This window comes from Phyllostomus discolor, chromosome 5 (genome assembly GCF_004126475.2).
Source record: "Phyllostomus discolor isolate MPI-MPIP mPhyDis1 chromosome 5, mPhyDis1.pri.v3, whole genome shotgun sequence".
NCBI classification, from domain to species: domain Eukaryota; kingdom Metazoa; phylum Chordata; class Mammalia; order Chiroptera; family Phyllostomidae; genus Phyllostomus; species Phyllostomus discolor.
In genome coordinates, this window is record NC_040907.2 from 13103252 (window position 1) to 13244631 (window position 141380).

A 141380-nucleotide genomic window follows, 5' to 3' on the forward strand; every position below is an offset into this window, starting at 1 on the left:
TCTTACCTGTACAATGGGAGACAGCCCGCACCCAGGTTGCAGCGAGGGTTGAAGAAGAATGGCTCTCCCCGGAACCCCGCAGCAGGAGGGCCTTGTGGGACCCAGACATCCTGGCTGCACGGTGCCCATAAGCAGAACTCCAGCCGCTGGCCCATGTGGCTGTTCGTTTGTTCGTTCGTTCATTCATTCACTTGTTTATTCACAAATGTTGAGCATGTGCTCGGCCCTGGACTGGGTCTGAAGAATTCGGTGGTGAGCAGCACTGACGGGCTACCTGCCCTCACAGAGCGGCAGCCTCGCTTGAGGACTGTCGTCTCTCCATTCCTGATTGGCAGGCCCAGGTGTTGACTGGGGCCGGGATGGCACCGAACATTGCCGGCCCACAGAGTTCCCTGAGTTCGATCCTCTTGACATTGGGATAAAAGCCCCTATAGTGATAAATAACAACAATGAGTGTCGATCATTTACCATCTGCCAAGTTTTGTGCTTGATGTTTCCCGTGGGTGCAGCTCATTTAATCCTTCCTAGGACGTAAGCAGCCATCATCTGCGTTTACAGATGAGACACCAAGCGTGCCACAGGTGATATGATTGCCCAAGGTCCTCCGAGTTGTGGAGCTGGGATTTGAACCCAGGTCCATTTGATTCTAAAGCTCTTACACTTAATGGCATCTTTTGTTTATAATGTGTTTCCAACCTCCTACCGGCCAGGTTTGGAGACAGCTGATAGGAGTGACTTGTACCCCAGGTAAATGTGAACTCAGAAAGGTGAGAAATCACATGTCAGAAGTGTGGGGTCCTTCAGGGATAAAAATGCAATGGAGCAGATTTCCCTCTGAGCTTCCTAGCAGTCCTAGCAAAAAGGATAATACACCCAAGCTGATGCTGGGATAAAAAACTGCATGCCTCCCTTCTTGCCAGGATGGAGATGTCATCTTGGTGTTTTCAGGTGTCACTCTCATACCATCTTCACAGTTGCCATCACGGCCACCTGGGGCTCAGTCCTGCCGTGGACCACCAGGAGTCAGGGTGGGGATGCACCTTGGAGGTCTCCCACCATGGGGCCGGGGGGCTAGGGTATTTATTCTCCAACTGTCCTCCCTCATTGGCTAAGGGCTGTTCCCCCCAAAATTACCATGCTAGCCCTTCCAACCTGCCCCTAGAAAGGCTGAGAAGAAGCCCCTGAGAATGTGCTGGAACATTAAATGCTCCAAGGATAAAAATGGCACCAACAGCACCTTAAACTTTGGGATACACGGATGGGTTGAAAACTATGGGCTGTGAGTCAGAGAGATGAGGCTTCACGTCTCTGCTCCATCGTTTTCTCATTTCTGTGAACTTGGGCAAGTTCTCCAACCTCACGGATGTTCCATTCCTACACCTGGGAAGTGTAGGACTTCGGGTCCCACCTGGGACAAGGGGCTCCTCCCCCCAAGCCCAGGCCGTGGGCTGCTGGGCTTCTCAAGAGCCCGTGGGGTGCAGGCACCCACTGCTCCGAAGTCCTCCCCAGCCTCCCTCACCAAGTCTGGGCGCCTGCACCCTTAGGTCACTCATCACCCTTTATGGTGACGGTAGGTGGGCTCTGAGTCCTAGTCTAAGCCAGGGCTCGAGGCAGAGGTCTGGGGTGCAGCCATCAGCAGCCGGGGAACTAGAAACAAAGGGTCACAGCACCCCCAGCACGAGGGTTCCCACGGCCCTCAGGAAGAGACCTTCTCAGGAAGGGAGTGTGAGGGTGCGCGGACAAATTCTTTTCTACTCACCCAGGTATCCCTGTCTGCTGTGAAAGGCAAATCCAGACCTTAACCCACTGAGAGCTTATGATGTCTTCCACACCTGGTGGTGACTCTGGGCAGGTGACTGGGACCCAGGCTCTTTCCACCTTGTGGCTCTTCCCCCCTCTAAGTTCCAGATGTTCTATTGAACCAGAACCTCGGTCTACTAAGTTCTGCGTGACCAACACATTGATGCAGGGGATGCAGTGGAGGAGACGTCCTTTTAACCATTTCTTCCTGGAGGGAACACACGTCACTTTCACTCACCGTTCAGTAGTGAGCACTAGTCATGTGATCCCACAAAGATGCAAAGGAGGCTGGGAAATGTAGTCTTTGGTTGAGCAGCGGGTGGTCACCGACCGCTCTGTAGCTGGTTCTCAACCTGGGCACTATTGACACTTGGGGCCGGATACGTCTCTGTGGTGAAGATAGTCCTGAGCACAGTAGGGTGTTTAGCAGCAACCCAGGCCTCTACCCACTAGATTTCTAGGGAGCAAAACCATACCCTCCCAACCAGTTAGGAACCTCTGTTCCAGAGTAAGGAAGGGGCATGGGGGACTTGGGTGGTCAGCAGGCCATCTGGCCTCAGCTTGGCTCCCTCGCACATGGGGTGCCCTCCCCCTCTTGTGCTCCCCAGATGTCACAGAGCATCTGCACAGTGTTTTAAAACATTGGGAACTTTCACATACACTTGAGTTTCTGACTTTTTAAAAAAATTGGATGGTGTGGCTGGCATTGACCCACATTTCTGCAGGGCAGTAGTCAGCCAGAGCTGAGAAGTAGCTGCCCACTGGGCATATAGCTCTCCTGTTTGCCACATTGCAGGGAGAGATGGGCAGGAGGGCCTTGAATGCCACCCCAAGAAGCTGGGAGTTGACCATGAAGACCCTAGGGAGCCACAGAGGGTTCTGGAGCTGGGACATGAGCATCATTTGTGAAAGATCATCTTGGTATCCAGTTTCGAGGGCAGCTTCAAGAAGAGGAACTAGAGGCTGGGAGACCAGCAAGGAGGCTGTTCAAATAGACCAGGCAGGAGAAGCTGGGGCCTTGGAGATAGGGAGGGGGAACAAGCCCCAAATATGTGCCTGTGGGTCCCAGCTCCTGTTTGTCAAGAAGGAAGCTAGAATAGCATGTGAATGGGTGGGTCATTGGCAAACTGGTCGCTGAGATCGAGGGCAGCATGGGGGCGACACCTACTGTGCACCGAGCACCGGAGAGTGGCTGTGACACTGCCACCACGAGGGTACATCCCCACACATACCCCCACACCGTCCCATGAGGTGAGCAATACCCCCATTTCACAGATGAGGAAGTTGAGGCTAGGCCGAGCATACTGATTGCTGCAAGGCAGGTCTGCCTGACTCCCAACCCATGTTCCCACCACCCCTCCCTCCACCCCACCCCACTCAGCCTCTGGGGTACTAACCTCTCCAAGAAAAACAACCCCAGCCCACCGGCCACAGACATCCTTCCAGGGGGTAGTGAGAACCCCAAGCCGAGTTTATAGTTAGTCCTGGTGGCTTACCAGGACCTCCCACCAAGACCTACCACCAGCCCCTGGGGGTTTGGGCTCCCAGGCCCCTGTGCGGCTCCTGGTGATGCCGCCTCCACCACAGCGCCTTTTCTGGTCCCTCAGCCCTCTTTGTCCAAACCTCAGAACCTCGGGCTGGGTGCACACACGTGCCACCCACCCCCCACCAGCCAAACAGGGGGTAGGCCGGGCTGGGGTCCGTCACCGGCCAGTGTCACTTCGCCCTCCTGCCCCCTGGAATGGAGGCTTGGAATCACCGAGGCAGCGGGCACACCGGCCACGAGCAGTTCCATGGGGTTCCCGAGGGCCAGGCATGTTCCTGCACCCCTCGGCGCACTCAGCTCACTTGTCCCCTGACCCTCCGCAGTGACGGGGACTGTGACAAACGGGAGAGCTGCACCCCCTTGCGCAGCCATCTCTCAGGGCGCCCCGCTGACCACTGCCCTGCAGAAATGCGGGGCCATGCCAGCCACGTCTCCCAATTAAAAAGAAAAAGTCAGAAATCCAAATCATGTGTGAGGGTTCCCGATGTTTTAACACACTGTGGGGCTGTGGGGGTGCTCCGTGACACCTGGGGAGCACGGGAGCGGGAGGGTGCCCTGCGTATGGGCGAAGCTGAGGCCGGACGGCCTGCTGCCCACCCAAGCCCCCCACACCCCTTCCTGACTGTAGGGCAGGGGCTGTCCCTGTCCCCATTTGACAGATGCAGAAGCAGGAGCAGGAGCAGAGAGAAATGCGGTAACTTATGTGAGGTCACGTCACTAACCGGAGAGGGAGGCAGGACTCCAAGCCCAGCCGGTACGGCCCCAGGGAGCGGGATTTGATCCTGCCTTTGTGTCCTTTGGCGTCGCGGGGTGAGGAGCGGCAGGAGGACTCAGGAATGTCTCTGGGCGTCCGTGGCGGAGAGCCTGTTATCTTGGGCCTGTGCCCTCACCCTGGTGGGAACGCCCCGTGGCTTCCACCTGCCCATGCCAGAGCAGGCTGGCTCCAGGGTCTCTGGGGTCAGCCCAGGTTTGCATGCTGGCTGAGGGCCCTGCAACCAGCCTCCTGCCCACCCAGGACACCAGGCTGGGGAACGATGGCAATGGGCAGGAGGTGCGCCCTGAGGCCATGTGGCTGGGTCGGGGTGAAGGGAGTGCCCTGGGCAGGTCTGGAGGGGTCTGAGAGGTAACCCTTCACCCCTCCCCTGCCAGGGCCCCGGGGCCGGGCCGAGATCTGGGCAGCAGCCACAGTCTGTCCTCGGTGCAAGAGCGGCTGCAGTCCAGACCGCACCCTGGTGGCCTGACTCGGTGCTGCCCCTTGCCTGTCCTGAGCCCTCCTGGGCCACAGGCCCCCTTCCACTGGCCCCTAGACAAAGCTCAGGCTAAGGTGGGCTACTGTAGGCCAGAGGAGCAAGGCAGCCCAGAGAGAGTCAGACACCAAATTGAAGTCACACAGTGAAATGGGCAGAGGGACCCAGCTTCCACCTGCGGCAAAGGATGCCCGCAGCCTCCTGGGTCCAGCCGACTCAGGTCAGCCACACCCTGGGACCGGGGGTGCCAGTGAGAGGCAGGACTCACAGGGACCTGGGGTCCACCTCACGCCAGTGCTCCAGCCCCCAACCCAACTGTCTTTCCACCCTCTTAACAACACGGGAGGGAGGCACTGGCGCTGGCCCCATTTTACAGGCACGAACACCGAGAGAGTGACTGGGGTGAGGGTGTGCTGGAGCTGGTGGTCGGACAAGACCTGTCGAGGAGGTGACATCCGGACCGAGACCAGCTGATGAAATGGTGGCCTTGCAGGGAGCTGGCGGGAAGACTGTTCCCAGCAGCAGTAAAGCACGCGTGTCCGGTGGGAATGAGCTTCCTCTGTGTGAGGGACAGAAATGAGGCGATGTGTGTGGAGCCTAGAAACGGGGGGACAGTGGGTGGCATGAGGTGGGAGGGATGGGCAGGGACTGTCACCTGGGGCACAACGGGAGCCTGCACCTCCTGTTGCCAGGGAAGCTACCAGAGGCTTAGCCACAGGGGGAGACGGGATCAGGTTCATGCTTTGGAAAGATCACTCTGGCTGCCGGGCAGAGGAGGCCCCGTGCGCCAGGAGCAGATGCTGGGAGCCGGCTGGAGGCCTTTCAGTTGCCTGGGGTGGAGGTGGCGGCGGCTTGGACCAGCTGCGTGCACCGGTGGCGGGAAGGGCTGCATTTCACACATGCTCGGAGGCTGAAGTCAGCAGGGCTCGCTGACGGGCTGCACGTGGGGCGTGCAGGAAAGAGCAGAGTCAGGGATGCCCCTGAGTTTTTGCCCTGAGCGCCTGGGTATATGAAAGCACCATTAATGGGGGGACAGGTCTGGGGAGAAAGCAGTTGGTCTGGACCCCGTCAGCTGCGAGGCGGACGTGCCTGCAGGCAGTCAGGGGGAGAGAGTGGCTGGAGTTCAGGGGAGCAGGCCAGGCTGGAGACAGAAAGACGAGGGTCCTGCTGGCATTGAAAGGTGTGGGGCAAAGAGAGGATATGGCGTGTCCAAGTTCGCAGCCAGCCAGTGGTCAGGGTTTGGGCTGGAGCCTGTCAGACTCCCAAAGCCACGGGAGCTCTTTCCGCGGCAGCAGGTGTCCGTCCGTCTCCGGGAGGCGGGGACACAGAGGGCTTCGTCCAAAGTTGGGGTTGGGGGGCTACAAGGCTGGAGGGCAAGGAGAAGACCCCTTAGAATGAATTTGGGAACAACTAAGATCCTTCCAGCGTGGGCTGCCCACCCCTCGGCTGTGGTGGGCCGGCTGCAGAAGCCCTGGCCGAGCATGGAGTCCTGTCCATAGAGAGGCTGAGAGGCCCGAGGAGGGCAGGGCTGGGACCCAGGTCTTCTTCCTGACCTCTCCACCCGTCTCCAAGATGGGCTCCTGTCTGAACCAGCTCAGCGGCAGAGTGGGAGCGACCCGCCGGCGACAGTCCTATGGGGGTGGGGGTCTCTCCTCGGACCCCCAGATGGAGCTGGGGCCTGTAGTCTCCCTGCCCCGCTACCCCACCCAACCAGGCAGCGTTTGCCCCGTGCCTGCCACCGCCCCTGTGCAGCCTGGCCCCTGCCTTCAGGAACCCTCTAGGTCCCTGGCAGGCAGCCCCGATTGTGGCTCCAGTCGTGGCTCCTGCCCTGTGGCCAGGATCGAGCCCCCCACCCCCCAGCCCCTGCCCAGACCACCCAGCGCCGGGGCCTGGCGGAGCCCGGCAGGGCTGGCGGGCAGTGCTCCCAGGCTGGCCAGCCGCGGTCTGGCTCCGCCCGAGGGGCTGTGGCCTGGGAACCACTAGCTGTCTCCTCGGGGAAGCGGCTGGGACCTCCAGAACAAACAGAACAAACCACAGCCTCCCCCTTGAGCCCCCAGCCCACCTCCCGCCCCGCCCGAGGAGGGGAGCTGCCTCTGGCCTCCTCCACTGCCCCCCCCCCCCCCCCCGCCTGCTGTCCTGTCGCCATCAGTGGGGCAGGAGCAGAATTGGGGGCAGGATGGGAGCAGCGTGGGGGGCACGTGGACAAAGGGGGCTGTGACTGGGGGCTTGGGTGACCCTAGGTGCCCCCTCAGAGCCCCTCAGGAGGGAGCTTTGACTGAGCCGGAGGGGCACTTCTCCTCAGCCTCAGGCAGAGGACAGGCCCTGGAATCGAAAAGATCTGGGTTCAAATCCAGGCTCTGCCACCTCTGAGCTGAGTGGCCTTGTGCAAGTGACTTCACTTCCCTGTGCCTCGGTTTCCCCTTCTGAAAAATGTCCCCAGCAACCCCTGCCTCCCAGAGCTGGGGTGGGATGACCCGGCGTCCCCTGGATGGCAAGTGTCCTGCTTAGGGCAGGGCTCACAGTAGGTCCTCAGGGGACATCAGCCCCCCAACTGTCTGTCACTGGCTCGATGGGAGCCAGAACCACCCCAGGGGACCCCGGGGCCTGGCAGGGCCAGGCCAGGACAGCCACGCTGATTCAGACCAGCTGGGGGATGGGGAGCATCTGACTCCACTAAAAGCCACAATTAGAGCCCAATTTCGAGAAACGCTGTGTTGGTTCTTCCCAGGGCAGAAGTGATTATAGGCTCAGAGCTGCACTGTTACTAACAGGATGACACAGAGGGGCCCCTTCCAGGGCTGGGCGGCACGTCCCGCCCAGCTCCCTCCCTGTAAAACTGGGGAAACTGAGGCCCTGAGCCGGAGGGGACGTGCTCCCGCTCACACTGCAGGTTGGACGGCAGCCCGGCCACTCTGAACTCTGTCCCCACCGCTTGCTTTTCTCTACGGGGTTTATCATTGGTTCTAGAAGCTAGAGGCACCTTGAAGGAGCTGCCGTTCCTTGCAAAGGAAGGGTGGGGGCTGAGCTGGCCGAAGCGCGAGAGCAAGGCCGGCTAGCATGGCCTTAGTGCGGCCCTGGCCATGGAGCCGGGGCCTCGCGGCCGGCTGGGTGCTCCCTGCCTAACCCACGGGGGCCTTGCGAGGACACTGACAGTGATATTAACAATAATTCCGATGGCTCCCGCCCCGGGGGCGTGCCCCGCGGGAGGGTGCCAGCTCGCCTTCTCAGGGAACCCTGCCTGTGTCCGCCCCTGGGGAAAAGGGGAAACTGAGGTTCTCAGCGGTCAGTGCCCAGGGACAAGCCAGGAGTCAGGGGCAGTGTGGCGCTGGGACAGGTGTGCTCCTGCAGGGACCAGACGAGATGCTGAGGTCCTCCGCGCAGGCCCAGTGGGGGTCACCTCCAGGAGGGTGGCCGAGAGGGAGGGAGGCGACCAGTGAGTGAATGAGCGAACGAAGGAACAGTCTGTTTAAGGGACTCTGCCCTTGGCCTCTCCCTCGTCACCCCCTCCAGGAAGACCCCTCAGAATGACCACCCTCGGGAAAAGGCCCAGCTTACCTCCCCACAAAACAAGTGTCTCCAACTTTCTGGGCCCTGGGAATCCCCCTGGCTGCCGGAATGCCTCCCCAAGGAGCCCTGAGAACAGAACTTGGCCTGCGCCCCACCCCCACCCCCAGTCCTCACCAGTCTCCCAGTGTGGGAAGCCAGAGGGCCCCAGCCCTAGTCCCCACCCACACCTGCACCCTTGTCCAGGCAGAACTCCTGGTTGGAACTGCAGTCCAGGGGAGGGGTGGGATAGGGAAGAAGCTGGCCTCCTCTCTCCATCCCCTCTGCCTCCCCTCCCCCTCTGCAGGTCACTTTGGGGAGTCCCTGGAGTGGAGGGGGGGCACACTCCCTAGGTTCTGAGGAGCTTGGGAGGTGGGGTGCTGGAGCCCTCTGCTGGCCACGTGCCCCCCCCACCCCCGCCACTGCTGTAGGGAGGGGTAGGAAGGTTCTTCATTCATTCAAGAAATATTTACGGAGTCCCTACTGTGTGCCAGACCCTGGGCAAGGCACTGGGTCTCAGCAGAGGACACACGGGGACCCTCCCTCCTGGTGTCTGTGGTTCCACTGAGGAGGCGACAGGGGCCAGGTGTCCGTGCCCCTTCCTGCTGCTCCCAGGGACTGTCCCCATCCCCAGACCACTGAAAGCTCCCTGTGCCTTCCCCCTTCAGACCCATGTCCCCAGGGTGTGGCGGTGACAGCGCCACCAGGCTGAGGCTCCGGCGTCGAGAAAACCTGCCGTTTCCTGACCAACCCCTCCACTGACCCCACAGCCTCCCTGGGCCAGGCTGCCAGATAAAATATAGGATGCCCGGTGGAGCTGGAATTTCAGATAAACAAGGAATAATTTTTAGTTTAAGTATGTCCCAAATATTACATGAGGTATACTTAAAACTAAAAATTATTCCTTGTTTATCTGAAATCCAAGCCTCACTGGGCTCCATGTGTTTCTACTTGCTAAATCTGGCAACCCTGCCTGGGAGCTCGTTCCTTCTTCTGTCACCTGGCCTGACCAGATGGCCCAGGTCGTGCCTGGACGTGGCCCGTGCCTGCTCAGCTGCAGCTCCTGTCGGCCCCCAGAACTGCTGCCCTGCCACCCCTGCTCTGCCTGCAACCCTAGCTCCCAGGGGGCCCCCACCCTACCTGGCTCGCACAGCCCAGCCTGTGGACCGTCAGGAATGCTTTGGGCCTCCTGCACGATGCACCCAGACAGCGGGGGACAGAGCCACAGCTACAGAGAGGGACGGGGTGCGTCAGGGACCGAGAGAGGCAGAGACGCAGAGGTAAAGGGCCATAGGGAGTGAGCAGATGGACACAGTGGGAGACAGAGAGCCTAAGGAGCCCACCAGGGTTTGCTCCGAGCGGATTGGGGCAGAGGCCGGGCCTCCCCAGGGCTCTGGGGCTTGGGAGGCAGCCTGGGGTCTCCTGCCCTGGCGGTCAGGGGTAGGTGTCCTCCCCTCGCCCTGCCTCCCAGTGACAAACACAAGGACATTCACGGCTTCCCAGAAGGGCCCATGGGAAGCCAGAGTGGCTTTTAAAATTAGCTTTGCTAACCAGATCTGGTTATTTCAGGAGGCTCCGTCCCTGACTGTCCCCTCGGCAGGGCGGGTGCAGGGAGGGACCTCCACATTCCAGGGTCCCTGGTTAAGCGCCCCTGTGGCCTGAGCAGCAGAGAATGTCCAGGTCCCATTCCTCTGGCACTGGGCGGGCCTGCGCCTGTGGCTGTCTCTTTGGCAATGTGGCCCCAGGGTTAGCCATGGGTGTCCAGGGACAACCTAGCTGCTGGGGGACAGGGGAGGACCCCCCCCACTGGGCATGGGTTCCATGCGGGGTGCTTTAGAGGCTATGACAGTAACAGGTAGGGCTCCGCCCCCATTTCACAGCTGAGGAAACTGAGGCCTGGGGGCACAGGTTCCGGCTCGAAGGCAAGGGGCTGGGGATGCCAGGTCAGCCAAGCACCCAAGTCCCTCCACGGGAGGCCTCTTGTCTCCTGCATCCGGAGAAACCTCTGGCTGCCGTTTCCACCACCAGAGTTATTTCTAAGCGGAGTCCAGCACTTCCCGGAACCCGGTGCCCCCCGCCCAGGCCCTAATTCCAGCCTCAGAGCGGTGTCCTGACTCGCCCTCCCCACCTCAGAACCAGGGTGAGCACGGAGCTGGCCTGGGCACAAGAGAAACAGCCCTGGACACTTTGATCCCGGAGGCCAGGCTCGTCCTCGGCACCCCCAGCCCCACCTCGGAGCCCAGAGAAGGGTGGGGGCCTGCACGGAACCCGGCCCAGAGGCCTGCAGACAGGGACAGGCTTGACCTTGGCCAAAGGCAGATCCTGCTCGCCAAGCTGCCCCTCATCCGCCACCACAGACCCCAGAGCTTTGGTTCAGCTGTAGGTCAGAGCCATGGGGTGTGGCTCGGAGTCAAGCAAAGGGATCCAAGAGGGGGTGCATGACCTCTTTTATAACAGGATCATTCACACACGACCCCCCATAAAATTGGGGAGCTGAGGCTCAGGGAAGTAGCTGACAGTCGTCTATCCCAAAAGCCTCAAATCAGTGGTCTGTGCCTGGTGGCACCGGGCACCCCATCCCCGACGCTGAGCGCTGACCCTACATCCTGTGATGTGGGTTATGGACGAGGTTCTCACTCGAGCTCATCACCACCGCCGACCCCACACACACCACCTCCGGAGCCCACTGAGGGCCGGGGCTGCAGCAGGAACTTCAGGGAGTGCCCCCTTACCGAGTCCTCACAGCTGGCGCCAAGGTCAGGGCTGCCAGCATGCCCACTGCACAGGTGAGGAAACTGAGGCCCAGAACCAAAGTAACAGAGCCAGGAAGGGAAGGCAGAGAGTTCTGAGGAGCCAGGACCCAGGAAGGGGCGTGCGGGTTAGAGAACAGGGGTGAGGGCGAGCAGGGGAGGGCACCGGGGTTAGGAGGGGACTCGCTGGGCTCAGCGCTGCCTAGTGCCAAGCGTGGCTGGGTGGGGCTGGGGTTTAGGTGTGAGTCATCGTCCCTGGGTGGTCCCAGACATCTGAGGGTCAGAGAAGGTTCCTGTCAGGAAATTCAGGGCAGCCCTCGGGTTGCCCTGAGCATTGTCCCAGCGATGGTGTGGGGGCTGGTGGCTGCGAAGCTGTCAGCAAGGCCAGGGCACGGTTGGTCCCACTGGAACCCAATTCTGTGCCTATCGCCAAGCCCAAGCCAAGCCCAATGTCCTCCAGCTCCCCTCAACCTGCTCCTCCTCCCAGGCTCCTACCTCGGAGAACTGCCCCCACTCGCCCCGGGACCCAGGCTGGACCCTTGAGAGCCTCCCGGACCCCTCCCTCAGCCCCACGTCCCATCAGGCCCTTCACCCAGAGGCTCAGGCCCCTAACACCTTCCAGGGGGCCTCCTGGCCACCCTCTGTCCCCAACAACAGCCTCGGTGGTCCTCCCCTCCCTGTCCCCACACTGCCCCGCCAGTCCCCACAGCACTCTGTTTTAAACCCTCCCTGTTGCTCTCAGCATAAAGCCCGAACCCCTTGGTCTGGCATTCAAGGCTGTGTGGCCTCGGCCTTGTCTCTCTGTTTCCCTGTCCCCGAAGTCATCACCGTCCCATCACTCACAACTGTTTGCCAACTTCCCAATTCCCTCTTGTATCTTCCCATCTGCGGTCCCCTCCCCCAGGGACAGTTGCTGAAATGCTTGGGCATCACTGTTCCAGTCTTCCCCATGCCTCCCTCACCTCACCGGGGCTGGGCCCCCTCCTCCTGCACACCACCTGTCGCTCTTTATTGTAATGGCCCTGCATCGTGAGCTCCTCCCACGAGGGTGGGACTCAGAGCCAACCGTTCCAGTAAGCGATCCTTTACTGCCCCCTGGTGGCCACCGAGGGGAAATCTTGGGCTTCACTGAGCATGAGAAGCAGGAGCCCTCACAGAGTGCCAGACACATAACAAACTCCTGGGAGACGTACTGTTGCTCCCATTTTACAAAAGTGGAAACTGCAGCTCAGAGAAGCTAGTAAGTTTCCCACTGCCACACAGCAGATGGTGCTGGGACTCAAACCTGGGTCAGCCAGATTCCAAGCCACGTTCTTCCCCTGTGGGGAAGGGGAGGGGGTGGAGGGAGGGGAAGTACCTTGGGAGGAAGCCACGGCTGGTGCTTAGAGCCTGTGGTTGGGCCTTGGAGGTGCCCAGACCCAGCAGCTCTGACCGGGGGGGGTGGGGGAGACAGGACCCCCTCTGTGTTGGTACCAACAAGACCTGTCTGGGGTGGATCTGGGCAGGGTGCGTGCAGAGCCAGGTCCAACTCGGGGTACAATAGCGATAAATAGAATTTATTCTGTACAACTGTTACCAACATACACACGGCCACGGGGGCTTCCCGAATGGGTACTGGGGTGGGAAGGCTGGCCTCTGGCGTGGCGCCTAAAAAGTGTGGACAGACACACACGAGGATGTGGACTCACAGCAGCTGTGCCTGGCTGCCCCCTCCATGGGGGCGGGGGGCGCAAGGGCCAGGCCTGTAACTCCAGGCCAGCGGAGACCCATCAGCCTGGAGTGCCCAGAACATGGGATGGCAGGGGCGAAGCTGAGGAGCCAGGTAGGTCCTCCTCCCTCCCTCCCTCAAGGGGGTCACTCGTCTGTCACATGGAGGCAGTGGACAGGGCATCGGCAGATCTGTGGTAGAGCTGGAGGGCCCAGGAGGGGCAGTAGGCATAGCCAGTCCCCTGCCCCTCGGCCGACCTGGGGCCCCAGGGACCCTAAGAAGCAGGGTAGGGGGATGGGAAGCCCCTGGAAGGACAGCCCCCCATTCTGGGACAGGTGCATGGAATCACAGTCTTCAGTGACCTCGGAAATAATCTTGTCCATCTGTAGCCGAGGCACCCAGAGAGGGGGAGTGATTTGCCCAGAGTCACGCAGCAGACGCCAGACTGGAAGCCAGGACTCGGGACTCCCAGGTCAGTGACCATTCACATCTCCGTCCTGCCGCCTGTCGGCTCGGTGTGCACTGAGATAACTCAGTCCCCCTTCCCATCTTGCCTGCCCCCCTGAGTCTAGAGCGGCAATAAGGTGTGATGGAGGGCCCAGCTGGGAGCAAGCCAGGCCTGCAGCCTTGCTACGACTGACCACCCCCTGCGCCAGCCCGGCCCCCCAGCCTGGGGGGGTGAGGGTGATGCCAGCAGCTTCCCCGCCCCCAGGTCTGGATGGCTCTGCCCTGCAGAGACAGCCCAGAGGGTGGGCTGAGCGGAGGGGTGGGGAGACAGGGGGCAGCCCACAGGCTGGTGGTGGCCTTGGGGGCGGAGGTCCCATCTGCCTGGATTCGACACGGCGTCTTCACTTTGTGCTTCTTCAGCCTCATCTGCAGGATGGAGGGACATGGCGACACCATGAAGTGGGAGACGGGGCCCGCCCTTGGAGTTCCAGGCTCTGGGTCTTTCCCTCCCACTGGGAGTCCCCCAGACCCCTCCATCCCGGCGACTCCCAAGTCTCTTTCAGGCTCCCAGCAACCCGCGGGTAGAGGCGAGGCAGCATTTACTAGCCCCATGGCACAGATAAGGAAACTGAGGCCCAGAGAGGGGCCAATGACCCGCCCAAGTCACCCAGTATCTGAGTAGCGGAGGATTTGAACCCAGATACAAAGCTCTCAGCCCAGAGAAGAGACAGAGGAACAGGGAGGAGTGGCCCACGCCCCTGGCCATGCCCACCCTCTCCCCACCAAACAAGCGCCGAGGGCGGGGTCTGACCTGTCAGTCACCGTCCGAGGGGAGCCTGGCTAACAGCCCTGCACAGAGAGAGGCGACGAGGCAGCGGACAGGACAGATGACGATGTGGAGCAGAAGACACAGGCAAGCAGAAGTCACTGGCTGGGCCCGGGACAGATGCGCCCAGCCCTTCCCAGCCTAGGGGACCTCCCGCTCCAATCCCCACCCCTGGGCCCCTGCGGCTGCGCATACCAGCTGAGGTGTGTGATGCTCAGCCCCTTCCAGCTGGATCTTGATCTCCGGGCACGCAGGGTCTCCCAGCTTGCCCGCGTCGGGATGGGGTGACCGTGCGGGGCCTGGGGAGGGGGGCAGGAGGGAGCCACCTCACTGGCCGCGGGGAGGCACCAGGGAGGCGGGCACGGATGGGCGGTTGGCACTGGGTGGTGCTCCCCGACCCTCCCCCAGGGAACCCCACCCTGACTCCCTCTTTGCTCCCCTGTCCTTCTCCAAGACCCTTCCAGAAGCCACCCAATCATCGTAGGCTGAAGGATGACCCACCCACTGTCCCCGGTCACATGCCTGCCACCTGGGGCACGAGAAGTGGCCTCACCCCTCCGTGCCCAACCCTGGCCCCATCCTGCCATAAGAGAGCCCTGCGTGGGGGGCAGCTGCTCCAGGCCTGGTACCTGGGGAGCTGCCCCCACTCGTGGTGCTGACGCTGTCCTCCAGCCACGTGCTATAGATGAAGGAGTCCCGCTTGTGGGGGGTCCCTGAGGACGAGATGCTCTCCTGGGGTGGGGGGCGGAGAGGAAGACGGAGGTCAGCCTCCTTCTTGGCACTGGCTGGCTTGGCTCCCCTCCCCCTCCAGCCACCTCTGCCCTGCTTCCACCCCCGACCCCCACCCTTGCCTCCCTGCAGAGGGGATGGGGGCCAGCAATGTCTGCTCCAGGGAGACAGGGGGATGGGGAGGGGGACACAGTGGGAACAGGCACACACCACACACCCCCATTCATTCTCCTGGGCCAGGACTCAGAGAGACATCGGGTGCGGGCCCTGTCCTCAGAGACCCCGAAGGCCGGGAGGTGAGGCAGGCTGTGAAGAGGCTACTGTGGTTGCAGATTCCAGGCCCCATCAGGCAGGGCCTGGTCTGCACTGTCCCCGGGGCACTGCAGCGCCTGGGAGAGGACCCGGCGAGGACCAGGGGCCCACTGCAGGCGTGTTGAAGGGAGAATGGCAAAAGGGTGCACAGGGCAGAGCCCAGGGCTCTGTGAGCACAGGGAGGGACCCCCTGTGCCCCGGGACGAGAAACTCAGGAAAGGCTTATTACAGCAGGAGGTGGTGTGAGGCTGAGCCAAGAAGCAGGAGCAGGACTCGGTCAGACAGAGGAAACGGCAGGCACAAAGGGCCAGGCTGGAGTGAGCCTGGGACGTTCGGGGGACTGGCTGCAAAGGCGTGCGGAACCGCCCAAGTGGCAAGGGGTGAGGCTGAGGAGGGAGCAGACGAGGGAGGGAGCAGACCTGCCTCGGTCTCACAGCTTGGGCCCCCTGTGAGGGACACCAGGGTGGGTGTGGGAGGCTACAGCGTAAGGGAGGGTCAGTCCGCATTATTGCTCTGGGCTGGGTCCCCTGATCACATGTGAGCCACGCCCAGGCTCAGGCTTCCACCCAAAGCAGCTGGCTCCAGGGACCAGAGAGCCCCCATCCCGGCCTGCTGCGGAGCACCCCCACCCTGGGGCCTCTCACCAGGCCTGTGTCGTCCCCGTCCACACCCTCCGTCTCCTCCACCACGCTGGCGAAGCTGCTGGCACTGGACGAGGAGCGGGAGAAGTCCTTCAGCGCTTCTGCTCTCTGTGCTGCCGCCTCGGCTCTGCCACAGACGGCACCCCGTCAGCCCGCGCCCGCCGGGGGCCCCTCCTGGGCCCAGGCCCCTGTCCTCTGCCCTCCCAGCCCAGGGAGGCCTGCCCCTGCCACTGTCCTTCCTAATATGTGGGTCTGGTCCCGTGCCCGTCCTGCTCAAAACCATCTCGGGGCTCCCCAGATGAAGTCCAATTTCTCTGGCTTTGTCTCAATAACTATTAATAATATTAATTGTCTTGTGCACGTTTGCCCTGTGCCAGGCACTGTTCTGAGTGCTTTTACCTGAATCGTCTCATTACCACCATCATCAGACCCACCCTGAGGAGAAGGGGACACCAAGGCCCAGAGGGGCAGGCCCACGGCCCCCAGCCAGCCAGCCAGCCGCAGGTGGGAGAACAGACAGGGCCCCGGCCTCCCAACGCCGCCGCCTGCTCTCTCAGCCCCCTCACTGTTTTTGGGTTCCACCCTCGGGCCGTTGGGTCTCCCGTCGGGGTCTTAGTCTTTCCCTCCAATCCCAACAAGCAAATTCGTCTTTTGAAAATCAGCCAGGGACCCCTACTCAGGGAGGCCTTCCCTGATTCCTCCTTCCGTGGTAGGGGGACTGCCCCGCTCTGGGTCCTACACGCCTTGTCTCCTGCCGTCCCTGTCACCCTCTCCTGCTTCTCTGTTCGCCTGCCTCTTCATGCCGGGCTGAACCCTCTCCGTGTGCCCAGAGCCAGCTCAGGGGCCATCAGCCAGCAGGCACTGAGTGGGGGTGGGCGAGGACAGCCTGCTGACCCGCCTCCCTGCTTCCATTCCCGCCCCTGCCCCTTCACGCAGGCCTGGCCCCTCACTTGGCTCGGCTCCAACGTACTACCCTTCTCCCACCCTTCAAGCATGCCTCAGGGCCTTTGCACTGGCCGTGTTCTTACCTGGAACCCTCTTCCCTCTGAAGGGCTGACTCCTCACTCAGCAATCCATTCAAACCTCACCCCTTGGCTGATGTCTTCACTGAGCACCCACCTAATCCCCCCACTCACCCACCCAGCTGTTCTTCATCGCACCCCTGCTTTGTTTTCCTCTGACAGTAACTACCTGGAAATAGCTAACATATCGTGGTTATGTTACCCTGGGTCGTCACCCCATGTATGCCCCGGTCACCACTGCGTTCCAGAGCCTGGTGGCAGGTGTGTGTCACAGGAGGACCTGAGAGAGTACCCGGGCCTCCCTGGCAGCCCCAGGCCCAGGCGGGGGTGGAAGAGAATGAGGCCCCCACTCCCAAGTCCCCAGCCTGGCGAGCCCCGGGCCCCAACCTGTTCTTGGTCGTTGGCATCTCTGGGGAGCTCTGGGTGGAGGAGTTCTCGGACTTGGGCTCCTGTGAGACATGCCCGCTGTCTGGGGTCTTCTGGCCAGCCGGGGGGCTCTCCCTGCAGGGCACAGGGGGGCAGCGGGGGGAGGGGGGGTTACCACCAGGCCTGGCGTTAGGGTAGAATGAGGCCCAGGTGGTGAACGGAGGTCAAGGGCACCTCCTGGCTCACACCCACACCCTGGATCCCCAGAGGCCAGCCCCAGAGCAGTCGCTGCGGCTAACCGGCCAGGCCCGAGCAGGTACCACGGAGCACCTGCACCCACGTCCTCCTCTCCGTGGAAGCGGGTAAATTGTCCCCTGTTATGGATCAGGAAACTGGAGTCCAGAGATGGGAGGGAACCTGCCCAGGAATACATGGCTAGGACATGCCAAGGCCAAGCCTTGAACCCAGGATTTGAGGACGATGCCAGCAGCATTCCTGAGCCTAAGTGCACCTGCCACCCTGCTTCACATGCGTTGCACGGCACCCCCGCACCAGCCCCACGATGCTGGTTGTGTTCTTATCCTCATTTTTCAGAGTAGGATAGTGAGGTTCAGAGAGGTACAGTGACTTTCCCAAGGTCACACAGCCCCATGGTGGTAGAGAAGGGATTCACACCCGGAACTATCCTCGGCTTCCCAGGAGCTGCCCTGCTGCCGATACGGCATGCTGCCCACCCCTGCCACACAGATGGCCCCACAGACCCCCACAGGCCCGCTGAAAATCCCAGCTCTGCCCCCCACCGGCTGTGTGACCTGGGCAAATCCTGAGCCCGCTGACGTGCAGCTTCCTGATGTGCAAGGTGGGACCCCCAGGGAGCCAGCAGCACCGCCGAGGGGATGAAAGCGCGTCACACTGGGCGGCGAGCTGGCCTGTGCCTGGTGCCCAGCAGGAACTGGACCGTACAGCTGTCACCACCAGCGGGGAACCGAGGGGCAGAGGGTAGGCACTCCCTCCTGCCTGCTTTGCTCTGCCACTGAATGGGGGTCGGGGGAGGGGTCCGAGGAGACGCAGACCCATCGCAGCCGCCCGGCTCCACCCACCTCTTCTCCTGCACCTCCTGTATGTTCTCGATGCCGATGGCGCTGCTGCGGCGTGAGCCGAACGGGCCTGACTTCTTCCTGGTGGGGCTCTTCCCGGGGACAATCAGTGACTGTGGGGAGAAGCCCCAACTCAGTGCCCACCTGCCCCGGAAGCCCTGGTGCCCCCCACATGCCACCCTGCACCCTGCTGCTCCAGGCCCTGAAGCAGAGGCAAAGAGCAAGAAAGAACAAGAGAAAATGTCCATCTCCAGAGAAAGCCCTCCCAGTTTACAGATCGCGAAACAGGCCCAGTAAGGGCAAGGGCCCCCCGAGGCCACCCAGCAGGGTTTGGCCCGTGGGGGCTGGCGGCCACTCTGGCTGGGATGGGAGAGGCCAAGTCCTCACAATGGCTGTCCCCTCTCCATCCCCCAGGGCTTCACAGGACCTGCAGCCCCGGGGGGCGGAGAGAGTGGGTAGTGACCCAAGCCCCTCCCCCAGGGCAGCCCCACCCCACCCCAGAGTCTCCAAATTGGCTGGGGGAGGTTCTGGGCCAGGGACTGGTGGTAATCCCCACCCCACCCCAAACAGGAGGTGGACCCCAGAAAGACACGGAAGGCAGGAACCCCCAGGCCAGTTCATGGGGGTGGGCAGGAGCCAGGGCAGAGGAGAGGGATGGAGCTCCATGCAGAACGGGCGATACTGGGGGACGTGTGGCTGGGCATAGGATCTTTGGGTACCAGACGGTGGCCGGGGTCCCAGGAGCAGGGCAGGGCCAGAAGCCCCTGGCAGGGGGCACTGGCTCTGGCATAGGTACCAGGCCCCAAAGCAGGTCCTGAGTGCCTTCAGAGCTGCCAGCACTCCGACCTGCGCGCCCTCGGGCCTGTCCCGGGGGGAGGGGGGCAACGTCCCCAATATGGCCTCCGTCCTGAGAGCGAGCAGAGAGCAGCGCGTGCAGGCAGCCTCCAGAGCCGGCGGCCCCGCGGGCGACAACCTCTTCCACGGTTCCTATGCCTATGGCACTGCCCCGGCGTCCGAATCTACTCGCACTTTTCCCAGGAATAAGCAATGACTGGCAAGCAGCAGAGGGCGGGGCAGAGAGAGACAGGCGGACACAGAGGGAGTCAGGGAGAGAGATGGCGGGAGGGGAGACACAGAGAGGTGAGAACACAGAAGAGAGCAGGGCAAGGGGTTGGGAGAGAGGAAGAGGAGGCCGGGGGAGGGGAGGGGAGAAGAGGTGGGAGGAGAGGGAGGAGAGAGGAAGGAGAGATGGACCAACAGATGGTGGTACAGAGATAGGGACACATGGGAGGAGCCCACAAGAGGGGCACAGATTGAAATGCAGACAGACAGGCAGACAGACAGACAGAGGGTCCCAGGGAGGAAACAGACAGACAGGGAAGGAGGGGAGAGGCAAAAAGGAAGCGGCAAGGGAGAGAATGTGGGAGGGAGGAGGAGCGGGAGCGAAAAGACAGGTGCCAGAGGCCAGAAGAAACACAGACACGTGAGGAGGAGGAGGAGGAGGAGGAGAGGCAAGGGGAAGGAAAAACAAGGAAAGAGGGGAGAGTGGAAGGAAAGGGAAGCACAAGGAAGACAGGGGAGAGTTGCGCAAAAACAAAAACAGAAATGGGTCTGGTTACTGCCACAGCGGGCGCTGCTGGCCGGGCCCTGACTCTGGGGCCCCTCTGCAGCCACCCACAGGAGGCTGGGCCACTCCGGCGAGGAAGGGAGTGGCTTATAAGTCTGCGTTGGGGGGAGGGTGGGCTTGCTTCTCCAATGACACTGGGCTTGGTGACTGCTGGACTGCGGAGGACCCACCTGGCTCCCTGGCCAGGCCAGGCCAGGTCATGGGGCGGGGGTTGGGGTGGGAGGTCCTTCTCACCACAAGTGACACAGCCTCACAGCACTGAGCGCAGAGCTTGGCATGCAGCAGTCAGCAAATGATTGATGGAGGGAGGGAGGGATGCACGGATGGGTGGATGAGTTAGAAGGATGGAAGGAGGTGGGGGGCAGAGCAGTGGGTGCAGTGCCAGGGGTGGCCACTGGGTAGCGGAAAGCAGCTAGGCCCACAGCTGGAGGCCTTACCCATCCCGTGTGCCCACCACACCCCCTGAGTAGGACTGAGGATTATTAGTAGCAGAATCCCAGAGCCTGGCAGACAGTAAGTAGTCACGCAGTAGGTGCTCACTCAGGAGATGCTCACACAGAAGCCCAATTCCTGACACACAGTAGGTAGCCATGGCCACACAGGCCCTGGCACACAAGAGGTGGCACACAGCAGCCACAGGCCAGGCACACGGAAGGAGGCGCTCGCAGAGTGAATGCTCGCACGACAGCTCGCCTCCTGGCACAGTGCGTATTCACTGCTATCCAGGCTCAGCACACGTTATGTGCTCATTCAGCAGTCCGTTTTCTGACACACAGAAGGTTCTCACACAACAGCCCAGGACCGGGCACACAGGACCCGACACACAGTAGGTGCTCACAGACACTTGGGGCCTGGCCCACAGTAGGTGCTCACAGAGCACAGGCCCACACGACCACCCAGGTCCCCATCAGCATCTCAGAGCCAGGCACACAGCAGGTGCTCACGAAGAAATCCAGGTCCTGACACACAGTGCATGCTCACAGCCTGACACACACAGTAGGTGCTCCCAGAAACTCAAGTAGGTGCTCACACAGTAGGTGCCCACACAGCAGCCCAATTCCCAGCACATGAAAGACAGTAGGTGCTCAATAAAAAATGTGACATAGAGGCTGCCGCAGAGCTGACCCAAGTCACACCTGAGTAAGGGGCCGGGAGGGAGGGCGGGCTGAGGAGCTGGGGAGGAGACTCCCAACACCACAGTCATGGCCGGGGCACTTGACCCCCGTGGAGAGCAGTGGCTGGACTGACTCTAGAGCCCAGGATGGCAGGACAAGGGGGGCAGGGGACAGCGGAAGGCCCCGGGGCAGGGCACTCACTATTCCAGCGGCCTTGGCCAGGTCCGGGTTGTTGGGCGCAAAGCTCCCGCTGTGGCTGGTGGACACGGTGTTGGGCTTCTTGTTGCTTAGCCCCATAGCGTCCATGGACTGGCTGCGGCTCCGGATGACCCGCTGTGAAGGGGGCAGTGGGGGTGGGGGAGGCACGGGTTTCATGAGCACCTGCCCCTCAGGGAAACCCGGGCATCCAGGCATCCAGTTCCTCCCTGCCAGTGCCACTCTGAGTGACCCCAGGAAGTCCCTTCGCATGAGGCCACACAAGAGTCAGGTCCACATGGTGCCAAGGGCAGTTTGGGCCTTGGCTCTGCCACCAACTCGCTGGGTGACCTTGGGCAAGCCACTCACTCCCCTGGGGCTGAGAGCCTCTCACGTGGCTGTGGTGAGGACTGCACAAAACACTGGGTCCCGGCCAAAGGCAGGCACAGAGAGACCTCCAGAAATCTTGGTTTCTTTGTTTCAGGAAGCCTTCCTAAAGCTTTTGTTGCCCTCTCCCTTGCGTTTTCCATCAGTCCATACCGAATGCTTTACTCTAGGCCCAGGCGACGCGCATGCGCCCTCTCACTCGACCCACCCCCGGGAGGAAGGCACGACGGCCACGCCCACATTACAGAGGCGGAGCTGGAGCAGACGCAAGTCTGGGATCCAGGTGTCAGACCCAAACCCTGACCTGTGAGCTCTGCTGCCTCTGGGAAACTCTCTGACCTAATCCAGGTGCACTGTCCGGCACCCACACGATGTGGGACCCCTGGGGCCCTCCCTCAGAGAAGACACCCCTTACCCGGGCCCACCCCACCCATCCCCGTCTCCGGGGGGCAGAGGCAGACTGCCTTCAGGCCTCTTTCTCAAAAAAAAAAAAAAAACAACGGTCCGCTTGCTTTAGCCCAGGGCAGACCGGGGCAGCTGAGCTAAGCCCCCCAGGTGATACCACGTCCCCAGCTGCAGGGCCTGCGTGGATGAGGGTGGGGCCTGGCTGGGCACCTGGGGGATGGGCAGTCCCCCTCCTGTAAGTGGAGGAGGTGGCAGCAAAGCGGCACCCCCTGGGGACCTGCAGTCCAGGGGAGCCCAGGCGCCATCTGAGGAGAGGAGCACTCCTTCCTCTGCCTCTCGCCGCGGACAACGGTTGCTGAGGTAGACCGACAGTCAGGGATTCGCATTTTGCTCTTTCAATTTCCGTTGCACTATTACAAGTGATTCTCAACAATTTCAGGAGGTACGCTGCCGCTGCCCTACCTGACTGTAAGGGAGCTAAGGCTCCGAGAAGGAGCAAGCTGGTGAGTGACAGCTGGAATGTGAACCCAGGGCGTCTGTGCTCTGTAACGCTAAGCTAAACCAGAGACGGCCAGAGTGGGTCATACGAGCGGAAGGTCTCATGAGCCAGGTCCCTCTCCTAGGGCCACTTGGTCCACACACCCCTCCGGGGCCTGTTTCTTTCCTTCAGTCAGGACAGAGGCCTCCTCCTCTCTTCTCACGTGCTGACCTAGGAGCCACCACCCTTGGCACCAGAGACACCTTGTTGCCACCCAGAGAGCTCCAACTCTCAGGGGAACTCCCAGGCAGCCTCCGCCCCCACTCCTAGGCCCCTCCTCCAACCTTTAGCTCCTCCCCAGAGCTCCACCTTAAACTCCCAACGGCAAGTTCTGCCCTCACAGAACCCACCAAGGCTAAGCCCACCCTACTAAAGCCTAAATCCACCGCGAGCCACACCCCTACCCAACTCCACCCCCAACAAGAGCCCTCCTCTAGCCACACCCCCATGCTTGTCCATAACCACACCCTAACCACGCCCCCACCGAACTCCACCCCCAACATGAGCCCGCCTCTAGCCACACCCCTACTTGCCCCTAGCCCCACCCTAACCACGCCCCCACCAACTCCACCCCCAACATGAGCCCGCCTCTAGCCACACCCCCATGCTTGTCCATAACCCCACCCAAACCACGCCCCCACCAACTCCACCCCCAACGTGAGTCTGCCTCTAGCCACACACCCATGCTTGTCCATAACCTCACTCTAGAATCCACCGCAGCCAGGACCCCGGCCCTCCGAGCCCAGGTACACCTAGCCCTTCACCTTGAAAGACTCGAAGAAGCCGCCGCCACTGCCGCCGTTCTCCATCTTGTCCTCGTCGCCGCCCAGGCCCATCATGGACTGGCTGTGGATGTGCAGTTCCTCATAGAGCGTCTCCAGGAGGGCAGCCCGTGTCCGTTCCTGCGGGCCAGGGCCAGGCCGGTCAGGAGAGGCCCCAGTGGTCAGCCCTTCATCCCACAGTTCGGATCCTGGTCACTTTCTCTGAGTGACTGGGGAGTGGGCCTGGGCCCCCCCACCGGCCCCCTAAAGCCTACCTCCGGCTTCCCTCAGGCCCCTCTAGATCTGACCCCCTCTCCCCACCTCCACTTTTCCCCTCCTCACGGAGTCCTCCGTGCCGGCCTGCCCACCAGCCCCTCCCGGGCGTTGCTCACACATCCCTAGAAATACCTTGCATCCTCTCCCTTGACCCTAGCCTCCTCATCCGTAAATCCGCATTCCCCTAGCAGCCCTCCCTAAGACCCAAGTCTGAACTTGGCTTTTCCTCCCTAAAGGGCAGGGCTAAAGTTCTAAATCGGGGAGCGGGGGAGGGGCTCAGCCCCAACAGCCCAGCCTCACCTCCAGTTTGGCAAACTTCTCGGCCTTGTAGCAGGCATATTCAGCATTGATCAGTTTTGTCAGCAAAAATTCCTGGAACTCGGGACCCTGGAAGCCCCGGGTATGGAGAAGAGAAGAAAGGGGGCGTCAGGCAAACACAGAGACAAGGGGCTGAGCCCCCGTGGGGTCATGGGGCTGGAGTCCCTGAGCCACACTCTGCTGAAGCCCAGATGTCACCCTCTTCACTCCCAGGGCCACCTCCTTGGGCCCCGAGCCCCAGCCCAGGCACCTGAGAGGGCCTGTGCCCTCTGTGACTGCCCGCCTGCCCGGCCCTCAGGGGAGCAAACCCACAGAGGTCGGGGGCTGGGTGGGGGCTCCTACTGCTTCTGCCTGTGGACTGAAGCCCAGGCTCTAAGTGTGCCTTCCTGAGAGGGGAGAGAGACATGTGCCCACCACCCCCATCCAAACATTTTAGAAGAAAGAGGATTCATTGTCAAAAAGATAACAGAAATGGGGAAAGGCCACAGAGGCTGCTAGGAAAAATGTAAACCAATGATATAGTTTGTTCTGTGACTTTGTAAACAAAGGCCAGTTTTTAGCAAGATGAACAGAAAAGCAGGTCTCAGGTGCACAGTCAGGGGAGCCCAGCTGCCCTGACACACAGTGGGGCTTCAGGACCTAGGATGATAGAGTGTGTGTCCCTCTCCCAGCCCCTACCCATGTGGTCCCACCCACGCCAGGGGCTGGGGGCCGCCTCTCACCTTCCTGAACACAGCAGGGTCCGGGAGTGGGGGCCCGAAGAAGGGCACATCATCTCTGGCCGTGACAGAGACCTGGAAGAGAGGGCACAGTGCCTGTGGAGTCCCCACACCAGCCAGACACCCCTCATTCACATCCCCACCCTGCCCCATGCTGGGCACAGGGCCTGGTCCTTGGCGGGGGAGGGTCAGTGACAGCTGAGAGACTAGACCCCATGATTTCAGCTCCTCCATCCTTGGCCCTGAACTTGAGTAGTGGGAAGGAGTGCAGAATCTCAGGAGTCATCTGGGATGGTCAAGGGGAGGAAGCTAACCTTCGGCTTTGAGGAGGAAAGTCTGGGGAACAGAGAGGGCAGGATGGGAATCTTCCACCATAGGAGCCAGAGCAGGGCTCAGAGCCCTCAGGACCGCCCCCTATCGGCAGCTGAGAGAACTGAGGATCGTGAAGGCTTCGCAGTGAATGAGGCGGTGCTGTGTCTGGGGTAGTGACCGATGCCCTGGGAGGCTCTGAGATCACCCACCTTGTAGAGGGGGCCATCGGGCCCCCCACCCTCGGCCTGCACCACCACGTAGGCATGCAGGAAGTTGGACGCAATCATGTCAGGTACAAAGGGCGTGTTCTCATCCTGGAAGACCACGGCGACGATGTCGTTTCCGATGTGCCGCTTTCGCTGCAACTGAGCACAGGGGCACACACAGGCCTCCACAACTGGCCAGAGAGGGGCCACGGGGCATGCGGGAAGGTACTTCGGGGGGCTGCGGGGGGGCGGGGGCTCGGGGGTAGGCAGAGGGCATGTTTAATGATTCACTGCCCCCCCCCCCCAGATGTGGTGAGAAACCTGTCTTAAAATTATTTTCATTTTTGCCCTGGCTGGTGTGGTTCAGTGGATTGAGTGCCAGCCTGGAAACCAAAAGGTCGCTGGTTCGATTCCCAGTCAGGGCACGTGCTTGGATTGTGGGCCAGGTCCCTAGTTGGGGGCGTAAGAGAAGCAACTGATTTCTCACACATCCATGTTTCTCTCCCCCCTTTTCCCTTCCCCTTCTCTAAAAATAAAGAAATAAAATCTTTAAAAACACTTTTTTCATTTTCTTGGAATTCTGTGACAGATGAGGAGACGAGGGCCAAGAGAGCAGTGGCTTGCAAGGCCCCACAGTGAGTTAGGGGACTCGAAGCCGTGGCTCCCGGTCCCTGGGCCCCACCTCTCAGCCCTTCTCCTAATTAAATACCCAAACTCGGTCCCTCTGGAACACACAAGTTCCACCCAGTTTAAATTCATGTTGCTAAAATGAACAGAAAATCTCATTTAAAAAATAAAATGACAGTCAAGAAATGAATGTTTCCATTTTTCTCACCTTACCGGTGTACCCCCCTGCGGCAGTGGTGGGGGTGGGGGTGGGGTGAGGAAGACAGTCCCGCAGGAAGCTTAGGGCGAGGTGGCGCATTTCCAGGCTCGGGCCCCCAGAACGAGCCCTAAACTTCCTCACCTCCCGGCCTTTGTAGCAGCCATTCTTTCCACCTGGAACCCTCCCCCCGCTTCTCCTGGCTCCTCTGCAGCCTAAAAGGCACTTTATCTTGAAAGCTTTTCCTGACTCCCACCTCTGCCAAGTCTAAGCCACCCCCCACGTGACCCCATAAAGCCCTTCACTCCCTTTAGAAAGACGAACTTGTATCTGCCAAGTTATCGCGATACCGTCTTTCAGCCACGGTATGTGCATCCCTCGTTCACACTCACCTGTGAGGGAGGTGCCGTCACTGGCCCCCTTTTACAGATGGGGAAACTGAGGCTTTCACAGCTTTGTGATATCTTGTCCTCCCTGCCCCAACTAGAGTCCACAAGCAGTGGGGACTGGATCACTTCCATCTGCTATATCCCAGGGCCCACTCAGCCTGACCTTGTGGACACGGAACAGACCAGCTGTGGGGGAACAGGAGGGCAGGTGGGAAACGGGGGGGTGGGTGCCCCGGCTACCTGCTGTGCGTCCCCTTCTGTGTAGGGCAGCTTGGTGGACACGTGAAACATGATCTCCTTGTTGCGGAAGTTGCAGTACACAGACTCGGTCCCCGTCTGCCCGTGGGTCACGTCCAGGCCTCCTCGGAACCTGCCCCAGTTCCCCGGGCCGCAGCTCAGTCTCCAGCCCCGGCCAGGCCTCCATGGGGCCGGGACGGGGGCTCCCTCCCTGCCCAAGGGCATGGGTCAGACTGTACTCTGCTTATCTCAACCATACGCTCACCCCTTAAAGTCCTGCAGTTTGACCTTCTGGCCAAGAAATTCAAGGAACTCCACAAAGGCAGGGCTTTCCTCGTTGGTGCTGAAGAGTTCCTCCTCCGAGGTCTGGGGACACACAGAGGGCAGAGGTCAGGGAGCTGGAGCTGCCCCTTCCCCGCACCCCAGAGAAGGCTGGAAGGGCGACCCCCCTGCAGCCCTGGGAAGCGGACACCCTGGGGAGGCGCTCTCCCTGGCAAAGGTCTGAGGTTCTGGGTACACGGCCGGGCGGGGGAGGGAGCAGGGAGGAGGAGGCGCGCACACCTGCCCGAGCTTCTGATAAATGACTCCAAACTTGAAGTTATTGCTGATGACGTGCTCATCAAAGGTGACGATGAGCCGGGAGGCCTGCGGGGAGGGGACCACGGGTGAAGCAGGCGGCTTTTTCAAGTCGTCGTTTATTGCTCTTGCTACGAGCCAAGCCCTGTGCCTGGCCTGCCACACGGGTCACCTCCTTCAACCCTCAGAGCAAGCCCAAAGGGGACACTTTCCTGCTGTTCCCATTTTACAGATGAAGGAACCAAGGTTCAGAGCTTAAGTACCTTGTCTAAGGTCCACAGCTTGCAAAGCGGAGTTGGGACTTGAACTCGGGTCTGTTGTTGGATTCCAAAGCTCAAGCTCATTGCTCCTGAGTTTTGCCTATGAGCCCCCATCCCTATTCCATTCTGTAACACCCAGCTCCCTCATATAACCCCCCTTGCCTTTCTAGAACAGGCCGAGACCCACCTACATGCTGTGGGACCTCCAGCTAGTCCCCGTATTTCCCCCAGGCCTCAGTTTCCTCTTCCGTAACTGAGAAATGGGATCTAATTTCTGAGACCCCCTTCTTCAGGGACCTTTCCTGGACCACGCCTCCCCTCCCTCAGGGGCCGCATCTTGTTCTAGAATTCAGCCGTAGCTACAAGGGTTTACGTGCCTTTCAAGGCCCACCTCTTTCGGGAAGCCCCCCTGGCTTGTTGAGGACGGAAGTCCCTACCCTTTCCCCACAGTGTCGGCGCCTGGAAGTGCGGCTGCTCTCCGCAGGCGGGATTTATGAAGGCGCTTGTGTTACTCTCGCTCTCACCGGGTCTCCCCTGGGTCACAGGGCAAGGCCTGTGAAGCTCCTGGCTCAGGGGCGCAGGCTGCCCTTGGCAGGGTCCCCAGATGACAGTGAGAGTTTCCAGAGGTAAGGCATGCACCCGAGACTGGCAACCCGGGGCTCGCACGCAGACCTTTATCGTCTGCTGTGCGTGTGCGTCCCTGGGTGAGACACAGAAGCCTCCGGGCCTCTGGTTCCTCCTCTGCAAACGGCGCACTCGGCAGGGTTAGCGTGAGGATTCAGGGAGAAACTAAGGACAAACACCCTGCACGTGGCCGGTGCCCATGAACACTCAGTCCCCTGGCCAGCCACCCGCCTGCAGCGAGTGGGCCCAGACTCAGCCTTACCTTGGGGTAGAGCACAGGGTAGAATCGGTCCACATTCACGTCTTCACACACCAGCTGCAGGACGAGAGAAGGGGACACCTAAAGGCCAGGCCGGCCAGCAGGAGGGGGTGGGGCCTCTGGGCCTCCCAGGCCAAGGTCGGGGGGACCCAGCGCAGACAGGAGAGGGAACAACCACGGCTGAGGCAGCGCCGTGGGCTCACGGGTGCTCAGAATGGCGTGCAGAGAACTGAGGTCCCGTTTCCGAAAGTGCTCTAAAACAGTGTCCAAGCACGCAGGCTGGGGACAGGGGCCCAGCACGTGGACATCATGGGAGCACGTGAGAGGCAGGACCTCAGTCATGGGGCTGCATGAGTGTGTGCCAAGGCCAAGCGGCAGCCCCCACGCTGTGGGCCCACCTGGGGTGACCAAAGGCAGCCCAGCATGCAGAACCAGGGGCCTCACCTTCGCCATCTGGACCACGTTGGGGAACTCGGTGAGGCAGGAGATGGGGATGACGTCATGGTACGTCCGGCATTTGGTCCTGGGAAGAGAAAGCCCACGATGAGGGGCTAGGCATTGGGAAAGGAGCCTGGAGCCCCTCCATGCAAAGGAAGACCCCAGGGAGGATGGGGGCCAGGCCCGCTCGGGCTCTAACATGCTGTGCAACAAAGGACATGCAGGCAAATCCTTGGCCCTCTCTGGACCTCAGGCAGAGGAGCAGGTAAAATGAGATGGGTTCTCCGATTCTAGGACCTCGGGGCCCCTCACCCCACCACCCTCACCTGAGCAGCAGCCGCAGGTGCTCCTGGTCTCCAATGACATCATACTTGAGTGAGAAGACAAGGTGGCCCAGGGCGGTGTCCAGTGAGTAGTAATTGAAATGCTCCTGTGGTGGGAGGTGGGGGCCGGGGCAGTGGGTGAGGCTGGGCCTGGGGTTTCCGGAAGCCAGACCAGCAGCCAAGGCACTCCTAGACGGGGTCCTTCGCCAAGCAGCAGGTGTCGTGGCGAAGAGCCGATTCTGCACCAGCTAGACCCGCGTTCCAATCCCTCTGCTACTTGCCGTCTGGGCAGCCTGAGAAGGTCACCTCCCCTCTCTGTGCCTCAGTTTCCCAGTCTAGTTTCCTGATAGGACGGAGGCCACCTACCTGTGGGATGGTGGCAGGGACCGACAGAGATGGATTGCCTGGCACAGAGCAGGTGTTCAATGAATGTTTATAGAAGCCCTGGCTGTCTGGGTTCTCACCAAAGTCAGGACCGCACTTGGATCCCCCTATCGGTGTCCCAGCCCTGCCCTTCTCGGGGCTGAGCACACAGTAGGGACTCACTAAACATATGTTGACTGACAGATTGCTCAACCTTCAGTCCCTGAAGCCAGGGCCCGTGAGAAACAGGAAGTGAAACACCTCATGAACACATCGGGCGGCTGACCGGGCAGGTTCCCACCCTCCTGCCTCACCGGAAGAAGCTGCAGGATGGGAAAAGTGGGAAAAAATACCCAGAGGGCACAAGGGGACGCTGCTACGGAGCCAGTACCCTCAGAGAGGAGTCCAAGGCTGGCGCCTCCGGGTGGGGAAGTCCCAAAGCCAAGGGCCAGGAGTGCTGGGAGACGACACCCCAGCCCGGCCCTGGGCTCCCCCGCCAGCCCCAGCCCCAGCCCCAGCCCCAGCCCTGGGAGTAGGGCTGGCTGCCCGGCCACACCCACCCCAGGAGTCATCCTGGAAGTCAGTCCTGTTTAAACAGGAACACCTGCGCTCCCAGGGCTGGAGGAGAAAGGGGCAGGGGCCAGGGTCCTGCCCCCCAAGTCCACAGCTCAGGGACAGTGTGAATGCACTTGAGGCAGAGGGTCCCCCTCAGCCCTGCCTGGGCACAGAGTGACTGATGGGAAACCCCAAACGCTTGGCACAGTCCGTGGAGAGGGAGTGGCAGGCGCTTGGCAAAGAGCGCTGTGCCGAGTCCTCAGGGTGGGGAGTTTCCCTAGACCCCGCGCCCAGGCCCAGGGAGCCCAAGAGACGCAGTGGGAGAATGCGCTCAGGGTCCCAAGGAGTCGATGCCCAGAGTCACCCTAACCTCCTTCCTCCGCCAGGACAGGCCCCAGTGTCCCCCCGCCCCAGCAGCCCCGCCTGGAGTCGGGAGATGGCCCTGGCTCTCTACTGGCCCCTGAGGTCCCCTTCTCTCTGTGTTGCTAACCTCACTCTGACCATCATGCCTCTTCCAACCCCTCAACCTACACCTCCTCAGACCCTTCCGTGCCCCAGGCACTTGTTCTGTGACTTGTCACTGCGTAGCAAACTGTCCTGAGTGTCAGCTCTATGCTAGGCCCACCCGGTCTCCCAGAGCACCACACCTGCCGGACCCAGCTGAGAGCCGCTGGACAGTGGGCGTCAGGGCGCGGGGCTCTCTCCGCCCGCAGGGCTCAGCCTGGAGGCGCAATGGCCTTCCCCGTACTGGGCTTGTCCCCAGGCCACGGTTTGTGGGTGCAGTCTCAGCCACAATGGACTCCACTTCTTCCCCCTCAACCTGAGCTCCAGTACCCCCCAGGGTCAGCCAGCGCCTCGGGCTCAGACTGAGGTCAGACAGCTCCTGACTCCCCAAGGAACCACCCCTCCTCCCAACACACACATGCACACATGTGCATGTGCACACCTAGCCACATGCCCCCTCCCACAGCATGTCTTTTAAAAATATATTTGACATATTATAACTGCATAAACTGAGGGTGTACAACATGTTGACACATTCATATATCGTAATAGGATTGCCGTTGTGAAGATTTTTATCACATCACATTATACATATCACAATGCTATTTATCATATTACATAATTACAGTACAATGCTGTTATCTGTCCCTACGGCGTGTCTCTGTGGAAGGTCAGCCAGAGCTAGGTCCAATTCTTAGCTCAGCAACTGTGTGACCTTGACTGAGTCATTTTACCTCTCTGAGCCTCAGTTTCCTCTTCTGAAAAACTAGGACACTTTCTAACCTCACAGATCAATCAAGATATAATAATAACAGCTAACACTTATTAAGTACTTACTATGTGCCAGGAATGGTTTCCTATGCTTTCATGTGCTTTTATTTTTAATTTTTATTTTAGAGAGAAAGAGGAAGGGAGAGAGAGAGAGAAACACCAATTTGTTGTTCCACTTATATATGCATTCATTGGTTGACTCTCATATGTGCCCTGACCAAGGACTGAACCCGCAACCTTGGTGCACCAGGATGTTGCTCTAAGCAACTGAGCTACCTGTCACGGTGCTTTACTGCACTTAATAATTATTATTTCATTTTTATAGAAGAGGAAACAGGCTCAGGGAGGTTAAATAACTGGCCTGAGATCACACCATTAATAAAGGGAAGAGCGAGATGCCCACCCAGGCCTGGAGACCCTGGAGCCCACGCTACGATTGGTCACGTCGGAGTAAACTGGACGCAGAGACAGCACCTGGCGTGGAACCTGGCACATACAGAGTCCTGGAGTGGGGACCTCCCCTCCAGCTCTACAGCCTTGCCCTGAATACCACTGGGTGACAAATCTCTGACAAGCTGAGACCTGGTAGGTTCCCGCTTTGGGGCTAGTGACGGGGCTGGTGATGGGGCGGGGGCTGCTTCAATCCAGGCCGCACCGTGGCATCGGGTGCCTTCCCACCCCACCTCGAGCGGCTGGAGGGCAGGGCCTGACTCTTCCGTGTTCGCTGCTGCACACAGTGGTGCTCATTATTCACTACCCTGACAGACTTATTCTGCACCGGACGCCATTCGAAACACTTTATAAACATCCTGTCGTTAAAGCTTTGGAGCGACCTTCCGAGGTGGGCATCATCCTCATCACCATTTTTACAGTGGAGGAAAAGGCACAGGGAGGCGAAGTTGCCTGCCCCACGTCCCCTGCCCCACGTCCCCTGCAGCAAGCGCAGAGCCAGGACTCAGACCCCGGGGGCGTCTCTGCTCTTGGCCACCGGGCCATGCGACTGCCTTCCGCAGTAACTGTTCGCTGCACGGACCAGTGAGTCCATCCTGCATGCTCCCCGAGACCCGGGGCTCTGCGACTGCCACCCAGCTCCAGCCCAAGGGCTCTCTCCCGCCCAGGCCCAGCCCCCCACACCAGTGGGTCACCCACCTTGCCGAGAAAGTGCTTCCGGTAGATGCGGGCTGTAGGGTTGCACTCCAGCTTCACCTTGGGGGTGGGTGACTGCAGCGGCTCTGCCTCCGGGATGCTGGTGATTTCGTGGTTGGTGCCTTCGATCCAGTAGCCCCCAAACTGGGGCAGCAGGATGAGGGGGAAGGGCCCTTCTCGGCCCAGGACCTGAAGGGGGACTCGGCTGAGAGCCACCCACACTACGCCCCACTGGGGGCCCCAGGACAATTCCCCAACTCGGACCGAAGGGGTGCCAGGGAAAACCCGGAGCCTACGTGGGTCCCGGACCACATGGAGCCCCAAGTCCCATTCTCAAAGGATGGGGCTGGGCCAGGCAGAGCTGACAGCATGACCCTGGCAGATGGGCCGAACCGTTTGGCTCAGAGGCCTTGGGTTCAAATGGGCTCTGAAGTCCTTGGCCGGTAAACTGAGTCTCCAGCCCCTCCCTGCGGTGGTTAGACTCCTGGCAGGAAGGAAGACTGGGGCACCCCGACCCCCTCTGCAATGCCGTCCGGGCTCAGGGTGAGGATGGGCTCCGGGAGCCCGGCGGTTACCTCGTGGACGCTTGGGTAGGGAATGTAGTCCTCCTCCGTCTGCAAAACACAAGCGGGGCAGGCCCAGCTGGGGTGGGGTCCGCACCCTTCACTCCCAGCCCCCCCCACCCCCCAGTGCTCCTTTGTTCGGCCAGCCACCAGGCTGGCAGTGTGCACGGGCCCTGTCCTCATCTCCCCGCCTCACGGCAGGGGCAGGGTTTGCTTTGGGGTGACCCCACGAGGCTGGGGTGAAGCAGGCTTCACTCACTGAGTGCAGGCAGCCTCTTCTGGGCCTCGTCCTACCGGGGGAGGGGGAAGCTCAGTGCCCCCCAAGAAGGAAGGAACCCTCAGACCAGCGGTTCTCAGGGCATCGGCGCAGCCTGGGAACGCTCACTGAACACAGATGTCCACTTCTGATGCCCTAGGCCGGGGTGGGCCCAAGGACTGACATCTCACCAGCCCCCAGGTGGTCGGTGCTGGCTGATGGAGCTGCTCTGAGGACCACACTTTGAAAACCTGTGCCCTGGACAAAGTGTCAGGCTTGCACCCCTGCACCCCCTTTAACCCTCACCCCTGCAGCCTGAGCCCACTCCCCAAGGTCCGGCTGCCAGTCTTCTTGGATGGTTGGGGTCCCCAGTCACCAGCCAGAGGATCAGATGCCTACCTGGTGGGGCGACCCAGTCACTGCCTCCCCACCACCCGCCTCACCCCTCTCCTCCCTCAAAATTTTGAGTCTAAAGGAGAGCTTCCTGGAATGTGTTTCAGTCCCCAGCGTCCTGTCAGTCTCCTGGGGGGGAGGGTGTGAGACACAACCAGGTCGCCCCTCCCCCTGCCCCCTCAGCCTTCCAGGCAGAGGCTACAGGGAGCAGAGAGCAAGCCTCCTGGGTCCTGGGTTTGAGTCTGCCTACAGCTGCTCATGGAAACTGGCTTCTGTGAAAGCAGTTTGCGCAGGCTGTCTTGCGAGGGATGGGGTTTCGACCCCGAGAGGGGGAAGCCTGGGGAGGCAGCGTGAGTTTGTGTGGTGGAGACAGGTGGGGAGGAGCTGGAATGAAGGCCCCGGGCCTATAGCGAGGAGGGGTCCTCCACATCTCGGGAACTAGAGGGCAGAGCGAGCTGCCCCAGCACCTGGCCCACAGTAGGACTACTTCATGAGAGTGGCTGGGTTCTCCTGGGCTGGCAGCTTGGGTGGGCAGCTGTGGCAGGACTCCCCAGGCCCCACCCCCACCTGAGGGAGGGAGCCTGCTCCCTCTTCCAACCCCGTCTAGGTCCCCCGAGCTCTTTGGAGAGGCTGTGGTTCAGACCTACTTTGAGGGGTGGTGGGAAGGAGCATCGCTGTTCATCCATCCTGCTTCCCTGCGAAGAGAGGGCAGCACTTCCGGTTACACCCCGCCCTCCCATTATACCCCTCCCACGCTTGCTGCAGAGCCCCCTCCCCTGGGCTCACAGCCCATCCCGTGTAGTAAAGGAAAGCCCACCGATGTGGGTGACTCCCAGGGCAGGGTGCTCAGTTACTCAGGCCTTTCTGCAGGGCTGGCTGTCCTGCTGGCAACCTGGGCTGTGGGAGACCTGCGGGGGGTGGGGGGACTGGGGGCTCTGTGCCGGAATGCCTGCCGCAGGGAGTGGGGGCAGGGGTGGCATGCACGTGCCTGTGTGTGAGTGGGGAGGAGGGGGGAGGCTATTGCATCTACACAGATACGTGTTGTTGAGAGAGAGAGAGGGAGGGAGATAGGGAGAGAGAGACCCGGAGAGGGAGAGAGGGGAGAGAGAGGGAGAGAGAGAGGAGGAGGGGAGAGATGGAGACAGAAGACTCAGTGAGAGAGGCTGAGAAACGGCGAGGGGCAGGAGAGAGGGTTCAGAGGGTGGACTGGACTGACACCAGGGAAAGCTCCTGTGGTTTTTTCAAGTCACCCCAGCCCCCTGCTGACCTCCCAATACACACCCATGCGGAAAAACAGACCAGGGCCTGGAAGCAGGGGCCAGGCAGAGGGGGCAGGGGCTGCCTGGCTCATCGACACCTCCCCCTACCTGCAGCACAGCCTCCGGCTGCCCTGTGCCCTGCATCTGTCCCCCCTCCCATTTTACATGGGGGTCCTGCAGAGTCTGGGATGCCTCTTGGGGAATGGAGAGTGATGTGTGTATGTGGGGGGAGACCTACATAGGGATGGGAGGTGGGGAGACACAGTGGGGCCTGGACCCCAGGGTCCCAGTCAGATAGGGAGTTGGGCAGTACCGGTCCCCACCCTACTCTGGACAGAGGGCTCTGGACAACACACTGCCACCATCTCCTCCCTGCATGGTCTGCTGAGGGCTCCTGGACTGTCTTCAGAGACAAAGGTGTACGGCTGGAGATACAGCAAGGGCCCCCCGCCCCCCGCCAGCCCAGCCCCTTCTGTGGGCTCCCAGGAGTGGGCAACGGATCCAGCCTCACCTGCATCTTTTCAATCATCTCAAACAGATCTGTGTTCTGCAACAGAGATCAGGAGAGCGTAAGTCAGTCTGTAGGTGGTCCAGCTGATCCTGCTGAGCCCCCAAGGAGTCTGCACCCACCCATCTGTCCTGGTCCCCCTGGCTCTGACCAACCGTCTTGGGCCCATCAGCCCAGAGCCTGGGCCCCTGCAGGATAGCCCACCCAACTCAGTCCCTTTCCCCAAAGGAGGAGGCTGGTGCCTCAGACAGAGATGTGACCCTTAGGGAGAGACATATGCCCCTCATGTCACTATAGGGTTGGCAGTGCCAGGTTCAGCTCATGCACCCCTCAAAAGAGCCCCAGATCCAGCTGGGACCCTCAGAAGGGTCTCTGTTTCCACCCCCCCCCACCCCCACCCCCCAAGCAGTATGGGCTGTTGGAGAAGAGGAGGCTGGGATATCCCACTGGCCTACACACACAAGGAAGTCCACACACCCACCCCCACCCCTCACAGACAGCCTCTCTGAGGCCAGCCAGGGCACATGCAGGGTTAATCAGGCATCTGCCAGCTGCCTTGGCAGCTTCAGCCTCTCCAGCGCCAACTCCCTGTGAGCCTTCCTGGAAGACGGCATCCTTGATGGCTGGCTGGGGGGGGGGGGGGGGGGGGCTGGGCGGGGGGTTGGGGGGGCTGGGCCTGGGAAGCCCCCAGAGTCTCCAGGATGATGCCCCTCCCCCAGCCCCTCCCGGATCCTGCAGCCCAGCAGGGGCATCACCTGAGCTCACACAGATGTGCTATGGGGTTGTGCACCAGGAAGCACATACGCTTTTCTCTCTCTTGCTCAAACACACACGCACGGGCCTACACACCGATATTTAAACAGTCTCGCTGTACCAAAGAAAGCAAACACACACAAACCCACAGGGTCTGTGCACACCAGTTCTTAGACTTAAAGCTATACACTACCCCACAAACACCCATGTTGGTGTCCCAAGTTACACAACAGCACACCCACTCACACATACACAGGTCCGTGTACAAGACCCACACACACAAATGCCAACCCTCCCCTGGGCAGATCTGCACACCAGTAATGGCACACGGAGCTACACAAACACCAAGAAGCCACTCTCACGCCTGCGTGTGGGGGACATGGTGACAGGCACTTGCAGCTACAGGCAGGCATGTTCGTGGAAACTTAACTACAGAGTCCCACTCCCACGTGCCCTCCCCACTGGAGCCACACACCCTGTGTCGTATCAGACACGACAGACTTGCTCCCACAGCACTACGTGAGTTCTGAGGAAAAGGAAAAGCACGCAGCAGCTGCGGAGCAGTTAATCACCAAGGGTGAGGGACACAGGTCTGAACCGCACACCCACGTGAGCACATACCACCTATCTCTCTCTCTCTCCCACACACACAACCACACACACACCACACACAGACACACAGAGCTCTGTTAAAAATCACGAGACACAAACACCCCATGTGTACACTCTGAGGCTTGACCGCAGGGGTAAAACCCACCCCATGAAATGCACCAGAGGAAGCCATGGGAGACGCTGACCCGTGGTCACCTATGGCCACACCCAGCATTTCTGAGCTTGGACAATACAATTCCACAGGCAGCTACAGCAGAAACCAGACACACACCTGCAGACCAGGTAGACAAACATGCCTGTCAACCCGATGCCCTGCACAACAGCAGCATCAGCACCTACACTCACACCACCTCAGCCCAGCGGGGTGCCAGCATGACAGTGATGGGGCGCACTGATGTTCCCCAGAGGACCCTGCTCAGGATGACCGATCGTGGCCAGAAACAATGCACTAGGAGTCACAATAAACACAGCCACATAAATACTGACACATGGTACTGTCACCCAGAGTGTACACACAGCGACAAGTGACACCCACAGTTACAGTCTTATGGGCAGCAGACACGCTGACACATGAGAGGCTGTGAACCAAGTGGCCCAGAGCATCACCCAAAGTTACACTGTGACATTCAGACCACCCTAAAGGGAACAGGGGATGGACGAAATGGCCCCGAGGCTAGTTCTCATACACACAGTCACTGTAGCCCAGAGCCACAGTACCACCAGGGCACCCTGTTTTGCGGACAGCGGCAGAAAGAGCCCAAGACCCGGGACCCTAAGGCAGGGGTGTGCCCTGTGGCCGCTGTGGCAGGGTGTCAGCCCAGAAGCTAACACACCCTCCATGACGGAGCCTCGCACACGCGCCCTGGCTAGGGCAGAGCCTGCCGGGCTCCGAGGAAGTCGGGCTGACCCAGAGGCTCACACGGAGCCCCTCCACCAGGCCACCTTGCCCCGGTCCTCACCTGCCAGGCGGCCCCAGTGGGCAGCGAACCCCTCCGCGCACGGCCGGGGGGCGCCAGAGACCTCATCTGCGCCATCCTGAGCCCGGCCCGGCCCCAGCACCCGTCCCGGCGGCGCCTCAGCTGGTCCGGCTGGCTCTGGCCCGCGCGCGCCCCGGCCCGGGCCCCGCGGCGCAGAGCTCCGCGTTCGGGCTCCGGCTGCCGGCAGCGCGCTGCCTGCGCTGGGCTCGCCGGGTGGCCGGGCCCGGAGGGGGCGGGGCGCCAGGTACGGGCCGCGCGGGGCCGGGGCGGGGCTACGGAGATCCGGGGCGGGGTCACATGAGGCCCCGCCCCCGCAGCGGCCGGACCCGCGGTCTCTGGACACTGCGCCTGCGCGCACTTGGTGGAGCGCTTAAAGACTTCAGTGCACCAAACTCTCTGGCACACCCCCAAGCGCGACCCCACCCCACCTCTATCTTCCCAGACTTCGGGTACCTCAAGTCAGGGCCTCTGGGGTGGGGTTCTTGGGACCCGCTGTGAAGCCAGGCAAGATAAGGAGAGGGTTACATTGGAGACAGGAGGCTTTTCTTGAGTACCTGCATAATGTTGGACCCTTAGCAAATCTCATCTTCTCCCCACAACCCAGGAGGTACTAGTGTCATCCCCACTTTACAGAAGAGAAAACTGATTCCAAGGTGTGAAGTGTCACACTCAAGATCACACAGCCAGGAAAGGCAGACCTAGGAATCCAGGGAAAGTCCGGGGGCTTCTCGCCCCTCCCTGCCTTCCTGTTCCCTAATGCCTGACAGTGGCTGGCCTGTCCTCTCCCTTCCTCAGGGCCCATGCTATACCTGGTTCTAACTACCCCCACCTCTGTCTTAATTGCCCCTGACCCCAGAGGAGAAAACCACAGTGCCTGGAGAGGGGCTGCCAAGGCCTGCATGGAGCAGACTTCTGGACACATGGGTTCTAGCTCTGGTCTTCCTACAACCTGCTGAGTGAACTTGAGTGAGTTCCTGCCATCTCTGTAGCCCTCAGTTTCCCCATCTGTAACATATAAGGCCTCTGCAGGTCCTTCCAGCTGACCCTGCATCGTGTCCACCATTGTACAGTGTGGACAGGGCTGGGGCCTCAGCACCCCTTTCCCACACAAATTCTGGGAAAATGGCAATTGCTTCCTGAGCTGTGGCCGAGCCAACACCAGCTACTTTGGAGCCTGCAGGAGCAGGGCTGCCCACCAGCCCAGTGCCCAGCCTCTCTTCATCCTGAAGGAGCTGCTGGCAGCTGCCCACCACCGTCCGTCTCCAGGGCCCAGGACTCCTGGAAGGAAGGCACTGCGCCTTCCTCTCCCCGAGATCTGGACCTGGGTCAGGTTGGAGCCCAGGGAGCCGGCGGGAACTCCAGAGATGTGTGTTCCAGACACGGTGTAGCTTTGTTTTTAATAATTAACAGCAGCAAATATTGATTTATGCAGGCACTTCCAGGCCTGAGCGCTTCCTGGCACCCATCAAAAAGCAGCCAGAGAAACGTCCATTCCCACACTGGGAGGAGGTGAGACCTGCCTGTATCGCCGGAGAGGCCTATGTGCCAGGCAGAGTGCAGGGGTGCGCCCGTGTGCACGCAGCTGTGTGTGTGTGTGACTGAGACTGGGTGTGCTGTGTGTACCTGGACATCCTGGGTATGTGTGCTTGTGCCTATGTATCTGTACATGCTTACATGTGTACATGTGCAAGCTTCTGAATACATGTGCAGACATGTGATTGTGTCCATGTACATGAATGTGGGCAGACTGTGTACGTACCTCTGCAGATTCCCGAATCCCCAAGTGAAGACACCCCCGTGATGGGGCAGGGTAGGAGGGTCCTGGCTATCTCGAGTGTGGCTCCCCGGTGAGGAGAGTCCCTCCTGGGTGCTCTGTCCTACCCTGAGAACATAGTTTGCTGATAATAGTTCAGCTTCCTGATTTCTACTTTCCAAAGTTACTTTCAAGGTCGTCACTCAATGGCAGGCTGCAAGGTGGGTAGAGAAGGAACTGTCCCCTCTATTTTATGGATGAGGAAATGGAGGCCCAGGGCAGGGGTGTGCCCACTGCCACAGAGACCATAGACGCTGTGACCGTGTGCAGGGTCCGGGGTGCGAGGGGAGGGCGTGGCAAACGAGTCACAGGCCTGGTTCCCTCAGCTCCACCACTGGTTCGCTGGGACCCAGACGAATCCTCAATCTCTCTGGACCCCGGTCAAAGGAGGAGGATCCACAGACTGTGTCCTGATTCTGGGGTGGGGGTAGGCGGTCAGGAGCCTACAGTCTGGGCCGTGCTGGCACAGTCGGAGGCTTCTAGACAGACTGGACGGAGGCCAGGACGCCCAAGGGGAGGCATCTCAGAGCTAATCCAAGGAGGCCAGCCCCAGGCTGTGCGAGCCTGCAGGACTCGGGGCGAGGGGCTGTTCCGACCCTCCTTCTCCTGATGGGCAGACTGAGGCCCAGGGAGGAGAAGCTATGGTCCAGGGGCGCTCAGCCCTGGGTGAGAACCCAGGCCCCTGCCAGATGCTTGCTCACGACCCCAGCTGCCATCGAGTCCCTCCCTTCCTGCCAAGCCCCAGGATCTATATGGCCCGTCTTGGGCTATTGCCCAGGCACAGAGAGCAAGAAAGGGTCCCCTGATACTGTCCATGGGATCCGCACTTGGGACCCCTTGGAGGTGCTGGTCCCTCACAAGGACACCATTCCTTGGCCATCTGTCCTCCCCGCCTAGGAGAGACACATGGCCCTTGTTCTACGCCAGAACACTAGGAGAGGAGTTTGGCAGATCCTGCCTCTGCTATTTCCTGGCTGTATGACCCTGGGAAAACTACCTCACCTCTCTGAGCATCTCATCTGGACCCCGTCTGGAGAATACCTACCACCTGGGGTTTCATGAAAGGACCGAGAGGCATGATGTCTGTGGACATGCTTTAGAAGCTGTGAAGCGTACTGCAGAAGTGAGGATTCACGACCCTCTGTGTTAGAGAGGCCACGAGACCAGCGCTCCGGTCAGACAGCCTTGGGTCCAGCCTTGACCCCATAATATCCTGCCTGTGTGTCTTTGAACAAGTAACTGAGCCTCTCCAAACCTCGATTTTCTAATCTGTAAAATGAGACTAATCATAGTGGCTAGCACTTACAATTCGAGGATGAAATGAGATACTGTATTTAAAGCATTAAGCCCCCACGTGGCCCACAGATCATTTCAACCAATGCTAGCAGGTATTACCAGTATGTGACTCTCTGCATATGTTTTTAATCATTTCTCTCTAAACTGGACAGTGACCCCTTGAAGGCAGGGTCTGGGTCTAGTTGGTTTCTGGCCGCTCGGTACCCAGCACAGTCTGACACAAATCAGGCACTGGGTGAACATTTGATTTTGATGATAACGACAACAATGGCCTCATTTATAGGGCTTTTCCCCTGTGCCAGATAGTGAGCGTGGAATGCTTTATGGGCCCTTTTCCACCGAATCCTCACAAGGGCCGCATGACAGGGGCAATGCCACCACACCTGGTGTGCAGATGAGGAAATGGACGGCAGTGTCAATGACAAAGGTCATGGAGAACAGCCGGGGCCAGTTTATTCCCAGCTGCCCCGCCCCCAGCCCAAGCAGCACTCCAGACCCCAGTCCAAGTTCTGAGACTAGACCAAGCCCACCCAGGGCTGAGCAGCGGTGGCCTGAATGTTCTACCTCCTGCCCAGGAGTCATTCTCAGGTGTGTCTTGGCCCTGGGGGTCTCCACACCCGGGGCGGGGGGGGGGGGGGGCGGACACTTACCTTCGGGTGGAGGGAAGCAGCGGGCGGGGAGGCCGAGTCCACTCGCGGCAGGTCTAGCGCCTGAGGGAAGCGAGGGTTCTGCCCATCACTCCTCCTGGAAGCGAAGAAGAGCCTGAGGTCAGGGAGAGCCCCGAGCTGGGAGACTTGTGAACTTTGGGAGAGTCAGCCTCAGAGCTGGGGGACTTGAGGGGAGGCAGATTTCACGCAGGAGTGGGTGCTGGGGTCCCCAGGAGGAGGCGCTTCCTGAGCAGGGCAGCTAAACAGGCTCTCCTTCCCCAGAGGTCGGAGACGTGAGCAGGTCTCTCCCAAGCTCCCCATCAGGCCTCCCTCGCACGTACTTCGGCCAAGAGGATGCCCACCGCCCATTCTGAAGATGGGTAGACTGAGGCAGGGGCAGCGAGGGCTGCTCTTGATGGCTGAGCCCTGAGCTCTGGATTCAGCGGAGTGCCCCAGGCAGTGTGGACCCCTCCCCAAGCCTTCAGGGAGATGGCAGCCTTTGGGCTGAGCGGCCGCTGGGCTACTGCTTCCGTTGATGGTAACAATACCTGACACTCATTGAGCCTACTGTGTGCCAGGCCTGAGGGCACAGACCCCTCACCACACTGGTCACCCCACTTGACAGAGAAGGACCCAGAGGCGCACAGAGGCCAGAGAGCTGGCTGGCGGCAGCGCCAGCGTCGGAGCCAGGCCTAACCGACTCTGGGCCCGGATTCTCTGCCCGCACCCACACCCCTCCCGGAGGAGAGGGAACAGGTCTAGCCAGGGTGAAGTCAGCTCCTGCCACCCTAGAAAGCCTGCTGAGGAGGCCACCTCCAGGGTCAGGGAGAGGAGGTGCCCCATGGTTCCTGGGACCCAGGGAGCCCAGGGCTGGGGAGCAGGCCTGGCTTCCGCTGGCTGCCGAGGGCCACCCTGACGTGGCTGTACCCCCGCCCAGGTCCCAGCCACTGAGAGGATGAGTCACGCAGGCTGCCAGAGGATCCTCAGCAGCCCACAGCTGCTTGAGTCGGGTGAGGCTGGGGCTGCCTCGCCTCCAGGGGGCACGAGCCGCAGGAACCGGGCCCGGGGAGGAGGCCCTGAGGAAGCCCTGAGCCCCGCTGCGGACTCACCTCTCAGCCCAGCCACCCCAGTGGGAGAAGCGGCCCGGAGAAGCCGCCCTCAGCCCGGCTGCACACACCTCTGCACCTCCTGGGCGTGCACCTTAAAAGGAAGGTCCTGGCCCAAAAGGATGGCTATGGTGACAGTGGCACCTCCAGGCTGTGGCATCAGTGTGGGGGAGGTATCCCCAGGTACTTACCTCCTGGGGGACCTTAAGGGACACACTCCTCTCAGCCTCAGTTTCCCAAAAAATCCATCATAGAGCCTGGGCAGCTACTAGTTATTCACTCAATACATTCTTTGATGGTCATTCATTCACGGTAAGCTCCAGCTCCCCCAGGTTGGGATCTCGTTAGGTATTTGTTGAATAGGTAGGTGAATGACTCAATGGAGGTTGGCAGTAGGGAGGCATTGAAGGTTTGTGACCAAGGGAACAGCCTAAACACGGTTTCCCGCAGACAGCAAGGAGCAGTGACGCGGGGAGAGGCCGGAGACAAGAGGCTAGAGAGAGGCCTGTAGCAACAGTCCAGGCAAATTCCACTGGGTCCCCCACGGGGACTCCTCGATGAGACCTACTGTGTGCGGTAACTGTGCCAAGTACATTATACCCTCGCTACGGTGCCAGAAGGCTGGCATTATTTACTCCCGTTTGTACAGGTGGGAGAAGATGAGGCTCAGCAAGGTGAAGCCACTTCCCCTAGCGAGTGGGTAGCAAAGCCAGAATGTAAAGCTCTGGCCATTGACTGGACAGGCCCAGGGCCAGTGGGATGGAGAGCAGAGGCTGCCCGGGGGCCAGGAAGTCCTGGGCTTGGAGCCCAGGGGAGGCTGGGCCACTGTCTGGGTGTGGCCCTGGCTGTGGAGTGGAGGCTGTTGCCCATGATGGAGATGGAGCTATTGGAGTAGTGTTCTTCTGTCTGTCCCCGTCAGGCCCCCAGGCTGAAAGAGTAGCCACCACAGGTCAGCCTGGCAGCAGCTCCCTAACAGGCTCCCCCCGCTTCCAGAACGCTCTCAGGGTCAGCCTCCCCGTGCCCAGGCGCCCGTCTCTCTCAGGACTTTGCACACGGGCCCAGCACCACGCAGGCGTCTGAAGACCCAGGACCCGACCTCTCCAGGCCCTCGGCTCTCCAGTTCTCGGCTGGCCAGCCCTGCTCCTTACAGGAAATGCCATCCCCCACCCCACCCAGGCAAGTCCACCTAAAAGGTCATGCTTTGAGGTTCTAAAGGCCCAGGGAAGGGAAGGAATCCAGGATGAGGACAGAGCAGGAAATCATAGGCTCTGGGCCCTGGGCACGTCGTCATCCTGGCCCTGGGGGATGGCAGGCTGTAGTCACGAGAACCACCAGCACCACCGACCTGTGCCTCACATGACCTAGTTTAACCCTCAGAGCTCCCCCCTGAGACAGGTGCTCGGAAGGAGCAGACTTTGCACACGAGGAGACTGAGGTGCATAGAGGTACATCAGCTTGCCCAAGGTCATCCAGTTCAGGAGGGAGAGCGGGGCTTTGAACCCAGATGTGTCACTCTGGGGCCCAAGGACTGCACAGCATGGGCGGCCAGCCCTGTGGACGCAGCCGTCACCCTGGACAGGCAGCCAGCACAGAGGTAGAACGCGCCACAAGCGGGCTCGGCTCCAGCGGCTTCCCTGGTATTGACTCAGCTAATCCTCATCTTTCAGAGGCGGGAACGAGGACACAGAGAGGTTAAGTGATCTGTCCACGGTCATACTGACAGTACGTGTAAGCGACATAAGGAGGATTTGCAACCCCGACCCTCCAGGTCCAGAGGCTGTACCTGGACGCTATACTGTCTCTTAGTCAATAGCAATTTCTCAGTAAGTACTTCTGAAGGAATGAACAAACACAGCCCCTCACCTCCCTCCGACCCTTCTAGCCTCCTCGGATGCCTTCTCCTCCTCCTCCTCCTCCTCCTACCTTCCTCACCTCTCACCGTCTCTTCTCCGCCCTCCTAGCCCATCCCTCCCTCCCCTGCTACCTCTGGCCTCTGCAGACCTCCCCCAACTTGGTCATTCTCCTTCCTCTTCATGACCCTCTCCGTCTCTCCCTCTCTCTCCTATCCCGTCCTTGACTCCTCCTGGTCTCCACCATTCCATTCACATGAGGTTTCCAAGCCTCTACCCCTCCCCACTTCTCCGACAGCCTCCCGGATGCTCTGGCACGGCCCAGCTTAAAATGCTTTGCATTCTTCCAGCACTCGCAGCCGCAGCCGCGGCCCTGGAAGGTGCCTGGAGCACGCCTCCCCCACCAGGACCACAGCCTCGCGGCCGCACGGCCCTCAGCAGCCGCCACAGCCGCTTCGTGAGGTTGGACTGTTATCAGCCTTTTCCCCAACAGGACAACTGAGGTTCCGGGAGGTTAACTGACAAGCCCGAGGGCATACCAGAGAAAGGGCAGTGCCAAGGTCTGACTCCAGCCCAAGGTTCTTCTGCTACACACGTCACGGCTGCCCTCAACCCAGGCCCTCGGTCCTGCTGCGTAGCCTTGGCCCCCAGTGGCCTCCCCATCGCAGCTCCTGGCTCCCGCAGACCCTGCCAAGCATCTTCCCTAGGTCCAGATTAATCCTGCCCTGTTTGGCCTGGACATGTGCCTACAGGTACAGAGGACACCTGGACACAGAAAAAGGTGGTGGCCAGAGAGGAGGTGACTTGCTCAAGGTCAAAGAGAAAGCTGGAGCCAGCGTGGAGTTGGGGCCAAACATATTCCAGGGTCACCTTCAGGCCCTCGGATGCGTGGCCAGCAGCCAGCTGGCCCCAGCTCCGCACCCCACCCCCACCCCAGCACCCACCTCTCCCAGGGCAAGGGTACAGCAGGGGTGTGGGGGCAGGGCCAGCGGCTCAGCTCCTGAGTGGGATGGGCCAGGCAGGAAGCTGCCGCCGACAGCTCCCAGGTTTCTTGGCAACTGTCACTGCGCCTCCTCCCCCTCTCTTATCTCCCCATCAAGGTAACAATAATAATCGCACCATCGTGAGTACAGCTCTTTGTACTTTTCAAAAGCCCTATTTATCTTATCATAAGCCCTATGGAGCCGGAGATAAGGCAGTCGCTAGAATCCCCCATTCCCATAGGGGTAAACTGAGGCTCAGAGAGGCTAAACCACCACTCTCAAGGACACCCAGCAAGGTCAGGGCAGACCGGGGATTAGAACCTGGGCCTTCCATCAGTCCAGAGCTCTAGATGCCACCCTGGGGTGGGGGCATCTCAGGGAGTTCCCACACTCAGCAAGTCACAGATCAGACCCAGACACGGTGGGGGAGAGAGGGGAGGCAGGTGAGACCGAGGGCAGGTGGCCAGAGGCCTCCCTGGGTTGCTTCCCACCTGCTGATCAGCCAGAGAGTTGGGAGAAGATCCTGTCTCTTTCTCTCATCTGCCAAATGCGAGAGGACACAGCCACCCCCTGAGGTGGCTGCGAGCCACGGAGCAGAGGGAGCGCTCCAGAAGCGACTGCGGTTGTGACGGCCACATCAAGCCGCTCTCCTGGAGCACCTTGCCCTCTCTGGACACCAGAGACCCTGTGCCAAGAAATCTAGAAATCACAGCACTGGACGGAGATGTCCAGGGGTGCTGGCTGCCGCTGACTCTCCCGGGCTCACCCCCACACACGCGCAGCCCCTTCCCATCCTGCCCCAGCCGCCTCGCCCTGGCCCGGGCTGCAGGCGGTTTTCCCAGCAAGGCGCACGGTTCCACACTGCCGAGCCTCTGCCCCGGGGGGTCCCTCTGCCGGGCTCCCTTGCTTTCTTTTCTGCCTCATGAACTATTCATGTCTGAAAATTCCATTCAAACAGGTGGAACGTGGTGGCCAGCACGGGTGACATCGGGCCACCAAGGCAGGAAGCCTGTGATGGCGAGCAGGAGAGCTGGATGGGGTGCTGGACAGCACTCACACAAGCTGGGGGCCAGGCTCGGGGGGTCGGGAGGGCAGAGGATGGGCTCACCAGCCGGGGAAGGTAAAGCGGAGAAGGACATGGGGGGCACTAGCCCAGGACAGCAGGCTGAGGGGTCCAGACCAGACCAGCGCTGGGCACCGGAGGGCCATGAGACCAACTGGTTCTACCAACCCGATGATTCACGGAGCGGGGAGGAGAGGAGCAGGGGCCTTAAAGTGAGCAGAGGGTGCAGAGGGCTGCTCCTAGAGACCCTACACCCCTGAGAGAGGCCCCTCTGGGTGGCGCTGGGGAGCTCCCCGTGTCTCCCAGGCACGGCGTCAGCTCTGAGCGGATGCCGATCTCCTGAAACCAGAGCCTGGAGCCTCCCTGGACCTGCCCCTTCCCAGGGGCCACAGAGGCCCATTGTCTCCAGAGCGTAAGCCTCTGGCACTGCCTCCCTGCTTGCCCCTGGCCCTGCCAAGGTGCCAGGGCAGGTGGCCAGGGGCAGCCCCGTAAGTGAATTTTTGAAGCTAGGCCCAGGAAGTCTGGGCCCTCCTCTCAGGCCCACGGAGAGGGAGAGGGGTGGGACACAGGCATGGCCACCCTTGGCTCTCTTTTCCAGGCACCTTTGACCTCTCCCGGGACTGAGGAGGGACTGAGGGGGCAGGGGGGCCAAGCACTGTCATGTCATGTAAGCTGTTACAACAACTCTGACGGAGGGCTGATCTTCTCTCCACCCCATTTCAGAGACAAGGAAGCGGGGGCGCAGTGAGCTTGCAGGATGGGCCCGGTCTCACAGCCACTGAGGGGCAGGGCTGGCAGGGTCCCCCTGGGGTGGAGGAGAGGGCCTCCGGCTCCAGGCTGGGCAGAGGGGTGAGCTGGAAGGTGGCACGTGCCGCGCGCCCCTCCCCGCCCCGACACTGAGCTGGCTGTGCGCCGAGACACCCGGATCCCGGAGCTGGGCCAGGCAGCGGCCTCCTGAGCAAACAACAGGTTGGCAGCCCCGAAAGGAGGTCATGGGACTGGCCCCCACCCAGAGGCACAGCACCTGGGGACCGGGCCTCCCGTCCACCTGCTCCCTGCCCAGGTGGCCTGAGCCAGGCTGTGGCCTAAGTCTGACCCTCTCTGCCTCCCAGGGGACAGACTCCTCCCCGCCCTGGGGACAGGGGGTGGGGGAGCAGGGACACAGAGATGACCTAGCCATTAGATGACCTGGCTATTACCCCTGCTCGGGTAATAACATCTGTTTACCCAGCCGGGTGCTTGACAGTTTACAAACTGTGCTCCCTCTAGACCCTCTCAGCAGCCTTCCAAGGAACCTAAGTCAGATAACGCTATCTCCATTCTACTCAGAAGAAAACTGAAGCCGGTGATTTGCCCAAGGTACCACACCTGAAGTTCAAACCCAGCTGCTCTACCCCGGCCACATCAGCACAGGGCAACCCCCAGTGATGGGCCTGGAACACGCTGCCCACCTTACAGCTCGTGTGCAAGGATCTTCCTAGGACACACACACACACACACACACACACAGGTCTTACCCCCACCTATGCCCCACCCCCCTCACTAACCTATTGTCCTTCCCCCACCTTGCAGCCAGGGGTCTCCCCCTCTGAACTCCACGCATTCCTTCACTCGCTCCATCGTCCACCCACTCCCCCGTGCGCCCTTCATTCCTGCGCTCAGTCGTGCATGCAGGACACATGGCCTGATGCCTGCTCTGGGCTGGGCAGTGGGGCTGGGTGTTGGCATCAGTGCCAGGGGAGTCGGGCCTCCCCCACCTCAAGGCAAAAGCCCCAGTGGCAGGGGCCCAGACTGTTTTCCCGATGCTCCTGGCACGCCGTGGGCCACACTGCTCAGACCCTGACCCCTCTGAGGACGAGGCCTTGTTTGCTCCACCCCCTCCCTCCCTCCCTCCCTAGCCCGTGGTTTTGCCGCCTCACGGGCCCCAGGCCAGGCTGGCGAGCCGAAGTTCTGCCAGACCAAGGTGGACCTCCCTTGCAGAGGAACAGGGTCACCATCTCCTAACCAAAGGCGATGAGGAAAAGCCCTGGGACTCTGACTGGCTGGCGCCAAGGTCTGGTTCGGACACTCTGCAGGAGGGCGAACGGGAGGAGGAGAAGCTGGGAGCCGCATCAGCCAAGGACTGGTGGGAACAGGAACCCCAGAGGGCCCACTGTGCCTGGTGGGGGCCGTGGGGGGAGCCTCAGCTTCCTCATCTGCAAATGGGACAGTAACGCCTACTTTCCGTAGGGCTGTTGTGCAGAATAAATTAGGCCGCACGCGCCCCCTGGCTAGCCAGAGCCGGGCGCAGTCACGCGCTGCACAATGCCGTCTCGGTCAGTGACGCACCGCATATAGGAACGATGGTGGCCCCATACCATTATGATGGAGCTGAGAAATTCCTGTCACCTAGTGACGTCGTCGCAGCTCGGATGTGGCAGCATGACATTGCTCACATATTTGTGGTGATGCCGGTGCAAACAGGCCTGCCGTCCTGCCAGCGGCATGAGAGTCCAGCTCATAGTCGTGCCGGATGACACAGCACACCAGGTGGTGACGATAAGTGGCTGTCCCCGGTTTATGCCCTTGCTACACTATGCTTTGAGACATTCCCGTCGAGTCCTCTTCCTACCGACCTACTGACCCAAGTCAGTCGGCTGTGAATGGTGTGCCATGTCCTGCACCTCGTGCTGACCACATCTCTCGACTGCGTCATTTTCTCTTTGTTTGATTTAATCTCACATCATCCTAAACATTTTGTGTCACCCATGTGTGCAGGGTTTATAAAGTCTCCGGGACTGTCCTGTGACGTCCTGGGGCTTCCCATGCACGCACCCCTCACCCGCCGACTCCCCAAAGCAGCGTCCAGGCCTGCAGGCCCCACCACGGCCAGAGCCCTACACAGGTGCTCCTTTGTTTATCTTTTGTGCTGCATTTTCCCTTGACCTTTTCTGTGTTTAGGTATCTCTAGATAACGCAAATGCTCGCCGCTGGGTCACAGTTGCCTACAGTACTCAGTGCAGTAACACACTGTATGGGTCTGCGGCCCGGGAGCAGTAGGCTGGGCCGTGGAGCCCGGCTGTATACGAGGCTCTACTGTTTACACTTGTGAAAGTGGCCTCTGTGATGTTTGCACAATGACGAAAGCACCTAATGATGCATTTCTCAGAAAATATCCCTGTTGGTAAGTGGCACGTGGCTGTACGCAGGAGGTGTTCAGTAAATTATAGGCTCCTGCCTGGAAAGGTGCAACATCAGAGGTGTGAGCTCTGGAGCCAGGCTGCCGAAGTTTGTATGCTGGCTCTGCCCCCTCACAGCTGTGTGACCTTGGGCAAGTTAGTTAACCTCTCGGAGCCCAGGTTTCCTCATCGATACAATGGGATAGCAATGCCTGCCTCCAAGGGTTGTCCTGAGGACTAAATGAGCTGATACAGTATGTATGCACATTAACCCAGAGCTCTTCCTGGCCTTCCCTGCTCTCTTCCTTTCTCTCTTCCCTTCTCTGCAGGTGGCTAGGGACTGAGGCAGGACTCCGGTGAAAACTGTGAGAAGGTGGAAGGGAGGACAACACGAGAATCAACGTGACAGAGCTGCCCGAGAGTAAAGCCACCTGCCCTGTAAGGCTCTCGGCTCCCTGGCATGCAGAGGTGGCAGCACACTCAGAGACGGAGCCGGAGAGACACTAAGGTGTACAGACAGGAGGGGTCCAGGGAGCATAGGCTTGACCGGATGCCCTCCCAGGAGCCTTCCGCCCCTGGAACCTATGCCTCTTGTCGACTCTAGGGTCCCCGTGGTGGAGGACAGAGGCTTGGACGGTTCCCACTGTTGTGCGGAAAGGGGCTTCCCAGGATTGGCCGGGGGCACGCAGACTGCTGCGGCTGCAGGGTCGTTTGGCCGCCCCTGTGGGAGAGGAAGGCGCGCCCTGGCCCAGCAGCTCCAGCCCCAGACAGTGAACCTCCAGGGGTCCTCACAGAGACGCGCGAAAATGTGCGAACGAGGAACATGCGTGCACCAGGGGACGCAACGGTTAAACCTGTGAGCCACCCCCAACGCTCATTCAAAGGAGGCTGGTTCCACACATCACGGCGCACGCAAACCACGAAACACCACGCAGCGATGACAAAGGAGGTCTCAGTCCTGACGGAAACAGGGGTTTGAGGCATCGTGGTGAGGTGAAAAAAGCAAGTCGTGCAACGAAACTCTCACTTGTAAAAATTTAAAATTGCATGTAGAAGTCCACATGGCTTACCCCTGGGAAGCAGGGCCCTGAGGAACTTCTGCCTTCTACAGGATGGACTTTTCTGCATTGTTTGAATTTTTACAATGAGCACTTGTTGTTTTTGTGCTCAGGAAAGAAAAATTAAAGATTTTTTAAAAGGGAACATTTACTATGACTCAGCTCTCAGAGTACGTGACTCCTTTACCTCTCTGAGTTGTCGTGAGAAGGAGTTATTGTTCTTCACTCCTTATTTCAAGGAGGACATGCTGACACTGGGGAGGCTGAACGACACGGCTACAGCCCCCCAGCCAGGAGTGACAGAGCGGGGCTGTAGCCCCCGTCTGGCTGACCCTGAAGCCCACGCTTCTTCCCTGCTACATTAGGCAACCTGTGCTAAGGGTCAAAAAAGAGAGAAGGTGGGAGACAAGCAGCCCGGGAGGCTGGGCGCAGGGCACAGCCGTCACATCCTGAGAGCTGGGCCAGCTGAGGTGATGCCCCTGCAAGGGCAGGGCTGTCTGCCTCATTTGCAAATGCAAATGCAGGCTCTGCTCTGGGCCTCCGCTCCACGCCCTGAGCTGCCCCAGGCTAGCAGCCTGGCAGGTGACCAGCCCCACCCTTGGCACTGCCCCCCAAGGCCACGGGGTCAGTAGGCAGGTGGGCACGCACTGGGGCTCCAAACAACTTTCCATGTTGATCAACCTGTTTCCGGAAGGATCTGGCACTGAAAGTCACTGGCCACCTTCTCGGGGAGAGCCTGGAAAGAGGAGGGGCACAGCGGAACGGGCTGAGTCCGGATGGGCCAGTGACCAGATCTAGAAGTCAGATGGACCTGAGTTCAAAGCCCACCTCTAGAGCTGTGTGGCCTGAGACAAGTCGATTCACCTCTCTGAGCCTCCGCGTCCTCAGCTGTGAAGCGGTGTTGCTAAGTCTTCCCTGCAGCTTGCCAGGAGAGTTCGATGAGAACATGCGAGCGGAAGCACTCCCTGAGCCGGAAGCCTCCTTCCACTCCCAGGGGAGAGTTAAACAATATGCGAGTGTCTGTGCAAATGCGAACAGAGGTCGCTCCTGGCTGGAGCGGAGCAGGGGCCCTGCCCCACAGAAACAGCAAACGCCCGACCCTTTGCTGACAGCCGGCCCCAGGTTTTCTGCACTCTGCCCGGCGGCGACAGAGGGTGTGTGCCTCTGTGGGTGAAGATGCGGATGGGGGGCCCGGCAGGAACGTGAAATGTGGGTGGGAGAGAAAGCTCGTGTCTGAGGCATGTGTGGGTGGGTGAGCATGTGTTACCTACCACATCATCCACCTGCCTGAGAGCCCCCCCGTGGCTTCCCGTGGCAAGAAGGATGGAGCCTCACGTGGCTCGTGAGGCCCCGGGTTGTCTGTCCCACCTCCGGGCCTCTGTGCACACCTCGCCCTCTGCCTGTTACACTCTCCCTTGGCCCCCTGCCCCCCATTACACCTAAGGCGCTGCCCCGCCCCAGACTGGGCCAGGCCGCCCCCGTTCTGACCGGCTTTCCCAAAAGCCTGTGTTGGGCCAACCTCGATTCGTCAGTTTGTTCTGCACACGTGCGGGTGTGATCATCAGATCACCGAAAGGATCTCGCACCAGAAATGGAGTGTCTTGTGGTGAGGACCAGACCTGGCCTGTCAGGGGCCTGGCCCACAGCCGATGCCCGGCCATGGTCTGCTGCCTGAGCGACCATGTGGGTATGTAACCCCACACTCATGACAAAGCTGTCCACTCGGGAGTCCAGCCTACGAGTGTGAGTGGGGAAGTGTGTGTGTACGTGTGTGTGAAAGAGAGACAGGGAGAGCAGGTACCGGCATCTTCTCCAGAACCTCTGGCCCCGTGGGAGGGCTGGGTCTGGGAACGGCTGACACGCTCTGTGGCCGCTGCCCGGCTGGCTAGGGGGAGAGGGAGGGCAGGCAGGCGTTGTCCCTCCCCCCAGGCCCCTCAGAAAATAGTCAGGTCCAGGGTCTCTGTGCCAGACTCCAACACGCCTCTGGACAAGGGGGCCGGCCAGGTGGGTGCAGGCTGGCCCCCTTCCTCTGCTCTGCCGTGGGGTCCCCTCCCCTCACCAGCTCAGAGGCCCAGCGCGGCAGCCAGTCTCGCCCGAGGCCCCACCCAAGCTGGTCCTGGGCCGGACCACGATGCCCGCCCCGCCCCCGCCCCCAGGCCTGCCCTGGGGGCGGCCGTCCCTGATCTGTGAGAGGGTAGGCCTCCAACCTCCCTGCCTGCACAGCCACCTCCCACCAGCTGCCCAGCAGTGACCTGGAATGTTCCAGAACTGGGGTGGGAGAAAGGAATCTTGTTCCCACCTCCAGGCCTTTATACTTACTCTGCCCTCTGCCTGGACCACCCTTCCCACAGCCTCGGAGAGGCCCTCCTGACACCCTTCGCCAAGGCAGGGCCCCTCCCACCCACCTTCTCGCTCGCTGCCCATGACCCGTCTGGACCTGCCCTTTGCAGTTTTGCATCTGTCCCTGCACTGGAAGGGACCGTGCGTGACAAGACCAGGGACCACATCCATGAGACTCACTGCTGTGTCCCCAGTTCTTAGACACCACCTGGCACATGGTAGGGACTCGATAAACACTTATTGGATGAACACATGGCCGATGGAGCCTTGAAAGAACCCCACGAGGTGAATGCTGTCCTGTTTACGGGCATGGAGACTGAGGCTCACAGAGGCAAAGCCTCTGGTCCAAAGTCACGCGGCAAACAGTATGACCTGGTCAAGATCAGAAACCATCTGACTCAACTAGAATCCTAACACCTCAGAGTGTTTTGCAGCCAGTCTTCCCATTTCGCAGCAGGAAAATGGGCCTCAGAGAGCGACGTTTCCCCGGGTCCCCTGGTCTGAAATGCTCCTCCCCTCCGGCAGCACACGGTCTGCGGCGGCCAGGCTGCCGCGGGGTCAGACCAGCCCGTCAGCAGCACCTCCTCACTCCCCTCGCTCGCCCTGCGGTGGGAACGGCTCATACTCCCTGCTGCACAAAGGGGGAGACTGCTGCCACCTCCCAGCCAGGGGAGGTGCACCCCAAGGTCACCCAGCCAAAACTCGGCACGAGCCTGGTCTGCTGCAAAGTCGGTGTTCTCAGGGCCAGTGTCAAGGTCAGTGCCCAAGGCCAGAAAGCATGGTCACATGTAAGCAGTTCTTACCCCCAGGTAGGGCTGAGTCTGCACACCGAATAATTCTGTCCCCACTACGGGGCCTGACACCTAAGATGGGCCGGATCGCTGTGACCGCTGGCGTCGCTCTGCGCCAGGCCCTGGGTTTCCAGGGGGGTCCAACCTTGTGGCGCCTCCGGGCCGCACTGGGAGAAGAGGAGTTGTCTTGGGCTGCACATTAAATACACTGTGACACAGAATCACAAAAAAAGCCTGATCGTGTTCTAAGTAAATTTACAGTTTTGTGTTGGGCCACGTTCACCGCCATCCTGGGCTGCATGTGGCCCGAGGCTGCAGGTTGGACACCCCTGTGACCTTGGCATGAAATGAGGCCCAGATAGCCTCGTCTATGAGCCACAGCGATCTACCGGCTGGTGCTTCTATCGCCCTCATCTACAGGTGAAGAGACCAAGACCCAGAGGAGTGAACCCACACTGCACACGGCACTGGCCTGGCAGAGAGTGAGGAAAACTGAAGCTGGCATTTGAACTCAGGTCTGCCAGGAAGCGGAACCCACACACTTCCATGTGCCACCCACACAAAGGGGCCTGAGCCGGAGCACCTCCAGGATGCAGGGGCAAGCAGGGCCTACCGGGCTGGGAACCTCAGGGCTGCGAGAGACCTGGAGGGCCATCGGCGCCTCTTCGCTGTGCCAAGCCGGGGGGTGGGAGGGGGCAGTAGGGGAAACTGCCCAGAGTGGGAGACTCACTGCCCAAGATCGCACAAGGAAATAGTGGTGGTCCCAGGACCAAAGCCCACCTGGAGGGGATCCTGTGTTTTCTGCTTAAGCTAGAGGGGTGTTTTCCTGGAAGAGGGGGCCCTCTCTGGTCTTGGGTCTCTCCCTGGAGTCCTCCCCCACCAACCCCGCACCAAGGATGTGGCAGCTCTGGCCCACAGGAAGACAGAAACAAATAAGGAGCTTCAAGGCCTACAAGGGCTGAGGGGAAAGAGAATGAAAAGGAGCGAAGGCGGGGATGAGTGGCTGTTCAGACTGGAAATAGCAGACTTGGGGAGATGCTATGTAATCCCCATCCTTATCCCACTGAAGGGCCACTGTGGGGGGGCAGGAGACCCAGGGGGTGCACCTCGGCTCAGGCAGCTGGTTCCAAGTAAGGAAGAACTTTTTATACCCATCTGAGCTGCCCAGCGATGGAAGGGGCTACCTTTAAGCAAGGAAGGGCCAGTGGAGGAGCGGCTGAGAGGTCGTGATGGTCTCAGCCCCGAAGAGTGGGTTTCAAGGGGTCTAGGAAGTGGCTGAAAGTAAAGGTGCCTATTTCTCAGGAGACCCCAAAGGCTTCTCTTCCAACAAGGTGTCATGAACCAAAGGGGGATTCCTTGCTGAGCGGGGGGCCATAGGAAGGTACTTCAAAGGTCTCTTCCATTTCCAAAGATTCTAGGAGGCCCGAATTCTCTGATTGTAAGGTTTTACAAAGCCAGGAGTCTAAGATTCAGTGGTTCTGCATGTCAATCACTGACATCATATCCAATCTTCTACTCTGCCTACAAAGCTCTGACCAATCTGGCTCCTCCCCTCTCTGCAAACCCCCTCTGCCCCCCCACGTCCCTGCTACAGCACAAACTAAGCTTGTTCCCGCCTCAGGGCCTTTGCACCTGCTGCTCCCTCTGTCGGGCTGCCCCTCTGCCCCTGCTGACTCTTCCTACAGCCAGCTCGTCTCCTTCCTCTGGTTTTGGTTCCAATGCTCCTTAAAAAGGCCCTTACAACACCCTCTGTCACCCTCCATCCCTCGGCTTAGGGTCATGTGCAGACAGGAGCCTGGTTGCTTAGGTTCAAATCTCAGCCTTGTCAAGAGACCTTGAAGGGGTTACTTAGCCCCTCTCTGACTCAGTTTCCCCAGCCCCAAACCAGGGACAGTAACAGTCCCTGCCTCATGAGGTGGTTATGAGGATTAAATTCATCAGTATAGGAAAGGGCTTTGGAATACAGCCCGGCACGCAGTAAGCTCCAGGTAGGGGTCAGCTCTTCTTGGTGTGTACCCTCACTCTAAAATTCAGCACAACTGCCCTGGCTGGTGTGGCTCAGTGGATTGAGTGCCGGCCTGCGAACCCAAAGGTCGCCAGTTCGATCCCCAGTCAGGGCACATGGCTGGGTTGTGGGCCAGGTCCCCAGTTGGGGATGTGCAAGAGGCAAATGATTGATGTATCATTCACACATTAATGTTTCTCTCCCTCTCTTCCCCCCAAAATAAAATAAGCAAAATCTTTTAAAATTCCGCACAACCATCATAGCTTGTTTTCTTCAACTATTTACAGACCGTCCTCCCCACGCCCTCTTTTGCAGGGGAAGGAACTAAGGCTCAGAGAGGGGAAGGACCAGCCAAGCCAAGCTCTCTGAGGACAGGGGCTGGGCCTGTCTACGGTCCCTAGAACTGTGCCTGGCGTACAGTAGGTGCTCAGCAACGACATGTGGCTGAATGCATGGATGATGAATTAACGACCGTGACTCAGTCACCCTGAGGCCCTGTGCAGGCAGGAGCCTCTGCACTTAAGATTCTATTTCAGCCCACCTCTGCCACCCTAGTCCCAAATGACTCCTAGCTCAGTCAAGGTCCCAGACTCTCTTAGAAGTGGCTGCTGGAACAGGCAGGCTAGTGAAGTGGGGACGGGAATCCACGCCTCTGTCCCCCCGGGAGCCCCTTACTCCAGCTGGGCCAGGGCAATGTGGCAGGAGCTGCCTTGGCATTCGCCTTGGGGGATCCCTGCCCAGGGGTGTGGCGGCAGGTGTGGGCTCAGGAAGCAGCTGCTGGCTCCCTCGTCCTGTGCTCTGCCAGTCACCCGCCAGGGGCCTGCCCAGCAGATGCATAATAGATGAGGAGGCCCAGCGGGCCGTGCCCGCCTGGCATTTCAGAGCCACTAATGAGGCCAGCCTCGAGCTTTTGACCCCCGGCACACAGACCCCCAAGGCCTCCGGCTCAGTGATTACAGGGAAAAGCCACCTGAGGACAGGGGCTGCCCACCCAAGCCCCCCACTCATCACAGGCAGCATCCAACTCAATGAATGATCAAGTTCAACAAAAACTTCTGAGCATCAGGTGGGGCTCAGAGAAGGGACGTGACCTGCCCGAGGTCACGCCACCAGGATGTGGCAGAGGCAGATTCAAACCCGTGTCTGCAGGCTCCGAAGGCCATGCTGTCCCCACCACCCCAGGCAAGAGCACGAATGTGTGGTCTGCAGGTGTGACAGGCAGCGGGGGGCGGTGCGCTAGGGAGACAAAGATGGGGTTGGGGGCGGTCAGGGAAGCAAACACTGGACAGACAGTGATGAGGGTGGGCTGGAGGCGTGGCGAAGACTTGTGGGAATGAATGGGAGGGCTTACGGCGGGGGGTTGTGAGCAAAAGCACGGAGGTGGTGCTCACTGGGGCCCTATCCCCGCTGATCAGAAATGCAGGGCTAGGGGAGAATGAGTCCCAGCCTGGAACGGGGGGCGGGGGCAGGCCTTGAATGCCAGGAAATCATAATTAATAGTCACTAGTTTTACACTAATAGCCACATGTTACACTAATGAAATGCCAGGCACGGGCTGGGGGCTAAGTAATCAGCTTCCAGAAGCGGGGGGGTGGGGGCGGCCTAGGGGTGGGCACCTCGGACAGCAGCTCCGGCCAGGAGGGCGTGGGGCAAGGCTTCCTGAGTGATGGGCAGCCCTGGAGATGCCAGAACCTTACTCTGTAGGTGTCATCTGGGGCCCGGGGCAGAAAAGGAACTGGCCCAACATCATGGGGCAGGTCACCTACTCTCGGGCCTGGGCCCTCCTCTATGACTCTTCGTTTGGGGCTCCCCGGAGTGGGATTTGTGGGCCACCCTTCCATCCTCAAGTTTCCCTCAAGTGCATCCTTCACCGAGACCCCCCCCACACACACACAGTGGCCCGGAAGCCCTGGGACAGGGTGGGTGAGACCCTGGACTCCGCAGACGCCAGGAGGTCAAGATTTAAATCCCAGCTCTGCCGCCGACGAGCTGTGTGAACTTGGGGAAGTCACTTCCCCACTGTTTTCCTCTGTAATGAGACATAACAGTCCCCAACTCGGGGACGTGGGAAAGATTATGGCGATGAAGCAGTTCGGGCACCTAGTAGCACCTGGTGCGCAGCAGGTGGCTGACAGATGGGTTGTTGGGATATTGTCTCTGAGCCCCTTGGAGGAAGAGATGGCATCTTCCTCACCTCCATCCCTCTCTCTCCTCACCCTGCCTCTGCCCTGGGCCGAGCTCGAGGTCTCACACAGAGTAGAGGCTCAAACGGACTGGGCATCGCAGCAGGACAAACGCCCAGAGAGGGGGACTAAGCGGCCCCAGGTGACACGGAGAGCATCAGAGGAAAATAGAAGAGCAGACCCTGGAGCTCAGCCCGGGTGCCTCCCACCCCAGATGGGGCTTCCTGGGGGCAATGGTGCCAGATGGGAGCCATCCAGCAGGTGGGAGGCACCGCAGGGCCTGGGGACAGGTCCTCAGCAGGGGCAGGAACCAGGCGCCAGCGCCCTCGGGGGCTCTCCTGCTGGAGCTGAAGTGGCAGCAGGAGCAGCCAGCTGGGCCCATGTGATGCTGGTTCCAGGGAAGCCGGGAGGCGCCCACCTGCTGCGGCCCCGGGGGGCGCTGAGAACCCCGAAGTGAGACTGCACCTCCACCCACTGCTCTCCGTGTTGGGGAAGCTGCAGACACAGCCGCCGCCTTCCCTCCTCCTCCGAACACAGGGCAGCCTCTCGCGGAGGAAATGGGCTGGAGGAGAGGCTTCTGAAGGGGCGAGTGCAGAGGAACTAGAGGGTTTGGGGGCCAGCGAAGGGGCTAAGAGCACCCTGAGCCCAGCCAGGAGCCACCGTGAGAGGGGGAAGAAAAGAGAAGGGAAGGAAACACTTTCAGTGAGGGCCCACCATATGCCAGGCCTGTTCTGCTCTGTGTTTACAACTTACACTCTGCCAAACAGGCAGTTTAATCTCCAGGTCACGGGTGCGCATGCCGAGTCTCAGAGAGGTTAGTGAGTTACTGAAGGTCACACAGGCAGTGGCAGAGCTGACATTTAACCTGATTTGCCTGGCTCCAGGGAGAGGCTCTGGAGGGAACTGTGGGGGGAGAACCCCTGGGGGCAGAGCTGGTGAGAGGCCTGCCCACCCCATCACCTCCAGAGGATGGCTGGAGGGCTGGTGGGGTCTGGTCTGGCATTAGAGGGGCAGGTATCGGTTCCAGAGTGTCCCCAGGGTCCAGCCGCACAGCCCAGCCCAGCCCAGTACTTACCACACACTCCGGTGAGGGGTGAAGGACTTATCCACCCTGAAACACAGCAAGGGGGGGCGACAGGTGAGGGGGCGGCCCCTCCTTACCCAGCCTTGCCCAGCACATCGCCAACCGGCCCCTCACAGAGGAGTCTGGAGGAGGTGCTTGAGGCACTGTCACTGTCCCCACAGGCTGCAGGAGCCCTCACGTCAGATGAGGGACATGGGAAGGTGCGGGGTAAAGGAGTGAGGAAAAGAGGCAGGGCTGGGGACAGGGGGGGGGGGGGGGTAGGAAGCAGTGGCCCAGGACAGGCTATAGGGTGGCAGAGGAGTGGGGGACAGTGTGCAAGGTCCTGCAACAGGTGGAGTGGGACAGTGACCGCAGCAGCTGGGGTCAGAGCAAGGATGTGGGGTGTGGTGAGGCCAGCCTACAGTGTGTCCAAACAGGACTAAAGGGTGTGGGTGTTTAGGAAGAACGCCCCCCACACACACATGCCTGCCTTGATCTGGAAGCTGGCGCTCACTCGTAGCCACCTGCAAACCTGGGAGGAGGTGGTCCACCTGAGCTTCCTCCCCCGCCCCACCCCCAACCCACACACACCCAGCCCCCCAAAGCAGAACCAGAGGAAGTCCTCAAGCCCCCGGAGTTCAGGGGCCACCCAGGCTTTATCTGCCCAAATCCCTCCAGGTCCCCTTCAGAGAGCGTGTGTGGGCGGTGCCCCCTCCGAGGTGCTCCCCCATCCACCTCTGAGGGCACCTTGGAGCCGGGAGGCTCGGAGAGGGCTCCACCCTCCCGCCCGGCTGGGGCGAGGGGCCCAGCCGCCGTTTGGACAACAAACAACCGGTGCCTCCTGCCCCACGCCCAGAGGAGAACGGCGAAGGGGCTCTAAACCAGACTCTGCCAGCCAGGGGGCCCCGTCTGGGGGGCCGGGGCCAGGGGCTCCCAGGGATCAGCCGCTGTGGACTCTGCAGACGGGCTCGAGGAGGCCGGAGAAGCCGGGACTTGCCCAAGGTCGCCCAGCAGAGCCCAGCCCGACCCTCTGGACTGCGTCCCGGTACCAGCTGACCAGCGGTCTCCGGGCTCAGCCAGGCTCCTCTCTTCACCTCATGGCTCAGCAGGGCACCAGAGAGGGCAGGCAGCCCACCCAGCCCCTCTGCCAGGGCCCCCTGAAGGCTGGGTATCCACAGAGGGGAGGCACCTCGGACACCCCCCCACAGCTCCAAGAGCACCCAGCCTGCACCAGCTGTGTTACCTGTGTGAGCCCCAACTGCTCCACACCCCAAGGTGGGTTTCCCTCTAACTGCAGGGAGGCAGGGCCTGGCGAAGGTCATGCAACTACTTGTCCAGCCAGGGAAGGGGCTGTGGCCCCAGTCTGTACACCCAGGCTTCCTCCCCATTTACCAAGTCTCTGCCCAAGGCAAGCACCCCCCGACACACCTCCATGCCCCTCTGAGGGGGCACGTGGGGTCAGGAAGGATAGTAACCTCGACATGGACCAGCCACCACTCTGACTACCACCCCCCAACCCGCCTGCCCTGGGTCTCCAAGCCCAGGCAGCCATAGCCCTGGCAGGAGGGGGTCCCTAAGATATGGGGGCAGCCCAGAGGCGGGGTGCCACTACTGGCTTCTAGATTCCCTTCGTCCAAAGCCCCAGTTCAGGGGCTCAGCGCATCCAGAGACCAAGCGAGGTCCCCTGCCTGGCCCACCCCACTCTACACGCACCCAGGAGCGCACTCACACAGGCCCGGCTTCCTGTCCGCACACCCGTCACATGCAGAAGCACGGTCCCGCACGTGGGACACAAACACAGAAACGTTCATGACCCCACACGTGCACATGGGACACCCAACCACAACACACAGGCACACACACACACACAACCCTGCATGCTACACACCGACCTCAAACGGCTCGCCTCGCACACAAGCACAAACTCACAAACTAGGACAGAACCACCCGAACCCAAGCCGGAGCCCGGGCAGCCCTGTGCGCACAAGTGCACACGCGCTCATCCCTACTGTGCTCCCCGCGATCGCACGCGGGCGCCCCCGTCCGACGCACCTACCCTCCATAGGCCCCAAAGGTGAAGCTGCGCTTCCGGCAGCTCATGGTGCCGCCGCCGCCGCCAGGCTGCCCATCTGGCCGCGCGGAGCTGGAGCTGCCTTCCCCGCGCCCGCCCGGGTCACCTTGGCAACTCGGGCCGCCCCTCCCCCAGCCACAAGCCCTGGGATTGTCCGCCCCCCGCGGGCGGCGGTCCAGCTGCCGGGGGCAGCCGCGTGCAGAAAGGACCGCTTGTTCGCGCCGCCCTCGGACCGGGGCGGGGGATTCGCTGGACTTTCCCAGCTGGGACCTCGGGGGCAGCGGCGGGCGTGGCCTCGGCAACGGCAGCTAAAAGGAGTTAGGAGCGTAGGACGAGGCGAACCTTCCACCCCAGACCAGAGACGCACCAGGCTGTGCGGACCCTCTTCTGCGGGCAGCACCCTCTTTCATCCCCCGCCCCCAGCTGTTGGCGGATCTGTCCCCGTCATCACGAGGGGAGAGCTCACAACGAGCAGGTCAGGCCAAGAACTTGGAATCCAGGATCAAATGATCTGCAACGTGGTCAGGTCTGTGCCCTCCCTGTGAGTACCCCGAATTTCTCATCTGTAAAATAGAACTAACCCCCACCCCGCCCTTGTGGTAAGGGAATGAGTTACTTCATGCAGAGTGCTCAGCCCAGGCTTGACACACAGTAAATGCTCAATAAACACCAGCTACCCGAGTCCCGGACTAGGTTAGAGGCTCTGCTCAGACAAGTAAGGAAAAGGAAGAACTGAGTGTCCCCCAGCCCTTCTATGGCTCGTCCTCATCCCCTTTTCCCTGGGTGAGGAGGAGGCGCAAAGAGGTGGGAATGGAGATGCTCTACCCTCTTCTTGGAAATTCATCTGCTCTGGGTTCCCTCACTCAGCAACACCCAGCTGAGTCCCATAGTCCATCACACATTCACTCAACAAACACTCGGAGCCCCTCCTCTGCACCCAGCTCACCCAGCACTCACAGTCCAGTCCACCACACAGGGAGCTGCCCCTCCTGCCCCAAGTAGAAATGTGTCAGGAGACATGGGACACTGGCCTGCCCCCGAGAATCTCCCACCCCTTCTAGAATGCCCTCTCTGCCCCTCTAAGAGGGAGTGATTATTCTTTACCCCTGGCCCCCGAACCCAGGGAAGTCCCCAGAGCCTTGAGGTTTCCTATGGGGTTTTCTGTTTAAAAGGACTGAAGGTAACAGATGCAGGGGGCGGGGGGGCAAGGAAGGAATGACAACCAAGGACACGATGATAGGGTGACAGGACCCTTTCAGGAACGATTCCTCCTGAGCCCTGGGCCAGGTAGTGCCCCCTTCCCCGGGAAATGACCAGTCTGGGCACCGGACCCTGCGGTTTGACCCACCCAGACAGGGGAGGCGGGGCAGCAGTCTCTCCACGTCAGACAAAGACCCGGATCACACAGCAATCGCCTCTCTCTCGGGAGGTCCACCCCCCACCCCCGCGCTGCTCCCACCCTGGACTCCTTCTCCTCTCTCCACTCTGGTGGATGGAGGAGCCCTCAAGGGCCCCTTGCAGAGTTCAGACCCCAGCAGGGCAGGTGTGATTTCCTCCCCCTTAGAACTGCCCGCGGGGCTGGTTCTCAGAGAAGGGTCTGGCTCCCTCGTGGCAGGGTGCTCTGGAGCCAGGGCACATTTCTGGATGGAGGGACCACGCCTGGGCAGTGCAGGAAGTTCGTTGGGCTCCGAGGGGCACTGAGGAGGGAAGGAGTCTTCTCTTCCTAATTGGGGGTGGGGGGCAGAGCACTGGCGGGAGGGGAGGACCAGGAGCTAGGCCTGGGCCACTGGGGGCTGTGTGCAGGGCCAGGGCTGGGGCCCAGGACTCCCGCCATATCCAGGCTGCTGCTGCACCCCCCGGGACATGGCCCCCAGTTGGGCCAGTCTGCCTGTTCAGTAGGAATGACTCCTAAGTGGGCTCTGCATGTCCACTTGGCAGGGTGGCCAAGGGCCTCCAATGTGCCAAGTCTCCCAGCCAGGCCTGGCCCTCGGGGAAGTCCCGCTGGTATTGGGACAGTGGGCCCTTGAGAAGGGCTGTGGGGGCCACAAGGTTCCCACCAGAAACAAAGAACCCAGTGTGGGCTCCCGCCTCTTGATTTCTGACCAGCTGCAGCTGCCTCACTGGCAAGAGCTGGGGGCGGGGTGGGGGTCACGTTCCCTTAGCCAGGCATGCACAGGACGCTCCCTGGCCGGCTCACGGTCCCTCGGGCAACAGCATAATGGAAACGCACCTTCTTAACCTGCAAGGCCACTTCCAAGAATTTAGCCTTCGCATCGTGGCATGCGAGCCTGAAGATGCCAAGGACAAGGGACAGGGAGGTACGAGCTCCCTTCTCCCTTTCCCTCCAGCCTCTCACCTAGAAACCAGAGCCAGGTTGCCCCCGGGAGCCAGACCCTCCTTCTAGAAGGAAGTCTCCTCTTTTGGGCCCCTAGATTTGCAACAGGTGCCAGACTGTGTGAAGGAGGGGGGAAGGGCACAGGGGTGGAGGGCTGGAGAGCTCTCTTTGCAAACTCACCCCGGGGTTGAGCTCTGGGAGTTCTACCCACCTGCCTCCAGCTTCCACTTCCCAGCCCACAGCAGGGAAATGGACGCAAGGGGCAGGCTCCTGCAATCTCAGGCTCCTCCATCTCAGGCCTGGGCTCCAAGTGGGGCTGGTGGGGTCAACTCTCGCCAGGGTGCCCAGCAACCTCGGCTGCCCACCCCCCGGGCGGGAGACAGGGCGGTCCTGGGCTTCCTGCCTGGCCAGCAGGCCCCTGTGTGTGTGGCTCTGTGTTCATCAGTTTTCCTCCCTGGGCCTCAGTTTGCTCACTTGTTAAACACCCTCTCTCACCTTGCTGGGTTAGAGACAAAACAACGGAAACATGCATTTGCCTTCGGAGAACTCCATTATCCACTGTCCATCACCGAAGCATCATTATCCTTAGCCCGTGGCCTATCACAGCCAAGCCACACGTACCCGACCCCAAGATGCCGCAAACCCTGAGCTCGGCTCCCCAAGCAGCGGTCCAGTGAGGTTACTGACCCAGCCATCTCCTGCCCTGCCTCTAAGACTCCTACCCCATTCAGTGGGCTCCTGAGACCCCTGCCTACTCGAAGTGTCCCCATCAGGGATCAGGACAATCTGGCCTGGGCAAAAGAGCCAGAATGAATGCCTCCACTCAGGCCAGTACCTCATAGGGACCACATGCCTCTAAGATCCCTGATAGCGAAACCCTTCTAGAAACACAGACATACATAAGGGCGTGGCTTCCTTCCTTGGATCACTCAGCAAACACACACTGAGCCTCTGCTGCATGCCTGCTGCATGCCTGCTGCGTGCCTGCCACCGTCCAGGCACTGGTGATGGACAGTGAACAAGACAGGTGAAGTCCGGGGCAGGCCGTCACATACACCCGCACCGGAGCTGCGGGCCGCACGGGCACCCGCCCTCACACAGTGCGCAGAGACGTCCAGCTCACGCCCACGGAGATTGCTCGGATCAAATGCACGCGGATATGCTCACATGGGCATTAGCTCCTGCCCTGCAAACCCACATGCAAAAGTTGGGTCAAGTGTACACACACAGGTGCCCAAATCACCATGTAATCACCTAATGACTGTGGCTGGGTTTGCACATACACGTGAACACACACCAATGACAACAGTTCATGCACAAAAGTTACAGACCTTAGATCACATGCAATACACGCCGACACGTGTGCACAGACATACATCACACACACACACACACACACACACACACACAGAGTGCCCAGCTCACTTATGGGAAGAAATAAAGGTAGGAGAGAGGGTGGCTCTTTGAGGGTAGGGGGTGTATGACTGTTGCAGCCCCACTGAGAGGGGAAGTCGAGGCCCTTCCCTGACGTTGTAGGCTGGAATCCAGCTGGCCTCCTTCCCCTGGCCCTCTGCTAAGGGCCTGGCCCTTCCCACCCATTTTCAAGGGCAAGGAGGCTGAGCTGGAAGGGAGATTGCTTGATGACCAGAGCTCCACCCAGGGCGGCGAGGCTCACCGAGCCCTGCACTAGGGGGCAGGAGACCCTGCTTGTGGCCCCAGCTCAGCTGGCCACTCATTCTGTTTTCTAGCACAATCCCTTCCCATGTTGGGCCTCTGTTGGCCCATCTGTAAGATGGGGGGTGGGAGGCCCTGACGACTCCTTAAGGTGCCACCCTCCCATTCAGCCAGTCTGAGATTCTGTGAGCCCCCCTTCACCCAGCCCAGCCCCCCACTCTGGCTGTGGTTCTCAGCGAGGGGGTGGCGCTGTCCCCAGAGCGCATTAGGAAAATATATGAGGGTGGTTTTTGTCCGCAGTGATTGCTGGGGATCATCACTGTCATTCAGTGGCTGGGGCTGGAAAAGCTAAGCCGGGCAGAGTCCCACCCGAGGAAGACCTGCCATGCACCAGACATCTCCACAGATACTCATGTGGGCGAAAATCCCATGTATCCCATCCCAGAACCTAACTCTGGTTTATGTGTGTATATACACATGCATACAGGTTAAGTACTTGGTAACTTTATTAGGTCCTGGGCTGCGATCATGCTAGAGTATTTATCTATGAAAATAGAGAGCTTTTACTTCTCTTAGGGCAGTTTGTCGTTTGTTTTTTTGAAATTAGGTGTGTAGGTAGGCCATTACAGGGAAATGAATGCACCTTTAAAAAAAAAAGTGTTCTGAAACAGGCCCAGGGAGTCCGCCGCGGTCCCGGGCGCCCTCTGATGGCCATCACAGGAACTGCACGACAAGGAGAGGGCGGCCTCCAGGACCAGGGACAGCGCCCCAGGCGTCTCTCCTGGGGAGGGTGGAGAATTCTAGGACGCCAAGATGTAGCACCTTGCGCTCCCAGCCCTGCACTCGCTGTCCCCGCACTCCTCGCTTGTCCCCTTGTGCGGAGGCTGCTTGCAAAGGTTGCCCTCTCTTTCTCTCTGGCGCGAACTGCCGCGCCTCTCCCGGGCCACGGTGGCACACCTGCGCACCACAATGATGGCACCTGTGCTGACGCCCACGGTGTCCCTGCCGCTCCCTCTCTTCCGGGGACCCGTTCGCTCCGGGTGCAGATCACGGAGCCGCGCCTACGCGCCCTGAGCCCTCCGTGATCCCCACAACAGCCCCGTGAGGCAGATCAGGCAACAGTTCCATGTCAGCCATGACTGATGGGGAAACTGAGGCTTGCAAACAGAGCAGATCCAGCTCTTCTGGTGCCTCCTCAAGACCTCAGCCCCCCCGCACACACGCACCCGGGCTCAGCAAGAGAAGCTACTGGCTTCAGAGGCCCTGTGCCCAGCACCCTTGCTGGGCCGGTTCTCACGATCGCCCTGCAAACTAGGTGCTGTTACCATGCCCGGTTCAGACCAGGGAGCTGAGGCCCGGCCAGGCTTGCCCACGGTCGTTGTTGAGTGAAAGGAGCAGTGGCTGTGAAGGTCCTCTGAGGCCTTAGCTCTGCTCTAAGTCACTCTTGGGGACACTCCTGCCAAGAAGAAAGTCCTTCAAACAGCACACACTGCCCTTCCCTGACCCCACCGGAGGCCTGAGCGCCCCCTCCACCTCGAATGGACTGCGCCACCCATGCGGCGGCTGCGTGGGGCCCCACACCCTTCACAGAGGACCCCCGTCTCCTCACCTTCACAAGCTCTAGCTTCACAAAGCACTTCCCCAAGGCACACAGTCGGTGCTTACTCAACGCTTGCTGCTTGGCTGAAGCCCTGCCTCCCAGGAACCAGGGTTCTGAACCCATGACCACACAGCTGGGCACAGACCGTGGCTGAGCGAGCCCCCTGGCAAGGAAACAGGCACGAGAGCAGGACAGGGCAGGGCACCAGCCCAGGCTTGGCTGTGTGGCTCTAAGCCTCTGTTTCCGTATCCAGACAATGGAGGCAGACTAGCTCTTAGCTCACAGAGTGATACAGAGTATCAATGAGGTGATGCCCATGGGAAGAGGCCTTAGCACAGTGCCTTGTGCCCATGAAGAGCTTGGTGGCACTGGGTACCAGTGCTGTTGCCAGTAGGGTCTTCTCTGGGATGTTCAAAATCCAGAGACCCCCTTTTCCCCCAAGGGTAAGTCGGGCTACAATGCACACTGTGGGCAAACATGAGGGGCAGAGAAGGGGGTTGCAAATGCACAGTCTGGGGCTGGGTTTGCGGGGGAAGAAGGGAGGGGCAGCCATCCTTGCCCAGGGGTGTCTGGACACCCTCTACCTCCTGCCTAATCTCTGACCCTTGACCCCTGGCCCCTGACTCCAGACCAGCACCCTGGGCTCCCCCACATAGTAGGCACTCTGTAAACATTCAATGAATGAATAATGCCCTAGGTCGGCTATGAACAAAAAGATAGAGTCAATTTTTTCCTATCATGATACATAAGGGGTCAACATCAGCAGGGTCCAGAGTCAGAGGGACGTGTGTTGGGATCCTTGCCTCTGTCACTTCCTGGTTTGTGACTCTGGGCATTTTCGTAGCCTCTCAAAGCCTTGGGTTTCTTCATCTGTAAAAGGGATATAATGATGAAAGTGGGCCTTGCCTCATAGGGTTGTTGTTAGGATTCAGCGTGGTGTGCTCGGCCCTGGCACGGAGCAGGCCCCCAGCAAGTGGGTGTGTCTTTGCTCCTCTTACTGGACACGTGCTGGCAGAGCCACTCGAGGGGTCAGGGGACCCCGGTCCTGGGCCCAGCTCTGCCACGGGCTTATTGTGACTGTGGGCAGGTCCCCACCCCTCTGGACCCAGTGTCCTTCCCCATATAATGAGGGCTCTCCGGGGTGCCTTCACAGGCTGATTTTCTGGGGCAGCCTGGTCCCCATGGGCGTAGTGGGTGCAGAGGCCTCTAGAGAAGGGGCCTGCCCCCTAGTCTACATCACTCTGGTCATGGAGAAGGGGACTGTGTCCCCACAACAGGGAGAAAGGCGGGCAGCACTGGGAGTCCCAGAGCTTCGCCTGATACCTGCCCAGCTCCTGTGCTGACCGCTCAGAACCGCCCCCTGCCGCACCCCTAGAGCAGATGCAGTCCTGAGCCTCACTTCGTGGGCCCTGGGCCTCGAAGGCCCAGGATGGAGCGATGAGCTGAGCGGGGCCGGAGAGCTGGGTTTGGAGCCCCGCACCAAGGCCAGGTGCCTGCCCGAGCACGCCTCTCTGCCTCCCTGAGCCTCGGGATCCTCAGCCACAAAGCAGGGAGGGGACCCACAACGGCCAGCCGCACGAGCTCTGCCAGCCCCGAGGGCTCTGGCACGCGCAGAGGCAACCCAGATGTGAAAGCCCTTTGTGAATTGCCACCATCGGGCGTAATCATAATAATTATTATCTGTAAAACGAGGGGGTGGGACCAGCTGATCTCCACGGGCTCCTCTCCAGCTCTAGTGCCGAGGATTTCTCGGTCTCCGAGCTGGGAGCTCAGGCAGACAGAGGGGGCCGGGAGGAGCCAGCGTCTGTGGGATTGCACGTCCCTGGGATCGTCCGCAAACAAATCTCCCCATTCATCCTCTTTCCCCAACCCGCCCGGGGCTGCTGAGCCCCAAGGACCGGCCACGGGGGAGGGAAAAGGGAGGAGGGAGGAGCTGGAGCTTCAGGGGCAGGCAGGTTCTGAAAGTGTGGGGACAGCCGAAGAGCTGGGGCCGCACTGGCCCCTGCCCCCTGCCCCCTGCCCAGAACCATCCCCACTCGCTAGGGCACAGCCCATTCCTCTCTGTTGCGCACTCCCCTCCCCACCTCCTTCTGCATGCAGTGCACGGAGTGATTGAAAGTGGAGTCAGACAGCCCTTAATTCAATCTCAGCTCCAGCCACATACCAGCTGGGTGACCTTGGGCAGGCTAATAAAGGTTGCAGCGAGGATTAAATGAGATAGATCCGCTAAAAGTGCTTGGCAGAGGGCCTGGCTGCGTTCTGCCGCCCAGCCTCCTGTTTCTCCCCTGCCCGAGCCCCCGGAACCCCTTAGTCACCAGCCGGTTCCCATTCTGGGACATGGGGCAGACCCCGACCTCGTGGCGTGGGAGCAATGGCGGGGGCAGGGCCCAGCTTTCTCTGCCCCGCAGGGGACCACTGAGGGCCAGACCTCTCTGGCCAGCAAGGCCCGGGGGCTTGTCCGATAACTGGGACAGGTGAGCGCTCATCCCCAGGGGCTCCTTCTTGTCCTGTTTCTGGGAGCCTGACGCCCTGGGAGAGGGAATGTAAGGATGCCCTTTTGTACTCAGAAAGCTCCCGCATCTCTGGCGGAGGCAGGTGGTGGATGGGGTGAGGCAAGATCCCACCCACCCCGAGCCTCCAGCCCAGCGGCATCCAGAGCCTGAGCCGGCACGAGGGCCTGCCGCCGTCTGCCAGGGGTGGACGGCCTCTCCCGGGACCACTGAGGCTGGGCAACAGCTTGCCCACCATCAGCCTGGGCCCTGGCCTGGCAGCCCCTGACCAATCAATGACACGCCCCGGCTTTGAGAATGGGAGAGGCAGGGCTGCCCCAGCAGAGCCGGCACTGAGCTGGCATGCAGAGAGGAGTTCCCAAGGTCACCATCCATCAGCCACTCCACCCCGCCCCACAAGGCCCCGACTCCGAGGCCGGTGGCCTTCGGAGAAGGCCATCCACTGTACTGGGGACCCGCATGTCTTTCTCTCATGCACTTGGCCCCGAGAACCCAGGAGCAGAGCGGAGGGCTGCACACACACGCCTCACCCTCCATTTCCTCCAACAGTCTGGCTGTGGCAGGTGGGTGGCTCCTGTGGCCTTGAGAAGGTCACGGCCTTTCTGTCATCTCCTGAGTCTGTCCTTACCCACAGTCCCCCAGATCCCAGCAGCCCCACCTTCTCAGGGGAACCTGGGGAATAGGTAATTGCAAGAAACAACATGATTCCCCCAGAGACAGGACACACCTGAGGCGCAGACAACACTGTCACCAGCTCAGTCTCACTGGAGTCGAACTACAAAAGCAGACACTGCATCCACCCATTGCACGGATGAAAGGGAGGCTCACGGAGGCAGGTGGCTGGGTCAAGTCACCCAGCTGGTGGGGTGGGGTCAGTGCAGGGAGCACGGGTCTCCTGATTTCCAGCACAGATGACAGCGCCCTCCTTCCCTGACAGGTTGGTGCCAGGTGGTCTCACTTGCCCCTGAGATGGAAAATGCTGGAGGCTCTCCTTTGTATGCACAGGAAACTGAGACCCAGGGAAAGAGCCACAGAAGGCAGGAGCCGGGCAGAGAACGGCTCAGCCAGTCCCTCCGATGGTCCCCTCCACTGGCTCAGAGAAATGTAAGCTCCTAACCTGGCATTCAAGGCCCCCATAAACCGAACCCCGTTCAACCCCACACACACCTCCGCTGAGGCGAACCCAGGGCTCTGATCACAGTGAGGCCGGGCTCGATCCCAGACACACTCAGCTCCTTTCACCGTGGAACTCGTCATGCCGCCCACAGCCACCATGACCACTCACCGCCCACCTGCTAGGCACCGACCTGGACTGCTCGGGAGACACTGCCCGTCTCGCATGAGGACAGCAATGCCGACTGCCCCGGGGACGTGGAGTTATGAAAAAACTACCCACGACCCCAAAACACTGAAGAAAAGGCTTATTTTTTTCTTGCTGTACATAAAATACTTGCAGTTTTTAAAACTACATTTTTCTCCACGCTTCTCTATCATTTGCTTTTCCTCCTGGGCATTCACACCTCTGAGTGAGGCTGCACATTTTCCACGGCGGCTCCCAGCTGCCACATCCGATCGGCACAAATGACACTCCCGAGGGGGCAGGCAAACCAGGGCCCGCCTTCCCTGTCCCATGGAGAAGGAGGTGAGGCCCAGAGAGAGCAAGCGACTTGTCCAGAGTCACACAGCAGAGACAGACTTGGATTCCTGATGGCTCCCGGCCCGTCGCCTCTGGGAGCCCAACGAGTGCCCACGAAGACCTGGGCGTGGCCCTGGGCGCTCGCCTGCGTTGGTCTCCTTAGTCCTTGAGACAACCCCATCAGGTGCATGAAGTGGGTGCCCCCCCACTTTACAGATAAAGAAACTGAGGCTCAGAGAGTTATAGCAACTCGCCCCACGCTGTGCTGCTAGTCAGTGGCAAAGTCTGAATTTGAATTCAGGTCCTCTTCCAAAAGGGGACCCAGGGGAGGGCACCTCACCTCCCTGAGCCTTTCCTCCTCATCTGAGTGTGGCCACAGTGAGGCCACTCTGGGCTGTGTTGGGGACTGAAGGCAGCCACACCCAGCTCAGCTCGGTGTCCCTGGGACATGCTGCGCGCTCAGTATCGCTTAGTGAGGGTGCCGATGAGGGTCCCACCGTTGCGCCAGCACACAACACCGGTATCACAGGTTTGGGAAGGCTGGTATCCCCGTGGGACACCCCTGTTTTGGGGATGCCTCCCCACCAGCACCCCTCTGCTTCTCCCTTTGTCCTCTCTGAGTCACTGCCTGCAAGTACTAGTCTTCAGCCCTAAAAATAGAGGACATTTTGGGGCAAGAAAATACCTGCAGGTATAAATTACAGCTGCGGCCCCCTGTTCTCAGGCCCCCTTCCATTGACCCCAGGTGCCACGCCAGGAAGTCCCAGACTGGCAACCCTGCTTGACCTGGTGTTGACCCAGAGTCTTCAGTCTGCCGGAAGTCCCTGGCCAGAGCACCGCCCCGCTGCCCAGCTGCCAGACTTCCCCTCCTCACTAGCACAGGGCTGCCACCGGCCCCTCGCACTCCCTAACCAGGCTGAGCTGCCTCCCAGAGCTGGAGGCGGTTCCCAGGGAGGGGAAGTGACTTGCCCGGGCCACACAGCCAGCAAGAGGCCGAGCCAGGCCTGGAGCCAGGGCTCTGGCAAGCCTCGGGTGAGCGCCCAAGTGAGAACGGCAAAGCCCAGAGCGCTTCGCTGCTCCCCCCGCCCTCAGCACCAGTCTGCCCTGGAGACTCATCTGAGCCCGCAGAAGCAGCTCTCAGCTGCTGCTCTCCGGCGATGCCAGAGGCCCAGCCACCACGGGGTCAGGGCCCAGCCTGCAGAGGTTCTGCCAGGCGGGGAGGTAAGCAGAGGGGAACTCAGAGGATTCCCCTCCCTTTGCACCAGCTGGCCCCTAGCCTTGCTGAGAGGGCAACGCAGAAACCAGGACTTGGCAAGGCCTCCTGGCAAAAGTGGCAAAGGAAATGAAACCCCAGGGCTGCTTGAGCCTGGGCTGAGAGCATTCTGTCTTGGGAGGGGCCTGTGGAGCAGTACTTCAGGGGCAGCCAAGAGGGTGCGGGGAGGGGAGCGGGGGGGAGTGGGGGGAGAGGCTCCTCTGGCAACCTGGCAGGTATGGGTGTGCACGGGGGGTGGGCAGAAGGAGAGGCGGGTCCACTAATGGGCATAACACCAGGCAGTCTCCCAGTATTCTTAGCCAAGCTGGGTTCACATAAGGCAGAAAAGAGGGAAGAAGGTGAGGTTTCGCTGGGGGCGCTCCGAGGGGCCTCTGCCACCCTCTCCCGGGGTGACGAGGAGTTCACGTCCCACACGCAGGAAGCTGATGTAATGTGGGGTATGTGCACCTGTGGTGGCCTGGGCGGGGTGGGTGCAAGCGCCTACTCGCCACACTCATCTTTAGGAGCATGGGACCTCCTGGGCTCCTCCTGCATGTGTGGGCACCACGTGCGCCCCGGAGGAGACAATGGGAGCGGATACCAGCTGGACAAGGGCTTTGGAGGAAGCTTTTCACGCAGACACGCACCTCCAATCTGTGCGCACACGTCTGGATGGTGTGTCTCAGTGTTTGCAGTGTCGCTCAGTCAGAGGCTGGGGTCTTGACCTGGGCGTGCCCTGGGTTCCTGTGTCTGGGTCTCGGGACACTTGTGAGCCGAACCCTGTTTGCGTCTGTGTCTGGCTGTGCACGGGTCTCGGTGTTTGCATAGCGTGTGTGGCTGCTCTGCAGCCTCTGCCAGCCAGGACAAAGGCCTCCGCAGACAGGCAGGTGACGAAGAAGACAGACCTGCCCCAGGAACCCTCGAAGGACCTCTAGGCTCAGGAACGTGACAGCCAGGCAGGGGGCGGGGCCTGGTGACGGGGAGGTGTGGAGCAGGGTCTCAGGGCTCCCTAGCCCCGGGCCTGTGCAGACCCCGCTGGGGGGCTCAGGCCCAAGCAGCAGAGACTCTCAAGCCAACAGAAGACCCTCCGGAGCCAAAGGAAGGATCTTCCTGTCCCCTGGGGGCGGCTAGGTTTTTAGAACCAGGACAGAGACCTCCCGAGACCCCTGCCAGGGAGACACCCCGGGGCAGAGAGAAGAGGGCTCTGCCCAAGGAAGGCTGTGAGCTGGAAAGACTCAGGGTGAGAACACTGTCATAGCTTTGCAAAGGGGTGACAGAGCAAGCACGGGGTTCCCAGACGGGGAGAAGGTCTGAGTTCTGGACCCCGAAGAAGATGGCGGGGTTCTCCTCAACCTGAGCCAGCTTCTCCACTACCACCCAGATGCACCCTGACAGCACGAGGGGGGGGCAGGTCCACTTGGGCCACTCCATCCCGTCCCCGACCCTCCCTCTAGCCCACCACTGTGGAGATCCGCACCGATCAGGAGTCAGAACACGGATCCTGGCCCGGGCAGAAGGCGGCTCTGCGACCTTGGGCAGCTCATTTAGCCTCTTGGAGCCGCAGTTTCCTTATCTGTGCGATGGAGACCTCGGTCCCTGCCTTGAAATGCTGCTGTGGACTGGGAAGGCGCTCACACCACTTGAGGATTAATCATTACCCTGGAATTCTTTCCAAGGCCATTAAGGTGCCCCATCCCCTTCCCTAGACCCTTCAACCGCCAGGGGTCTCAGAGCAAGGCTGAGGTCCTGGGTAGAGAAGGGGGATCCCTGGGACCAGCTGGGCACGACCCCCTCCCCCAACTCAGCTGCTGCGCCAGGCCCAGCCGCCCTTCAGGGGCACCTCTGACTGAGTTCCTCCCCGTTCGTTAGAAAACTCAGGGTCGTCCCCCATCCTCCAGTTTCTTCCCTCAAACAGCCTGGGAAAGGAGGAGCAGGGTGGGCTGGGAGCCCCCACCCAGCTCTCTTCTAGGAGGAAATGATACCTTCTTACTTCATTTCCCCTCTGCCTTTCTCTCCTGCTATGCCCTGACCCAGCTTCTCTCGGTGCCCCCTCCTGCCGGCCTCTGACTTTGGTGAGGGAGGAGAATGATGCCAATGTGCCATGTGTGAGGGCTGGGGTGTCTGTCCTCCTTCGGTCCACTCCAGACAAGAATCTGGGGGTCAAGCACAGGTCAGGGTCTGATGACCATGGAGGAGGGCGCTTGCCTACTGAGCTAGTGTGTGCGTGTGTGCGTGCGCGAAGACGCACAGGGTATCTTTCCCAAGCCCAGGTGCCCCACGACTGGCACCAGAGCATCTGTGGGGCGCGGGGACCGCCCTGTGGATTCCCATCGAGTCTTCAGATCCTGCGGAACCAGGGGAAGCGACGAGGGGGCGCCCGACTGCGTGACGCGTGTGCCCTGCTCCGCGGCGGGTCACGGACAGGGGGAGGGGGAAACGCGCTCCGTCCCCGAGGAAGCAAGGACATCACCACCCTCCCAACTCAGGGTCCTTGGACCTGGGGACCCCCCACTTCCCTCCTCTGAGAACCCGTGCGCCCCCTTCTGGGGACGTTAAGGCCGCTCCTGAGAGATCGAGGGAACGCGCCCACTTCCTTCTCCTCTCCCTTCTCCGCGTTCTGTACTCTGAACCCCAGGCGCCCCCTCCTCGGGTGGAGCAGAGGCTGTACCCCCCGACCCCACCCCAGGGGGGTGGGACCCGAGGCCCCTCAGCTGGGCCTGGCCCCACCCCCGTAGGCGGGGGGGAGGGGGTTTGGCCGGCTCAGCCCCGGCCTGGCTCCTTGCTCCCCGCCTCCAGCTGCGGCCAAGCGGACCCTGCACCCCCTTCTGCCCACCCCCAGGACCCGGTCCCGCCCGTTCCCCCCCGCCCGCCGGTGCGAGGTCCCGGCTGCGGGCCGTGGGGAATCCAGAGCACCTCCATGCCTTCCTCTTCCCAGGGCCGCGCCCCGGCGGGACGGACTCACCCGCGGGCCTGGGCCAGGGGCGTCCTGGGCTCGGCGCTCCGGTGCCCGCGGCAGCCGCTGCAGCTCTGCTCAGACGCGGCTCCGCGTCCGCCGCCGCCGCAGATCGGGGAGGGGGCGTCACGTGACCGCCGAGCGCTCCCGCCCCGCGCCGCTCCCCCCTCACTGCGGAGCCCGAGCCGCGGGCGCGGGAGCCGAGGCCCCCACCCTGCCGCCCGCCGCGCGGCCGCCGCGGCTCACAACAGGTCCCGGGGGCGGGCGCTCTGGGCCCCCATCTTACAGGTGGGGAAACTGAGAACCAGAGAGGGCAAGGACTAGCTCAAGGTGACACGGCTAGACTGGGGCAGGGCCCCCGGCGAGACCGCGGCAGCCCAGCCCGTGCTCCAAGGGGAGGGGGACAACTGGGGCGAGCAGGGGCGACGGGAAAGGCAGGCTAGACGCCCTAGGCCCCAGTGGGCTCCGAGGGTCCGCAGGGACCGGGAGGAAGCACAAGGCGCGCGGGGTTAGCTGGGTGTGTGGAGGCCGTGCCCCTGCGCTTGGTGACACTCCCCTGCGGTGATCGGCTGGCAGACCTGATCCCTGGACAGGGCAACGAGCTCCCCACTCCCGACCTAACCGGAAACGAAGTGGAGGGGGAAGGTGGGGTCAGGACAGGAGTTGAAAATCAGGCAGGAGGGGGTCACAGAGATCCCCTCAGCCTGACGCCTGAGGCCACAGAGGGGAAGAGATTTGACCGAGGTCATATGCAAGCGAGCAGCAGTAGCAGCGCAGCTGACACTTGTGGCTCCTGGGCCCCCGCTCCCCACCTCTCCCGCGTCTCCGCGGGGCTCCTCTCCAAGGGGCAACCCAAGATGAACCAAGGAAACAGGCAGCCTGTCCACAAGGTCAGAGCGGTGGGGGGGACAAGGGGTGAGGGTACGCGTGCTCCGTGGCCCCAAGAACAGGCCCAAGTCATACAGAACATTGTCAGAGGGGATCTTGGAGACTTCTGCACCTCACTCCCTTGCTCATAACTGGGGAAACTGAGGCCAGAAAGCGGTAGAGACAAACTTCCATTTCATTCACCTTATACGCTGAGTAGGTCGAGCAGACAGGACCCTCTGAGGTCAGCCCGTCCAAGAGCCCCCCCCCCCACAGGTAGGATTCAGGCAGGACTCAGTGTTGTGTTCATTTATTCAGCGTATTTATTGAACACCTGCTGTGTGCTTAACAAGCCACTGCCAGTTCCGCCTCCCCCTCTATTTTCCCAGCCGCCCTGGGGCTGCATTTCATTAAGGAGAGGATGTGGGGCCTCTAGCAGCCCTGACATCAGCCTCCTGAAGATCTGAGACACGCAGGCCCTGCCCGGGTGTTCCGTCCCAAGGAGCTGTCCCCGGCACCCGGAATCTCACCCCAGCCGGGAGATCAGAATTGAGGGACTAGCAGGACAGGCCTCACTCTCATCCCACCCCCAGCAAACGTGAAAAGGCAGGAGGGGCGTGGGGTTGGGCACTGACTTTCCAGCGCTTCTCTGTCAAGTTCTCCCCCCGGGGGCAAGCTCCCGCCAGCTGTGGGTGAGAAAGAGGCCCCGCCCAGGGCTCCTCAGGCTTCCAGGAGTGGCCTGATCCCAACGAAAGTCCTGATTCAGTGGGCCTGGGGCCCGAGTCCCCACATTTCTAGGAAAGCTTTGCAGGGTTGCTGGTGCTGTGGGGCCACAGACATTCTGAGTGGTGCTGGTAGAACGAGGTTAAGTTCAGGGCAGGACGGAGGTGACTGCTCAGCAGCTCCAAGGACAGACTCCTGGCGCATCATCGCCTGCTAACTCTGGGCCCACCCCACTGCCACCCCCGGGAGCCCTTTTGCTTCCCGCCTAGCAGGCAGCCCCGGCCTGGATCCCTGGCCCTTCGCAGGGTGCCCCCCGGCTACCGAGTTGGCCTGAAGTGGTAACGAGAGGGAAGAAGTCGAACGCGCGTGGCCGAGGCACCTCTGGAGACAGCGCAGAAGGGATTTCGTGGCGCAGGAGTCGCCGCAGCCATGTAGGTTCCGCTGGGCGCTGGGGACCTCCCGGGGCTAGGCTGGCTTGCCCACAGCAGGGCTGGGTGCACACACGTCTCCGGAACGGCATGCACATTCCAGGGTCCTCGGAAGCATATCTCTGTCCATCTTGTGGCTTTTTGTCGTCTGCTTGGCCGGATGGATCCTTAATTCTGAGCAAGGGCCTCTCCCTGCTTCTCCCCGTCCATGCCGAGACAAAGAGACGGTGAACCCCGACCCTGGCCAGGACGGCCACGCTGATGGTACCATCCCAGGCTGCGAGTGCAGACAAAGGTGACCCCCCTGAGCGGGAGCTCGGGTGCAGACCGCGGCGACGCGCAAACGCACTCGGGGAGACGTTACGGCCGTGACCTTTCCGGGTCTGGACCCGGCAGACTCCAGGACTCCCAAGAGTCTAGGGTCCTGTGGACACCGGGGGACCGGGGACGAAACGTGCCCGCCCCGGGCTGAGTAGGCCGAAGAACGAGAGGTCTTCTGTGCCAGGCCTCTTGATTTCTTCTTTATAATCAAGGAGCTTTTCAATTACAGCATTTTCCTCTTTACAGAAAACCTCAGTGCAAGAGCCTTATAATCTCTAGCCTGTCCTGGGGCGAGGGGGGGGGCGGGGGGCGGGCACCTTCTGAGACTGTCAGGGGCCCTGGGGAGAAGGCAATGCGTGCTGTGCTGCGGGGGGCTGGGCACAGAGCCTGGCGTGGGGCCCGGGCACCGAAGGGAGGGCTGGACGCAGGCCCCGCAGCCCTGCTTTCCCTGCCCTATTTCAATCCAAACTACTCAGGACTGACCACTCACGCATGGCTGCCTCCGAGCACACGCCGTGTCTTTCTCGCTTAATATGCTGCGACCTCGCCACTGCCCCTGCGATCCCCCGCCCCCGCCCTGCCACTGAGAAATGAAAGCTGGCTTCAAAACACCTGCCATCTACAAAGGCTGGAGAATGGAGGTGTGCGTGGCACCAGGACCTGGGAACAACGCACAGTGGGGGTTTACAACGGCAGTGATGCTTCTTGGAAATAACTCTCCTCTGGGCGCCCACCCCTCCCTGGCAGGATCCCAGGGGAGAAAGACGAGGCTAGAGACTGCCCAGCAGGAGAAGCAAGAGGAGGAAACTCAAAAGCAGGGGGAACCCCAAGTTGTGTTGTGTGTGCAGTAGTAAGGTCTAGGAAGGACTGGTGTGAGTGTTGTGTGTGTGTGTGGGGGGGGGGGTTCTGCAGGAGTGACTGGGGGAAGACAGTGTCAATCCAGTGAGCATCAGACAGGGAGGAGGAGGAGTGGGGGTGGGGACTGGGGCATGGCCCTCAGGGAAGGACCCGGGCCCTCAGTGTCTGGGTGGGAGGCTGCCCTGCTGATGCTGGAGGCACAACAGGGGATGCGGCCCCGGGGGACCCACTCTTGGGACCACAGAGGTCTGGATCATGAATGTGAAATCCCTAAAGGCGGGGCCAGCTCTGGCTCTACCAAAGTACCAGAAGCTGTCTCCCAGAGAGGTCCTGCTGTCACAGAAAAAGGAGCGTCCTATGGACCCTGAAGTGTGCATTCATTTTCCTTGCGGAGGACATACCTACCACGTGGCTCTCGGTGGGATGCAGGAGACATGAGATGGCGGAGCCCCTGCCCTCGGGAGCTAGAACAGGCTGATACCAATCAGGTCGATTTGCTTCTGGGATCAGAGTGGTTTTAGGTGCAGACCTGAGATGCAGCCCAGCCCTAACTCTGGCTCCGAGAAAGACAAAATGTAAACAATTCACGCGAGTCCCAGAATTCTAGACAGTCTAGCACAGCTTGGAGTCTCTCGCCCAGAGAGTCAGTGCGCGCTCCAGATGGGAGAAGAGGCAGCAAAAACGCCAGACGTAACCCAACCTCAAACGCGACTCGCAGGCTGATGACAAAACGAGAGAAGCCCTTCGAGGCAGGCCAGTTGGGCGGTGCTCCAAACGCACCCCCGGGAGCTCCCAGGGAGTGGGTGGGTGTGGGGGTGCAGCAGAGACGAGGCCCCGCCGTCCCCTCCCACCCAGTGCGTGTTTGACAACTTCCACACGTCCGGCTTCCTTTCAGAGAACGCTGACGGGGCCCCAGAGGGAAACACACTTGTCCAGGATCCTAAAGCGCGGGTAGCAGCCCGGCGTTCCCTAGGTTACGAACACAAACACAGCAGAGCACACTGCAGGGGAAGCGGGGACCGAGATACGAGTGTGCAAAAGCCAGTCGGTGTGCCAGCTGGCCCTGACTCAACCCTGGACAGAAAGCCTAGGCCTTCTGTCTCCCCTGGGGTGTGTCCCCCACTTCCTGTGGCCCAGGGCTGGCCTGCCTGGCAGCACTAACAGATCTGGAATTCAAGCTGCCATTCCAGCTGCTGTTAGGAGGCTGGCTGCCTTCCTGACCGAGAGCAATTTCACTTCAAAGGGCCTGGCCCTCTCCAGCCTTAGCCAAGTCCTTGAAAGCAGGGCGCTTTTTTTCCTTGTTGCTTTAAGCACGGTGGTGGGGGAACCAGACGGTGCCCTCTATTTCAGACCGACACGATAATTGTGTCGGACAAGCTCATACGGCAGTCTTCGTGGGGGATTCGGGTGGCCTCGTGAACGGGAAAGTGTGACACCTGTATGAGAAGGCCGACATGTCACTGGTGCTTGTGGGATCGTGGCCACTTGGCAACAGGACCCACTTCTTCAGGGATCTCGGTCTTGCTGGGGGGGACATACACCTGCTTGGCAAGTCACAGGACAAGCTCTGCAACCTCCTTCTCCCCAACACTTTGATGGGGCTCAGAAAAGATACTTCAATCTCACCATTCAAAGAAACACAACCAACTTGTCTGAAACACGCATGTAAAAAAAGCGGTGAACGTGGTATGGTTAGCATTATGCTGTTATCAATTTGACAAAAATGTTAAATGTCCCATTGTTTACTTGTTGGGGAAGAGAAAGTACAAGAAATACTTGCTCTGTGAAATGTATTTTTCTTAGGTTGATCTGAGAGAGAGATTGACTTCTTTTTTTTTTTTTAAGGATTTTATTTATTTATTTTTAGAGAAGGAAGGGAGAGAGAGAGAGAGAGAGAAACATCAGTGTGTGGTTGCTGGGGGTCATGGCCTGCAACCCAGGCATGTACCCTGACTGGGAATCGAACCTGCAACACTTTGGTTCACAGCCCGCACTCAATCCACTGAGCTACGCCAGCCAGGGCAGAGATTGACTTCTTGTTCCACTTTCTTATGCATTCGTCACTTCACTCGTGCATGTTCCCCCACCAGGGCTCAAACCTGCAACCTTGGGGGGCGTATTGGTAGCTCTAACCAACTGAGCTACCTGGCCGGGGCTGTGTGCTTTCTCCTGAACAGCATTACCCACTATGTCTCAAGAGGTAAATAAGGAATGAAAAGCATGATTCTCAGATCAGAAAGGAGACAGTCAGCGCTGGCTAGGCTCCTGCATTCCTCGGCGCTGCCCGGGGCCTGCCCAGCCCCGTCTCCAAGGCTCACGGCACCTGCTCCTGATGCTCTTGGCAATAAGGGTCGACGCCCGGGAAGCTGCCCCTCTGGGGCAGGACCTGCCCATCACAGAGAGGCAAATCTTCCACACACTCTAAACGTGTTCTAAATACCCTTCAACATGACCCTGCCAACAGACTGAGTCACAGAGGCTTAGGATTGGCCGCTTCATTTTCCTCACGGGCCGAAGGAGGGTTTACGCCCGAGAGGATCACACGCCCTTCCAGTCGTCACGAGAGCTCCAAGGGCTCCCGGCACAAGGTGGTTCGGAACCCGGGGAAAGGGCTCCAGGCAGCTTCGCTTTGGTCATTGTGTTTGGAGACTTGCAAAGAGGACTCCGCAGCCCTTCCCCACCAAGGCTAGGATTTAATGACAAAGAGTAACACAAAGTATTTTACCCCCGAATACCACTGCTTGACCTCGGCGTGCGAGGGAAACAAGGCGGCAAACGCTGCCTTGTTCTGTGAGATAAGGGAACCGAGTCACAGCAGGGCAACTTCCCTCGGTTACCAGGTAAGTGGTGCAAGCGTCTGGAGCACAGGTGACCCAACGTCTCACACTCGTCCTTTCAACACTTGCCTCCACATGCGCGTGCTCTCTCAACAGCGAGCAGCCTCCTTAGCCTGCTTTACTGAGAAGCCAGCCTTGAAGCCCCCCGCAAAGGCTGGGGATGTGGAAGGGGGGGGGGGCGTCGTTTCCTGTCTCCCCACTAGACTTTTCCCCAGCACACAGGACTGAGCACAAAGCTGTTTGCTCAGTGAAATATCTGTTCAAGTGGCGGTGTTTTAAAGGTGTTTCTAATTTATATTTTAATAAAAAAAGGATTCCAATGTTGATAAATCCCCCAGCTAATACTGGTATCCATACACTATCTAGGGTTTGCAGGTTGGAAGTGCAGCTGCTGACAAAACCCTGCGCCTTGTGGGGAGGGGCCGGGGGGTAGAGGATGCACAGGGTAAGCCTCTTTTTACGATGGAAGTGCTGGCTGTTCCGCCATCTGAACTCTGCTCGCGGTCCCCTGTAACACTGAACAAGCCGAGCACGAAACCGCCAGCGGGAAAGGGTGGGACTCCTGCGTGACTCTGCAGCAGGAAAGACAGGCTTTAGTGCTCATTTCACTTCGGCGGTTCAATCAGCAATAAATCATCCCTGGGGTATTTAAAACAGGTCACTCAATCCCGGCATCAGCTTCAAATATTAACCAGGGTCTGACTGCACAGGCTAACCAACTGGACATGTAAAGTGACCAAAAATCCGCTCTGGGTTATGACTCCGCAGAAATAATAGGAAACATTTCTTTTTAATTTGGCAGGAAGCGAACAGTAATTCTAAACAACAGAGTTCATCAGCACACAGAAAGGTGCTCATTCCCCCAAGCAACGAAGATGTCCAAATGGCGACCTATCTTCCAGGCAACGGCACACTCTGTGCCAGCAGGTGCTGTCCGCCTTAGTCTGGGATTAAGGAGTGGTCACAAGGGCGGGGAGGCCCTCAGACTTTGTAACGCCTTCTACAGAAGACCCTCTGATGTGAAGAAAAGCGCACAAGCACATCAAAAACCCCAGTGGAAAGAGTCTCTGCTCTGCAATGTGGTCACAGCCAATTGGTCTCCATCTTTTGCAAACACAGACCCAGCCAGAATCGGGTTTTAGGTTACAGCTTATACCTGTTCTCCCTGCACAACGTGGTGAGGTCCCGGCCCAAGGCTTCTGCACCACGGAACACAGGACAGCGGCCTGTGGGTGCAGACTCCAGGTCAGTGGGTCTTGGGATCCTGCACTTGTAACAAAGAGCCGGGGTGCTGCTGGTGCTAAGGGGCCACAGCCCCGCTCTGAGCAGCACTGGTAGAGCTGGGATAAGCTGCCAGGGCAGGAGGAAGACAACTGCTGGGGCCCTGGGAACAGACTTGTGGGACATCGCCTGCTCACTCTGGGCCCACCCGCTCCCCCCCCCCCCGCCCCCCCGGCAGTGTTCATGAAGGAGCCAGGACCAAGACTGCGTTTTCCGCCCGGCACACATACATAAGGCTGCTATTTTGTGCCACTGCATGAGGAAAAGACTCAAGTAACAAATTGAAAAACTGCTATTAACTGCAGATTGGGAGAAACAGAGCAGGTTTCTGGGGGCTCCTGACAGGTTGATGCTAACCCCCAGAACCTCCTCTGGCCAAACAGCTGCTTAGCACGGAAAAGGCAGCTGGTGCCGCTGGCTCCTGACCACCTCACACCCGTCTCTACCTTGGGAGAGTAAGTTGCTTTTTTGATTACTTTTATGCTCCAGCTTCATTTCTTTGTAGCAAAATAAAAGACTGAGCTCTACGATGAGGATCAGCTAGCGGTGATCTTGACTGAGTCCTTTCCCTGTGCCCACCTCAAGGTGGCAGCCCCCCCCGCCCTGCACCCCAGTTCCTAGGGTGGTTTTCGAGGGTCCCAAGTGCAGCCCCGCCCCACAGGCTCATGAACCCCAGGTCCTCAGGGCACAAGAGGGAAGACACTGCAAACACAGAGGAGAAATACAAGAAGTTATAATTTCACCAAAGAGCTGCAATTCTTCTGATAAAAAGCGCCACCCACAGAGATGCTGCCAAAGTTATGGGCCCTGCAACTGACGCCCCCCCCCACTATTTGGCCTTAAATCCTCAGAAAAGGGGGAGCGGGAAACCTAGCGAAGACCCACGGCTGAAAAGTGTTAGCACGAGAGAGACGCCCGCATCAGCAGCTCTGCCCCGAGCTCCACGTGCAGAGTCAACAGGGAACACAGTGAAGCCAACTTCAGTCTAAGTTCCATTGACAAAGTCCTTCAATATTCTTAGGAATATTGCTTTGGTTGTATGTTGCTCATAACAATGATCCTGGATTGGATAATATGGAGCTCCCCACCCACACACTTTTTTTCTTTTTCAAACAAAGTGATATGAAAGATCCTTTCCGGCCATCTCGGAAGAAGGCCTTCGAAAAGAGAAGGGAGGTGCGAGACGGGCGGGCCTGGAAGACGGGACAATGTCTCACCAAAGCCTCCCGCCGACCCCGTGAGCTCTGGCCCACTCGGCTCCTCTAGGGCAGTGGGGCTTTTCAAAGGGGCCAGGAGTGTTGGGCCCCCACTTCTGATTAACAGCAGACCAGAGGGAGATGCTATCACACGCAGTACACACTCGCCATCCCTCCCTGAAGTGCTGGCGTGCAAACACGGGTGCCCCCTCCCGCACCCGACACGGGGAGGTGGCCGCCGGGCAGTGCGCGAGGCGGGCCCGCTGCGGCAGACACGGACAGGAGTCTACGCTGAAGACACTTTTCCACAATGATGGCAAGTTCTTCACTTTCATGCTTTATTGAAAGGAAAATATGAATCAAAGACAGGTATTGGTAAGCAGGTTATGTCTCTAAAGAGTTACTTTTAGTTCAGAGCAGAATGTCGTCCCATCTACCGTGATACAAAGCCCTCATGGACCAATGCGTCTGACAGGAAACTCGAGCAAGGAAATAGAACAGAACTTGATTCCCTCCGGGGACTATAAATCTCGTATGTAAACATGATTTACTGTTACTGCTACTAAACTTGTTCGATCTTTATTTGCCCTTTCCCCCACCACCCCGCCCCTTAAATAGAAAATCTGAAACATTTCCTTCAAGTCTGGTGTCCTTCAGTGCAATCTGCTTTATTTGACATAAGGCATTTGGGACAGTCACTTCTGAATGGTTTTGGAAGAGCACGTAATGATTTCATTCTTAAATCCAGCTTTTCTTTAATGCCCTAACATGTCAAACTCCTCTTCCCTTCTGGTCACTGCTTAGCGGTCAGCAAGTGTTCTGAAGATTAATGTCCAAGGAGACCGGTACCTGGGGAAAGAAACACACGTGGAGGAACAGCTGTGAACCAAAAGTTACAGATTCACGTACCCCATTCGTCAAGAGCGCACCACCAGCAGGGATGTCCGACTTAACACAAGAGCATGGTGGCCCCCCGACACCGAAGCGTGAGAAAACAGCATCGGCTCCCTTGGGGCTCTCAGCTGAGCCCCATTCCGGCCGGACGCCAGGTACTTCCTATCCGTGGCCGTCACACAGTGAATCAGATTTTACCAACACTTTCATTTGATGGCCATTTTTCATAGAAAAATTTTTTTGCTTTGCTTTGTTTTGTTTTAACAACATCAGGAGTTTCTTTGTAGTCTATAGGCCAGTAGCTTTGCTCACTCATTTCCTTTAGCAAAGAACCCCTGACATTTGATTCAAACTCACTCCTGGGCAAAATCACACCCTGCCACAGACCTCGGGAGTGGGCCGCAAACAACCACAGCGGCTAAGCCTGCACATGCCCAAGGTCCGCGTTTGGTGGACTCCTGGGTATCACGCTGTGCACAACCACAGCGGCACGACGCGGTGCAGGGCACCGCCGCGCCTCGTCTGGAGTGATAATCTGAGAAATGCCTTAATTCTCCATGGATAAATGAGACCTTTTCACCCAACCTGGTATAAGTCAGCAGGTTCCTCTCCTCCAATTCTTATCAGTCACACACAAACGATTTTGCTGTAAGATGGGACTGACAGGGTGAACTGGAAAAAGGTTAAATGGAAACCTTGAAATGCCACTGGCTGATCCCCAGCGCCCCCTGAAACGAGGAGGAGGGAGCGGGGTGGACGTCCGGCAGGAGATGCTTCACACACACAGGCCCCCTCCGGGGCCTGAGTGCGGAGAAAGATAATGAAGAAGCCTGAATCAAAAAATGCATCTAACTAAAATTAATTTCAATCATGAGACTCAGACTGAATTAAATTTTAAAATCAAATTATAGCCTTCATTTTAATAGAAAGTGACAGCATGGCTCTGACATTCGTGAGCAAAACATGACAAATGTAACTTACCTTTAAACCCTTCTTCCGGCATACACACTGGGGAAAAATTCAAAATTGAAAAGATTGTCATGACAGAGAGTAATAAGATCGCTTCCATGCCTAAAGATGAAAAACTTAAAATAACTTTTAATTAACTTACTCAGCCATAATGATTACTTTTAAAGTTATGGATGATGACAATCAGATGACATTCTTTGTTTTTTATTTTTACCCAAGTTATATCCATGCGTCACTTAAGACATCAAACGCCCGCACACAAGGGCTGTGACACCTGGGGCCAACACTCCGCCTGGCCCCGGGGAGGTCTGGGGAGAACCACGCGGCCCGCCCTCTGGCACGGGTCCGTCCCCATCCCCCTCCACCCCCCACCCGAGAAGGAGCCACTGTTGACTCCTGCAGCCATTTGTTATGGCATTTAACCTCTTTATTTAAAAACAGCATGCTTCTGTTGCTGTTTCATAGTTCTACATAATGTCTAACAACCTCCTCCAGGAGGCACCAGCCGCCCACCCTGCAGCATGGCGACCCTCTGCTGTCGAGCACCTCGCTGGCATTCACGTTATTCTAACTCCGTAACCCTGCTCCCCGCTGAACCCCTTGGTGAGCTGGGGCTGTGCTGCTTGTTTGGTATGATGACTTCTTCCTTTTTCTGAGTTGGTAATGATGAGTTATTTACATGCTTCATTTTCCCTGTACCACTTCCAACTCCAGTAAACCCCTCAAGACCTGTACACCCCAAGACGCCATCTACCATGTCCACTCTTGCCTGCGGACACCCTTCCCCAGAGCCCGCAGAGCGCCGCGGCCATCGGGACCAGGGCGGCGCTCCCCGCCTGCTCGCTTCCTGCCGCGGGGCTGCTGTTCTGAGTCTCCTTCCCCTTCTCCTAGGGCGCCGTTTCCTAGGTCAATCACTGTTTTCTGGTTCCACTGCTGATGTCTTTCTCAAGTCACCCTCTTGTTCAAGAGTACATCCTCCCACAGTGTCTTGGCAAACGGTACCAGGGGAGAAGTTTTTAATGTGCCCCAAGAGCCATCAGGTGTGAGGGCAGCACGAAGCCCGTCTGGTCCCAGATTCCTAGACCAGAACCCACTTTCCCAGAAGCCTGTGGGTAGCTCCATCGGCTTGTCTCTCCTGACTCCTCCGCCCATGACTGTGACGGGCTTGCCCTCCCCCCACGGCCACTGGCCATCTCTAGGCACTTTCAGAGCCCTCTCACCCCCAGTTTCACTTATTGCACTGAGCCCGAGGTGCAACCGTTTTTAATTTCGTGAACTTTTTTCTGTTCTGTGAATGCTTTTACACAGGCCCTGGCTATTGCATGCTCTTTCTGTATTATTCACAGTTAACGTATAAGCTTTCTTTTGCACCCTGCACCATCCACTGCCTCTGGGTCTCTTGTTGTCAGGCTGTTGACTGGCATCTTTCAGTTCCCTGCTCGCACTCCTCAACTGTCTGGTGAGCGCTGGCTGCCCACCTGTGCCTGGTTAAGCGTGACTCACTAAAAAGATGCCTGAGAACTCTATCCAGGGGGCACTGGTGGGCTTCACTAAGGTTCCCTGGGAGATGAACCACTTTCTTTTTCTTTAATTGCTTTTTAAGAGAGAGAGAGAGGAGAAACATCAATTTGTCTTTCCACTAATTGATGCACTCACTGGGTGCTTCTTGTATGCACTCAGACCAGGGGCAGAATCTCAACCTTGGGGTATCGGGACAACTCTCTCACTAACCGAGCCACCCGGCCAGGGCCAAACCACTTCGTTTTTTTACATTTGTCGGCTATTTTCTTGACCAGTTTCCCCAGAGTAAAGTCTTCTCCCTCCCGTGTGGAGTTAGGAGAGGTGGGCCGCCCGCATTTCAACCGAGAGCGAGGGGTGGTCTCCGCATCTGGTATGTAACAGGCCTCGGCCTCACCGCTCAGGTTCTTCGCTGAGCTGAGCCACAGACCCCAGCTGCCCACCCGAGGCAGTGACACGGATGTGAAGGAAGGGGCCGTGAGGGCCCGGGGGGCCGCGAGCTCTCTGACTGCTTCTCGTACCACTTCCCGACCAAGCTTCCTGGTTGAGGCCCACGCCTTGCTCCCACGTTCAAGGGTACCTGGACCCCCCCATCCCTGTGTGTCTGTCCGAAGCTCTGCGATTTGGCTTTGCTTCTTCCCGGCCTCTTCCATCTGTAGGTTTACACTTATTTGTTGGTTTTTTTCCCAAGTCAGCTAAATAATTACTACTCTTCTCTATGCTTTCCATTTTCCAAATTGATCTTATTTGATAAATTTGAGATTCTACCTTATAACAACATGTAGAAGCTTTTTTAAAGGTTAGAAGTATTGCAGGTGAAAGCTTCAATATCTATAATTCCACTTCCTTCTCACGAGTTAGTCAACAAATTCCTAAAAGAAATTCATCTTTACCTTGCATGACATCGTCCATTGCAGCATAATCTGCAATCGGTTCATCAGCCTGGAAGACAAAGGAAGACGACTGAAAACCACACGGCGGGAGAGGGCCCGGGAGGAGAGGGGGCCGGGAGGAGGGGGGGCCGGGAGGAGAGGGGCCGGGAGGAGGGGGGGTGGCTGGGAGGAGAGGGGCCGGGAGGAGAGGGCCCGGGAGGAGAGGGGGCCGGGAGGAGGGGGGGCCGGGAGGAGAGGGGGCCGGGAGGAGAGGGGGTCGGGAGGAGAGGGGGCCGGGAGGAGGCGGGGGGCCGGGAGGAGAGGGGGCCGGGAGGAGGGGGGCCGGGAGCAGCGGCAGGCGAGGCCTCCGTCACACTGAGGTCCGGCCCGAGTCGACTGCGGTGCTGCACAAACCCGAACGCGTCACCCAGAACGCGGCACACTCAGTGCGGCCCTGTCTCCTGTTCCCAAAACACCTTCAGACGCAGACATGTGCGTGTGCCCTGAGACTGCTAGACTCTGGTTTAATTAACGTGAGTTAGGGTGCTGGCGGTGGATATGAGTCAGGTAGAAATAAAAAGTCAGGCTGGTCCTCTAAAAATACCAATTTGGTTAAAAATACATTTTTGTTCCTCTTACCACCAAGAACAAAGTACCCACATCCTCTTTAGGGCAGAAGCCCACACCGAGTCCGAGCCGGAAGCGCGGAGGCCAGTGACCGGGAGAGTCTGGCTGTCCGTGGAGAGTATGAACCCTCCAGTAACACAGGCCATTTCTAAGACTTTTGACAGGCCTCTTAAGAGTCAATCATTCTCAAAATAATCCCACAGAACCTAAGTTCCAAGGCAAGTAAAAGGTAAACAGAGGGAGAGGTGGGTGGCAGGTGAGGGGGTGCACGTGGGGTGGATGTGGGTCTGCTTCCTCAGCTCCAGGGCCTGGGCTTATCCCGCCGGACCAGAGGCCCCCGGGCATGAAAAGCGCGCATCTCACGATTCTGCCGTCTGACAGGCATGGGACTGCTGACGCAGGGGCGGCTGGAGCAGCGGGGTGTTTCTGCCTCGGGAGCCATCGGGCTAACGAGGCTGGTCCACGGATTCCCTTTCTTGGACAACTTCTCAGAAGCCGTCCTCTCTGAAACACCCCCTACCTGTCCTAAACCCACCCTACCCAGGGCCAACTTCTGTGCGCTGGACCACGAATACAACCCGAAGGTGTTCGGCTACCGTGGCCAAGCCTCGCTCGCGCCTGTCTGTTTTCCAGCTTGACTGGATGGCGCCTGCGAGCCCAGGGGCAAGGATGGGCGCCCTAGTACAAGAAGCACGGTTAAGTTTGCAGACCTAGAAGTCAGAGAGGAGGCTCGATCCAGATTTATTATGCTTAACAACCCCCCACAAGCCCCAACGTGACCTCATCTGAGTCTCTGCGGCTCGGCCAGAGCTGCAGGGGCCAGAGGCCAGCAGGAGGGCGCGGCAGTCACTCGTCACCACACCCTGAGGGGCAACTGGACCCACCACTGCCTACGTGCAGTTCACTCAGGGGTGTGCAGCACTCGAACCTCCCACAAGTCCTCAGGTAAGGAACTGTCACGTACCTTTAACAAAATGACAGACTCAGGAATGACGCCGAGGGTGCCGAGGGTGGCACAGTCATCACTTAAAATCTTCCCATCGATCGACAGATTCTGGTCAAAAGGAGCAACCGAAAACGCATGCATGATCTGTGCCAATAAAAAAAAAAGTTTGTACAAAGCAAAATTCTGAGACTTCACACCCCATTTGAATAAATAATGCATAGGATCTTAAAGAAAATAAGAGAACTTCGGGATACAAAAGACACCGCTGTTTGCAGTCAGCCCACTTGCTCCAGCCCTACTGAGGCTATGATCCCCGTGCAGCTGGGAACACCCCCGGGAGGTCGGGGGGAGAAACAGCGATACCCGGGGGTCCTTCAGTTCTGCACCTTATCGCCTCTCCAGGAAGGCATGTGGGGAAACCCACGGAGCAGAGGCGGGGCTGGCTGCCAGCGCCACAGTCACTCCCATCACGCCCACGTCCCACGGCCTCTCAACAATCAAGTCAGGTCCACATTTTCTCGTGAGACCACCTGCAAATTACCCACCAGGGGACTGGGACTCTTTGACCCCCCGGTGGCAAGCAGCCTGGACTGTATCATAATCCAGTCCACGGGACTTGTGTATGCTCAGACCGAGTCCTGCCTCTGGGAACCAAGGCACGGATTTCTTAAAGGTAAGGACCATGTACCCCACCCCAGTTCTAGCCAAATGTTAAAAATTAAATACACTCAAGAAAAGACTACCAGGCATAATACTTAAACATTTTTCCAACTTCAGAAAAAATTTTAATTGTTATTACTTCCTGGTGGTGATTACCGGTGTGGGGCAAGGAGGAACTGGGCTCCGGGGGCCCACGTGGATGCCTGCAGTGTACGCCGTAACCCTACACCTGCAGGGTGAGTTCAAGGGTGTTTGCTCCATTAGGCTTCATCACTTCGTTACACACTCACTGACCGCACTCTTTATCGCTCCCGCCCCCGGGACGCACTCTACCCCTCCACTCTCTGAGTCTGGAAGACAGTGAGCCCAGCAAAGCAGCCCCGGACCGACTGTGCGTGCAGCAGGGCCCAGGAGGGAAGGCTGCGACCGGGATGGTGGTTTGAACAACGGTGCACGGATAAGCAGGACTCTCGATTGGACTTCTCAAGGGGACATCAGCCCCTGAGAAGCAGGCAGGGACTGGCTGAGCAAACAGGGCTCTGTGGCCGCGGTGTGCCGGGTCACCGAGGACCAGCTTTGCAGCAGCAGGACCATTTGTGCAATAAAGGAGCAGTGAGTCAGAAGCACTGATAGGCCAGGTCTACCAAAGCTGCCCAGCACACAGGCCCCAGGTGGAGGCAACCGGCCCCAGGGTATTAAATGGGACTCGTGAAGAAGCACAGTGACAGCCCAACAGAGACCGAATGCGGGCAACATCACAGCTGCTTGGCTGGAGGAGCGCACGTTCCCATTCCTGAATGCTCCCTGCCTCTGCACACACTGGGGGACTGGGCCGCCGGCAAACAGCTCCCGCCGCAAGTGCTGCCACGAGGGGCTGATGCTCGGGCTTTCGCTTGAGCACGCGGAGAAGGACGTTCACACTCAACAACCGACGAAACACTGATTAAGAAGCTACTACGTGTCCAATGCTGTGCTAGGTGCAAGAAATGTCAGAATGGCTGGTCCTGCCCTGGAGTGCACAGGAGAGAGGGCAAAACGGCGTGACGATGGTGGCGGGGGGCACACGGAGGCTCGAGGGAAACAGGGAGAGCAGTCAGCTCTACAACTGGGGACCAAGACGGGTTTTGTGGAAGAGGCGCTATGAAAAATTAACCAGTGTTCACTAAAGAGAAAAAAACAGTATTTCAGAAAGAGGGACAGACCCACTGAAGGCATGGAGGCCTTTGGTACAATAACTCATAAGCCCTAAGTGCTAGGAGGATGCCCAAGTATAACTGATATTATAGGGGCCTGTTTAACAGGTAGGGGCAGCTTTCCTGATCTATGGGGCAAATGAGGAACGTTGTTTTCCTAAAGCAGAGTGGTGCCTTGCTGCTTGCTAGTGTGTGCGTGTACATATGTGTGTGCACATGTGTGTGTGCGCGAGCCCATGTGTCTGAAATAAGGAAACGCAGTAGCGGTGGCTCCCGCTGCCAGCCATTTAACCTGTGCCAAAACTTCCTCCTTGCTAAGGCAGGCAATACCACCCACTCAAAACCTATCTTTGGGAAAATGAAATAACACAATTAAACCCTGAGCATCCTTTGAGAAAGGCAATGAATAAATTATACTTCATTTACTTGACGGCATCATAGGTGGATGAATTAATAATTTGGCAAAGCAAGTTCCTTCAGGTTTTAAACAACTGTAAATGGGTATGCCTAGAATCAAATGTTGACAGTTTTACAAAGCTTGCCATCCTATCAACTTGGAATTTGTGGTATCCCCTAGAGGAAAGGCTCCATCAAACATTTAAAAAAAAGTATCACATCCTTTTCAAAACACTACCCACCACCACTAACGGAGGATCACATGCATGCCCACCACAAACTGCGGTGCTGTCCAGGTGGCTAGACAAAAGGTCACAGCTAGTTGGAAGCTTTCAAAGCTGCCGCCACCGAGCAGTGAGAAGAAACTACATTTCCTCGCCCTTTCCTTTGGACTCAGCTTGGATCACAGCGGCGCCCGAGGGGGGAGTGGGGGATGAGAGGAGGACACCTCGAGGGAGCCCTCGGAGCAGACCCCAGAGGGGGGGGCCGCTCGCTCGGATGGCTGCTGCCTTCTCACAGCCCATTTGTGCAGGTAACGTGCTCCTAGAGAGAGGTTATTTCTGCTGACTTTTTGATTTATTCTTCAAAAGTGGAAGTCCATAATAGAAGCAGCACAGGCTTTTCAAATGTCTTTATCCACAGGGGCTCTTTTTGTAATTTAAAGGTTTTGTATGTTGGAGGTTTACCACTGACAGGCATAAAGCCGGTGACAGAAGCGAGCTTTCTCAGATGTAAAAGGTACAATAACAGAGGAAAGATAATATGCCAACGCGTTTATTTTCAGAGCCGTGGGTTCAACCGAGGGAAAAGAAACACTGTTCCCAGGACAATCTGGAACACACACCACCCTCAAAGGAAGCCTGTACTTTTGCCTCAATTACAATGATAAATATCAGCAACAAGAAAAAAATGCATAACCATTAAACTATGCCACATGAAAGCTGCAGAGAGGGAAATTTGGTCAACTTTTTGGATACGTATCAGTGACTGAAACAGATCAGGAGCCAGATTTTCTCCATGGACATCTTGAATTTATCAGCCCCCTCTGCCCGGGTTTAGAGACACACCACTGGCACGCGCATCTGCAGCGCTTCAGCGCTGATAGCAAGAAACAACACTATCGGGAAGCATTCTCGCGATGCCCGCACTGCGTCCATCGAATGGACCTGCAAAGCAGTGCGTGCTTTTCGGGAGATGGGGGCAAATGATCTAAAACAGACCTCTAGAAAACAATTTGGAAAACACCAGTCTACAAAGAGAGGTGAAGATAACTTTAAAATTCTACCAACTAGCCTTTTCTGACACCAAAAAAATTGTCATAGAAATGTTTCTGACTCATCCAAGTGAATCAAAAGTTAAGTAGCTTTTATCTATCTCCCTGTCAACTTCACAGAAGATCCTGGTAATCCGGGCTCAAACTCCTATTAAGTGGTCACAGAAGAGGATACAAGGGGGACCCCAAAAACCCTGGAATTATCTTCTGGAGGGTGGGCCCCTTGTAGTGCAGGCTACCCCTGCTAGGTGAGTGTTCTAGGAACCCACCTGTATCAGTGCACCAGTTGCTGTTGGGGGAGGCTGTGTTTGGCTTCAGTGAAATTTTTTTTTGAAGACTCTTTCAGCGTGTTCGCCGATTTCACGATGGGTGACTTATGAGTGCACCTGCCCACACTGCACGGAGTCCTCAATAGTTTTTGACCAAAAATGGCCTGATACCAGTACCCCACCCTCCCTATTCACCGATCACGCCCAAGCTAATTTTTTTGTTTATTTCCCTGGATGAACAAAGTCCTCAAAGGGAAATGTTTTTGCTGATGTGGAAGAGGTGAAACAAGAAACGGCAGAAACACTAAAAGGCATCAAAACTGATGACTTCAGAAACCGTTCTGAGCCATGGAGACAATATGCATTGCATCAAATGGAGAGCACTATGAAGGTGATGGAAGTTTAAACATGGAAGAATAAACACAATTTTTTAGAAATAAATGTCAGGGGTTTTTGGGGGTCTCCCCTCGTACAGCACAATAAAGTATGAGAACAATTATCCCGGAACAACCCCGACATGTTAAAAAACGGACACTCATTGGAAAGTTACTCAGAACTTGCTCAAATTTCAGAACACAAAAACCGCTTTCACCTTCATAGAAAAATTCTTGGCTATTCTGAAAACTTTAAGTTTTTTAAAAGAAAGAGTGACTTTAATTTGGGGGCCCTGAAGGCATCATTCTGAAATCAACAAGCCCTCTCCCATAGGCTTAATCCTATGAGTAGACAGAGGCCAACCTAGAAGAAACAGGAAAGGCACCCCTACAAACAGAGGTGGAAAGCAGGACTTTGCGACGATCTTCTAAGCCCAATGCATAAGCAAATGTTACGTTGTCCTCACCTGAATTTTCAGTTCTTTTAACGTTTGATTAGCAGAAACAAGAAGTGCTTTTTCCCCGCGGACTTTTCTGTGTCGCATACTCCGTCGAATAACTTGCTTCTGATAGGCAATATAATTTTGGTGGGATACCTTTTGCCTCTTTGTTCCTCCGTTGCTCTGTAAGAGAGATCCGAAACGAAGAAAGCACTGACGTCAGCCACAGTGCGCCTCGTGCTCAGAGAGGTCCCCAGGAAAACAAAAGCAACCTGTTTATTGGTCCCTCAACCATTTGAAATTCAATGTCAAAAATGAGGAGAAACTCGTTCTTAGCATGCTTGCATAAAATTGGGGGCAAAAATAGAGAATGAGATATACCTCTAACTGCATGTAAACTCCAAGGTTAAAAAATGATTATTAAAAGGACATTTAAAAGCAAAGTCTGACAAATCAGAACACATACGTGGTATGCTGAAAAACTTTAAGATTATTAATTTAACTCACCACTCTTTGTTTTGTATTAAACATTTCTTGTTTTTGAGAATGACATGGAAGTATAAACTGCTAAGAACTTTGAAATGAAAGACAACACCTTAATCGAACTCAGTTTCACTAAAAATAGAACACACTGTTGACATGATCACAATATACTTGTACATAACTTTGCCTATGAAATATTCTTTTTTAAAAACAGGCAGAAGGTTAGATTAAAAAAAAGATTTTATTTATTTATTTTTGGAGAGGGGGAAAAGAGGGAGAAAGAGAGGAAGAGAATCATCAATGTGTGGTTGCATCTCACATGCCCCCAACTGGGGACCTGGCCTACAACCCAGGCATATGCTTTGACTGGGAATCGAACCAGCGACCCTTTGGTTCACAGGCCGGCACTCAATCCACTGAACCACACCAGCCAGTGTGAAATATTCTTGTAAAAAGTATCAAACTTGAATCTATCCAAACATTTAGACCCAACTTCCATATTACAGAAAATACAGGGGATAAATAAATCAGTTAAAATTGGTAACACAAGGAGGCCATCAGCTGAGCCCAGGATGTGGGACAATCTACAAGAAATTAATTGAACTGGTCTCTAAGTCAATGCCAAAGAGGAAAAAAGAAGGTGACGTGGGAGGGTAGGATAACTGTTCTAGATGTTAATAGTCTAAAGAGATACAAAACAATGCATATCTTGATTGCACACTAGCTTGAGGGGGAGAATGTTTAAGACATGTTTGGGATAGCTGGAAATATCTATGAGTAACAGGATAGTCTTCACTTACATGCCAGTTTAAGTATTTAGAAGTAAAGCGTCATTCATGATGAACACGATTTACTGAAAGGCAGTTTAGCAAGAAAGTACAGGACTACATGTGGGTACATGATACATATTACACTAACCTAAAGATAAAAACAGCTATGGACTAAATGTCTTTCTACAATACTATAAATGCCTCAGCAACAGGTTAGGCGAGTCAAGATTCTTCTGCTAACCAGGCCAGGGAAAGAAAGGAAACAAGAACTGTTTCAAGAGCCCTTTCCCCTGGCTCTGGATTCCGAAGTTGTCACTGGGCACGAGCTGCGCATAAGCAGAGTGGACGCCATTATGGACACAGATGCCACATGTTCATGACCGCCGGGGCCCGAGGTTACGGAGCAGAACTGGACCAGGACACAAACACAGGAGAGCGTGTGTTTGGGGTGACGCCCACTGGCTCCTTGGGTGGGCCCCGGTGCGGCGTCTAAAGACACATGGGTGATTCCAAGTCGTAAGAAAAAGTTAAGGTAACGGGAGTTCAAAAAATGTCAAAGTCGATGAAACATGTTTCTCAATCTCTGTTGAAAAGAAAGGTAAAACTGAACCTAGATCCCGCAATTAGGAATATAAGGAAAAATATCTACCACAACATAAAATTTTACTTCAGAATACAAAACATAACCAAATAACAAAGCCCTGAGCATTAAGCAATATTTTTTTAATGTTTGATTTTAAATGGGTCTAAAAGCTTTTCCCAGAATTATTAAAAAAAAAAATCCATAGAATTTAAATCCAACTTATCTGACAAAAACCAGCCCGCTGGTTTTAGATGGCTTTCAATTACCTAAATGATATCCAGTACTGGGTGCATTATTAACCTAAATTGTAGATAATGTCCAAGTCGAAGGAACTGGGCTGATCTAGCTTAGGGAAAAGAGGAAAGGAGATTTGTCCATCTCCATTAAGGACAAGTAGAGATGCACTTTCTATTACAGGGATTTGAAACAGCAATTATAAAAGCTATCTGTGTACTGAGATACTGTAACACACAGCTGACCTTTGAACAACGCAGGTTTGAACTGTGCAGGTCCACTTAAATGTGGATTTCCTTCAATAAATACAGTAAGTGTATTTCCTCTTCCTTATGATTTTCTTTTTCTTTTTTAAAAAGACCTATTTATTTATTTTTAGACAGAGGGGAAGGGAGGGAAAAAGAGAGGGACAGAAATGTCACTGTGTGGTTGCCTGTAGAATGCCTGCACTGGGGACCTGGCCCGCAACCCAGGCCTGTGCCCTGACTGGGAATCGAACCAGCAACCCTTTGGTTTGCAGGCCGGCACTCAGTCCACTGAACCACACCAGCCAGGGCTCCTTATGATTTTCTAAATAACATTTTCTTTTTTCTAGCTTACTTTATTGTAAGAATACAGCATATATAATACACATAACACACAAACTATGTGTTAACCAACTGCTTATGTTACTGGTTAGGCTTCCAGTCAACATGAGGTTATTAGGCAAGTTTTGGGGGAGTCAAAAGTTTTATGTGAATTTTCGACTGTGTAAGGGGTCAGTCAGCAGCCTAACCCAACTGTTGTTCAAGGGTAATCCTAAATCAAAGAAAAGGTTTTAGGAGGCCGACGTTCTGGGGCTCTACTCTTTTCTAAAGGACGGTTACACTTGAGATTTTTTTTTTTTGTGGGACAAGAACTATTTAAAACATTCTAGAGCATTACAACATCCAAACAAGGAGAAGGAAGACAGAAGAAAATTACAAAGTATAAAATGTAATTACAGCATAAAAAGCAATGTTTCCCAACATTCTCTATCATGTTTGTATATGTGAAATCTGTTGTCATCCACAACTGAGAATAATTCCACATTCACTTTTTTAAATTGCTGTGGTTATGACCATAATGAATAAAAGTACATATTCAAAAAAGTCAGCTTCCCCAAAATTTAAATCACTAGAAAATGTAAAGAGTTTTCTAAATGCTGCTTAGGCTAAAAAGCAAAACCTGAAGTAAGAAAAACTAAGGACGATAAGAACATACACATTAAGCTTTACAAACTAATTCACAAGTTTTCCAAAAGAACAGAAAATGAATTGGTGACGACAGGTAATAAAAAAATGAAAAAAGATGAGATTCTTAACTGATTATTAAACCATACCTCCCAAGAGATAATAATTAAAACAGTATGGTACCAGCAGACAGCCAATCAAGAGAATGAAGTCCTCAGGATGGGCATGTGCATGCACACGCGCACACACACACACACACACACACACACACACATTTTTAACATATTAACTAGAAAAGCAACAGCAGACATGTCTGTGGATCTGTGAGACGGAAGACAGACCATGGAAGGAGATGGGACATGAGAAAGCTGACAACGAACAGGGCACAAGGCAGAAAGATACGTTTGCAAACTTCTACCGACAGACATGTTACTCGACTCTGCAATCTCAAAAACCGCCCCTAGGAACAGAAAGCATACGTGTGCGCAGAGTTCACCAGGGGCATTATTTGCCACAGGAAAACAGCCCCTGGAAGCTGAAAACCCCCGTTTCTATAAAATGCACAGATCTGATCTGGCACTGAAACAAGGGCCCCCCGCGCCGGCTGGCTGAAATCCCAATCTGGCGGGACACCTTGAACAAGAGCGGCCGACCGCTGCCAGCAGGGTGGCGCACAATCTCGATCTTGCGTAGGCGTTTCCAAGTTAATGCTGGATGGGATCCGACAGCCATGGCAAACGAATGCTGACGTATCTCTATGCCGGCTGGGAAACTACAAGCAACGTTTAGCTCAGGGAGACCAACATTCAAGTTCAAGGGGGCTTTTCAGACTTTCTCAGTGAGTGTCAGAAACGAAGCAACAGGGCCTGCATGCACAGACAGGCCAGCAAGCCCAGGCAGCGCTGCTCTGTGGCGGGTCCCGAGGTGGCCACTGTAACACTTACTCCTTCAGGGACAGGGCTAGCCGTAATTTGACTGTACTGTGCTTTGGCAATAAGGGAGAAAATACGTATCTCATCTGTTACAACTAAAGTAGTTAAGAGTAGAAATTCCACGAATTTAAGGTACTTGTAGACCATCCTGGAACACAGCGGTCTGACTTTTTGAGAAGCTGAAACTTATCTACGTTATACATCAACCCAAACATACTCCCACATTATTTCCTGTTCTTAGGACAATTTTCTCCAATACAATGAGCATTCAGAATATAATCGAGTAACCAAATAAAGGTACGGGGGGGAAATCATAGCAATATGGAGAAAACAGGTAATTTTAACAGAAATAAAAGACTAATGTTGATCTGGTCACTTGTCTAATTAGAAACCAAAATATCTCATCTATAAACTCCCTTATTAAATCTATTATTTACTTTATTTATAATGAGGTGATGTGAGTTAATTTTTTCATACTTAAAGATCCCATGATTAAGCAACAATCCAAGATATGGGTCCTGTTTTAATCTTCTCTGCCAGCCAACAATTTGTTACATTATATTAATTCTGGAATAATGGCGTATACAGCTTTTCACGAGAAATCAGAGTGGCTACCATGTGCCACCAAAGCCGAAGAAAGAGAACAAGTGGGGGAGTGGAGACCCAGCACCCCCCACAGGGTACGGAGAGACGCCCGGGGTCAGCAAGGGCTGCTCTTCCAGAACAGCAGCGGGTGGGACAAGGAAAAGCCGCTTCAACACGTACTTGATTAAAATCAGGATCTTTCTCTCCATCTGGTTTAGCTTCTTCCTTATCCTCTTCAGTTTCGGAACTACTCACATTCAGCTCTGGAGCCGAATCCTTCATCACCTGAACGTTCAGAAAAGCAGAAAGAGAAGCAGTAAGACCCTAGGAGGCCACGCCACAGAAGGGTCTTTGGCTGTCCACCTGCACCAAGAGGAGGGACCCCTGTATCAAGGGCAGGACAACACCCCAAACACAGGGTCAAGACCCAGGGCTCTGTCTGCTGTCCTCCTTCAACATGTGAGTTTTTTTATCTTATGTGTTCTTGTATTAATGCAGTCACCATAAATGTAAGCGATTTCTACTGAACAGCTAGTTATTGTCATGGGGCTTTTACAATGATGTTATTTTGCAGAAGTTCAAAGGTGCTTTACATTTTCCCCAGTACACCGACTGTCAGGCCTTTTCAAGGTCTCAGACAGTTCAGACAGCAGGAATTACAACATTCCCTAACACTGAGAAAACGATCCGACGTCACCCGAATAAATTCAGTGAAAAAAACGAGGACTGAGAAGGCGAAATGTGAAAATGAAGGGCTCTTCTGCACTATGAAATACTGTTACTATACTCAAATAATAAAACCTCAGCTCAACTGGGTACTATTTTATACTAGATACCTATATATATACTAATAAGTATAAAAGAATCAATAAAATTTCAAGGGGAAAAATTGAGACATTTATGCTCCTTAACTTTGTTCTTTCATTAGTTGGCTAAATCTGCATATAACAACATAATGATTTATTTTTAAATTATCTCATTTTAATTCTTAGGAAGTAAAGTACTTAGTTCAACTTATAAAGCAGAGCCCTAGACTTTTGCAGCATAACTTGTAAGTTGCCCTCGATAACAGTGTGCTTGATAACTCATATAAAATGCATTCTATTTTCAAAAACCTTGGAATCAAACTAAAAAGATGTCCAGAGATCTGGGCCATGATCTACCTAAGAGTCACCCCCAACAATAAATTTTTTGAAATGCTCCAAGTCTAACCCCACCACCAAGTTTTAGCACCTCTGCTCTAAAACGATACCTGAACCAGCCCACCTCACCTACCCCTGTAGATAAATGCCAGAGGCTCTAAACGGGCCTTCCTTCTCTCCGTTAGGGCCTCACGAACCCCAAACATAACGGCCAGGATGACCTTTTTAAATCACAAGTCAGATCACACCATACAAGGTCTGTCTGGAAAAAGTCCAGCCATCATTAATCTAACAAGGACGGTTTGCCAAGAAGAGCAAACTGGAGTGCGGCTGTGTGAACAATGACAACCTCACTGTACTAGTCAGTGGGGCAGCAGACGCTGTTGAGTGAGCCTGTGTACCGTTTGGACATTACATTCAAAATGAGAGAGCAGAGCAACAAATATACATCAAATTTCGCATTAAGCCTGAACGTTCCTCTGCAGAAACTATTCAGATGATTCAGAAGCCCGCAGCTACGGGCAACCAGTGATTGGCAGCTTCACTGTGAAAACGCGTCGGTTCCTGCTTCGTGCCTCTGCATGCAGAGTTTTTTGGTGAAACATCAAATCAACCAGGTGACTCAGCCCCTCGACAGCCCAGATTTGGCAGCCTGAGACTTCTAACTTTTCCCAAAATTAAAATCAGCTTTGAAAGGGACAAGATTTCAGACTGTCAATGTGATTTAGGGAAATACAACAGGGCAGCTGATGGTGACTGGGAGAACTGTGTGCGGTCCGTAGGTGCCTACTTTGAAAGGGACTGAGACGTCCCTGTCCTGTGTACAATGTTTCCTGTACCTTCTGTAATAAATGTCTCCAGTGTTCATATTACACGGCTGGATACCTTCTGGACAGATTTCATATAGCCTTGCCTGAAACTCTCCAGTGGCTTGTATCTTAGAATAAAACCCCAAATCCTTGGTGTGATACAGAAAGTCCAACAGCATCTGGCCCCGCCATCCTATCACTATCCCAACCCCGTGGAAGGAGCTTCACTCTAGACCAGTGCTGTCCACTATGATACCCAGTGGCCACATGTGGCTAAACTCGAATGAACTGAAAATTCATTCTCTCAGTCACCCTAGCCACAATTCACGTGCTCCACAGCCACATGCTTTCAGTGGTACCACAGCGTCCAGCGTGGCTGCAGAACATTTCTCTCACTGCCGGAAGTGCTACTGGGCAGTGCTGCCTGGGGTACAATGATGTTGTCCCCATGGCTTGAGCTCATCAGGCTCACCCCTTCGGCCCTTCGCTTGGAGTCCTCTTCCTAGGCTGGATCCAAGCTGCCTTTCCTGTCTACCTCCTACCTAACACTGTCACTTCCACCTCCACTGGTCTCTCACTTTCCCCTGCTAAATTAGCTTCAAAACACTCCTTCCTCTGAGAAATCAAATTAATTTACAAATTACAGGTTAATAAAGGTATGGGTTGATCCTTGACCTTCCTCACTAGGTACAAAGACTACTGAGGACCAGTACCTTGTCTGTCTGTCTGTCTGTCTGTCTTCTTCACCACTGCATCCCCAGCAGTAAAACCATTCCTGGCATACAGGTGCCAGTCACTAAGCATGTGTACATCACATTAATAACTGGCTAAATCCACATACGATCACATGGCTATTCATTTTCAATTCCTGTCTACTTTTATTTCTTATACCAAATAGCTCCACAAATATAGAAACATGGTCCTTGGCAGTCCTCTGTGAAACTCCAACAGCAAGTCAAAAACAAAACAAAACAAAACAAAACAAAACACACAAGCTTGATCAGTACCAGCTAAGGCCACAAGAGGGACCGGTACCTTTTTATTATCCACAACTTTATGGACGTAGATGGTGGCTTGAGTGTACTCACGCAGGTCCCTCTGCTGCTGACACAGTAAGCCCTCTCTGCATTCCGGACAGAGTTCTAAAGAAAAGTAACAGAGAAGTGGCTGAGGAATTACTGTCCAAGAACCAAAGACCTAAACAACACGTATCCAAGTTACCAGCTGAGTATTCATTAAGCAATTACTCATGTTTTCTATTAATTGTTGGATTGTGTTCTATGCACATAGTAATACAATAATTAGGAAACCCATTTACTATCGATAAACAAACATGCAAATAATGAGATGATTATATGACAGCTCCCACTTGGGGAGTATTATCAGTTTGGACTGCCACGTGATTCTTTAATTTTAGGTAGCAAACACAGTATTGACATACTCTTCTTTCCCCTTACAATGTCAGCCTTGTACTATTACAAACCAAGAGCTGCATGAAAACTCACTAGGCTCGGAAATATACTGTGCTTCTGAAGGATTTTCGTCTTCCACTCCAGTTCTCGTGATTTTAATTACATGATCCACAACAAAGAGCTTTTGTATCATTTGCCACTCGCTGGGCCATATGAGAGCTATACTGTGCAAAAAAACACAACATGCTTTAAGACACATGGAAATTCAGAGAACTGACATGACCCATTAGTCTCCTAAACTCAAATCAGCAAAACCAGCATCCAGTACAAAGGAATCAGAGGGGGAAGGTCCATTATCATCAACAAGGAAGGGTAGTTCTTTTTCACAGGGAAATGCTACAGAAGAGTGAAAAGAACTGGACTGGAGTTATGTGAATCAACACGGTTAAATCTCAGAAACCTAAACTGAGAAAAAAGAAGTTAGTTCCAGAAGGATAAATACACCATGATGCTACTAATTTATTTTTTTAATCTAAACAAGCAAAACATGATTATGTGTTTTTTTTTAAGAAATATTTTCTAAGACTGATAACCATCAAATTCAGGACAGTGGTTACTGTGAGAGAGTCAGGAATGAAGAGAAAAAAGGAGGAATGGAAGAAAGGCTGAGTACTGAGGGACCCTCAATTATATTCGAATTGTTTAACTTTTAAACTGGTTGGTGGCCCACATTTGTTTTATTATTACATTTTCCTGGATGCCTCGCATTTACATCAACAACAGGAGGAAAAAAGTTGGGACAGAACCTAGAACAATATATATATATATATATATATATATACCCTAAGCTTCCTTAATTGACATTAAACTATTGATATATCGATAATAAACTCCCTAACTCTAGTTTCATCCCAGAGGAGTATTTATTTATGTGTTTCAATGTTCTTTCCAGGGTTTACAGGCAGGTCAGAGGCTATTTTCTTTTCTATGGTTATTTAAAAATTGTGTGAGAAGACAATACGGTAACATCATGGGTGGATTTCACAGACGAACCCTTTCGGAGCCACTTGAGAAGCGGAACAAAACTTTGGTTTTAAGACCCCAGCATTCCAGCTCAGTGCCACACTGCCCTCTTCCTCCTTTGTTTTATGAAGAAGGCTGGTGGCTACATATAAAAAACTACAACCAAGACCCTGCTGATTATGTGCTTCTGGAAAAGAAGTCCACCCAGAGACACGGCTACCCAGCAGCCTGAGAGGAGAAAGCAGGGCCCCAGGGAGGAGGCGGAAACGCGAAGAGCAAGGCGGCCTCTCGCCTTTACTGGAGTAGCGGTCTCTCTCTTCTTTCCTCTTTTTCTCAAGTGCTCACTCTAGTACCACACATATAAAAGAGGGGGGAAAAAAAACCCCATGACTCAGGAAAGGACTAAATTCTTAAAATAGCTTCACGTCAGATGAGAAACTTGCTAACAGAAAAACCACATGAAGAGAAGAAACTCACAGTTTCGAATCTTCTTTGGTCATGGAAGCAAATGTAAACATAAGTCCCCCGTGGGGACACAGAAGAGCGCTGTTTCCTACCGACGACACGGGGCTGCATCTCGTAGGTTTCCTACGTGCAAATAGGACGGGGAGGATCAATACAACATTACACACTTCTGCATGGCTCAAGAGAAGATTTTTAAGACAATTATTTTAAAATGAAATATATTTAAAAGGCCATTAGTAATGAAATATGTTTCTTTTTGAGTATTCATTTAATTTAAAAGAAAGCTTTCAGTACATGCTAGTAAAAGTGACTGAAAGGGCATCATGAACAGAGTCCATGAATTCTTAAAAATACTAAAATCAACCCCAAAAAAGGAGAAACAGAAAAATTCTGGATTCTACCTGACAAATTTCCGCCACTCTTCCACAAAGAACTGTGATACAATGTAGAGGACATCCGTATCCTAGGACAGAAAAGTCACATAAAGTACCCATTAGTTTACTGCACTCTTAACCTAAATCCTTTAGGGGAAAATGTTTTTCCAATGCAGTATGGTTTTCCTTGTTTAAGTTTTATAAATCAAATGGAAGCACAGTCCTCCACCAAGAAGCAGAGCTGGAGTAAAGCCCCCTGATTAAATAAAACTAAACACATGAGAATCAGAGAAGCTCTGTGTGGTTTTGAAACAGTACATCAGGAATGTGGGGAGAAAAGAAGGAACTGGGGAAGTCTTTAAAAAATAACATGAACTCTGTCCACGCCGGGGATCCTCATACCTCTGGCCAGTTACTAAGACATGGTCTGTTTTTGTCCTGGAACAAATTCGGGAGAGAAGTCTTTTGCTCGTTTGCAATCATCTTATGTAAGGCTTCATTTTCTTCCCCTTCTCGTTCTAAAATCTGAAAGAGAATGAGGCAATCAGCCATCTCCCGCTGACAGCACAAGACTTGCCTCCTCCCGACACCCCCACCAGAAGAGCAAGGTTAAGTCCCAGGGGAGTCAGTGCAGGGAGGGGCACGCCCTTCCAGCACAGCCAGCTCGGCGCTCGGTACCTTGCACTGCGAACAGCATTCCTTGTAACTGGGGAACTCAGGAGCCTTTGGGAAGTACTGCTGCAGTTTGCTCCAGGCCTCTTTAGAAACAAGCCTTCTTTCGTTTTCAGATATGCACAACTCCCCTGAGTTAAAAAAAAATAATTAAAAATTAATAAATAAAAGCTAAAGTCAACATATAGTCTGCAAAAATGTATTTCCTATTTCTTAAACATAAGAAACGTATTCTTTCTTCTTTTCTAAAGTGTTCAATTCTCTTCACTTAGTTTCAAAACCTCTAATTTTTTAAAAAAAAAAAAATTTCATCTAATTCTAAAAGAGCCATTCCTTTATGTCCTTTATCCAGGTCTGTGGCTGAAAAACCAGGAGGTAAACACAAATGTGCGAGACTAGAGTGTCCTATCTTTCTTCCCGCCAGTGGAAGGGCCTCCAGGGATCCCGGTGTCTCTGCATGGAGGCAGGGGCTGCTGAACTGCGTTTCACCCCCCCTCCCCGCACTCACATGCCACAATTTCCTGCAGACTGTATTTTCTCCCATTTCATTGTTTTACTTTACTGAAATCACCCTGAATTAAAATGGTCCATTTTTAAGGTGGTGCCCAGCACTCTCAGGTCCATTCTCGTAAGTTATGGACTCGAAGTTAAGTAATAAAGCAATCTACCGAACTGGAGATCTCCAGGCGGGATCCAATTGGTTTGCTACAGCTGTTACCCCCAATTCCTGTGGATACATAAAAATCCCCAAAGAGAAGAAAACCAGTACCCGTCACCACCACCCTTCCTCTTCCCAGAAGGTCACGGGAACGACCAGATGGCAGGGACCTGCAAGCTCAGCAGCCCCCCTTGGTCTACTCTGTTGACACACCTACATCAGGCTAACCGGCGCTTTTCTCCCCGACTCCAGCTCTCACTCTGTGGCTCTAGCTTTCATTGTTTCAGCTGTTCCCAACAGATAAACTAATGAACCGTACTCGCGCACCTATATGGGTCATTACCCAGAAAACCATGTTTAAGTTTCCAAAGCCATTTGTTTCTACCCCCGCTAGCCAGGTAGCTCCATGTTTAATTAAGAGTAATGAAGCCAGGGACTTTCTAAATACAGTACCATCCTTCTTTGCTTCGTGTGTTTTACATAATAAACAAGCCGAGAATGAGAGAAATGAACACACCCAGGGTCACCAGAGCTGCTGAATAATGAAGCTGGGTAATGACCCCAGGTCTGTCTCATTCAAACCCCATCACCTCTAAACCCTAGCTGTACATCTTCTTAACTTCCACCCTTTACTTTGTATTGAGCTTTGAATAATCCCCCCAAAATGTTACTTTGCTTTAATAAACTTAATATCAGAGAAAAATAGGTCACAATGTAAAAATTAACTTTCTTTTTGAGTAGGCTATTAACTTACATTTCCTCTGAGGCTATAAAAACTTACTCCAACGTGCCTACCCTCAGACACAATTAGGGGATTTTTAAAAAACATTAATTGGGCCCTGGTCGGTGTGGCTCAGTTGCTTCGAGCACCACCCTGTAAACTGAAGGCGTAGGGTCCCACACCCCGCCAGGGCACATGCCTAGGTTGCGGGTTCGGTCCCTGGCTGGGGTGGGTGGGTTCAAGAGGCAACTGATCAAGATTTCTCTCTCACATCAAAGTTTCTCTCCCTCACTCTTTCCCCCTCCCTTCTCCTCTCTCTAAAAATGAATAAACAGAATCTTAAAAAAATAAATAAAACCATGTCCTAGGGGAAGGATTAAAAAACATTAACTGGATTACCAAACCCTAATATATTAGTACATCATTATGTGAAATATAGGGTAGCCCAAAAAAGGATTAAGGTAGATTTCTATGACCTGATTTTTTTTTTAAAGAACTCCAAGGCAATTAAAATTTTAAAGTGGTTTCCTAAAAAAAAAAAAAGAAAGAAAGAAAGAAAGAAAAGAAAACCTACCAAACAACGCTTCCTCTCTATGGAAGTGGTATGGAAGTGGGAGAGAACGAAGGAAACAGTGATACAAACACACACACACTTCACAAGGGTTCCACGCGCACTATGGATGCACGCCTAGTGCTCTCACACGGGGGTACTTTTACTCACTGGGTGACTTCAGGGCTGCCTGTGTAATACCCACGATTAGCAGAGAACTACTGAAGTTTATTTCCGAAATCAGGAAAGTATTTCACTCAGTCATTTTACTGCTGTCTCATTGTTAAAATAACTACAGTGTCCTCCACTCTAACTTCTTAACCATATTTCTAATTTAGTTTCATTTCATTTCATTTTATAAGATTTTATTTACTTATTTTTAGAGAGAGGGGAAGAGAGGAGAAATCGAGGGAGAGAAGCATCGATGTGTGGTTGTCTCCCATGTGCTCCCCACTGGGGACCTGTGCCCTGACTGGGAATTCAACTGCGACCCTTTGGTTCGCAGGCTGGTACTCAATCCACTGAGCTACACCAGCCAGGCCTAGTTTCATGTCATGTTAATAATAATGATATAACATATCTGAATATTATTTGTAACCTTGCAATAATTAACTTTTACTTGTGACATGAGTTCTTAGAAATTAGAGTTATATCCTGCAATAAAGGACAGTTTCTTAAATTTGAAAAAGGAAAGTCAATCAATTTAACCCACCCACCTGGTTAGCAACATTTCTCAAAACAAAAGCAAACCAGTCATAAGAGATTTAATTCAACAAACATAATTGGATGACCCAATCCCCAAAGATTCATTGGGTAAAAATAGAAATCTAGTTAGCCATAAGCTTAGATTCTGGATAAATACCCTCCCCCTCAAAATCTAGTTCACAGTATAATACAGTTTGGGCCCCAGGACAACTGAAGAAGGTATAACAAGACAAAATACTGCCCATCTGCTGAGCAAATGAGGCGTAATAAACAAGGTAGGTTGTAGAAAAGTTGTCCAGCCAGATGAGTATAAAATAAACAGACAAGAAAGGCTGACGTACATTAATACCTGCAATAAATGCAAAATTCTATGGTAGTAGTAAATCTCCTAACGGAATGTAATCCAGTGATTAATTCACATAAAATCTGTGATATGTTAAATATACACATGGTGTTAGAAATACATGAGGATTTTGGGCCCTGGCTGGTGTGGCTCAGTGGATTGAGTGCCGGCCTGTGAACCAAAGGTTCACCAGTTCTATTCCCAGTTAGGGCACATGCCCGGGTTGCGGGCCAGGTCCCCAGAAGGGGGTGTGTGAGAAGCAACCACACACTGGTGTTTCTCTCCTCTTTCTCCATCCTTTCCTCTCTCTAAAAATAAATAAAATCTTAAAAAAAATTTTAAGTCTATTAAAAAAATACATGGAGATTATTTTAATTAAAATAAAGAATTTCAAAACAAAGACTTCCAGATAAAAGTGATGTTTTAAAACTGGACCTACTTTCAGTTCCCTCTTGAAACACTCTTAAGCCACAACAAAGGGATTTTTAGAAAAAGATACAAAATTATAATGATGGATGAAAAGAACAGAGGGGGGACAATAGCAACAAAAATTTTAGAAGCTTAAAAGCAGACAGATGAAATACATGAAGAATGAATTCTAAACTGGCAAGAGTCGAGAAGTAGCCAGACTTACTCCACTGCACTACTGCCCCCAAAGGCCCAGAAACTGGGGGCGCCCAGAAGTATGGGTGAGGTTTATTTTTAAAAAAATAGGAGAGTGGATGTAAAGTCTATTTAACAGGCAGTTAAAATTCTCAGTACCCTTCGTCCATATTCTACAGGTAACTGCCTGCTCTACCCACAAAAGGAGACAGTAAGCTTCTCGGACAACACAGAAGCTGAGGCCTCTGCACCAGGGCACAAAGCACAAAGGCGAAGGAGGTACGGAGCTGGGGTGCAGACTCCCAAGCCCCCTTCTCTTTACTGCCCCAGAACCGCGACGGCATGCCTGCACTTTCCAGGCACGAGAACGGGAGCTTCCTATGGAGAAATCCGGGCAGCTCAAGAGAGGACCCCGACACGGGGAAGCCCCAGAGAACAGCCCAGCTGGGGCACCGGAAAGGTGAAGCCCTCCTCCATGCACACGGCCTCCCCAGAGCACCTCGCACAGGGAGCGAGGCAGGGCCTGCACAGGGCAGGGCAGTGCGAGATGTCAGTGAGCACGGGGGCAAAGATCTTACACGCCGCGCCGCCAGACATGGAATGCAAGTTACCTACGAATACTGGACAAATGGTACACTGAAAGACAGCGGGTCTTTCAAATTTCTGAAGAAAAATAATTTCAAATGGAAAATTATGTACCTAAGGCAACACTATCCATCAAATGTGGTGACCCTGAACACAGACTCTCCCCTCTCTTGCCTCAGTTTACTTACTCACCAGCATAATGGATATGACAGTAATATCAATCTCTAGTCACTGTGTAGAAGTGAGTTAGTACCTACATACTTAGGAAACTACCAGCACATGTGTGCAAACAGTATATGTCCACTGTCATCTTCCTGTTACCGCCACCACATTCCAGGAACAAATTTTAACATAAACCCAATGAGTGAAGTGGGCTTCTGAGATCCAATATCCTGCACCCGAAAAACCTGGTATGAAAGGTATACTACACCAACAGGTGATGGCCACAAAAACAACAGTTGAGAACTATTGTTTTTAAAATACTAGATAAAGTCCTGGCTGGTGTAGCTCAGTGGATTAAGCATGGGCCTGCAAACCAAAAGGTTGCTAGTTCGATTCCCAGTCTGGGTACATGCCTGGGTTGCAGGCCTGCCTGGTCCCCAGTAAGGGGCATGTGAGAGGCAATCATACACTGATGTTTCTCTCTCTCTTTCTCCTTCCCTTCCGCTCTCTCTAAAAATAAGTAAATAAAATCCTTTAAAAATAAAAATAAAATACTAGATAAAAAGCAACCAAATGCCAACAAGTGGCAGATCAAGCTCAAGATCTAAAACACAGCCTGAGTTCCGTTTCTGCTGAGTAGTGCAGCACACGTCCTGAAATCGCATTCAGCTCTGCCATGCTTTCTAATCAGAACTGTAATGCTGAAATGACAAGATGGGACAAGAGGTGGGAAGACAGAGCAAAACGCGGTGAGTTAAGGAGCAAGATGACATCTGAGTCCTGGCACTGCTTCTGCCAGCAGGCAGGCAGCCCCAAGCATTCCTCAGCTCTCCAAACAGGGGCAGGCATACTACATCCATATCCACGCCATGAAGGTAAGTAAGACTTGACAGAAAGCATTACAAGAAATACAAGTCTACTCCGCCTCCTCCTTTTTACTTATCCAATCTGTCTACCACTCAGGAAACCACATCTCCTCCCGCATGCATGCTCCTGTTGTGCACTACTAGTGTGAGGAGAACAAACGGGGCAGCGGGTGATGTGATGGGAAGGACAGATGGCCTTGGGATCCAGAAACCGGCATCCACACCCCAGGACGACCCCCATCCTGAGTTGTGTGGTTGGTAAACGAGAATGCCAGTTAGCTAGTAAATACAGTGCAGTGAGACAATATCCAGAAGATCAGCATGCAAGGACCACTTAAGTGACAATTATCACCAGTGTCATCAAGGACCCTTGCTACATAAGTGCTAGTGTGTGTGAGGCTAAGTGTGAGACTTCATAATGAACCGATGAGGTTAAGAACTAAAATCACGCATTTCTAAGACCCACAAGCATTCTGAGTATCGGCAATACATCAGCACTCAGTAAGAAATGCACAGACGTGAGTCAGTAGTATTAACCGCTGACGTCCAAACTTCTCTGGTCCAATTTTTTCCCAAAAAAATTTTCCCCAAAAAGTCTATCCCAAGATAGACTTTTTAAGGGGTGGGGGCGAAGGAAGACCAGCACATACAATACATGGTAGGCAGCTCTGAGAAGCAGACGCCCTTGACTCTCACAGGGCTAACAGAATGGATCGCCGGGGCTCAAATAGAGTGAGTCCCTTTCAAAAAATTACTTAATAGAAGTGAGTACTCACTAAGACCAAATAAGAAATACATAAATACACAGGATTACTAAGGATTTGGAGATTATTACTCCGAGTACATAGTACACAGTTGTTAGTCAATAAATATCTAAGAAACTAAACCAAAAATGCCCCTAATAAGAAGAAATACATGAACACTGTTCTCAAAGTGTTCAAGCTGGACAAAGACAGTCAGGGAAAAATAACTGAAATTCTTCCATGTGACTCAGAGAGCCTTCCATCGTGAAAAGGAGACAATTTCTTCTCCACTAAATATGGAGAGAATCCTATTCTGTATTCTAAGAAAAACACTTTTTTTGCGAAGAGTGGAGGAGAAAAGGTGTGAGAGACACCGGCATGCAGGCGGGCAGCGGGAAGAGTTAGAAAGGGCGAGGGAACAGAGTCGTCTGAGACGAGCAGAGTTCGGAACCGCGGCTGCCGCGGCTGCCGCGTTAGGGCCTCACCCCTACGAGCGAGTGGGAAACATTTAACAAAATATTTATGATACGCTGAAGTCTGACTGACAATGGGAGATCTATGCTTCCAGCTTACCATGTGGACACAGAATGTCTTCATTAAAATTTAATTCTTCCTCTTCTTCTTTTCTTTCTTCCTTTGATTCGTCTAATCAAAAGAAGTACAGAGAGTAACAGCTCTGGCCGTTGTAGTTAAAGTTCAAAGTAGCAGAGACAATACTCTGCACAATTCTGAACAAAGAAAACTTTTAAACACTCTAAAATTAGACCCAAGTGATTCCTACACAATCCCGCTAAGAAGTGTTATATTTCTTTCCCTTAAAAGGAAAGAAGAATTATCTGAAAGGCAGTTTTACTTTTTAAAGATTTAGGTTATGCAAGAAAATGTGCCTTCCTTCAAATTGAAAAATAATTTACATATCATTCCATTAATTCTAGTCAAGGTATTCAGAACACTGTGTCATAAACCAAGTTAATCACCTACATGTCATGTCATTCTCGCCTATCCGTTATTTTAGGGCTTGAACAGAAAGCTTTAGAGGCTAGTACAGTAAAAACTTAACCTTTAAAGTCAAACACACAGAGCAAGAACTCTGCTTTCCTGTTAACATTTCTCTTCCCATATCTGCTTTTCTCACTTGCCCACACTGTATTGACGTTAATTTGTAGTTGTGCATACCAGGAACACGGTCAAATAAAAGACGTCTTCAGTATCAGGAGATTAGAATAGTTACCCATGGGTTTTCCAGGTTAGAAGTACACAATAGGTTTTTAATACACTTAGTGTACATATAAAGAATATCTACTAAATATGAAAAAGATCAAGCAGAGCCCTGGGTGGTATGGCTCAGTGGACTGAGTACCGGCCTGTGAACCAAAGGGTCGCTGGTTCGATTCTCAGTCAGGGCACGTGCCTGGGTAGCCGGTCAGGTCCCCAGTAGGGGGCACACGAGGGCAACCACACATTGATGTTTCTTTCCCTCTTTTTCTCCCTCCCGTCCCTTCTCTCTAAAAATAAATAAATAAATCTTAAAAATAAATAAAAAGAGCAAGCAGAGAAATGAGCAAATAAATGACATGACCAGGTAACTAACCTCCCCTTTCTGTCACAGATGCACAAATACAAATAACGTCTTAAATATATGATGATGGTCAACCTCAGTGGTGATTCTGAAAGCACAAGCCTCGACACTGCCAAGTCATTTTCATAAATAGACTGAAAAAAATGGATGTGACTCACGTACTCTTATATTGACAAAAGCATGCAGAAACAAGTCCCCACTATAATTTCTATAGGGAATTTACCAATTATGTGTCAGATTATGGTAATTATACATGGGTATAATTCTTTGATCTAGCAATTTCTAGGAATTTATTTAAAAGCTTCAAATTTAAAATTTTTTTGTAAATCAAAGCTTTAAAACTAATAGTGGCTTTGTTGTTTTCTTTTCTCAAAAAGGAAGTAATATGACGGATCCACACCAAGTGAAATTAAATGATATTAACATGCTTGAACACAGAAAATACAAAGTACTTCAGTAAAATGGTTTAGGATACTAAAATGATAAAAATACACATATGTAAATATTAACATTTGGCGATAAGAAAATTAAGTGAAATAACTGCTTATGGATTGCTAATTATATCTCTGAATTAGTAAGATGATCAAACCATTAATTTCCATTTTCAATCCAAAAATAGTTCCTATGCCTTAATTTCCCTTGATATCTTATAAAACACTGGCTATAAAAATTTAGTTTAGTGGTTTACCTACACTAACATAATTTCCTATTTGAAAGCATAGCTGCAAAAAGCTCAGAAAACTTTACAAGCAAAAAGCTACTCAAAAGCTGCCTTCTCTCCTGAAGCACAAGCTCCTTTACTTAACAAACGCAGCCTGTAAGTGTGGCAGATAACGTCCAATCAAAACCTCCCGAGCTTACAGTATAATTTCGGTCTGAACCAGAATTAAAATTAATTTTTCCTGTCATTAACTAACGAGACCCTGAGACCAAAGCATGCCAGGTTATAAAGAATTCCTCACGGGAACTGCTGCATCTTTTTTGACCCTTGCTCAATTTTAGTAGCTTATTTTTTTTTTACTTGTTCTGAGACATTTTTGAGAGCTTCGGGTTTAATAAAAATTGTCTTTAAAATTACACAGATGGAAACTAAACCAACTTTACTCAAAATAAATGTTCACAAATCTGTGGTACAGTTTCTAACCATCTACACAGAGGTCTGAGACAGTACCTTTATTCAAGGTGTTGCCGTTCATTTTCCCATTGCTTTGGTCTGCATCACCATCTTGCTCATCTAGTTGTTCCAGAGCCAGCTGGCGCCAGCTACGCAAGGATGATTTTCCCACCCAAAATCCATCATTGCTGAGGAGCAGAGAGAAAGTGCAATCATGCGAGTCACATTGCCCAACCTCCTGCCCTCTTTCCCTGTGAAGGCCCCAACTAAGACGAATTCACACACTCCAACTCTGCTGTCACATATACAATTTCTCCAATCCACCTCCTCATCTTGGCCATTTTTACTCCTCACTGCTGAAGTGCAGGTGATTTCGTATTTTGTTCCCATCCTGCATCTTACCCTGTTTCCCTTAACCCTCATTTACATTCATGCCAATCACACCAATCAGCGGGCAGCGCTCTTTCTCCTGATTACCATTCACAGCTGCATCCAGCTGTGCCCCTGAGCACACTCAGAGGAGCGCACATCCACACATCCCCGTCTGCACATAAGCACACGCTGAGGGGACTCTGGGCTGTTTACGGAATGACCAAAAATGGTGAACTAGATCCATCTTTGTTCAAGAAACATACAACTGAAACCCAGACATAATAAATGCCGCCTGCTTCTATTGAATCCTGAATCCAGAGGAACTCTGTGGGGTGAAGCTCAGCACACTTTTCTAAAGAACCCTGGGTGTCTCGTCTCTTTTCCTTTTCTTCATTAACTGAATTCATTGGGCCGGATGTTTCTGACAAGGATGCTCTGCTGGGATCCATTTGTTAACACACCTCAGCCTCCCTAAGGCGGAGGCCCTCAGGCCGGGCAGGGTGATTTTCCACCATAAGCCCTCTGTAGTCCGGGCCAGAACACCGGCCGACACCCTGCCTTGGTCTGATGGGGCCTCAGCTCCACACCTCCGTCCCTGTCTCTCTAGCGGGCACAACACAGGGGCCAAGGCGGTGTGACTCAGCGTTCTCTATCTCGGCCACCCTGGCAATCATGGCAAAACTCCATCTGGCCCCGCCATCCACATCGCCACTCTTCTCTCCTCAAAAAACCCAGCTCCCCATTGTCTAAGAGTAATCAGCGACTTGGCTATCACTCCTCAAAACTATTTTTTAGTTTACCATAAACAATATACACTGTGGTACATACCCCTTTACTGTTGCTTTTAGCAGATTATTAACAGTTTTATAATCTTCGTTGAGTTGGTTCTTCAGGCGCAACACACGACAACGTTCTACTACACACTCCTTACACAAGGCTTTCACTGGAGGCAAGAGAGAATGGAACCAAGTATAATTTATTCACATACAGACTTCCTGTTGGGAAAATGTTTTCAGCAATTCACAAAACACAAAAGAATTCTAAACCAAAGTCACAAGTTTTGACAACACAGCAAGTTGGTATATATCCTCAATTATTCTGTGAAGTAAATATTAAGACAGCAACAGTCTTGTGAGAGATGAAATGTTATGTTAAAACGGTCTATACCATGGAATTCAGTATTTTACAAGATTTAGATGCAAATTTCAAAAGACTAATCAAATAATTGAGGGGGAAATACAATGTACCTGGCAACTATAAATATAATATTGTTGGAAGAGCTTCAGGTGAATAATTAAAACGCAGAGGACAAAAGGGAGGAAAAAATCAAGGGCCCATTTAAAACATACAGTTCCAGGAATCATGTGAAATTTGATTATTTGAAAGATCATCTCATCTCAGTCTATATTTTTAATAAAGATTTTATTTTATTTTTAAACAGAAGGGAAGGAAGGGAGAAAAAGAGGGAAGAAACATCAGTGTGTGGATGCCTCTCATGTGCTCCCTACTGGGGACCTGGCCTGCAACCCAGGCATGTGCCCTGACTGGGAATTGAACTGGTGACCCTTTGGTTGACAGGCTGGCACTCAGTCCACTGAGCTACAACAGCCAGGGGTCATTGCAGTTTATTGATTATGAATCAAAAACAGAAACTTGGAAAGCAAAATTCCAGATGTGTACAAGAGAAGACCTGAATCATGTAGTCAAATGCCAGTTTTTATGCAGTAAGTGGTACACAATCAGAAAATAGCATTTAATTTCGGGAAAAAGAGGGTGGTAGTCATACAATTTCATTTATTGGACTCATACAGGTGGGACAGGAGGCGGTGCTGCCAGTTAAGAAGAAAAACGTTATCAAGGAGGGGTAAACAGAACCAAATAGATTACGGATACCATGTGGTTAGGAAGAGCTCTACATTCAGGGTAGAATATGCAGATGCCATTCATAGGCCAAGTAACAATCTACAGACCTCACACTGTTCGAAGTCATTACAGCAGGGAGGCATATGAATTGTAATCAACCAGACCAGGTTCAAGTACTTTGAAGAGTAATATATAGAGCAACAAAATGCTAACAGATGATTTACTCAAAAGTCCTATTTTGTGAGCAATGAGAAGAAAAAAGAAACAACTCAATGAGCAGTATCAGTTTCTTTCTAACCTTACAAATACACGATGTATAATGCTGCTTAACTTCTACTTTATTTAGCAACTCCCTTTTGCAGTCTAAGGAACACTTGGTCTAGCATAATTCGGGTCAAATGACCATAAAGACCACATGGTGCGGACTTACAGCATTACTCATATATATATATACATATTTAAGAACTTTTAAAAAATTATTTACTTTTAGTGAGAGGGGAAGGAGGGAGAAAGAGAGGGAGAGAAATTATCGATGTGCGGTTGACTCTCATGTGGCCCCCACTGGGGACCTGTCCTGCAACCCAGACATGTGCCCTGACTGGGAATCGAACTGGCAACCCTGTGGTTTGCAGCCCATGCTCAATCCACTGAGCTACACCAGCCAGGGCTTTTTTTTTTTTTTTTTTTAAGTAGACATCTGACATTACCAGTTAGTCTTGGTCCTCCTCCGTATCTACTGTAGAAAATGTCAGCCGCATATTCAGATATTCTCTTCATAATCGATATTTTATCAGGATGCAGCTTGTCGTGGGAACACAGGCAGGCATGATTATCAATAGGCTTGGTAGGTGTCGATTCATCCAACCACTTTTGCAGCCACTCAAGAGAAACAAATTCATAGGGCTCTGAAGAAGAACGCAAGGGAAAGAGCCTATGTACTTTTACAGCTTTTTGACTAAGTGACACATTCATTTTCCTCAAAAGACAATGCAAACTCTGTCCAAAGTTAGCAGAATCAGAAGAACCACTGTGCAGGGAAGATGCCTGATAAGTATGACATAGAGCTCCATTTAACTACCCCTCTTCTGGGTTCAAGTTGCTGTTTAAGAAAGATGCCGTGCACGACAGGGACGAGTCTGCACGGCACCCTACGAGGTCGGCTGGTATTATTAACCACATTCTACAAACGAGGCACCCACAGAGAGAAGTGTCTTGCTTGGTAACACAGCGGGGCTTTGATCGGGACACCGGGGCTGCTGACTACAAGCCATGCTCCATGCTGGCTTGCAAATCACATAACCTCATCTCCTGCGCATATTCCATAAATGCTTTTCATAGACCCTTTTCATCAATACGTAATTTACATCTGCAAATTAAAAGAAGATGCCTGACTGAATCCTAAGTTACAAATTAACCTCATCAGCTATAACTGCACTTTATTGTATCCACCAATGAACTTTTCTTCATACAAGATGACACAGGTATGTCCATTAAAAGCTATTTGATTTCCCCTCCCCAATCCATATCATGATCTATTCATTATATTACTATGTGTTTCAAGAAAATAAGTGGTTTAAAACAAGTTCCAGGATGAAATACTCTAGAATTGAATTACCAATTTTGAAGTTGCAAAAATTAAGGCAAAACCAAACAGCTCAACCTGAGTTTCAATTTGGGAAAACAGAGTCCCTGAGTTCCCTAAAAGCCAAAATTAAAGATAAAGGGCCAGCTTTGATTACTTACAAAGATCTCCAGTGAGTCCCAGCATAAAACATAGAAGAAAACATACAGAGGTTGAATTTATATATTTGTATTAGGTACTACTCCTGACGAGATCTGAGGGAGAGACAATTCCACTCAAAGCCCATTTTGACCAATTTCATACTTCTCTGAGAGTTACAAATCTAGAAAACTGACTCCCACCTTCAGTTTGCCATAAAACATTTCCATGTGTATGGCAACAAAATTTGGAATTACTGGATCCCTTATTCACGCTAAAACTGCATGTCAGCAGCTGAGAACCTTCTGACTGGTCAGCTCTGACAGCGCTGCAGGGGGAGAGCTCATGACTGCGAATTGAGAGCAAGGGCTAATCCAAGTTCTGCCACCAAGAAACTGAACTTGAGCAAGTCACTTAAACTCTCTATGCTTCAAGTCTTTTATTTGTAAAATGAAGGTAATAATACCTGCCTTCTACCTACCTCACAGGGATGTTGTTGAATGTAAAAGATAAGATATGTGAAGCATTTTGAGCTTTTTGGAAGAAAAGAGATATAGAAAAGTTAATTAAACACTCACACAATATATAAAAGAGGAGACCGTAAGATTCAGTACAGTAACATGGCTGTGGCAATTCACAATATATAATGATATGGTTAATGAAATTTAAAATCTCTCTCAATTTTATTTGCCACTTAATCAAGTTTAATCTGGCAGGGAGAGAGCACACTGGGTATCTTAAGAATGCAGATACACGATCCCTCTCTAAGAGAGCAAAATCAAAGTTGTAACATATCTAACCTTTTCTAAATATAGACACACTGATTAAAATTTGTAGTCATCTGAAGGCTATCAAGGGAGGAAAAGCAGGACTGTGCACAGGGCAACATTTAAGAATAACTCCCCAGGCGTCCTTGCTTCCCCCACGGCTGAGGAAGGGTGAGCAGAGGGGCACAACACCTGGCATTTCTAAAGCGAAATATATGCCGTCAGAATCTTGACCGTTACAAGAAGTCTAGGGCAACGAAAAGAGCAAAATGCATTCTTTGCCAGGAAGTGTCTGTTGGACTTGAAGCCCAGGGCGACTACAACCCTGGCCCACACAGTAACAGGGCTCAAAGGCGGCTAGTTCAAGACAACACTTTCCAATCCCCTACCTGAGTCCCACAGAAAACTTCCGAGCAAAGCTCACTGTTTTGGTTTTTGAGTAGTTTAATATAAACTCATTGTACTATAGGAAGACTAGAAAAATCACGTGTGGTTTTACAGTAAGAAGAGGAAGGAAGAGAGCAGAGACTGGGCCTGTCACGCTGATGTAACTCCACCCTCGGCCAGGTCTCCAGACTTAGGGTACCAGCTTCAGTGTGCCGTAAACCCCCAGGAGGAAGGGCGGCTGTGGTCACGGAGGCCTGTCTTCCTTTCCACGTTCAGTCTCCCTCACTATAGAGAGATGTATCAGTCTCTGCCCAGAGCTTCCCTGAGAATCAAGGTCTAGCCTACGCCTCAACAGTTACAGCCGAGTCTGCTTGTGGAAGGCCGTTTTTTACACTAGAGGTGTTTCTGCACTAGAGACAGACTCCTGGCAGGTTCTCGAAGGTGCATTCCTCTGGTGAGTCAGCACACTACCTAAGCATCGCCTTCCAAAAGCATGGATAGACCAACTTACCACATGGGATGAGCACTGTCTTTAATTATCAATTTGGAGATAATAAACTGTATAAAATCCCAGCATTTGACAAACCAACAAAGCAATTATTTAAATATTTAACAAAGGGAAATGTACATTTTGGTTCAAAGTTACTTATAATTTTTTAATGCCTGGATTCTGAACACAAGGAATTTTCCTTTGGAAAGGTACGAAGTCTAGAAAGATTGAGCCATCAAAAATATTGAACATACTTTGTCTACAGAAAATGTAAAATTATTCAGAGATAATTTATTTCAATTTAAATAAAAAGGGCCACAGGGGTTCATGTTCCCAGTGAGGCTTATTTTTTAGGATAACTAACTCTTCTTTAAATACGTTCACAACAATTTAGAAAACGCAAACCAGGAGACTCTGAGTGGCAACACAAAATCAGGGTCATCAGCTTTCGGATTTCACATTTTGGGACAACATGGACTTTGAGCCATGCCAGTTTACTGCAAAAACTCAAGAAAAACACTGGAAAGCTTATAACTGGTAAAAGTATTTTCAACAGAACTATATTCTAGAAACGTAAGCCCGGTTCTTGCAGACCGAACGAGACAGCGGAGGGAGGCGGCACACACGTGCTGACTCGACACGGACCATCTCCCGACTATGCCGTTTTAAAGAGCGGTTCCGAAGCGCATTTCACTTCAGACTCAGTAAGTCCTTTTATCTTGTCCAGTGAATCATGGAAACTGAGTACGTTTCAAAAAACAGATTTCCAGGTCCCAACTTCTATGAATGAATTTAGAACTTTGAATCACATGTTCATTTCCAAATCATATGCAGTAAAAATTAAGTTCAGTCTTAATTTTTTTAGGACAATCCCAACCCTTGGGACAGAGTGACAGCAACAGATTACAAAGAAAGGTCAAAATCAAATTAAGATGTCATTTAGAAAGAACTTTTAAAAGGTATTCCTCCAGATTTAGCAATTTACATTCTTCTTTTCTTTAAGGTTATAGCAGTGATAGAAAATTAAGATTATCAAAAAGACAAAAACCACAAGTACAAGTATGCTTGAATATTTATTTTCTAAAATGAGGATTACGTTGCCTCCCTTTTTTAGGAGAAATTGGGCATGGGGGCATTCATGCCTATGAAATGACAAAGACAGCATATTGTTACAAATGGCATATCAGCCTTAAAAAGTTGTTTCCTTTTTGAGGCACTAGGTAAACTTGTATTAACATATACATTAAAGGGATAAACTGGATCATGTGGGTCAATTCTTAAGAAAGTAGAGGTCAGCAGAATGCTTTCCCAGTCTTAGCATCATATTTGGTATTAAATTTCAGAGTAATCTAATAGTATCATAAAAAGTAGTGCTCATATAAAAGAATGTCTGTTAAAGCTGTGAGGGTACAGATTATACAAGAAAACAGAATAGGTCAGCTGCATCCACAGTAACCGGATCAGATTTTTCTTTAAGAACAAGTTAGTATCTCACAAAATAGAAACATCTACTATAAGAGTCATATATGCAGAGTGCTGACCTAAACCTTGTAATTTATTAAGAGCTTCCCATTTTGTAAAAGTACATGATAATGAAAGGTAAATGGAATGCTACACATCAAGTCGTTGCTGGTTTACATCGCAATTTTATGGTGTATAAGCGGGCATTAGTGGGTTAGAAGACAGGGAAGGGAAAGTTAGTTCATACACGTCTGTGAACATAAAAGAAACAAGGAACTCAATGGCAACAGTGCTGTCCCAGAATATCTTACAGACCAGCTCCAGCAGGTAACCTTTGGTACAGCTCCTTAACCTCTTCGTGCTTTGCTTTGCCTTTATCCACACTTTGCTTACGCATCTCAGCCATTTCAATACACCACTCCTCAAACTTGGAATTATCGCGATCTACCAGCTCTTGAAGGAAGGCTATTCGAAACAGGAAAAAAAAACCCCACAACACTTTATCCAGTTTTCACACACAGAACCATGCTGGTCTCTAAATTATATCAAACACTAGCTAAGACTTTGGTGGCGGCTTCCTACTAAGGTCTCCTTTTCTGGTAGAGACCCCCAAACTGAAGGCAAAAGTAAAACTGGAGACAGACACTGGAATGCGATTGCCCCACCTGGATGTCCATGACAGCATCAGCCAACCCGAGCCGTCAAATGGTTCAGAGAGACAACTTCAAAATAGGTGGCGCTACAGGGCACAGAACAGCATCAGGTAAAATGGCAACTAAAGAATGTCTGAGGCCAGTAGCAATGCTTCCTTCTTTTTTAAAATCTAGGAAATTTACAAATAGCTGGCTTAAACCCACACATACTTTATAAATTGAACAAAATAAAACCAAATTACTCTAAATATATGTCTTCATTACCTGAAGGATTTTTAAAAACTGCCTTGCTTTTCTGTCGGGGGTAAGGGACTTCAGTGAAATAGCTCTGTTAAACAAACCTTCAATTTTTTTTTTTAAAGATTTTATTTATTTATTTTTAGGGAGGTAAGGGAGGGGGGAGAGAGAGAGAGAGGGAGAGGGAGAGGGAGAGAAACATTAATGTGCGGTTGCTGGGGGTTATGGCCTGCAACCCAGGAATGTACCCTGGCTGGGAATCGAACCTGGGACACTTTGGTTCCCAGCCCGCACTCAATCCACTGAGCTACACCAGCCAGGCAAACCTTCAATTTTTTAAAAAAGATTTTATTTATTTGTTTTTAGGGAGAAAGAGGGCTCTCCCTCTCTTCCTCTCTCTCTAAAAATGAAGAAATAAAATCTTAAAAAAAAAAAAAGAAGAAAAGAAAAGAAAAGAAGCCCTGGCTGGCATAGCTCAGTGGATTGAGCGCGGGCTGCGAACCAAAGTATAGCAGGTTCGATTCCCAGTCAGGGTACATGCCTGGGTTGCAGGCCATGACCCCCAGCAACCCCACACTGATGTCTCTCTCTCTCTTTCTCCCTCCCTTCCCTCTCTAAAAATAAAGAAAATAAAATCTTAAAACAAAAACAACTCACTACTTTAGAGGGCCAGGGGATGGGTAGAGCTGGAAGAGGGTATAGGGAGAGTAAAATGGTAATGGAAAAAATACAATAAAAATAATGTAAAAAAAATAAACAAAATGGTCTTTAATTAAAACACTCACTAAAGCCCTAGCTCATGTAGCTCAGTGGATTGAGTGAGGGCTGTGAACCAAAGGGTGGCTAGTTCAATTCCCAGTCAGGGCACATGCCTGGGTTGTAGGCCAGGTCCCCAGTGGGGGCCATGTGAGAGGCAACCACACACTGATGTTTCTCTCCCTCTTTCTCCCTCCCTTGTCCTCTCTCTAAAAATAAATAAATAGAATCTTTTTTAAAAATCTTCAAAAGAAACACTCACTAAAGCAAAACATGTGATTATATCTACTTTCACCAATATTTAGCATATGCAATCAACCCATATTAATAGCCATTAAAAGCAATCTGTTCTTGTCATTGGTCTTTGAGCATAGCAGTTTCAAGTATTTGCCTTACACAATCCTAGAAAATTGCTTACCTGGTACCTGAACAGTTGTGTTGGGTTTTTCTTGAGTCTGTAGCCTATAAACCAACATATACGCATTTCGAGAACAGTGAGTTCCTTTGCCACACTTGGGTTTACGTGTCTGGGACTTGGAAGGTTCTGCTGAGGTAAGGAAATAAAAGATGACTAAATTAGAATGTAAAGTTTGTACATTCTTTTATGTGGGGTGGGGAGGAACACAGGAATAGAAAACAATTCCTAAAATATACGTTCAAGATACTTTAACGTGGATCTAAAACATTAAAAGACCACACAAATTTAGCAGGTGCTATAGATGTTGAATCTTTCAACAGTTTACTACCCTTCCCCCCTTGCTTGCCCTATTCCATTGGTAAAAAGTGATACGAAAGTACGGTTTTTCAAGAGGACAAGCCTGGGAGGAGAAAGTACTAGTACTACTGAATTTTATTTGAATGCTGGTCTTAAATTATAAAAATAAATCCAGACTTAATTTAATTGTCCAAAGAAATAAAATGGCACATTAAAAAAAAAAAAAGAAATGCTAGTGAGCAGAATTAAGTAGTAAGTAGAAACAGCAGTGTTCTACATGGGCAGTGTGCCCCATGAATGTGAACTTCAAACTGGGCCTGAGTACCTACTGCAGGCTCATATCCCAAGGGGTAGGTAGTTCTGAAGAAATCAGTGACCAGAGCGTCAATTCACTGTGTACTTTTCTCAAAACTGATCTGCCTCAAAGCTGAGGTGTCACTGATGGTTTCCACCTTCCCTTTCTCAGTCACTTTATAAAGGATATAACCTCTAACCCAGTGACAAAAAAGTCTCACCCATGTCATTAAAAGATCTATTTACTGTAAGTTTTTTCTTTGTGTTTAATTTTTCAAACTTATGACATACCTAAATTGGTTTAATAATTATGTCATATTTGTAAGTTTTAAAAAGTGCAATCCAGAAGAACTTTTTAACTATTGAGCTTTATGGTTGGTTATAGAAAACAGTATATTCCATAGAATAAAATTCCTAGGATCAGTGTAATAGAAATACCAGTACAAGAGAAAAGGGAAGCACTAAAAATGTCTCACTACAAAAAAACCCCCCACCAGTTCACTTATCTTTGACAAGAATGAAATGAGTATCAAATCTCCATGTTACTTCATTTCACTTGGGTTCTCTTAAAAGACTGATATTGCAGTTTTACTGTTTATAATGTCTAATACTGTTTAAAGTATTAGAAAATACTTTATTCAGAGCTGCTTAAATTTGACTAAAAATGCTGGATTTTAAAATGTGTAAAGAAATACAAATTTATTCCATATTCTTAGAGAGAATACGTAACCAAAAAAGGTTTGAGGACCACTGTCACAGGGAATTAAAAATCTCAGGAGCATGTACAGCAAAGAAGAGGTTGGTGATTTCTAACTAAAAAGTATTAAGATTTAAGATGTTCATTACTCTGTATAAGATGGAAAATAAAATGATTCATTAAAACTCACAAAATACAGTAATGAATGACAATGAAATTTAATGAACAAGTATTTTCTATTTTTGGTAAAAACAACAAATGAAAGCTACATTGTAACCTGCATATAATAAGGTTATGAAAACACTGGAACGAGATCCTGATAGGTGTGGAATCTCTTCATCTTGAATTACTTTAAAATTTAGGATTACCTATATGTAGAAGGTAGGACAGCCTGAACAATGCTTTTAATCCTACAATTCTCTGACTAAAAATAAAACAGACCAAATACACTTCAATAAAGAACAGTCAAATAAAACGAAAATTAAATGACTTACAATTTAAAGCTATATGTCAATTTCATTCTTAGTAAGACTATCGCAATAAGAAAAAATATAAGGAAATGTTAAGAACTTGAGTATAAAGTTGGAGCAAGACTGCTAGCACCTAAGTGTGATTTCAAACTAAAAACCAGGATAGAGTCACCACATGAGTGTCTGTAGAAAGATGACCCACGTGCCTTGAAACCCAACCCCAACCGCCAGGCTTCTCCCTGACACCTTGGAAAGAAAAAGGATTCTGACCCACTGACGAAGAACAGTGGCAGGAGACACACACACACTCCCAATTCCTTGTGTTTAGATCCCACAGTCCAAACTTCACCCAACAGTGACAACTATGGACAAGAAAGTGATGGAAACCTCAGCCAAGACGGCTCCTATTGGAAGTACCAACCACTTACTCCTTCAGGGAATAAATGTGTACCTTGGCCTAAGAAAACCAAGGTGGTAAGAGCTCCATACTGGATATGATTTCAGGAACTTCTTTTTAAGGCAGATCTCATCACTACAAAATGGCAAAAAGCTTCCTCCCAGAGGTGGGGTAAGATACTTAACAGGGAGGAACAGACCCTGTTCTTGGAGCAAAGTCCCCTTGCTATAGTCATTTCCCCAAAAAAAACGTCCTCACCCAGCAAAACGGACAACACATCCTACTATGTTAAATCTCCTGCTCATCATTTTCAGCTTAATACTCACCATTCTCTCCCACAATAAACCTGGTAATTGATAATTAAATATTTGCCTTCAGACATGACATACTGGAAAATACCTCTGGAGCGAAATCATTTCTTTTTAAAATTTCAAGCATTGTTAATAAAAAGAGGTTCAGAGATTCTGTGTGTTTAAGAAATGCAAATACCCCTGATAGTCCACAACGATCTTGGACCATAATAATTTATCACAAATACTTCCAGTAAAAAAAAAAAGATTTATATTTTAAAAGGGCACTCACAACTTAAAGGTTTTACCTAGATCTTCCTCAATCCCTAGTTGTAATTTCTTCCCCTCCATCTTTTCTATGTCTTCATCGTTAAACTTATACCATTCGCCAGACTGCGGATCTTTCACGTGGGCAATGTAGTGGCCAGAATAGGCACTCACTCCTCTGTGTATGAGGACTGCACTGAGTTCATACACGTAGGACCCACCTAGAGAAGGAGAAATGGAGAAAGTGAAAACAGGTTTGGATAATGGATATTTCTTCTTGTATCTTGAGCCTGACTTATAATGAATATAATTCTTCATGCATGATAGAATTTAAAACATATCACTAACGATTTAAAAAATTAAGCTTATGAAATAATGTAGAAAGCTGATCAAACAGTATTATCACCTCTCCAATCCCTCAGTAAAATCTACAGATGGGAAGCCATGGCATTCTGGGTACTCAGGGTTACAAAGCTACTCTGTATCACACTTTGCCTTTCCGCATTAGCTGGCTGAGTCATGTACTTAGGAAAATTCTGTTCATATTCTCCAACTTGTTATAAAAGTTAATTATGCACACTCAGAAATGAGTGCAAAAGTAAAAACCTATTGTTTGTATAAAGAAAAATGTTTTAGAAAAAAACTGAAGGCAAGTCATTAAGAAAACCTACCTTTAAAATATGCATAGGCAAGACAATTGGAAATGACAGGACAGAAAACATTAAAAATCTAGAATAAGGCCTGGCTGGTGTGGCTCAGTGGATTGAGTGCCAGCCTTCGAACCAAAGGGTCACTGGTTTGATTCCCTGTCAGAGCACATGTCTGGGTTTGGACCAGGTCCCCAGTAGGGGGAGCATGAGAGGCAACCAAACATTGATGTTTCTCTCCCTCTCTTTTTCTTTTTCCTGTCCACCCTCTCTAAAAATAAGTAACATCTTTAAAAACAAAAATCTAGAATAATTCTACACTCAGATTTCTTCATAAGCATTTTAAGTTCCTACTCTCTTTTAAAATTTTTTTTGTATTTATTGATTTTAAAGAGAGAGGAAGAGGGGAGGGGGAAACACTGATTTATTGTTTCACTTATTTATGCATTCATTGGTCAATTCTTGTATGTGCCGACTGGGAATCGAACCTGCAACCTTGGAATGAGCTACTAAGGAAGATGTTCTAACCAAATGAGCTACTTGGCAATGGCTAAGTTCCTGTTCTACTATAACTAAACAAAGCCTACAAATCACAACCTGTATATTATGTCAGTGGTTTATATAAGAGAAGGCTTTATCCATATAGAAAAATAACAGCAAATGAATGAATGTTTACATTTTAAGATAAAACAAAGTATTTTAAAGCTTGAAAAAATCTTCTGAAGATTCTAAACTTAAGTCAATTATAGGAAGGAAATAATATACATGTCAGAAAGGATCACTTCTACTACATGTTTTATTATTAAAAATTAGAAAATAATTAGCAATCCCACAACAGACATAATGACTGTTAATATTGAAACCTGCAGGTTTTCTTCTAACAAATATATCATTAACATCTTTCCACATCATTAAATACTCTTCTAAAAATTATTTATAATGGCTATATACAAGTACCACATTATATCGGACAACTCCCATCCTGTTGAACATTTAAACTGGTAGCATTTCAGGGACATTATAAACAATAATTACTATCTTTGTAGTGAAAACCTTTTCACGTATCTTTGACTACGTCATCACTGTAATTTCCTTAAAACTGTAAGGAGTGAGTCACCAGGTGTAGCCGATCACTCATTTACCAGGTAGTAAACGCGACGGACACTCTGTCAGGCACAGAGGACGCACAGCAGTTGACTGACGCTCAGGAGGGGACACGGTAATGCAGATTAATAGCTGGACCAAAACCCACCTGGCCCGCCCCAACTGAAAATAATTAACCATATTGGGTAAAATAAAAATATTTTAAAATATTCTTAAAATGCATTAACTCATCTACAACAGCAGTTCTTAACTGTATTTCCTAGACTATTAATGATGACAATAAGCCCTAGAAGGACTGGCAGTAACTATGGTTTTATTACCAATGGACGCTACAACAAGTTCCCTATCACATTGCCACTGCTGCTGGTAAAAGACACTGCACTCATCATCTTAAGAACTGCGGTCGTTTTGATCGGCCACTGGAGCCTGTTCTTTAAAGTGCACCTCTATTAGTGAACCATAAATGTTTTAATATTTTGATAACTATGTTTAAATATAACTGGTTTATTTTAAAATTCTATGAATTTTATTCAGTCCTCACATTCTCCAAGTGGTCGACGGGGATATTAAAATCCCCAAGAAATACAGCAGGAATTCAGTTGGAGTCGGGTGCTAACTGTGCAAAGAATGAGGACCCATCAGTCTGCAGATCTTTATATGTCTGCAAGCTCACTATTTAAAGAAACAAGTCAATTCTCCTTTTAAAAACAGATAATCTTTCAGACACAGCTCTTCGGCATTGTGTGGATATGTATGTGCAGACACATACAAATAAGAATATAAGAAAATACAGCTCTAGCTGGCGTAGCTCAGTGGATTGAGTGCGGGCTGTGAACCAAAGCATCGCAGGTTCAATTCCCAGTCAGGGCACATGCCTGGGTTGCAGGGTACGGGCCTGAGTTGCAGGCCACAGCCCCCAGCAACCGTACATTGATGTCTCTGTCTCTCCCTCCCTTCCCTCTCTAAAAATAAATAAAGTCTTTAAAAAAAAAAGAATATAAGAAAATACAAATAGTGCTTATCTGGGTGATAGAATTACAGGTGCCTTTTCTCTGCTTGATGCTTTCTGAATCTTCCAAGTTATCTAGAATGCACCCTATGCAATTACAACGAAATTGTTTTTAGTATTCCACCTATGTAAGACAGTACATCTGTAGAGCAAACATCACAATAGCCTGTGAAAGGCGGGCCTATAAACACAAACTACCAGATTAATTTTTACCAGTTTTAGCTAATAATTCTAAAGCCAACTTTTATTTCTCTATTTAAAAATTTAAGAGTTTATCTTTAATTACTATTTTGTTACTATTATCTTTAGTAAACAAAAATACTAAAATTAAATATTTCTGCTGGGTTTTTTGGACCTACCAAAGTGTATTTGATAAATATCCTAGATTTTCTTTACAGTATAAATAGGACAAATATATGACAAATTTAATCACAAAAGGAACTATCAGCCCTGGCTGGCGTAGCTCAGTGGATTGAGCGCGGGCTGGGAACCAAAGTGTCCCAGGTTCGATTCCCAGCCAGGGTACATTCCCGGGTTGCAGGCTGTAACCCCCAGCAACCGCACATTGACGTTTCTCTCTCTCTCTATCTCCCTCCCTTCCCTCTCTAAAAAATAAATAAATAAAATATTTAAAAAAAAAAAAAAAAAAAAAAAAAAAAGGAACTATCCAAAACCATACAGAGGAGTCAAGAAAAGTGCTGATTTTACAACTCCTAAATTTCCAGCCCCCGAAAGACCACTTCGCCAGCAGACATCTCTAATTTCCAACAGTTACGGGAACAAAGGAGGCAAGAAGAAAACGACTACATAAAGTGAATGACAGTTACGTTCACTTGTTCAGCCAAATTCAACAGGAACCAAGCCCAGCAGCAGAATCTATAGACAGCAGTTTCCTTCTTCCCGGGAGGTGCAAATTTTAAAGCACAGTATTGACAGAGCAGCAAACCTGTTAAAGCTTATGTATGCAACACATCGCTCCCCAACCTCCCCAGTCATTTCTTTTAAGGTTTTGTTTCATGGCTTGTTTCTGTTGTAAGCTGACTCCGGAACCTTTTTTATGGAAAGAGACAGAGCTTATTACATAATTTCTACATCAAAACTTTCATAAGCAGCCCAATTAATTTTACAAGGGAAGTAAAACAGTCCTTCAAGTAAGGGCAAGATGCTAGTTCTCTGACAAGAATCACCCTGTTTAGTGAGGTAAAGACTGCAAAAAGAAGAAGTAGTAAGTTATTCCTTACTGCAACTATCTCATAGCATCCTAGAACTTACCAGTAGTAACAGGTAAGAATTAAAAGAATTACAATACACATATTGGAATTAAGCCACCGAATGTTTTTGATAAAATACTGAAAGAAGCCCTGGCTGGCATAGCTCAGTGGATTGAGCGCGGGCTGGGAACCAAAGTGTCCCAGGTTCGATTCCCAGCCAGGGTACATTCCTGGGTTGCAGGCCATGACCCCCAGCAACCGCACATTGATGTCTCTCTCTCTCTCTCTCTCTCTCTCTCTCTCTCCCTCCCTTCCCTAAAAAATAAATAAATAAAATTAAAAAAAAAATTATAAAAAAAAAATACTGAAAGAAAAAAGACATGAATGGAGGCAGTTTGGAGACTCTTACAAGGAATTACATATATGGTATTGGCGCTAAGGTAGCAAGTGTGGGTTTGGGAAGGGTGATATATCTTTTTCATATTTTATTCTTTTATACCCTTAATCACGCAGATATTAATGAACTATCATCTAATCTTTGTTATGTACCTACTCACAGAAATGGAAGTAACAGCTTGGCTCCCCTAAAAAGCCTTTGTTCCCAGGGATGAGGCAGCAAACGCGGTGGCACTATTCTGCACTCATCAGAAGCACATCGCAAGTTACAATCTCTGCGCGCTGTGATCGTCACTGCTTGGTGAAAACGTTACCTTTGTGTTCCACGTACGGCTCCATATCCAAAGTCTCTGAGAAGCCAATGTAGGTGTTCAGCTTTTTCTTATGTCCAGTTTGCCTAACCGAGAGAAAGCTAGTTATATTTATGTTTAAAACAATCATGAAACAATGTATAAGCTCTGTCAGTTATCTTGATAAACTCAACAGCAGCCAGGTAGATTTCATTTAGCAGTCTTGCTTAAAAAACTGCACGATTTTAAGTAAACACAATACAGTCTTAGAACTGGGCAATATAAATCAAATGCTTAAAGGTATGAATCCAAACTGTTAATTCCAAAAACAACACTTATTTCCAGAGGTTTTAATTTAATCACAAAAGAGAACCAGAGGTGCTCCTGCTTTTTTTGATAGAAGAAATGCATGTGTGCAGACATCAGCTGATTTTAATCATACATATCCCATGGGGGTGGAGCGCCGTGATGAGTAGAAAACTTACTTCCTATACAGTACAGAGTCTCAAGGTAATTCAGCTCCTACCGAAACATCGGCTTTTCCTTTGCATTTTACAATAATTTTTTAGAATAAAAAACAAGGACTATAGACCATTCTAGTTCTCAACTTTATATAACCGGCTTTTAAGAACTTTGTGATAAAATCATGAAATACTGGCATTTCAAAACGACAAGCTCCATCCATAACTTTCATCCTCGAATCTGGTGTTGCAAAGTATAAGCATTTTATTATCTCATCTGTCTGCGGTGAAACCTGTGCACAGGGGAGGAGCAACACGCCCCGGCACTCGCACGTACTCACTCACCTGTCGAAGACAAAGCGCATCAGCTGCAAGTTCAGAGTGCAAGGGAGACTGAGGAGCCGGATCTTCCTCGTCGCATTCTGTTTACTCTGACAGTTTTCACAGAAGTATCGATTGTCTCCTTCTAATCTTTCTTCCTGATAAGGAGTAAGACATAGTATTTTCAAAATTGGAAGACAGAAAGATTTTAAAAAAGTCATCAGATCTCTGATGTAAAGCATAATTTCACTTTATTTAATAGTTCCCATTCAGGCTGTTTAAAAATCAAGCTACTGTAAACACTAAAGGACATGTAAGATAAAAGGAACCGCTTAGCAGCGACACTATTAATTTGTATACAGTGATTTAAAACTGAGGTGCCTCTTCCCAAAGGGTATAATTTTTAAAACACTTGTTTGGGGTCCTCTGTCCTGATAATCCCACTTTTCAGAACTGTAATGAAGTGAGTTGTAAAAAGAAATATCACATGTATTTCAATGCAGCATAATTAATTTAAAAACGGTAAAACCAGGTGCAAACTACACCTGGGCATCAGAAAACAAAATTATATACATATAAACTTATGTACACACTCACAGATTAAAATTACTGAACCGCATTCACAAGAGAAAGCTGAAAAAAGAGTGCAGGATATTTCAGTGTCGTAGCTAATGGTGGTTTCTTTTTTCAATTTTTCCTTTTTGTGTTCATAACAGCTTTTTGACATCGATTACTGTAAGTCGCACAGCACCGGCACCACCACTGTCTTTAAACAGGACACCTGCCAGGACACCACACTCACCTGTTTTCCTCTTAGCTCACTGCAAGTCCTCCTCCTCAGCATCCTTTCCCAGCAGCTCCTATCTCCCTGATTTCTCAATGTGTGAACGTTCCAGGGCTCAGTCTTTAGTCCTTGTCTCTCTCGTGCCCAGACTTCTCCCTCAACCACGTACCTCTCAAATGCACCATGCCCCAGCGCAAACTTCTATACCCTCTCCCCAGCCTGCTCCTCCCAAAGTCCTTCACATCTCAGCTATGGCAACGCCACTTTTCCAGTTGCTCAGGCCAACCCCAGAATCCCTGACGCCTCCCTTTCTCTCCGTATCCAGTCTGCAAATTTTATCAGCTCTACTTGGAAAATATATCTAAGTCCAAATGCAACTCATCACCTCTTCAGCTAACCCTTGGTCCAGGCCACCGTCAAGTCCTGTCTGCCCCTGCCCCGCCATCTGCCTGTCCTCAAGACGGCACCCGGAGTGGTCTGCCACCACCACGCCTACGCTCCTGTGCTCCAGTGCTCACGGCTCTCCAACTGCCTCTTGTCTCGCTCGGAGTACGAGCCAGACTCCTGATGGAGCTCTACCAGGCCCCGTGTGAAATGGCCCTCGTCAGCTCTGCAACTTCATCTTGTCCTTCTCCCCTTGTTTGGCCACTTCGGTCACACTGAACTCCATCTACCCAAAATACTCTTCTCCCGATTCTTGCATGGCTCCCTCTTTCACCTTCTATCGTTTTATTTCTAATTGTAGCCAGCCTCACTCTCACCCCTCCCACCTCCACCCTTCTTTCCTGCTTTAGTTTTCTCCATAGCACTTGTTGTAGTTGACACTCTATATACTTACTTACATTTATTTCACTGAACCTCCCTGGGCCCAACATCATCCCACTATAAGCTGCTTACAGGCAAAAATGGTTTGTCTGTTTTGCTCAGAATGGTGATCCCCCACAGCTGAAACAGGGCCTGAACACAGTAGCCACTCAATCAATACTGGGCTGAATGAAATCAATAAAGGAGCACTTTCAAGGGCTAATGGTTGCACTAAAGGAGTAGGAAAAGTACAAAAATATTGTAAGAAAGCTTTATAATAAGCTCATCTACTATGTTGTGTGTCTATTCTTCCTTGATAACGAAAGTTTCCTTTTAGCAGCTTTTCCACTCAGAAAAAAAAGAAACCACTTCCATCACTACGTAAATCTAAATACACAGAAGGCAGAAATACAGAGCGGCAGGGCTGAAGAGTAACCACACTGATGTAAAAGCTATCTACACCCAATGCATTCTTATTCTTGTTCTCGTTAAGTTAAAAGGTAAATGAACCTTACAGTAACAGTTTCATTTCCTTAAATACTCTACTGCCCCCAATCACACAGCAAGTTATTACATACACGCAGCTTTACATATAAAATACAGTTAACCTGAAGTAGCCAAAATTACTTTAAGATGCATCCTGCTTCAATACTTTACAATTTACAAAGTTCCTTCTAGACTGTTACATAAACAGAGACACTTCATATATAGAAAATGTTGAAATAACGAATTTATCCATTAAATTTTTAAAAAGCTATTCCAAATAGTATTTAACTACTAATGAGTAAAACAACATATACACCAAAATTGAATACCTTCAAAAATTCCGAGATACAATCTGTTAATTGTTTGTGGCCTTGGATATTTAACTCCAGTTCATAGAACTTTGATAAAAGCTTAGACTCTCTGCCACACTGATTGCAACTATAACAAAATAGAGTGATAAAATTAAGATCAGAGTGGGAAAAACAACGAAGTTCTATTGTCTTACATCCTAGAAATATGGAGAGAAGCATTTATTACCGCAGTTCCCTTTCACAGAAAGTGTTCATACCATATAGAAAATAAAATACAGAAAGTGATTGGTGACGTCATGTATTTTACAATTAGGTACAAATCTTAGAGGTATTTTACATTTGCTCTTTAGTATTCCAGCTGGCTCCAACCTTCCTCTCTCAGCTAACACCACAGCCATAAAATAAATGGCAAGAGCTCAATCAGACACAGTTCCCAACACCTGGATGGCTTCTGCTGTAATTATCAAGTCAGTTGTTTACATGTTCCCATGGCAATGTATTGCTACAGCTATTTCAGGTCCCATGATAACCCGCTAAAGCTATAACGTGGAACTGAATTGAGAATTAGGTAACATCTGAGCGACTGTCTTAGACTAAAGTGTGTCTTTGGAAAGCTGAAACACACTTACACAGTTACGTAAGCATACTCCCCACAGAACTGCTGTTGGACGATGTTCCGCACATCTGGATTCTTTTGTTTAGACAATGTATCTTCCAAAAGAGACATAAAGAGCTTTGAAAATTCTTGGGCATCCTACAATACAAGTTTGGGTTAATAAAAAGAAAAATCATATCTTGCTCTTCAACTTCTGCTACAAATAGTAGTAAGTTAAATATTCCCAAAACTATCTGTACTTTGAACTTGGCTCTAATGTTGAATCAGTCTGTGCCCACATATGAATTTTTAGAAATAGGGTCAAGGAAGATGTATAATAAACTGAACGGTAACTAGACACTCTAATTCAAGACAAAAAAAATTTTGGAAGCATTTCGCATTCCTTCTTTAAACATTCTAAGGATCCTTGGATACCTTTCTATATTTAAAAAATAAATAAAAGGTTCGTACCTGCTGCTGCCCCGTGTCCAAGCCCAAGGCTTTAACGAATCCCGATGGATCGATGTATCGTCTGTTACTGTTTTGCAACAAGGCAAACAAGTACTGGAGATGCTCACAAATTGTTTGAGGCTCATAATCTATTTTAAAAAATGTTTGTTTTTAAAAAACTGCTACTTTTTAAAATGTATTTCATCTTCACATGAGAACATAATTAAATACCCTTACATCCAAACTGTATAATGTTTTATAACAGTTTTAAAACTTCAAAAGAAACAAATTAATAATCACATGTCTTGCGGAAGTAACGAGGCAGCCACAGCTGTCTACAGACATCCCATAAAAGCAAGAGGCCATATGTACGTTACAACAGTCACAATAGTGACTGGCTTAGAAAATGTCAAAGCATGCTGAAACATTCATTCCGAAAACAGAAACCTTATTTACCATTTATAAGATGGCCAAATACTTTAATGAAATTTCATTTATGAGGACTTGTCACAAACAGAGCAAGGGACAGGAATCTCAAGCATAGAGAGATTCAAACTTGAATGAAGATCTTGCTGTTAAAAATCCTAGAATTTTTGAGCTACAAATTTTAATGAGTTGAGGGAAGGTATGCAACTCAGACGCATAAATCTCAGGGGCCTTAAAAGACTTGAGTATTATCTTCTGTGCCAGCGATCAACTCACTACCTTCCAGCTCTAAATCCACCCTTCTCAGCCTGCTCTGTGATAAGAGATGAGCTCTGCAAACATTCCTCCTCTGCCAGACAGCACAAGGCCGTCCCATCAGCAGGGGCACTGGGGAGGAGAGTGCAGCTGTTCCTCTCACCAGGCTCCTGTGGACTCCAGGTTCCTGGGGCCAACAAGTGGCCAGCAGCTTCCTTCTGCACCTCCTGTAGCTTCACACCGGAATACATCTGGCGAGGCACTTCCCCTTGAATGACCACCCTGTGAATGACCTTCTGGGAATCCTTTCAGCGGACCTCACAAAGGGGTTCCCAGGCCCAGCACCTCCCTGAAGAGTTTACAGCAGAAGACCCCCGCCCCCCCACAGAGGCCTCCAAGCACCTTTTCGGGCACCTGGTGAGCCACGGCAGCGCTCTCTCCCGAGAGGTCTGGACCTCAGCCCCAGGGGGAGTGGCTGCCACTCCCGTATCATTTCAAGCCCCGTGTTAAGTCTTACTAACCAATTCCCCCATTACTTGAATTTCCTGCTAATAATCCCCTATGCTTTCTCTGTTCATATTATTATGCAGTTTCTGTCTCCTGATTGGACCCTGATGTCTATTTACTATTGGTTGGCCAAAAAGTTCATTTGTTTTTTTTCATACGATGCCTCTAGTAGTGCTTAGTTGTCTTTAACTTCATTTAAAACAATTTTGTTAAATTGTATTGTGACAGCGGTCACCACCAGCGTGCATTAAAAAAAAATAAAAACTGGTGAATTTTTGTGCAGCCATTTTAATATTGAAGATGGAAGAAAATACATAACATTATTGGCATATTATGCTTTATTATTTCAAGAAAGGTAAAAACACAAGAAAAAGGTTTGTACAGTGTATATGAAAAAGGTGCTGTGTGACTAATTCAAAGTGATCTGCAAAGTTTTGTGCTGGAGAGTTCTCTCTGGATGATGCTCCGAGGTCAGGGAGACCAGGTGAGGTTGAGAAAGATCGAACAGAAACATGAACTGAAAGCAATCGACGTTCTACCACGTGGAGGAGGGCCAACACATTCAAAGTATCCAAATCAATGAAGTTACTGGTGAAAATAAAACCTTTTTCTTTTAGCCCTGACTGGTATGGTTCAGTGGATTAAGTGCTGACCTGCAAACTAAAAGGTTGCCTTTGATTCCCTGTCAGGACACATCCCTGGGTTGCAGGCCAGGTCCCCAGCTGAGGGCATGCCAGAGGCAACTGACTGATGTTTTTCTCAAACATGGATGTTTCTCTCCCCCTCTTTTCCCTCCCTTCCTCTCTCTCTGAAAATAAATAAATTCTTTTTTTTAAGTGTCTTTTATTTCATGGAAAAAACTAAACAGGCTTTTTGGCCAACCCAATACCAAAACTGTGACTTTCAGGAAATCAATATTTCATTTGCAAAATAAAGATAAAAATCTTACTTCCTGGGGTGCAGGGCTTCGCAGGCTATTAAAAGCTATTCAAAAAGTCTGTATCTACTCCAACTTTTGTTTTACAGGTTAGATACTCCCTAAGATCTTAAATAACTCATACACCACCACCCCCACCCTGATTTTCTTATATGTAAAATATGGAAGTGGCCAAGCTGGGAACAGAACTCAGACCCCACCGTTCCCAATGTAAACCCTGTCTACTACACTGACTGCACGGTATCTGTCCAGATAACACCAGAAATGTAACACTCTTATCAGAGAACAAGGTGAAGAACTTTCGTGAAATACTAAAATTTATGTGCTTAGGAAATTATTAAAAAATTTCTTGAAGATATACATTAAAGCCACAATACCCAAAGAATTCTGGCCACGGTACATCATTTTATAAAATGGAAATTCAGTTTTCTCTTGTTATTTAGAAGGTAAATTTATACTTCAGCAAAACAAAGTCAAAATTTTTTTAAATGATCCATCTTACAGGACTCCTCCTTTACACACACTACTACCTTAAATGTTTAATATGCTATTCACCTAGATATAAATACCCAGAACTCTAGAAGTAAAGCTCCATGCAAAGAACTGTAGGACGTTTGAGCACTGCGAAGCAGAGACTGCGCAGATAAGGACACCGAGACTCTTGCGCATCGCCGCCGTCTGGAGGGCAGCCAGACTCGGGGCCTCGAACCCTAGCTTTCCTCGCTCTGAGTCAAAGACATTACTAGCCCGGTGCCCCAGTCGGATCATAAAACACAGCACAGGATTTTCAGATGAAAGCAAGAGTGAAAAGTTCCTGACGCGGAGCTCCCAAACCTATGTATGCAGCCTTAGACGCTCACTTGCCTCCACCCCCCACCCCTCAACTTTGAGAAAGAGAAACATCTGGTTTGTTCCATGAAAGTACCATCTCAAAGCCCTGGCTGGCGTAGCTAAGTGGATTGAGCGCAGGCTGTGAACCAAAGTGTCACAGGTTCGATTCCCAGTCAGGGTACATGGCTGGGTTGCAGGCCATGGCCCCCAGCAACCGCACATTGATGTGTTTCTCTCCCTCCCTCCCTCTCTCTCCCCCTTCCCTTCACTCTCTAAAAATAAATAAATAAAATCTTAAAAAAAAAAAAAAAAAAAGAACCACCTCAAAGAGAATAATCTCTCAAAACAAACTAGTACCAAAGGAATGACAAGCCACATTCTGTGCATGAAAACAACCAAAACAACCAACAAACAACCAAGCCTTCACTCAGTTCCTGGTCCGGGCACATGCCTGGGCTGTGGTTTCAGTCCCTAGTCCCCCAGTTGGGGTGTGTACAAGAGGCAACCAATCAATGTTTCTCTCTCACAATGATGTTTCTCTCCCTCTCTCTTTCCCTCCCTTCCCCTCTCCTCAAATAAATAAAATCTTAAAAAAAAATAAAACAAAACAACTAATTTCAGTCTGAAACTGAATCTGTCTAAATTTGCACATTAGTGGCTAACTTTGCCGAAGTTAGTAAATTTAATCTTAATTTTAGAGGTTATCCCCTAAGTCAGCTTATTTTAATAAACTCTTCAATGTAACAAACTAGGCAAAAGAGTAACCCTGTCTGCTTTGTTGATGGGTTTTTATCCATCACCAGAAAATAATGGACTACAAACACAGCGTATCACTTAGAGAAACTGTTACTGTAAACTGCATAAGAATATTTGCCATTTTGTACATAAGGGATAAAAATACAGAAGAAAAGAAAAATGATTCTGAATCCTGACAATGTTTGTAAAGGACTTAGGTCCATGCCTGACATGGAAGGAACCGGCGAAAGCACGTTTTCTCCCTCCATTTGGTTCAGAAGTGACCTAGCTGGCAGTGTCCTCGGAAGCGCGCCCTGCCCACACCACCCCCACTGACCTTTCTCTTTCTGGATATCATCTCCCATCATGTAGTCGCTGCAGGTACTTTGACATAAGTACAGCGCCTGCCGAAGCTCCAAGTTGAGAAACCAGACTTGAAGAAATGTGTTGACGTAACAAGTAGCTCCAAGGTTAGTAAGACCCACAAATGAGTTCTGCGAAAATAGAAAATTTACCATTAGAAAAACCAATCTTCCTTTAAATGCAAAAATTATAAACAGCATTATTTTTTAAATTTCAGATTAAAAATTCACTGAAACTGTCTCAGCCAACATGGGATAGCAACTTCGGCCACTCTGGGCCAAGGGCAGGGTGTTGCCCTGGAGAAAAAACCCTGTCCAGGTTCACTGCAGGAGTGAAAGGTCAGGAGAGCTCACGGCTCAGGGCTGCTCTTCTGGTCGTCTGGTCTTCCCCAGCCACTGAAGTCTAAGGCTACAACAGTGCATTCCAGCAATTTTTATCATGGGGACAGAGGTGTTTTATTTGCTACATTCCTACACTGCCAACATTCAGAAGAATGACAAAGGAAAACTTCCAGAAAACTTCCCTTTTATCCCCTAGATCTGGGAGACGGGAGAGAGGGGGAGTGGGCTGCGACTTTTTCCAAAGATAAGATTGAGAATTCCTGAAACTTACAAATAATCATTCTTTTTAAACAGAAAAAAATATCTAGGACGTGACAATTTTGTAAATGCCAGGCTTGATGATTAGGAAATATTAATATTTACTAAAAAGTAAAACTATGTCTTATGTGTATAACATATAAAAATACAAGCTCAAGAAAGCAAAGTAATGTCATTATAAGGGCTTTGTTCCATTGATTTCCCACCTCCTTTAAAGAGACTTAAAAAAGAGTTCAAAAAACGTACACTGTTCGGCAAACAAAAAATCAGCATTTAAACTAAAACTATTATCGAAACGTTTACTGGATTACATACTACCTATTTTGAAGCAGACCATTAAGAACTGTTCCAAGCCAAGCAGTTCAGAATCTTAAGTCCACTACTTATCTTAAAGCAGCACAGGTTACCTGAAGTCAGTCACGATTTCTGATCAGAAGTACAAAATACACAGAACAAACATAGGAACACCACATAAAATCACTTTAAAAGGATGGCTTACCTTTTTTCTCCTCTCACAATTGGGATCATCAATATTATGAAAACTATTTTCATCTATTTCTCCTAACCAAACATGCTCACCAATCCCAACCAAGCAATTTGGATTTCCTTTGCAGTTTCGTCTATGAAAAAAAATATAGTTAAATTTAATTTTAAAATACACAGTTCCATGATATGAGACGTGCAAATTAAAACTATAATGATACACCATTTAAACAATCTACTTCTTGCCTACGAGATTAGCAAAGCTGAGGAAGTATACCACCACACTCAGTTTGTGGGGCTGAGAAAAACAACTCGTTTACTGCTAATGAGAATGCACCCTGGTGGGATTCCTGCTGAGAGGAATTTTGCACTCTGTAACAAGTCCACTAGTATACACCCAGCCATCTCATGTCTAGGAGTTCACCCTGAAGATACACCTCCAACACACCAGGTTACTCCTCACACTCCTCACAGCATTGCTTATAACTGCAAACTACTGGCAGCCAAGTGACCAAACACAGGGCGCATGATGGAGTACTGCGCAAGTGTAAAACGAAAAACACATGAAAAAGACCTCTGTGGGCTGAGGTGGAGTGATTTCTAGGATGCATTATAGTAAGTAAAAAAAAAAAAAAAAAAAAAAAAGCACAGTGCAAAAAAGTATCCATAGCATGCTATTTGTATGTGTGTGTAAGCAATAAGAAACACAGAATAAAGGAGAGACTAATGAAACTGGTTACCTACTGGGATAAGGATGAAAAAAGGCGGGGGACCTGGCTGGTGTGGCTCAGTGGACTGGGTGTCAGCCTGCAGACCAAAGGGTCACTGGTTCGATTCTCAGTCAGGGCACATGCCTGGGTTGCAGGCCAAGTCCCCAGTACTGGGCACACAAGAGGCAACCACACACTGATGTTTCTCTCCCTGTCTTTCTTCCTCCCCTCCCCTTCCTCTAAAAATAAATACATAAAATCTTCTAAAAAATAAGAAAATATAAAAAAGAGAGGTGTGTGTGACACTTTTCTGAATATACTGTTCCATTCCATACACTATTGGATTCTGGGGCCATGTGAAATGTGTGTGTGTGTGTGTGTGTCTCACACACACAATCTATAAGGATGCAGGGAACCCTGAATGCAACACAAACATATTTCAGTAACATGTCTACGCTGGGAGGCAGGGGAGGATTAACCAAGCGCACTGGTAGTGCCCTTAGGCCAAAAGCAAAGGAACAAATGCCAAACTCTAACAGCTTCCTTTTCACAGAGACAGGAATGAACAATTCTGACACAACATTCTGTACATTCTACAATTGAGCAAGAAGTAAATATACTGGGGACAACAAAGGGAACCAAGTTTCGGAGAGAGAAGTTACAAATAAGAAAGGGAGGAAGAGTAAAATGAACCCTGCATACTGATTAGGAAAAGAAGAGCTATGAAGACTGAACGTAGTACAGAGATAGGTAGATTAGGATTGCCAGATAAAATACACAGCGGTAGTTATTTCAACTTCTGATTGATGACATATTTATACTCAAGAAGTATTTGTTGTCCATCTGAAATTTAAATTTAATTTGGCAGCTCAAATGGGATAGCTTTTTGTGAGCTGAGGACCTAAAAGCAACAATATGAGCACACCTAGCAACCAGATCTTGATTTCTAAATATTCCCCACTCGAAGAACCCAGGGCTCCTTGGAGAAATGGCTGTTGCCAAGGCTGAGCAGAGAAAGCACAAGATAAACATGGAGTATCTTGCTGTGCCCAAACAGCGAAGATACACTCGAAGAATGATGGGGACACGTTAAAGGAGGCTTGTAGTGGCCAAAGCTGGATCAATTGAAACAATACGAATAATAATGAACGCTGACTGGTGTGGCTCAGTGGGTTGGGCTTTGTCCCACAAACTGAAAGGTCACATGGGTGAGGGCACATGCCTGGGCTGCAGGCCAGGTCCCCAGTTGGGGGTATGCGAGGGGCTACCAATTGGCATTTCTCTCGCACATCAATAATCTCTCCATCTTCCTCCCTCCCCCGCCTCTATAAAAATAAATAATAAATAAAACCTAATCAACAGTGATGGGATTATAACTACTGAATAAAGTAGTAAAATAGATGAATAGGAAATCTCTTCTTTAGAGAAGAAAGCCAACTTACAAAGTAAAAGGAAGGACACAATTAGAAAATCACCCTTTGGCATCCATCAGATTAATAAAAGAATCAGGCAATAATCATCAAGGACGCTAGTTGGCTACTGCAGGCAAGTCTGAGAAGTAACGGAGTATTTACACACCCTCAGTGTGGCTCAGCACAAGCTGTGGGTTAATTACAAGGGGAAAAACAGAGGCTCTGAGTGGAGAAACCTGGCAGAGAGCTCCTGAACCAAGTGACCGAAGCTGATGTGCCACT

The 141380-nt window shown here is 52.9% G+C and overlaps 2 protein-coding genes across 19 annotated transcripts in view; both read right to left on the minus strand.

Moving 5' to 3' along the window:
- Positions 1-12421: 12421 nt before the first annotated feature.
- LOC114496104 (RAP1 GTPase activating protein) lies at positions 12422-74986 on the minus strand. 15 transcript variants are annotated; one of them, XR_004903092.1, is made up of 26 exons: positions 60895-60995; positions 58851-58886; positions 41242-41335; positions 35144-35179; positions 34021-34068; positions 32737-32775; positions 32165-32350; positions 28826-28929; positions 28506-28584; positions 28065-28118; positions 26904-26987; positions 26608-26708; positions 26346-26475; positions 24897-25052; positions 24379-24450; positions 23639-23725; positions 23066-23203; positions 20978-21109; positions 19008-19085; positions 18038-18147; positions 16959-17072; positions 15553-15676; positions 14497-14599; positions 14063-14197; positions 13853-13890; positions 12422-13467 (listed from the first exon to the last, which is right to left on the minus strand). XR_004903092.1 is itself a non-coding variant. In XM_028511386.2 (26 exons), the coding sequence occupies exons 4-25, from the start codon at positions 35159-35161 to the stop codon at positions 13882-13884; spliced, it is 2070 nt and encodes a 689-aa protein (XP_028367187.1). In that variant the 5' UTR covers positions 35162-35179; positions 41242-41335; positions 58851-58886; positions 74879-74982; the 3' UTR covers positions 12422-13467; positions 13853-13881. The 15 variants fall into 15 exon arrangements, 12 of the variants coding, with proteins under 12 accessions (XP_028367187.1, XP_035881373.1, XP_035881374.1 ...); XM_028511386.2 differs by lacking the exon at positions 60895-60995 and adding an exon at positions 74879-74982 and having other exon boundaries at positions 14063-14166; XM_036025480.1 differs by having other exon boundaries at positions 14063-14166; positions 16959-17120; positions 60895-60996.
- An 8710-nt stretch (positions 74987-83696) lies between these two features.
- The window catches only part of USP48 (ubiquitin specific peptidase 48), a 69013-nt gene continuing 11329 nt past the window's right edge, over positions 83697-141380 (minus strand). The window contains exons 2-27 of one of the 4 annotated variants that reach the window (XM_028511404.2): positions 138993-139113; positions 137869-138025; positions 133862-133989; positions 133425-133549; positions 132814-132922; positions 130435-130568; positions 129653-129735; positions 125013-125192; positions 122260-122388; positions 120511-120660; positions 116078-116275; positions 114336-114450; positions 113193-113323; positions 111016-111087; positions 104513-104637; positions 104237-104359; positions 103862-103923; positions 103473-103583; positions 102066-102196; positions 101596-101702; positions 98790-98894; positions 93839-93994; positions 89225-89350; positions 87655-87703; positions 85256-85282; positions 83697-84229 (exon numbers count right to left, since the gene is read on the minus strand). In XM_028511404.2, the coding sequence (XP_028367205.2) occupies positions 84207-84229; positions 85256-85282; positions 87655-87703; positions 89225-89350; positions 93839-93994; positions 98790-98894; positions 101596-101702; positions 102066-102196; positions 103473-103583; positions 103862-103923; positions 104237-104359; positions 104513-104637; positions 111016-111087; positions 113193-113323; positions 114336-114450; positions 116078-116275; positions 120511-120660; positions 122260-122388; positions 125013-125192; positions 129653-129735; positions 130435-130568; positions 132814-132922; positions 133425-133549; positions 133862-133989; positions 137869-138025; positions 138993-139113 (2977 nt within the window). In that variant the 3' untranslated portion in view covers positions 83697-84206. Of the gene's footprint in view, positions 84230-85255; positions 85283-87654; positions 87704-89224; positions 89351-93838; positions 93995-98789; positions 98895-101595; positions 101703-102065; positions 102197-103472; positions 103584-103861; positions 103924-104236; positions 104360-104512; positions 104638-111015; positions 111088-113192; positions 113324-114335; positions 114451-116077; positions 116276-120510; positions 120661-122259; positions 122389-125012; positions 125193-129652; positions 129736-130434; positions 130569-132813; positions 132923-133424; positions 133550-133861; positions 133990-137868; positions 138028-138992; positions 139114-141380 lie in introns of those variants that run through there. The other 3 variants (XM_036025483.1, XM_028511405.2, XM_036025484.1) reach the window with 3 other exon arrangements.

Excerpts from the sequence above, each read along its gene's own strand:
- LOC114496104 (XM_036025475.1), bottom strand. The coding sequence starts at position 60,938 with ATGAGCTGCCGGAAGCGCAGCTTCACCTTTGGGGCCTATGGAGG. Across the intron at positions 26,476-26,607 it reads AAACTGCAGGACTTTAAGGG|GTTCCGAGGAGGCCTGGACG; the intron begins GTGAGCGTATGG and ends GAACTGGGGCAG. Across the intron at positions 13,468-14,062 it reads AGCATCACACACCTCAGCTG|ATGAGGCTGAAGAAGCACAA; the intron begins GTATGCGCAGCC and ends TCCATCCTGCAG.